At 34.7% G+C, this 123,104-nt stretch overlaps 10 protein-coding genes and 1 long non-coding RNA gene across 31 annotated transcripts in view; 6 read left to right on the top strand and 5 right to left on the bottom strand.

The window, feature by feature from the left end:
• LOC125673798 (cell death abnormality protein 1-like) overlaps positions 1-3,645 on the bottom strand; it is a 5,106-nt gene extending 1,461 nt beyond the window's left edge. The window contains exons 1-3 of the mRNA XM_056157587.1: positions 2,091-3,645; positions 1,834-1,914; positions 1,371-1,511 (exon numbers count right to left, since the gene is read on the bottom strand). Coding sequence (XP_056013562.1) covers positions 1,371-1,511; positions 1,834-1,914; positions 2,091-2,283 — 415 coding nt within the window. The 5' untranslated portion in view covers positions 2,284-3,645. The remainder of the gene's footprint in view (positions 1-1,370; positions 1,512-1,833; positions 1,915-2,090) is intronic.
• A 9,593-nt stretch (positions 3,646-13,238) lies between these two features.
• Positions 13,239-22,476, bottom strand: LOC125673799 (cell death abnormality protein 1-like). Of its 10 annotated transcripts, XR_008800836.1 has the most exons (9): positions 22,283-22,461; positions 22,152-22,168; positions 21,914-22,039; positions 21,372-21,497; positions 19,334-19,453; positions 18,477-18,557; positions 18,025-18,165; positions 17,886-17,939; positions 13,239-17,284 (listed from the first exon to the last, which is right to left on the bottom strand). XR_008800836.1 is itself a non-coding variant. In XM_056157586.1 (7 exons), exons 1-7 carry the CDS (start codon positions 22,360-22,362, stop codon positions 17,046-17,048), a joined length of 735 nt encoding a protein of 244 aa, XP_056013561.1. In that variant the 5' UTR covers positions 22,363-22,461; the 3' UTR covers positions 13,239-17,045. The 10 variants fall into 10 exon arrangements, 4 of the variants coding, with proteins under 4 accessions (XP_056013561.1, XP_048766575.2, XP_048766576.2 ...); XR_008800832.1 differs by lacking the exons at positions 19,334-19,453; positions 21,372-21,497 and having other exon boundaries at positions 13,239-14,283; positions 14,899-17,284; positions 18,025-18,180; XR_008800837.1 differs by lacking the exon at positions 19,334-19,453 and having other exon boundaries at positions 18,477-18,554.
• A 14,555-nt stretch (positions 22,477-37,031) lies between these two features.
• Positions 37,032-40,294, top strand: LOC125667203 (uncharacterized). 2 transcript variants are annotated; one of them, XM_056157578.1, is made up of 6 exons: positions 37,032-37,174; positions 37,273-37,349; positions 37,446-37,550; positions 37,705-37,922; positions 39,108-39,272; positions 39,935-40,294. In XM_056157578.1, the coding sequence occupies exons 1-6, from the start codon at positions 37,045-37,047 to the stop codon at positions 40,179-40,181; spliced, it is 942 nt and encodes a 313-aa protein (XP_056013553.1). In that variant the 5' UTR covers positions 37,032-37,044; the 3' UTR covers positions 40,182-40,294. The 2 variants fall into 2 exon arrangements, with proteins under 2 accessions (XP_056013553.1, XP_056013554.1); XM_056157579.1 differs by having other exon boundaries at positions 39,128-39,272; positions 39,935-40,073.
• A 1,498-nt stretch (positions 40,295-41,792) lies between these two features.
• LOC125678786 (P2X purinoceptor 7-like) lies at positions 41,793-44,193 on the bottom strand. Its single transcript, XM_056157589.1, has 3 exons — positions 43,036-44,193; positions 42,685-42,918; positions 41,793-42,419 (listed from the first exon to the last, which is right to left on the bottom strand). The coding sequence occupies exons 2-3, from the start codon at positions 42,901-42,903 to the stop codon at positions 42,159-42,161; spliced, it is 480 nt and encodes a 159-aa protein (XP_056013564.1). The 5' UTR covers positions 42,904-42,918; positions 43,036-44,193; the 3' UTR covers positions 41,793-42,158.
• Positions 44,194-46,559: 2,366 nt separating this feature from the next.
• LOC125673795 (uncharacterized) lies at positions 46,560-57,342 on the top strand. 3 transcript variants are annotated; one of them, XM_048910611.2, is made up of 7 exons: positions 46,561-46,731; positions 52,165-52,188; positions 52,595-52,686; positions 52,816-52,933; positions 53,216-53,359; positions 54,975-55,056; positions 55,842-57,342. In XM_048910611.2, the coding sequence occupies exons 1-7, from the start codon at positions 46,668-46,670 to the stop codon at positions 56,146-56,148; spliced, it is 831 nt and encodes a 276-aa protein (XP_048766568.2). In that variant the 5' UTR covers positions 46,561-46,667; the 3' UTR covers positions 56,149-57,342. The 3 variants fall into 3 exon arrangements, with proteins under 3 accessions (XP_048766570.2, XP_048766568.2, XP_048766567.2); XM_048910610.2 differs by having other exon boundaries at positions 46,564-46,731; positions 52,595-52,933; XM_048910613.2 differs by lacking the exon at positions 53,216-53,359 and having other exon boundaries at positions 46,560-46,731; positions 52,595-52,933.
• Positions 57,343-59,108: 1,766 nt separating this feature from the next.
• Positions 59,109-62,645, top strand: LOC125677402 (uncharacterized). Of its 3 annotated transcripts, none has more exons than XM_048915447.2 (6): positions 59,109-59,312; positions 59,537-59,563; positions 59,930-60,253; positions 60,933-61,034; positions 61,999-62,083; positions 62,313-62,645. In XM_048915447.2, exons 1-6 carry the CDS (start codon positions 59,240-59,242, stop codon positions 62,542-62,544), a joined length of 843 nt encoding a protein of 280 aa, XP_048771404.2. In that variant the 5' UTR covers positions 59,109-59,239; the 3' UTR covers positions 62,545-62,645. The 3 variants fall into 3 exon arrangements, with proteins under 3 accessions (XP_048771404.2, XP_048771406.2, XP_048771405.2); XM_048915449.2 differs by having other exon boundaries at positions 59,201-59,312; positions 59,916-60,253; XM_048915448.2 differs by having other exon boundaries at positions 59,212-59,312; positions 59,456-59,563.
• A 6,317-nt stretch (positions 62,646-68,962) lies between these two features.
• On the top strand, positions 68,963-80,360 carry LOC125675642 (uncharacterized). Of its 6 annotated transcripts, none has more exons than XM_056157570.1 (10): positions 68,963-69,270; positions 70,570-70,593; positions 70,717-71,067; positions 72,327-72,407; positions 73,934-74,027; positions 75,183-75,367; positions 76,234-76,356; positions 77,186-77,209; positions 77,320-77,670; positions 78,933-80,360. In XM_056157570.1, the coding sequence occupies exons 1-10, from the start codon at positions 69,135-69,137 to the stop codon at positions 79,049-79,051; spliced, it is 1,488 nt and encodes a 495-aa protein (XP_056013545.1). In that variant the 5' UTR covers positions 68,963-69,134; the 3' UTR covers positions 79,052-80,360. The 6 variants fall into 6 exon arrangements, with proteins under 6 accessions (XP_056013545.1, XP_056013548.1, XP_056013546.1 ...); XM_056157573.1 differs by having other exon boundaries at positions 68,963-69,086; XM_056157572.1 differs by lacking the exon at positions 68,963-69,270 and adding an exon at positions 69,377-69,502.
• Positions 80,361-83,728: 3,368 nt separating this feature from the next.
• On the top strand, positions 83,729-113,918 carry LOC130052480 (uncharacterized). Of its 2 annotated transcripts, none has more exons than XM_056157591.1 (3): positions 83,729-84,135; positions 86,632-86,725; positions 112,840-113,918. In XM_056157591.1, the coding sequence occupies exons 1-3, from the start codon at positions 84,054-84,056 to the stop codon at positions 113,054-113,056; spliced, it is 393 nt and encodes a 130-aa protein (XP_056013566.1). In that variant the 5' UTR covers positions 83,729-84,053; the 3' UTR covers positions 113,057-113,918. The 2 variants fall into 2 exon arrangements, with proteins under 2 accessions (XP_056013566.1, XP_056013565.1); XM_056157590.1 differs by lacking the exon at positions 112,840-113,918 and adding an exon at positions 87,883-88,478.
• Positions 88,802-91,917, top strand: LOC125678868 (uncharacterized). The gene is made up of 3 exons (XM_056157576.1): positions 88,802-89,120; positions 89,665-89,818; positions 90,912-91,917. The coding sequence occupies exons 1-3, from the start codon at positions 88,817-88,819 to the stop codon at positions 91,867-91,869; spliced, it is 1,416 nt and encodes a 471-aa protein (XP_056013551.1). The 5' UTR covers positions 88,802-88,816; the 3' UTR covers positions 91,870-91,917.
• LOC130052476 (uncharacterized) lies at positions 92,351-96,517 on the bottom strand. Its single transcript, XM_056157568.1, has 4 exons — positions 96,056-96,517; positions 95,504-95,630; positions 94,722-94,852; positions 92,351-94,033 (listed from the first exon to the last, which is right to left on the bottom strand). The coding sequence occupies exons 1-4, from the start codon at positions 96,515-96,517 to the stop codon at positions 92,864-92,866; spliced, it is 1,890 nt and encodes a 629-aa protein (XP_056013543.1). The 3' UTR covers positions 92,351-92,863.
• LOC130052481 (uncharacterized) lies at positions 97,399-101,098 on the bottom strand. Its single transcript, XR_008800838.1, has 3 exons — positions 100,357-101,098; positions 98,405-98,485; positions 97,399-97,861 (listed from the first exon to the last, which is right to left on the bottom strand). It is a non-coding gene; the product is annotated as an uncharacterized LOC130052481 (long non-coding RNA).
• Positions 113,919-123,104: the final 9,186 nt, after the last annotated feature.

A 123,104-nucleotide genomic window follows, 5' to 3' on the forward strand; every position in this document is an offset into this window, starting at 1 on the left:
GTTTAGATCCTAGGGGTAAACGTAAGGTTGGGTGTTATAATTGTTTGTTTGTGCTTTATATTAAATATTCTATACAATTGCATCGAGAGATCCACTCTCCTTATAAAATATCTTAAACACTGAATGACACAGCGACTGTGTGGGATTGCATCAGTGTGTATAAGTAGCGCTTTAGGAGCATAACAAAGCTTCCTTTAAAAAAGGGAAGTCGTTGTGGCCGAGTGGACTTACGCACTGGTTTGACAATCTTGCTAGGCGGTGGGTGCCGTAGGTCGCTGGTTCGACCCCGGGCTGGGGCGAAAATTTTCAGTACCTAGTTGTGATTATTTAGTGCTTTATATATTAATTAATTGATTTTCACATGTATCGTTTAGATCCTAGGGGTAAACGTAAGGTTGGGTGTTATAATTGTTTGTTTGTGCTTTATATTAAATATTCTATACAATTGCATCGAGAGATCCACTCTCCTTATAAAATATCTTAAACACTGAATGACACAGCGACTGTGTGGGATTGCATCAGTGTGTATAAGTAGCGCTTTAGGCGCATAACAAAGCTTCCTTTTAAAAAGGGAAGTCGTTGTGGCCGAGTGGACTTACGCACTGGTTTGACAATCTTGCTAGGCGGTGGGTGCCGTAGATCGCTGGTTCGACCCCGGGCTGGGGCGAAAATTTTCAGTACCTAGTTGTGATTATTTAGTGCTTTATATATTAATTAATTGATTTTCACATGTATCGTTTAGATCCTAGGGGTAAACGTAAGGTTGGGTGTTATAATTGTTTGTTTGTGCTTTATATTAAATATTCTATACAATTGCATCGAGAGATCCACTCTCCTTATAAAATATCTTAAACACTGAATGACACAGCGACTGTGTGGGATTGCATCAGTGTGTATAAGTAGCGCTTTAGGAGCATAACAAAGCTTCCTTTTAAAAAGGGAAGTCGTTGTGGCCGAGTGGACTTACGCACTGGTTTGACAATCTTGCTAGGCGGTGGGTGCCGTAGGTCGCTGGTTCGACCCCGGGCTGGGGCGAAAATTTTCAGTACCTAGTTGTGATTATTTAGTGCTTTATATATATATATATATATATATATATATATATATATATATATATATATATATATACATTGTATATATACAGAGATAAATAGAGAGATCATATAATTGCACTAGGTTTTCGGATGGTGAATAGAGATCATATGTAGGTATTATCAAAACTTACCTAACAATTTTATAGAAGTCCTCGTGATAGGTGTCGTTGTTAGTGTCCAAGGTTCAGTCTTTAATTCTATCTCAAATATTGATCGAGATGTGTTAGATATGTGTTTATGTATGTATGTCGATAGGGGATAGCTGTCATAACTTACCATCTGTGTTGCTAGTTGAGCATCCATGTATTTGACTACAAAGGTCTTCAGCACAGCTGCACTTTAGCTTACAACCATTACCATAATTTGAAAAACGACACGGGATTTCACATTTCTCACTAGTATAACCAATCGGGCAGACTACAAATATATTATTCTTAATCAAGATGAAATACATGTTATTTACGTTTGCATGCGTACCATTATCATTGATATACACTAGTGTCCCAAATCACTTGATGTTATACACAGATAGTAAACATGACGAAGAAATTCAAAAATGAGGATTGACAGCAATGATGTTGACAGATGGATATCTGAAGTCTGAAATATTATGATTTTTACACATCCTTATTTATCATTCTTAAACAAATCTTAGTTGGTAAAATAATATCAATGAGTGTACTAAAAAAGATAAGAATATATCATTTCGGGAATGTTTTGCAACATACAGTACACATACTTGTTATGTTTAAGGCGTTTGGTATTGTATAAGTCAATTCAACTCGTGCAGAGGAAACTGGATATAAAGTTGCAACGCCTTCTAAAATAGAAATAAGCTTTACCTTGGAAACGACCCTTTGGAAACTATACATGTTTTAAACATTCGTTAGTCAATGATAACTTCATGTTGTCTTTATTTGTTACTAAAAATTTGTAAGTTTCCTAATTGTCACATTCTCATGCCAATAAGTAGGTCAATATTCAAGAAACGTAAACCTTTACACCCTGTTCCGCTATTACAGTCTGACTCCTTACAATTGCATTTCTCTTGGCAAGCTGGACCAAAGCTTGGGTATCGACACGGTAAAGTACAGTTGTTCGTAATGTACCCTGGTGGACATTCTAAAAGTATTGTAACTAGAATATTTGTATTATTAACAAACGATGTACATGCTTTCATTTTATTCATGTTTCTATACAATCATATCTTCATTCATCGATCTATGTATCCTTCAATATATGTATCCATCCGATTAATTTTCTTTTTATGTCTCCATTCATTCACCAATCCACTCGCTCACTCATTGGATATCCGATTCCTTTACCCATCCATTTCTCCATCTCTATCCATTTATCCATCTCCCCATCCTTCCATTATTTTTTTCACTTACCGATTTCTGCTTTCGATCTACAAATTAATTCATTTGAATTTAATTTCTAGGATAAGATACAATGTTAGGAGACACGTTATGTTGTACGACATTTGCAATGTTATGTCTAATCTAAAATCCTACGTTTTACTTGCGTGTTATCAATTTCACCACTATATATGAACTTTACATGGATTAAAGAAAACGCTGCGGCCAAGTATAAGTTACGAGTCATTACTAGTTCAACTAAAATTTTCCCCACTAATTAAAAATCATTTTCATCTGCCCAACATATATCAATTCTGATTTCTTTTTCAAAATTTTTTACCATAAATAGAAATATCTACTCATGTCAGACAAGGAACATACTGCTCACTGTTCCTTATCTGCAACATTTCACGTAGAACAAATTGATTTGAAAATGTTCAAAATGTGGTCTTTAAGTAGATATATGGCTCATAGCAGGTTTGATCAGTCAACAGGAGATGTTTATTCCATCTACGAAAATGGGTTCACCCCTCGTCTGTCTAGGGAATACGTGTTTCCTCTAATCTTAATTTCGTGTTCTGTATAATAATCAAGATATTGATCACTGATAACTTTTTCCTCCGGATGATTTTCCTAGATTTGCCTTTATTTTCATAATTGTCTTCGCTTTCGTAAAGTTCTTCCATCTACCTTCTACATTGTTAGTCTTAATAACTGATATTTTCAGAGCATTGGTAAGGGTATTGGACCTTTGAACCTTAGTAAACGTTTATCAAGAATAGCATTATAATTCATCATGATTCTCTGAGAGAGGGAGCATTGGGGTCCAAAAAGAAAATTCATATTTTGATTGGCATACGAAAGATTGCGTAGTTGAGGTAAAGCGTTGGTCCTTTCTACAAGCTATATGTATAAATCCGATCCTATACGCGTACTGTGATGAGATAGAAAACATAAATGAAACTCCCACATAGAATACAAATTAAAATGTTACCAGACACCCCGGAGGTGGGATCAGGTCCCTTGGAGTAGCAAACATCCCCTGTCGACAGGTCACACTCACAATGAACCCTATGTCTTCATTAGGAAAACAGAGTAGTCCGTAGGCACAATCAGTGTGCCAAGAACAGTCTAAAATCGATATGAGACACACCAGCTGGAATCTGACCAAATGATAGGTTGTATTGGCAAACTAGATCATTATAACGACTATATGATATTCGAAATGTTGACATTAAACGAGACTTTTGAAAGCCTATAACATCAACTTGTTTGTCAGTAGACTGTCTTGATTAAAAAACTGATCATACGTTGAACAATCTCCTGTATTGAACCAGTTAAGAAATAAAAATTTCCAATAACATATCGAAGTACAAACCGGATATTAAGAACTATGTGTTGTCTTTTATCTACACTTCACAGGGACATATCGAATCGAAATATGAATGAACATGATTATCATTAATATATAAACGTCTTCGATATACCTATATGTCAAGCTGAAGGCCACATATATTTCTTCTCATGTAGAAGCTTTTGTATAAACTTTGCTTCATAAGGCTATAAAACAGGTCAGCTAACAAAGGGGTACAGATCGTGGGAATTACAAAAGTCTGTCGGAAAACCTGATCATCAAAGACTACGATGTTAGCATCGAGGAACTCCAGCATATTTTTTTTTTCAAGTCCTGAGTACATCTGCGTGGAATCAGAGTAGGATTTAAGGAAAATAAGTTTTTGGGATGACTGATCACTAGATATAAATATTTCCTAGATAGGACTATTTGCGTTGTCCTTTTTTTGTTGTTGAAGAAGCAAGTGTTTATGGTGTTAAGTCTGGTCTCTAATCTATGTAAATACTAGGATGCTTTGTCACATGTAATACTTTTTTTCTTTTCAAATGATGTGGATTCATCTGCTCAATTAATCTGGGCTAAAGTGTACTTTAAGATTTTTATCAAAACTTTTCATTTTATTGAGTAATAGTTCTCACATTTCAACATAGTCCATTCACTTTGGTAAAATAACAAGAACATCTTACTTACGATAAAGATATACAAATATGTTCCAGTTAACGATACATTGTTTTAGTCCCTAGTGTTTATATAAGTGAAATTCATTAGAATTTTCAATTGGTGCCTTTGAACGATTTAGAAATAATGATATTATCCTATTTGCCAAAATATAACGTAAGGTATCAAGCAAACACTTTATTAAACAAATAACGAACTGGTTTGGGATTTAATTCAACTATTTAAATCATGTATCATTAAATAAGAAGTTTCAAAATTTCAAGTTGAATACATTTTTCGATACCTTGAATGACTTCCTGAATGACTTCCTTCAGGAAAACGGATAACATCTTTTTGAACATGAAAGGTATATTTGTAAAATTCTTGGATGCAAGGCGAAGATATCCCACAAGCAATACAAAATCGAGAGTTGGGCAAACACGGACCCCTGGATATACCAGAGGTGGGATCAGGTGTCTAGGAGGATTAAACATCCCCTGTCGACCGGTCACACCCGCCGTGAGCCCTATATCTTGATCAGGCAAACGGAGTTATCCTTAGTCAAAATCAGTGCGCAAAGAACGACCCAACAATCGGCATGAAACCCATCTGACAGCATTTGACCCAATGATAGGTTGTATTGGCAAATTAGATCGTTATAATGACCATTGAGTTTGCAAAATGCTGATGTTAAACGAGATTGTTGGAACCCCTGTACTATCAACATGTTTGTCAGCAGCCTGCCGCGCTCAATAAACCTACCATACGTAGAACAAGCCACCGCGCACCGAACCAGCCGAGAGATACAAACACCACATGCAAACGAGACAACGGAACATTGCTACAAAAACACGGGAAACCGAAACCAACCTGCCTGTCAAATCCGAGCCGACAGTTCACCGCCAATATCCACTTTCAATAAAATATCTAAACATGAACCAAAGTGGACGACCCCGCGGTGTCCCCAAACTCAAGCCAATTGGGATACATCGAATCGACATATGAAGGAAAATTATTAATGTTAAGAGATAATACATCGTCGAAACATCCAAATGCCGAAGCGAAGGCCACAGCAAGAGATCATTTCTTCTCAAGTGGAAGCCCCTGAAGAAATTCTGCCCCATAGGAATACAAAAAACAGGTAACCCAACAAAGGAGCATAATTCGTGCCGATGGGGATTCCAACAGACCGCCGGAAGACCCAATGTCACTAAAGACCGCGAAGACACTGCCAATGAGGAACTCCAACACACCCTCCACCTCTACTTCAGAGTACCTGCGTGTTATGGATGCTATCTTGATAACTGTCAGTGTTTGTGCATGTATGTTTTAATACGCTTTTGTCTAAAATATCCACACTTCCTGAAATTGAATCTTCGTTATAGGAGATCTAAGTGATCTCAGAATACCAGTTTTTATATCTTGAAAGAAATACAACAATATATTAACATTATCATTCAATATGAAAAGCTGCTGATGTCGAACAGTGATCAATCTTATAATTCCTATAAGGATTAAGAAAAATACAAATTGGGTAAACACGGACCCCTTGGCATATCAGAGATGAGATCCGTGACATTATTTTTACAAAACAAATTACGATTAGGATGAAGTTTTGAAACACTAATTGTTTCAAAATTTCTCACTCTTAAATTTCTAAATGAGGAAAATTTGATAAATATATACACTCAATTGAGTTTAAGACAGAGACATTTTTTTTTATCTTAATCTTAAAATGTTTTGTGAAAATGGATACAAGTACCCAAGATAACTACGCGCCCCTCATGATATCTAAAATTACATAAATTATATATATATATATATATATATATATATATATATATATATATATATATTGGTAATAATAATATCTAAATAAATTGATATAGTGTAACATTTGATATATAACGGTATCTGTAATGTTTAAGGACGATAACAAAGCAATTTTTGAAAGAAAAAAATGTTTACAAATGACAATAATTTCTCAGTAAAACGATGTTCACCATGACTTTTTGAAAACTTATAAAAACTCCACTTGTCATCTCACATGAGAAAAAAACTCGTAGAATACATCACATATACAAAGACGTGGCTGTAGTAATTGTCGATACATTAACATAATTCCCAGTAACCATGAAAAAAATAAATGATGACATATATTATTCAGATACCCTTCGTAGGTAATATAATGTATAAACTATAAAATTGTATTTACCCAGAGAAAAGAGTACGTAAAATAGCTTTATCGCAGGGATATTAATTAGTATCAATGAGCGCTGAGGAGTCTTCCATTCAGCTTCAGTTGTTGAGACTGGGATTAATAACAATAACAACACTTTCTTTACCTATCTAAAAATTTTAATATTTACAGCTTGACAAACGTTTCAATGATCTGCATTTTAGTTTCTTACGTACGGTTTTTGGAAATGTTCAGGGTGTGATATTGCCGATATTAGACATAATAATGACAGTAGAGAAACAATTTCCTCAAATGAATTGTGCTTGTTTTCGAAGAATCAGAATTCACAATGCGATTACTTCCCTCACCTGTCGCATGCAGACGTGTATTGTGCAAATGTGTACGGGAAATTCGTGAAAGGCAGAGTTATATCCAACTGTATTTTATGTTCTATCATTATTGCATATTGACTGACACAATGTGAAGTTGTCACCTGTTTCCAATATCGCAAACAACTCATCTACTTATTTCCAATCAAATATATATTTCACATTGTTGAAACTTCGTTTGAAATTAGTCCACAATTTAAAAGCTTCACTTGAGAGATATGTACGCACTTTGAAACACTCTGAGAAATATCACGTTCGACTTGAGTATTGTGTTTTATGATGGAATCATTTCATTAACAGGAACACGGAATACTCACTTTCTCAGGGATAGTGAGCAAACAATATTTATTGAATTAATATTTATTACAAAATTCTGAAATCATCCATCCCTTTGTTAAACAACACTCTGATTTTACGCACAAATAATTTGAGGTTCGCATGTCAAAATTGCTAGTGTTCTTCACTGACAATGTCTTGGTAGCCTTTGGTGATCAGGCCGCAAGGCCATAGATTTAGAATATATTTAAGTCTAAGTTTCGAATCCTACTAACGTTTGAAATAATGTTCATGTACAAATAAATTGTGCAGTATATGTTTGCATTTATTGCTTTTATGAATCAGCAGTTGTTTTAAAAACATTTGTGTTCAATAAATCTTAAGATACAAGGAAAACAATTTTAAGGTAAGTCTATTGTCAGTTTATGGTCTTCAGGCCAGGTCTTTCAACAGTCTGTTGGAATTCCTATGGATACGAATTGTGTTCCTTTATTAATAGACTTGTTTTAATATTCCTACAATGCAGAATTTATTCAAAATATTCTACATGACAAGAACAAAACATTCTTGTTATGGCTTTCAGCTCCACATATACACATCTGACGGCGTTTATTTGATAACAATAATCAGAATGATGTACATAACCCTCAATTGAAAGCTTGTTTTGAGTACGCTCAGCTTTAAACTGACTACTAAAAGAGTTTAAAGTCAGTAATTCACCAATTATATGATCGTTTTAACAATTCCATTTACCAACAGAAGCCGACATTGGGTCAAATTCTGCTTGACGTGATTGATACCAATCGTTAGGCAGTTTTTTTACATTCTGTTTTTAATACAGTTTACTCCTTTTACGTGATCAAGATATAGAGCTCACGGCGGGTGTGACCGGTCAACCAGGATGCTCATTCCTCCCCCATCTCTGGTATAAATAGCGGTTCGTGTTTACCAAATCTTGATTTTGCATTATTTATAGGAATGATGATACTGATCACTTTTCATTACTGGGGTCAAATTTAATTGTCTCTTCACTAATAGTACATCGATACCATATACTTAATTCTTTCGTTTTCTCTTTTTGTCAGGAGCATTTCATAGCTACACTTTCATACTCATGTGAAACTTAAAGCAAATGTCTTCATGACCCATTGTCAATAAAAATTAAATAAAATCTGTATAGTTTGTGAAAAGCATTTTTAGCGTTCTAAATAAAAGATCAATGTTATGAAATCTAATTCATTAGTCTAAAAGTGCATGTCAACATTCACCCCATCAATGCGGAACATGTCCTGAGGAATTGAATTAAAAACAAAATAATCAAGCACATCAACGTCAAAATTGTGTTCAACCCCTTGGTCACAAGTTCCTATCCTTTCTCGGCTCTCCTCTTTTCGTATTCTGATGCGGCAAAATTTCTTCGAAAGCTTCTACATTACGAGGTGGTGTCTTTATGTGGCCTTTGACGCAACATTTAGATGTGTCGACGACGTTTTGGCTATTGACAGTAGTCATTTACATTTTTTTTTTTTTTTTTTATTTCACTCAAAATCGACATACATTTGAAGTCAGCATTTCACAAGTTCTATTGTCGTTATAACGATCTAGTTCGTCAGTACAATCTTGCATTGGGTCAAATGCTGTTTGATATGTTTCATACCGATTGTTTAGCCGTGCTTGGCACACTGATTTTGACTGCGGATAACTCCGTTTACCTGATCAGGATATTGGGCTCACGGCGGGTGTGACCGGTCAACAGGGGGATGCTAACTCCTCCTAGGCACCTGATCCCACCTCTGGTGTATCCAGGGGTCCGTGTTTGCCCAACTATCTATTTTGTATTGCTTATAGGAGTTATAAGATTGATCACTGTTCGTTATCTTCACCTAGCATTTGCACAAAAGAAGATACAAAAGAATATGAATATATTTAAGCGTACATATGTATATCATAATGTTCATTTTCTTTTTATGAGAGAGAGAGAGAGAGAGAGAGAGAGATAGAAAGAGAGAGAGAGAGTCAGTTGACTAATGGAGATCATTTTTCCCAATCCGTTTTAAATTTATCTAAAACCTTTCTTTCCTTATAACTAACCTGATTGATTTGATACAATTGTTTCCAATCAATTATAAGGGTTTTAACTGTTAGCTGATTTTTTGGCATATATTCATATATATATATATTATTATTATTATTATTATTATAAGTAATGCAGTGTATGACCTGAGATGGTTTTGTTTTGTATCACCAAATATAAAAGTTTTGACATCAAATTCTATTTCAATCTCCTTTGAATTGCAATATCTGATAAATTCTGATAATAATTGTTGTACTTTTGGACAATCCCAAAGTAAATGGTAAATTGTTTCGTCTTCCCTCTCACAAAAAGTGCATAGTTTAGAATCTACTCTACCTAATTTGTACATGTAGCTATTAGTAGTTAAAATGTGGTGGTTAACTCTGTATTGAAACCATAATGAGTTGGAATCCAATGTAGTCAAGAATGGAAGGTAAAAGATTGCCTTCCATTGCTTATCAGAGGTAATGAAATATCTACTCCATTTCGTTTTTCCTGTGGGTATAGCATCTCGTTTATTGAGAATATCATACATAGGTTTCGACCCTTTCTTTGTTAAAACAAATAGTTTGATATTCAAGGGGATAAGGAGTTTTTGCACAGATGCTTTATTTGTAAAGTTATACTTTTTCATATATGTGGCTACCACTTGTGTTATACCCATATATGTTAAAAAATTCATTTGTAGGTTAAATCTACATCATTTACAATTGTGTGTTCATGTTGATTCGACATGTCCTAGTGTAGTGGACTCAAAATGTATGTGTCATTCTTGGGTATTTCATCAAATAAAAATGTTGATGACGGGTTGGTGACTCAGTTTTTTGACAAATGGACTAGCTCTGGCTTGTCCATCGTCAGCTTCTCATGTTTGTGTGACAATGTTTCATTGTCGCCTGTTTAATGCTTATGTCTCTCAACTCGTTCGATGCACAGGAGCTTGTTTTGCGTATGATCAGTTTTTGAATAGAAGCGGGCTGATGGCAGGCAGGTTGATGCTGCAGGAATTTAGACGGTCTCGCTTCGGGTCAGCATTTATCACATTTTGTGGTCGTCTCAATGATCTAGTTTACCAATGTGGTCTGTCATTGGGTAAAATGTTTTCTGATGTATTTCATACCCATTGTTGGACCGTACTTTGCACACTGATTTTGGTTATGGGTTGTTCCGTTTGCCATATTAGGATGTGTGACTCAGGACAGATGTGGGCGTTAGGGGATGGAGGTGCCTCAACCTATGGTATGTCCAGTGGCCATGTTTGCAAAATTTTCAATTGTGTATTAATTTCAAGGGCTGTGAGGTTGATCACTGTTTGTTATCTTCACGTTTTGATATCACTGGATCGAAGTGTTTTATCTTAATATTATATCATCAAGATGTTATCAGCTAGGTAAGATTAAGTCTCTTGTTGAAATTAAATTTTGGGATTCAAATAAAAAAAAACCAAGATGACTTTTGAATATGTGATTAAAAATCAAAACTACAAATATTTCATATATATAATACTATCATGGTTCTGACTATTTAACTTATAATGTTTGAAGATTTACAAATACCTGTCTATGGTCTAAGTACTACAGTTTCTTTAAAGAACATAAATTTGCTGTGTTTTTTATTTTTAGAAAATTGTTTACAGTCTATTCCAAAGCGTTTCAATTTTGTGAAAACGTCAACAATTTTAGATCAAGTATTAAATACTTTACCCTATACATGGCACTCAGTGCTGTGCCAACCAGGATTTTTGATCTATGAAACTCATACCGGAATAAAGAACCTCTGTTATTGAGGTTGCATTCAAAAGACTCATGATTATCACTTTTAATACCGAACGCTTAACCAAGGAACAATCCCTACTTACGCAAAACGTTCTGTTTGACGCACTCGCGAGTTGAGCATCCTACACGACAAATGTACGTTATCATAAATGAAAGAAGAGTTATATAGGAAATTACACATCAAGGTTTTAATCCTAACGAAGAAGAAAACAAGAAGAGAAAAAAAAAACCACAGACATCCACGCAAATATTTTGTTAAACGGCAAATGATAATCAAATAAAGTATGAGCTTGATGCATACAGGAATTATATCAGATCGTCGAATTACTTTGGCACTCTGATTTTCCCTAAAATAGCACCAATGAAGATACATTATCTGTCAAAATGCGTATCTGGTGCATCACAATTGGTACCGTATGAGTTTTACATTAAGACCCCTGGGTCGAAGCCTTTGCTGGTGGGCTGTTAGTCCCCGAGGGTCTCTGCAGCTCAGTAGCTAAGTACCTCGTTAATAGCTTATAAATGCGGCTGTATATTTAATTGCTGTTATAAAATTTAGAAATTCATTTCCAAATTAAGGATTATCTCCCTCACGCATAACTCTTATTCTTAGACGAATTTGACTAACTTTTTTGGCACTCTGTTTTTCCCTACAACAGCTCTAAAAGTTTATTGTTATTTCGGATTTCAAACATTTCGGTTGAGCATCACTGAGATTTTTGTCAATATATTTTGTCAATATTTGTCAATATGCGCATCTGGTGCATCAAAATTGGCACCATATAAGTTTTAATTTATAACAGTTTTTGGAAACGTTGATATATATATTTCTTATGAAATTATGAACATTTTTCATATTGAAATTTAATAACAGAATTGGTGAACAAAACTATGCAATTCCCCCTACCGTTATTCCTGAAAGACGGTAGGGTGGTTTTTAAATCAATAGTATACCCTGGACGTGGTGTTGATGTATCTTAACTGATTCACATGCAAGAGCTTCTCCTGTGCATAATCAGTTTTTGAATCAAGACAGGCCACTGAAAAAAATATACTGTTACGGGAACTCCTTTAGTATCGTTTAAAGTCAACATTTAAAAAAAAAGATAGTCCTTAAAGCAATCTGATTTACCAATATAACCTATGATAGGGTCAACTGCTGTCTGACGTGTTTCATCCCAATTTTAGGTCATTCTCTACACTTTGATTATAACTGCGTATTACTTCATTTACCTGGAAAAATATAGCGCCCAAGGTGGGAGTGATCTGTTGACTGGTGATGCTTACTCCTCTTGGTAGCCTAACCCCACCTATGATATATCTAGGGGTCCATGTTTGCTTACTTTTAATTTTGTGTTATATATAGTGGTTGTAAAATCGATCACTGCTCGTTGTATTCACCTTTTCATCATATCTCGACAAACTACAAATAAAAAAAGTTGATGTGACAGAGACTATATCGTTTGAAGTCATCATTTAGCAAATGCTTTGCTCGCTATGACAATCAGATTTACATTTGGCATTTGGTTAAACGCTGTCTGATTTCATTCATACCAATTGTTGTGCCGTATATGTATACTTAATAGTACTACAGATTACTCCGTTTTCCTGATCAAGAATAGGGTTCACAGCGGGTGTGACCAGCAAGCAAGGGATTCTTACTTTTCCTATGCACCTCTTTGGTATCAAGGGATCCGTGTATGCCCTATTCTAATGTTGCAGTTTTTGTAGGATTGATGAAGTTAATCACTGTTCGTTTTTTTTCATTTGTTTGTATGTGGCGGCTTACATGCATTTAAATGTTTCTAAGTGTTTCTTTCCGATTGCACAAATTAACAACAACAACAATACTCGCTGAGGGTGAGTGAAACTTAGACATTTTCTAAAACATACCTCGTATGTTATACATGAGAAAATAACATTGCAATTGCCATATTTGTAACGTTATAATGAAATGGCTATTGGGAAAAAATCGAATAAATGAGCTGATTTGAACTCTGCGTGACATTATCTATACCACCTGGAAATCTCTAACGTTGCTCTGTATGTTTGATCCAAAATAAAATAGTAATGAATCTACTTCCTTGCTCTTTGCTAAACATAACGCTTTTATTAAGACATGAACTGTACAATAAATGTTGCATTAATTATAATATCAATTAAACGTAAATTTTGAATGTACACTTGCAGATGGAAAATCTACATTTTTGGTAATATCAAAGAACAAGAGCCACGAATACCCAAATACGGCCCCGTATTTTTTAGTAAAATAAAGTATCTTCATTCCAAAATTTCATCATGGTTTGGAATAGCTTAGACACGCATATAGAAATTATAACATGCAGAACCCACAACTGTTGTGTTAGTTTTGTAAAAGTTGATAATATCCAACAATATGCACCAACAATTTGTATAACCTCCAGGCCTCCATCCAATAAATATTAATGAATTGTAAATTAGTATATTACATACTGCATAGAAGTTAAGAGTTTGTTTGGATCGAGGTCTGGGGGATAAGTGCATTTTTACTTTTTATGTTCTGCAAATAACCGGAATTTCACATTCCATTCACGAAATCCGAATACTTTTCTAAACTATAGATTTAATACAAATCGTAATATTTAGTTGGGGGTTGTTCCGTTGTCTTTTTACAAAACCAGTAATTATTCAAAGTTAATAAAATATGATTATTTCAAACAATATTATTGAAATAAAATCGGATCCGCGCCATCGTCGGAATCGGGCTACGTACATCAGTCGATTTTGCCCCCAAAATTTCAAATAAATTATATGTTCAATTTATGAACTTGAATATATATGTAACCATGTTAGGGATGGCTACAAAAACCTTGCACTAGTTAACAGTTTTAGTTATTTGATCAAACAATTACGAAGCTAAGTTCTCAAATCAACTCCAGATACAATTGTCTGCGCCGCGCCTTTACTTCCACACAATTTCTTTATACGTTATCACACTATATATATTCTAATTATCTGAAGGCCGTTGAATTTAATAAATATCTGGCTTCACATGTTTCGTCTCCGTTCATTCAGTTTTCTTGGCACTGATAAGCTTGTTTAAATCGCTGTCGCGGTACATAAAAAGACTTTGAGAGACGAGGGGTGCCTAACTCGATAGGCTACTTAGATGTGAAGATATATTGGCATATCCCGTACTGTTTAATGATTTCTAAAGTTACAGTACAATGTATGGGTACCAGACAAAAATTAGGCGTCCACATAAAAATACAAATGATAGACTGTAGGCTACAGGTCTCTTAACTATCTACAACATTCGTTAGGTTGTTTACGTGTCAACCGATTTGGACATACGTCATCGGGTACCGTTATATTTCGACATACAGCTATTCCGGTCCATTGCATATTTCATCCCTCAGAAATCAATATATAGAAATAAATCCGAAATATATATCTAGCAATATGGATTTTGCTTTGCTTTTAAATGAAATTCATTGACAAACAGAATTGCATTTGATCTAATTAGCAAAAATACAAGGCAGTTAATAAAAGGGATAATAATAATGGATAATTCGAAAAGGAAAAAAAATAATGTAAAAAGAATGTTAACGAAAATAATGTATATTTCATTGTTTCACTTCAATTTATCATTGAAAATTCAGTCTCAACAGCAAATATTCAAAACCACAAATCTTATAACAAAATAAAAACGACAAATGGAACAAAGAAGATATCATTAATACTGATTAAAATAGAGGTCAACATATGAATGACACTCGTTTCTGAAGTAAAAGTTGATGTATTTATTTTTAAAAATATATTATCCTACATAATCAAGTAAAATATTACTAAGTATTATAGAAGGAAGAACTGAACACATTATGAAACCACACTGTCCTACTTAATTTAGTTTAAGTGTTTGTTACATGGAGGAAGTGTCTGATAACGGAAAAAGGTTTCCCTCGTGCATTTTACGTAAGATAAGAACTAAACCCAATGACAGGAAGAAATGTGAAAGTGTTAAAATTAGCAAATTTTATGGTGGATGCCAAACTACAGATGCGTTAATTCACCATGGAGTTAACCCCTTGATTGATAAAATTCTTGTTTCTATTTATGTGAAAATAACATCCGCATAATTTTGGTTGCACTCTAACCAAATATATGCAAGGAGGAAGTTTGATTCTATTATATGTAGCAGTATCAGAATAAGATTTTTAAATTAATGAATTAGTTTCATAGATCTTATGGAGTTAATGATAATAATTAAGGCATTTTAAGATACACACAGGTCTAGATATTATTGTAATAAATGATCCGGATAGGAAACTAATGAAATTAGATAAATGGAACATATTTTACCTGATGATGAGTTCACGTGAACATTTTCTTAGCCTAATGTAAAATAAAGTATCTCCATTTGGCTAAACTAAATGTTCATGTGTTATTCTGTACACGTACGACTACTTTTTTAATAGTTCCCCTATCCCCCCACACATCATAAACGTAACTCCCTATATAGCAAAACACAAAATAGAAGTGTGAAACATAGCATTAACATGTTTCCTCACTGTCCAAAGTTGTACATGTAGCAACGTGCGTCTGAAATAACGCTGCTGTCCAAAGCCTGGCTATTACTGTTTTCGGCGTGTTTACATGTACATGCGGGATAATAATAACACCCCTCAAACAAATGATAAAATAAAAAAACCGAACTTATAAAAGATTATTAAAAGAAGTGATCCATATGCAACATAAACTACATGTAATATTGAAACGCACATACATCAGTGGCGGATTTAGAGGAGGCGCCGGCGCCCCCCCCCCCCCCCCCCCCCCTAAAATTTTCAAATTTAAGGTAAATCGCGGTATCTTGTTTCGGAAAATGTACTAAACGATAAAATAAGCAATAATTTCTTCCACTCCCGGAGAAATAAATGACAAAATCTTTTGATGTCTTGAATTACTTTATTAGGAGAACTTAATTTTTTTCCAAAAAACCCTTAAAATTTGAGTTATTTTATTAATTTCACCTTATTAAAATGATAGAAAATAGTACAAATGACTAAATAGAACTATTTTAAGCCCCATAAAATCTGTAAAACCCAGGAGCTTCCGGGGGCTTTGTCCCCTGAACCCCCAATAGGGCTTCGCCCTGGACCCACTGCCTCATAAAGTGGCGGCCCCGTAACCACAATTCCTGGATCCGCCTCTGTACATACATGTAGGTCAATAGATCGTATTCGTAAGTCAACGGTTGGATCCACTGTGTTTTCGTGTACATTTTAAGATGCCCACCCCCGAAAACTATCGGTATGTGCAATAAATGGTTATACAGTTAAAATATTGGGATTGGGTTTATCTTCATGTCATACTAAAATAACAAAGCTAAGTAAAGAGGTACTGAATTAATATTACTTTAAAATTGTTGAATGGTTGCATATAAATAAAAAATAAAAAATATAAAGAGAGGGAAGGAGACAAACAGAGAGGGGAGAAAGGGATGTACGAGTATACTATATAGGTGTGTGTTTTAATATAGATTTAACATAGACAGATTTAAATATGTACAATAATATGATCAAATTCCACTGAATAGTGTTCTTGTTTCACTTTTATACCTAGAGAACTGTCACGTAAAATTACATGAAACGTTGTAAATTTGTCACGTTACGTTGCAAAATTGCGACGTCAATAGCAATCTGGTCAAAACAATGGGTACTTTGAACGCCACTAACTAAAAAAATTGAAAATATATCGGAAAAAGTAGAACATATTTGAAAAATAGATATTCTTGGCTTCTGTCCCCGATAATAATATCATGTTCTGACTAAGGGCCATTTTTGGCTATTCGTGGCTCTGGTTCTTTAAATCGTCCATCCTCTTCTTAAACAACGATCAGGAAACGTTTCAGATATGTTCATTTTCGTAAACAGGGTCACTGTTGATTTCAATAACAATTGTTTCATTTTGAGGATTTTCAGATCTCATACAAGGTGTGAGGAAAAAGGTACACACATAGATAATGTAGATGATAGACACTAAACCTCCTAGTACTTTAATGCTCTGGAGCAAAACAGTTCGACTATTAGATTCATAGATATTGTCACGAAAGTAAGTGCAGCCATAACATGTTGTTACCGCAATCCCTGAAAATAAAAAAAAAAAGAAATAAAAAGGGAGTAATATATAAATATTGGATGCAGTTGAGGGTAACAATGAAAATTTTCTCCCCGAGAAAACCATTGTGAACCGAGGCGTAGCCGAGGTTGACAATGGTTTCTCGAGGGATGAAAATTTTCAATGTTACCCTCAACTACATGCAATATTTGTTTTATTATACTAAATGTTATATAAACTACAAAACAGAAAGTCTTACGTCTGTTGACATTTGATCAATCACTGTCTTGCGATATCTCGTATATCAATGCGGGTATTCGCATTCATTACAAAAGCTCCAACAACCTCGTCTAACAATCTACGGTGAACCGTGCGCGGATAAATTTGACGCATGTGATATTTTATTTAATAATATAACCCGTTTTCGAGTACTCTTACCCGTTGCTAGATACTATTGCCCTGGAGCGTCTGCTCTCTGTTCTCAGAGGGTAACAATATGTTTTTGTCAAATGTTTTTCGACCAATCAGATTCGAGTATTTTACATGAAAATATAATAACAATCTATACCAACTGAATCACTCATTAAAAATAAGAAAATGGAGAACACATTTCCGTTTGTTGAGACTTACCGAACATTTTTACAGAACTCGTCTTTATAGTGTCAGTCGCTAAGCCTGTCGGAACTGTAGAAAATCGTTGCTGTTAGAATGTACATGTATTTTACTTAAATTTGTATTCCAATAAAACGTACAGCAAATGTTAACTTACTATTTGTAATGTTGGTTGAACATCCATGCGTGTGATTACAATATTTTTCGGTACAGCTGCAGTTCATTTGACATCCGTCTCCATAACTAGGAAACCGACACAATAGGTCGCATCTAGCGCCAGTGTAGCCTCTCTGACAGTCTAAATTACATAAATCTTGACGAAAATATACAACCCACAGTTGCTTCTGATTTGGTAACACAAATAAATGATATTGTCGAAACATTAATTACAGAAATTTGAAAATAAGGAAAATGTACATGAACATCTTCAATCTGAAATATGTCTGTGTAAGTAGAAGAATGCATGATAAAGTCTAGTCTATTGATAGTTATATTATATTTCATTAATCTGAAATGAAACCACAATTTAAAAACATGGATATATGAGTCAACCGAAGAACCTTAGAATGCATGATTTCAAACACATATCATGATATCATGTAAACATACTTGTTTCATTATCCGTTGTTGAACTTGTAGAGGGATTCTTTACGACTGGTGGGGGAATTGGATATAAAGTTGAAACGCCTTCTGAAACAACACACATATTTATTTTACGAAGTTTTGATAGAAACGACACCCTTTCCCAATATGAAATCCCAGCTGATCCAATATATGAGAACACATGAGCATGTTCCGAGTATGATCAATTCATAAAGAAAAGCCAGGCTACTGACAACAACGTTGATATATTAGATTTGTCATAAACTTCATTACAATCAGCAATTAGCAAATTATATATGGTCATTATAATGACCCCATTAGCAAATATAACTTCACATTAGGTTGTGTATCATATGGCGTGTTTCAGATCATAGTTAGACAGGTTTTTATATCCTGAGTTTGACTACGGATTACTCCATCTACTTTATCAAGATGTATAGCTCACAGCGGGTGTGACCAGTCAACAGGGAATGCTAAATTCCTACTAGACAGCTGGTTCCACCTCATTATACTGTTCTACTCTAGCATCATATATGTTACGTAGTTCGTCAGTGGGACGTACGTAGTGCGTAGATGAAACCTAGCGTTTCACAAAATCATCGTAAATTACGCTGCGTCGTTCATCACAATGTAATTCTACGTCACCTCAGAGATGACGGATATTCACGTTAATGCATATATATGTAGAGATGGTGGCATTTATGCAAGATTTTGACAAGGAAAACAGGAATCTTAGAAGACAGTGAAAGATAGAACCTCTTTAATGGATTGAATTGCGGTATAGTGATCGGGGACACTCTAAAAATATATATAACCTCTGTATGCAAGTTAAAAATATAGAGGCTATTTTCTTATAACCTTACCTTGTTAAAGACCATCAATCACCGAAACTCATGTTGATATGTTTGGTCTTTGGTGATCAGGTCTTCCAACAGTCTGTTGGAATTCCCATGGGCACGAATTGTGCTCCTTTGTTAGCTGACCTGTTTTTACATTCATATGAAGCAGAATTTATTCAAAAACTTCTACGTGAGAAGAAAAAATATCTCGCTGTGACCTTCAGTTCGACTTTTAGATATATCGATGACGTTTTGTCTATTAACAATGATAGCTTTCATTCATATGTCCATTTGATATATCCCTGTGAGCTCGAAATAAAGGATACCACAGAGTCGTCCACTTCTGCTTCATACTTAGATATTTTATTGAAAGTAGACATTAACGGAAACTAACAACTCAACTGTATGACAAACGGGATGATTTCAGCTTCTCCATCGTCAACTTCCCACATTTATGTAGCAATATTCCATTATCACCTGCATATGGTGTTTATATATCTCAACTCATTCGATATGCAAGAGATTGTTCTGGGTATAGTCAGTTTTTAAATCGAGGTAAGCTACTGACAAACAAGTTGATGGTACAGGGATTTCAACAGTCTCGATTGAAGTCAGCATTTCGCAATTCTATGGTCGTTATAACGATCTAGTTCGTCAATACAACCTCGCATTGGGTCAAATGCTGTCTGACGTGTTTCATACCGATTGTTAAGCCGTTCTTGGCACACTGATTTTGACTGCGGATAACTCCGTTTACCTGATCAGGATATGGTGCTCAGGGCAGGTGTGACCGGTCAACAGGGGATGCTTACTCCTCCTAGGCAAATGATCCCACCTCTGGTGTGTCCAGGGGTCCGTGTTTGCCCAACTATCTATTTTGTATTGCTTGTAGGAGTTATGAGATTGATCACTCTTCGTTATCTTCACCTTGCAAAATTTACCATTATTCTTATCACATGTAAGCATTAAAGGGGAGTAATCTGAACCGAATGTTTAATACATTTATGCATACGCACCATTTCACTGATTTGAACTATGCTACATGGTTCAAAAGTATTTCTGTGCGGCTATTTTTCCAAAAATAATTCATTAAAAAATATTTGTCTTAGAATATAAATATTGCGTGTGGTTATACATGACCTGATCTATGCGAGGGCTAACTTCTGCGAATGAAATAATCAAAATGCAAATATGAGAAATGTCTTTCAGTTTTATTCAACATGTTGATTGGAAAAGTCTTAATGTATATCATTTCAGTCACTCTCAAAACTGGAAGTTGGTTCTTAATTATTTCTTAGATTTGGTTTCGATTATACGTTAGTCATTAGGACACATTCTCTCTCTCTCTCTCTCTCTCTCTCTCTCTCTCTCTCTCTCTCTCTCTCTCTCTCTCTCTCTTTTATAGACACCAATGAATAAGGAGTTCAACGTTTGATCAGTGGATTTGAGGATTAAATGATATAAATTTGGATATGAATTATGAAAATGGTATTCCATTTCTTGCATTTTTTGAAATTGAGCCTACGTGTACATAGGTATATGTATATGTATAAATGGTAAACAACAAGGTATTAAAATGATATTGTTTTACTGCTTGTGAAAAGCTGTAGGATCTTTCGATATACTTGTCTTTGATTAATTGTTTGTATTTCAATGTCACATTGGTTAATATCACTATTTAATCACTGGTTGGACAGTTTTCTTTATTCATGTAGAATATGTGTAGACATAAGTACGACATGTGGCATGCCTCCACTAACAATTACATGTAACATATCATGGATGCATTTGCATTTTTTGTTTCAAATATATGGCATTATCGCAAAATCGAATTAAAAGATTCTCGAACGAAGTCGATCGTTTACAATTTTCAAATTACTCGTACTTGGTTTGAAATCGGAAATCTATAAGTATTATCGTATAACAGGACATACACTCAATATCAATTGATGAGCAGTTAATGCAATGATACTCTTTAATATAATGAAATAGATTATCAATTCGTAAACGTAAAGTTATAGTTCTACTTTACATAGCATACATGTACATACAAAGCACCCACCCTTTCTTTTGTAGGTAGTCACATCATGGGGTTAGTGGTGACGTTTTGGTTCTCTCTATTATCTACCTCCACCGCCTCTGCCGAATAGTTATTCCTTCTTTCGTTATAGTCACGTCTATGTCATTTCTACATAGTATGTACATGGCATACTTGTAACTTCCGATAAAACTACATTGTACATGAATAGCCAATATTTAGTTGGTTCCACGCATCTTTCGTGAAAAGGTCGTAGTTTAGTACTTATATACATTATATGTACTTAACTCCGTCCTAACTTGCTATGTACTACATACGTTACGTTGATTCTGTGAAACAATGACCTGGTGATCCCAGGGGTCCGGGTTTGTCCTATTATTGATTTCTTATTCCTTTTTTTAAGATTGAAGATCGTTATTTCAACTTTTCCATTTAAAAGTATAACACAGATCTGAAACTCCTAAGTCAAGTTTATCATGTAAAGCTGCTTCTTTAATTACTTACATCCTTGTGGCAACCCCATAGAAGAGTTATATTATCTAAGTCAGTGTGTTAGAAACACAAACCTTTACATCCTGTGACGCCATGGCAATCTGACTCTTCACAGGAACACTTCAATTGACAATCTTGACCGAAGCTGGGATATCGACACGGGATACTACAATTAGGCCCCACATATCCAGGTGAACATTCTAAAAAAAAAAATACGTACAAGTTATTTTTCATTATGACGATAAGTGGTATATCCTTCCATAAATCCATTTTTACATCCATCCATACACATAGGTATCCATTTGTACTTACCAATTTCACCTTTCTTACTGCAAAATAAATCAATTACATTTATAGTCTTTCTTTTTTAATATTGTGGAAACGCATACATGATAATGAATACTACAGACACTTCTAACATACGTGTATAAATTGGTACTTACGTGCTACTAATTTCACCAGAATAAATCAACTTTACATGCATCAAACAAAACATCCAAGATATATATGCCGCACAAAACATTTCTAGCTTATCTTAAAAATCCATGCCTTTTTTCAATTGATGAACATGCACCTATATTATAGTCGCTTTTGACAATACTTATACAATGCATGTGCATGATCATATATATATATATATATATATATATATATATATATATATATAAACAACAACAAACAAACAAACATTTGCAAACAAGTCGAGTATCTGAAACATTTATAAAAAGCAACATCTGAATGAGATGATCGCATGATCACGCTATTTCTATAATATCACGGCGGTAAGTTGTGTCTACTTATATGTATTGCGGATGTTTCATTGTTTAAATGGGCATTTAAGAGCTTTAGCTAGAAACACTTATAGATCTTTGAACCCCCTTTACGTTTTTATGAAAATACAATTTCCAAAATACTATCATAATTTTTTTTAATGAAAACAAGTAGTAATTTTATAATACCTTTCACGTAAAACAATGTGAGAAACCCTTAATTTCTTAACATATCAATCATTGAGGGTAAAAAACACCTCATTGTTTTTATATTGTAAATATGAATCATCACAACACATTCTAGAATACAAGCTGAAGTAGTTTTAAAACGCATATTGTTTTACCTATGAAAGGCGAAGATAACGAACATTGACCAATCTCTTAAATCCTATAAGCAATACAAAATAAAGAGATGGGCAAACACGGTTAACTAAATATGAATATATCCGTCTTCCATTTTTGTAGTTGCTTCAACTGTTTATGATGTAAAAAGGTCTAGTCTTTGATTTGCCTTGAGGAATGGTCATGTAAAGTGTTGAAAAGCCAGACGTTTTAATGTTGTTGATTGAAAAAAAAAGGTTCGTGTTTTTAAATTTGCAAAAAGTTATTTAGTATTTTTTAGAATCCACATTTGATTTACACCACCTCTGGCATATGTAGTCGCAGGGTATGTTTCAAGTTTCTCCTTCACATCTGTTAATACTTTCGTGAGGAGCAAAAATATGGATTTAGGGGAACATATCCTGGATTCAGCAATGTCTATTTGTTTGTAAGGGATTTTATGCAATTTAGGAATACAATATTGGTACGGAAACTCCTTCATCCGACCCATTGACTGGGATATTAAATAAGTCTAAAACTCAAGCATGGTTATAAAAAAAATATCTTTTGAAAGGACAGTTGAAGTTCAAGTACGATTTCCAAAAGTGGAATTCATGCCAAGTGTATTTAAAATACCTAACAAACAAAAACAATGTTGTTACAAGCTATATCAGCTGGAACCATAACATGTTCCTCATGTAACCTATCTCATTCTTCTATCACTTCTGGTTTACTAAACACAGAGATGTATATGGTACGTACTTGTGTTTTGATGTTTCTAATGCGGAACTTTAATATTCCACGTATACTTTAAATTCAGTATTACAATGTATATAATATACCAAGACAAACAGTTGTGATAACTATACTTTGTTCAATCAAAAGACCCATACCCGAATAAAATTTCAACCTTAAAGATGCACTGTTGTTTACGTATAGCATAAATCTAGTTTTTATTTGTAACTCTTACATGACCATTCCTCACACGGTCTGTATCATGGCGAAATCTCTATTGATATACATTTATATATATAATATTTTATTTATATATATATATATATATATATATATATATATATATATATATATATATATATTGATGTATTGCCCAACTTTCTATTTTGTATTGATTATTTGATTATAGGTGTTATGAGATTAATCACTGTTATCTTCACCTCTCACATTGTCAAAGACTGGAATTTACTATTCCCATTGTAATATATATATATATATATATTATTACTACAGTAACTTGATCCGAAGAGTCGGATCACGTCGAGTTGACAGGCGTGGATCATCAGATCACACGAGACGCGAAGCGTCGAGTTTGATCTGATGATCCGCGCCTGTCAACGAGACGTGATCCAACTCTTCGGATCAAGTTACTGTAGTAATGATAAATTTATTATATACCCCTTCTGCCTTTTAAATCCACATTTATAAGATACTAAATGCAATCCAAATTATCAAAAACACAGACATACCATGAAATTATGTTTTGTGTACGCAGTTTCGTTTGTGACACAGTCAATATTTTCCACAAATAACGTTGCGTTGATGCATTGTGACGTCATTGTGATGGCATCAGTTTCAGAGGATACTGATACGGAATCAGAAAACCACAGTGTGGTGATCCGGAAAACCGGATCACACGCTGTGAAATCCACAGTATCAAAGAACGATACATTGATGGGTATATAATAAATCATAATATCATGACCTTTCAATGCTTTCATTTGTAATGGAATGGAAAAACAAGGAGTTATATAATTGGTATTGTTTATTACAGACCCGTCTCCTCCTTTCTACAAGTAAAAATACTGGACTAACTTATTATAGTTGATTTTATATGAATCAGTGATTATTGTAAATGATAACTTTTATGAGACGTGCGAGGTATTTGTTTCTCACTTTACCCTGACCTACTGTTTATGTCTGTGTGGTGTAATGGCTATTTTTGATCTAATTTTACCCTTCTCCTTACTTGCTGTCTTTCATCCATTCAAATGTAACATATTCGTCACGTTGTCATTTCATGTTTGTTTACTATGTACCAGAATCCAAGCTAGTTCAGAGCAGCGATATTTGTAGATAACGAATATACTTCCCTAATGTCATATGTTCTATCAATGTACACGTTTGATGTCTTTGTGTCATTTTCTACCAATGTACAGGTTTATTTCTATGTGTCACTTTCTATTAATGTACACGTTTTATTTCTATGCACATAAGGTTATCTGGGTACATTTCGATGTTCACACAATCAGTCTTAAACCATGTGCTTTTGTCACGTCACAGTCGTTTATGTATGTAAAGCCGAGATCTTCAATACTACAATTGTGTTAAGTCGCTCTTCATGATTATAACATTTATAAGTAGGGTGTGTCACATAATATTCCGAAGTTAAACTGCAATTATCAAATGTATTTTGAAATACTTGGGATCTTTCCTGGGTTTCATATCCAGGAAATGTTCAACATATATGCACCCATGTTGAATGCATACATTTCTTATTGTCTGTTTAAGTTCAGATCATTTCATAGTCTTTTCGATTTTTATTATTAAGATTCGTTCAACATTGTCTACATTTAATGTGGTTGCCATGGATCAATTGGTATTCGTTTAATTTGATTCGCTGTATACCATATCAGGAACTTAAAACTCTAAGATCTCTATGAATCCACAAGAAATCGAGTCGAGCAGTCAAGAATCAATTACATGTATGTTGAAGTTTCATTACACATGTACTTGAATTGAGTATTAGCTCTTTAAAAGTTTTGGGCAATATCAAGTACATTTTGATCTAACTAAGCTTGTTTGCTAACAGTCAAATTGTTGAGTTTGTCAATGCTCTGTGGATTTTTGCATCACACTAACGATTCGGCTGGTTATATTTATCAGTCAGTCGGTACATCTCTCTCAAATGGTTCTAATTTTATACTGAGTATTAGTACTCCCCTTCTTATCTATTTATATCATTATTTATAATTTTATTTTCAGGAAGAGGGAAGAGAAAGATAAACAGATTGAGATAGAGAGATATAGAGATTATCCAGAATATATATCAAAGGTTATTCATTCAGGAACAGTTGAATTGGTATACCGGTAACCCCGTAAAACGAATCACATACTTGCAAGAAAAATATTTGATCAAAGCAGCGACAATCCTTAATTTATATACTATAATGGCTTTCAACAGCTCACAGAAACATTTGTGCCTTCGGTTATAATCCTAAATGGAGTAAATATCCTCTGTTGACCGCTCCTATCTGCGAGGGGCCCTATATCAGATAAAAGGAGTAATTTGTACTAAAACGTAGTATGACAACAATAACCAATGATTGGACTAAAACACGTTAAAAGTACCCACATCATGTCAGGTGGTTTTTGCGAATAATATCATCATAACGACCATATGATTTACAAAATACTGACATTAGACGAGATTTTTAAACCTCTGTAACATCATCTTATTTGCAATTATCTGCCCGGTTTTGAAATCTATGTTCTGATCATAACCCTCACTTTTTTATCAGTTGGTATAACTAAACACCATGTGCCAATGATAATGGATCATTTCATCATTTATCTTATTTAGACCGGAACATCTGCGTATGATCAGGTTTTAGATCGACACAGGCTATTCACAAACAAGTTGAGGCCACAGAGGTTTCAATAGTATCGTTGATAGTCAGCATTTTGAAAATTCTATGGTCGTTAAAATGATCAATATTATCCATCAGTGGGTCAAATGTTGTCTGACATTTCTATCAGATTGTTAGGCCGTTCTCAACACACTGATTTTGAATAGCAATTATTCCGTTTACTTGATCAAGACATAGTGCTCGCGGCAGGTGTGACGGGTCAACAAGCGATGCGTACTTCTCCTAGACACCTGATGTGACCTCTACTATGTTTGTCCAACTCTTTATTCTGTATTCCTTATTGGATTTATGAAATTGATCACTGTTCGTCATCCTCATCTTTCATCAAAGAAAAGTATATGTTTATTAGGAGTATTGGTGTCACAAATATGTAGTAGAAACAGGGATTTAAAAATGTCAAGTTTTAAAGATAGGATCACAACTTAAGTTGTATAAATACTAGTACCCAGTATGGTATTGCATTTGTGTCATTTTTACACCATAAACTTGTTATTTGTAAGGTTTTTGTCATACTGGTCTCACAATTTTCATTTAAATTTCCGTGATTTAGATTAACGGCTTTCAAAAGACGAAATTCTTCAAAGCCATGCTTCAGTTTTAGACACATTTCCTATCCCAGTCAATCGGTTGGATGAGTATGAGTTACCGTGCCTGTACTGAATCCCTAAACTTCATGCAAACCCTTTCAAACAAAGAAACATTGCTGGATCCAGTAATTTTTTTTTACTAAGCTCCTATCTTTGCTCCTCACAAAACTATTAAAAGCTTTGAAGGAGAAACTCCAAACGTAATATGGGACTCCATATGTCAGAAGTGGTGTAAATGAAATATAGATTCTAAATCACTATAAATAACTTTTAGTAAACTTGAAATCGCAGAATTTTTCTCAAATCAACACAGTGTATGCCTTTTCAACACTATACACAACCATTCCTCACGATAAATTAAAGACTAGATATTTTGACATCATAGACAGTTGCTTCCTCAACAAAAATGGAAAATGCAAGCATTCCTATCTGGTGATTAGCCATCCAAAAATTACTTTGTTAAACACCACTCTGATTCCACGCACAAGTACTTTAAAGTTGAAATGAAAAATATGCTGGATTTCCTCATTGACAATATCTTCATGGTCTTTGGTGATCAGGTATTCCAACATTCTGTTGGAATCCTCATGGGTATATATTGTGCTTCTTTGTTAACTGACCTGTTTTTATATTCCTATAAAGCAGATTGTATTTAAAAACTTATATGTAAAAAGAAATAATCTCTTGTTGTGGACCTTCAATTTGACATTTAGATAAATCGACGACGTATTATCTATTAACAATAATAATTTTCATTCCTATGTCGAATCAATATAATTATCCCAGTGAACTCGAAATAAAAGACACCACAGAGTCGTCTTCTTCTACTTCATACTTAAATTTTTTATTGAAAGTAGACATTAACAGCAAACTAACAACCCATTATCATGACAAACGGGATGATTTCAACTTCTCCATCGTCAACTTCCCATATCTATGTAGCAATATTTCATTATCACCTGCATATGGTGTTTATATATCTCACCTGATTCGATACGCACGATCTTGCTCTGCGTATGGTCAGTTTTTAAATCAAAGAAGGTTACTGACAAAAAAGTTGATGGTACAAGGGTTTCGACAGTCTCGTTCAAAGTCAGCATGTCGCAAATTCTATGGTCGTCAACTGGTTTCCGTGTTTTTTATGATAATTAAGACAGACTACAATAAATCATTTCAAAACAGCTTAGGGGCAGATCCAGATTTTTTAAAAGTGGGGAGGTCCATGATTTATTTTGGTTTTCAAAGAGGTTCAAAAATGCGTTATTGTCACCCTGTTTTGCAAACTTTTCTCACGAAAATTGGGGAAGGGGGGTTCTGAACCCTCGACCCCCCTTATGGGTCCACCACCGTAGCACAGCAAAATTATGAAATATATTATCTGCAAGTTATTTCAAAATCATCCGTGTAACGGTGGCTTAAATATCTTAATGTTGGTGTCTTAATGTTGGTGTCTTCTATCAAATTCCTTAAAAATTGCGAATTAAGATAGAACTGCAGAGACAAAACTATATTGTTCAATTTTCTCTACAGCTAACAGTATTTACAGAATGGATCGTGGATCATGGAAGATTTATAATGTAAAACTGATACGGTACCAGTTTTGATGCACCAGATGCGCATTTCGACAAATAATGTATCTTGAAGCCGAAAGTTTGGAAATTCGAAATAACAATAAACTTGTAAGAGCTAAAAGGAAAACTAGAGTGCTAAAAAAGTGGAGCCAAATTCGTCAAAGGATCAGAGCTATGGATGAGGGAGATATAATCTTTAATTTTGAAACAAATTTCTAAATTGTATCCCAGAAATTAAATATACATCCGTATTTTTAAGCTAGTAACGAAGTACTTAGCTACTGGGCTGTAGAGACCCTCGGGGACTAACAGTCCACCAGCAGAGGCCTCGACCCAGGGGCCGTAATGTAAAACTTATATGGTACCAATGTCGATGCACCAGATGCGCATTTGGACAAATAATGTCTCTTCAGTGATGCTCAAGCCGAAATTTTGGAAATTCGAAATGACAATACACTTGTTAGAGCTAACAGGAAAACTAGAGTGCCAAAAACTGGAGCCAAATTCGTCAAAGGTAAGGTGAAGATAACGAACAGTGATCAATCTCATAACTCCTACAAGCAATACAAAATAGATAGTTGGGCAAACACGGACCCCTGTACACACCAGAGGTGGAATCATTTGCCTAGGAGGAGAAAGCATCCCCTGTTGACCGGTCACACCCGCCGTGAGCCCTATATCCTGATCAAGTAAGCGGAGTTATCCGCAGTTAAAATCAGAGTGCCAAGAACGGCTTGACAATCGGTATGAAACACGTCAGACAGCATTTGACCCAATGCGATGTTGTACTGACGAAGTAGATCGTTATAACGACTATAGAATTTGCGAAATACTGACTTCAATCGAGACTGTTGAAATCACTGTTCCATCAACTTGTTTGTCAGTAGCTTACCTTGATTTAAAAACTGACTATACGCAGAACAAGTTCTTGCATCTCGAATCAGTTGAGATCAGACTCATGAAAACCTTCTACCTTCACATTTACAGGAAAACGAAGCCATTCAGTAGACCTACGGTTACTGAAAGATAACTGAATGATATAGGTCTGCTATTCAGTAATTATTTCAGACCTTTCAGTTAACTTTCATTCAACTGAATGGTACCATTTTATGCGGTGATTCCAATTTCATTAGAACTCGTTTGACGTCTAGATATTCTTTGTAGGGAAGTCTGCTTACAAGGATAACAACACAATTCATAAGATGGACATTTTATCTAAGAATATCATACTATGTGTTGGTTTTTGTTTTGTTTTAAATATAAAACTAATCATTACCAAAACCTCTTACAAACGTCATGATTTACTATACACAGCGTAATAATTTTCCATCTTCCACAACTTGGAAAAATAATGTTTTAGACCTATTTTGCTTCAATACACAACCCATTACATTATAGTCAATATATTAGAATAACTCATGCTATAGTACCGATGGTCTTTCTCTCTGAAATGTTTTAACAACCAATAAGCAGTACATAGAGAAGAGAATAAATGTCACACACACCATTCCTATCGTGCCGTGGAGTAGACCAGATCTTCTGTCGTTTTTAAATTTAGTCCTCCCTAACATCTCTTCATCACAGAGAACGTCTAAAATAGTTAATACAGAAAATGGCATCTTCAATGTAAGATATTACAATAAAACGAACAATTAAATGAAAGATGGTCAATGAAACGTCATAGCTGTCATCAAAACACTGCTCAACGCTCGGTCATTCGCTAAAATATTATCACATCGCAATGTTTAAGGGATTTCAATTCGATCCATGGAAGAAAATAAGACGAGATAAACTAACGTGCACCGGACTACCAAAAAGAATTAAACTTCAATAAAATTTGCTAAAGATAGACAGAAGGAACCATTTGCAAATCCACTGTAGTGAGTAAGCGAGAATAATAGCAAATATATACATTTGTACATCATTATCAAAAAGTGGGGGTCAACCAATATACCCCACTCTGCATGTAAATTTGATGGACAATCAACGTTATCCAAAAGTAAGGGATAGCCTCCACTTTCCAATTCTGCGTGACTATTAATTCTTTTTAAAAGATTGTGAAAAGTCAAGCCCTTGTGGAAAAAATTCTGTGCACTGGGAAATAAATGTGAGATGTTAACATCGCTTGTTTTTAATGCCAACAAGCTTTGAATGTGAAACAGCATGGCTACTCAAATAAGAATAAACTTCCAATTACTAAAAATTGTATATGTATAAAGTATGGGGTTGCAATATCAATTCTTGGAGTGTATAATACAGGGATCCGCCTGCAACATGATATGCACATAAATGCATGGTGTAATCAAGAATAACAATGTATTTGGTAAAATGAAAAGTTTGAAATTTAGAGTGTCTTATCAGAATTCAGCTTTATATCCGGCGGATAACGCTTGTGATATTTTGATCAGTATGATTAATGATCGAATGAAAACAGATCAAGTACTTGCTGAATAGATTCTTTCCGAAATGATACCACATTCAAATTTTCTCTTCAGCCATATTATCTAGGGAAAACCACTTTCTGAACAGTCTATCCGCTCTGTCAACACCCAAAACATTACGTTGGTCCCCACATTTAATAATCATTTAATGAGGCCACCTTTCCTTTATCAACATATCAGTATTTAATGGAGCTTTCATGAACCGTTTCGTTCACTGATTCTTTTTTCTTTTTTGCAATGGAAACCAATGTTAACTATTTTGAACTTAACGAAGCTTTAATGAATCTTTAAAGATGCATATGCTCCAATTTTCATACTAATTTTATATAAAAATATTATTACTACGGTATTCTATGAATAAAAATACCTAAAAAACTCTATTAAACATGTATTCAAAAATCTATGGTTTTAAAGATATAAATGAAAATATTTTCAAAAGACAGTCTGTCTTTTTGAAACTCTGTCTCTCCGAAAGAAGCCGAATGCTGACCACGTGACCGTCTTATTAGCATATCGCGCGATAAACAAATCAAAAATGGCGGAAGACGAAGTAAGAGAAAAGAAAGCGAAAAAAAGAGGAGGGAGAGTAGCCACTCTGACAACATCAGAGAGAAAAAGAAGGAAGAAGGAGTACAACCAGAAACTGGCAGGAAGTAGAATTTACATTGGAGGAGCAATTGAGAAGTGGAAAAGTCTTCAACAACAGACGAAAACGAAGACGGACGAAGAAATGGCGACAATGTTGCTGGAACGGTAAAGAAATTATTGAGTCTTTCTCATACTTTTATATGTCTGTAAAATATGAAGTGGTGTAAAGGAAAAGTTTGCGGTATATTATATTATTATGTAGTCCTACCGTGTTTCATAACATGCGCGCTAAGCGAGAAAGGGGGACAAATGGCAAATTGCAATGTAAAATGTATCCCCGACCTCTTTGAAGTCAGCACTAAAAATTTGCTTTGAGTTGATGACCTTGATTTTCAATACTCGGGGTGGGTTGGGGGGGGGGTCACCCGTCGTACACACACATTTTGAAAAACGACAAGTCTTGCGATGACTGAATGCTCAACAATCAGCTGATAAGATGTTGATGGTGATTATTCATGATACAGTAATAATTTTTCAGATTTGAAAATGAAGCAGCGTTTAAAGAACCCCAGAGCGTCCACACCTCTATGACCATGAAAACTTCTACACCAGCAGCTTCTTCCATCATATCAAGATTAAAAAACAAAGAATATGACAGAACACCATCCATGTCAGAGATATCTGCTGATTCAGAACAGTGAGTTTCTTCTTAAAGACCCATCTCATGACCGTACGGTCAGTGAAAATGTAGGCGGAGCCTAATCTAAACAGATGTTATTTACCTGGAGTGGCCAGGGTCTACTAAGGTGTTAATTGCTATATCCCATGGCACTCAAAGAAATACACAGAGGCAGAACATGGTAGAAATCACCTGTCCATGCTTTTTTATAGTTTTGATATACACAGGACCTGTCTCAGTGACCTCTGCAGAGTTTCTGTGGTCATGGTGTTTGAATAATGGTTGTATTCCTAAGGGTAGCTGACACACATTTTACACCCACCCCTCTTTCTCTCTCTCTGTCATTGACTCAATGAATAATTTCTGTTATAAATATAGAGGTATCATAAATTGATGACATAAATTATTTCAATAGGTTACAAGTTTTAAAACTTATTGTGCAAATTATTGTTTAATTTCTGATTGTGTAATTTATAATACATGTACAGGTATATAAAGGGGGGAAATTACAATTATATTGAAATTGCATTGTTCAGGGGCCTTTTTAAAAACAATTGAATTACAAGAAAACAGCAGTTGTGGACAGGTCATTTGCTATCAAAACTCAGGTATACTGGGCTTCCTCAAGATCTAAAGAATGCCTGTAGATACTGGCTGTTATTGTTATCAAAACACCTCTCTGGGGGTAGCCCCAGACCACAGTGTCTGCAGATGTCACTCCACCTGAGATCTATTGTTAAATGTTTGATTGGCAGGCAGCTTACAATTTGGGGGTGTCAAATTAAAATTGGGTCTTTAAATTTTTATAAGATATTTGAATCTGCATTGTTCTGGTGATCACCATTTAGATACACAAGTATCTGAAATGTCCCATCAGACAGAGTTTGAATTCATTGTAATTTTTTATTTTCCTTCACTGTTGTACATCTTCCATAGTGCCCAACTATTACATAAACAATGTAATGAAATTACCTCCTTTACTTTGAGGAATTAATTAATCAAATTAACAATTATATTCAATGTTAGTAGTTTCAAAAATTTATTATAAAAAAAATATCATACAAGTAATTTGGCAATTAGATTTTATCCTGATGAGATTTTTTTACCTGGGTTTTGTAACTTTGGAGTGCAGTAAACAGTTTACAACACCTGTCATCCCTGACTTTGTTGTTTCAAATAAGTTTTGGGGTTTGGTATTGTTTTGTTCAGAGTACTGTTAATTGTCAGTGTGTCCCTAAATGAACAGATTGAATCAATCATTCCTCACTTGAGGGCATATGCTGCCCATCCAGGTAAGGTGACCCAAGTGTCCATGAGTAGTTATTTTAGCAATTAACAAATATGGACAGAGTATTTATTTGAGGACAATGATACACAAATAACAGATATGTGATATATCCTTTATAATACAGTGTATGTATTTTAAATTCTTATACATACTGAGTAGTTTATTCCATTCATCCATAAGTTTTTGTAGAATAACAAACAAGGTAGATTGTAAATTATTCAAAAGTAATTGAAATATAATTGGAATTATATGATATCTTTCAAAGTTATTAATTTTAAAAATTACGATTACCTGTAAATGAACAAATGCTCAATGAACATTTCTACCAATACACAATTTCCGAGTTGCCCAATAGTTCTTTCCCTTTGTGGGTACAATTGCTTATCACTGCCTTCATAATTTGCCTAAAGGCCGATTATCAGACATTATGCAACCACCCAAACTGCTGGGACACACACTATTAGTAAGTTTATTAGTATTTGATAATAAAATAGCTCAACAAAAATCGATAATAACCATTTTTCTTTGATTAAAAATTGCTCGTGCAGAGGAGGAAATAAAAAAATGATTTCATGTTTAATTGATGACCTAATTCAAACAAATAGTGTTCTTGATATGGTCAGTTAATGTATAACAACTGCTGATATAAACAAAATTTACACTTTCATTACTTTTATCCGTATTTACATAGCTACTCAGCACTGTCTATAGTGTATGTATACATCTTGTACCCACTCAAGCGTTCAACAGAACACTGAACGTACCTCCATCACAAAAGAGCTGATATCTCGGAAGTTGTGTATTACATTTACTGTTTTTTCAATGACCTCATTCTTAATCTTGGCATGGTTCAGATAAGCAAAATTTCTTTCATTGTAGAGAACCTATGTCAGGAGTGGAGGAATTGCAAGTTTCCGGTCCTGAAGATCCAGGGTATGAACAGTATTTTTTCTTTAATGAATTCAATACATACCATAGAAAATAATTCATATCTTGTGTTTTTATTCAACTTTTACCTTCAGTACTTCATATTCTTTTTTTCCCACTAGTACTAGAAAAAAGATTACAAATATGAAACCTACTGCAGAAGCTACACCATCTAGCCGTTCTCGGAAACCAAAGAAGTGGTCAGATTCATTTTGTGATCCTTTGAAGTAAGAATTTTGTGCATCCACTATTAGATATATAAAATATAATGAAGTATACATTATGCATACTACATCTTTTTACATTACTTCAACTTTGTGGACTAAGACTGAATACTTTTATATTGAATAAAACTCTTCCTGTGAAGAAATTACCCTATTTACTCTTAAATGCTGGGTTTGCACATTGTTAAATTTTATACTTCAAGTCTTGAATGTTGTACGAACATATATGAAAGTATATGAAACTTAGAGAAGTATATTTAATTTGTTTACATATATGAACCCCCACCCCCAAAGTCTTAAGTGTGCCATGTGCATGAATAGAACACATCTTGTATGTTGTAGCTTGTCCATTGACATCTCAGTACAAGACTCAGATTTAGAGGCAGTAGACTCAGAAGAGGATGACCCAAACTACCAGCCAAGTTTTGATGTCACAGCTATTCTGTAAGTATATGACAGTTTTCACATTAGGTTCATAATTTTAATTTACACCCATGATATGTAAATATTTATTTATTTATTAGATGAAATGAACTTTTCTGATCACTTTTGTTTGTCCATCTTTTCAGAAACTTTGCTCATAACTTGCTCATAACTTGAATAGTTAGTGATAGGATTTCATATTTCATATGCACATTCCCTGTGAATAGGTACCAAAGTTCTTTACCAATTTATCTGGACCTTAGAGTTTAAACTACTTTTAAGAAAACTTAACCAAATCAATATTTTCTGACCTTAGGACTTTTGTATTTTGTATATAGATTTTTTATGGCAAGATCTTTCAGGTGATACCATATTTGACCTTTTGACCTTGGAGTTTAACTTTTTAACAACCTGATCTACTCAATAACATCTGAGTTATTTTGTTAAACTTTCATATTTTTATATAGATTTGTGGTAAGACCCATAATTTCTCACCACGATCTATGACCTTGACCTCTAGAACAGCAAGGTCATGCTAATCATATTAATGAGACAGCTAAAGGACATACAAGAAACTCTAAAAAATGTAATACACAAAAATTAAGATTTAGAATTTATTTCATAAATAAGCTAAGACTTCCCAATGACATATTGAATATCCTCTATCTATTGAACATGTATTTGATATTGGAAAGACATGAATAAATGTTTCTTTAGAGTGTTATTTACATGAAATTAATTTATGTGTTAGACCAGATGATGTGAACAGTATGGCAGAAGATGTAGCCTATGAAGAGGTTGAGTTTGGGTTTGAGTTGCCTGGTAATGATGGTCAACTAGAAGGTCCAGATATTGAGATGGGAGTTCTTCCAGGCGTCCACAGAGTGTCCACAGAGGGAGAATGCAGAGATTTGACTACGGCTTTGAAATGTATTGCATTCGTTGATCAGATAAAGGAGTTGACCAAGATACATGTACCACGATGCACAGAACAATCATGCAATAAACCTACACAGATGAAGGAGTCTTATGTTGGATCTGCATTGCACTTGAAATGGGTATTTATCAGTAATATTTTAGCTTTTAGTATTATTTAGCATATAAATGGAATTTGTTACTTGATCATATCAGTATTAAAAGATACATTTTTGTAAAGGAAATCTTAATTAGTTTTGGTTATTCATTGATTTTGTTACACACTGGACATTGGCAGTATATTCATTATTAAATGTATTTTTAGATTTGTGAAGAAGGCCATGTAAGTCACCACTGGTGTTCACAGCCTCAGTTAAACCGACGGCTACATAGTGGAGACTTCCTAATTTGTGGTTCCATCCTGACCTCTGGAAATAATTATGGAAAATTGGCATTGTGGGCAGAGATGTTAAAACTGAAATTTCCCTCTGCAGACCAGTTTCATAGGATTTGCAGTACATATGTTATCCCAACCATTGACAAATTCTGGAGTGATCATCGTCAAGAGCTGTTGAATGACTTCAAGGACAAAGAAGTTGTAGTTTTAGGTAAGAGTTTTCAAATTTCAATTGCCATTCATTTCTTATCGAATGTCTGTGTATTTGTTTATACAACCCCTTTGGCTTGTACCTTTTTCAGGTGATGGCAGAAATGATTCACCAGGCCATTGTGCACAGTATTGTTCATACACGTTAATGGACAACGAGACCAAAAAAATCCTGACCATTGAACCCCTAGATAAAAGGATGACTGATAGGAAGTCTGTCAACATGGAAAAAGCAGGATTTCAAATCGCCCTCAACGACCTGTTAGAAAAAGATATAAAGGTGGTAGAGGTGGTTACTGATGCACACCTGGGAATTGGTTCAGTAATGAGTAAGTATTTCATATAAATTTTCTCTATGGACTAGCAATTGATAAAATGTAAATGATTCTCTTTTCATAGCATTTACAACTTTTATTTCTATTTTCAGAGAAAGATTACCCAAATATACACCATTCCCATGATATATGGCATGTGGCAAAGAATTTGGGGAAGAAGATTTTGAAGGTTAGTAAATATAATGTTTTGGTGAGAGATTAATTATCTTATTTCATAGTGATTCTCAAAATCATGAACAGTTTTAATCAGTAATTCATATTTTAGGTGGCTCAGAAGAAGGGGAATAATATATTATTGGATTGGTGTAAAGACATCATTAACCACTTTTGGTTTTCATGTCGTCGTGCAGAGTCGTATGAGGAATTCATGGTAAGACATATTGTGGAAAGTTAATGCACATGTATTTGTCAATATTACAATTGAAGAAGCAAGTTCAATGTATACAAATTTGCATGGACTTTTTCCATTGGAAAAAGCAAACTTCTTCATGTACTGCATATCAGTGTGTGCATTTTATTTCCAGGGCATATGGCGAAGTGTATTGCACCACATTACAGACACACATGAGTGGATTCTATCTCATGGGGGTGTTAACCACTGTCTTCATGGAGAATTAGGTGAAGAGGAAAGGACAAAACCATGGTTGTCACCGACGAAGCATGCCCATGTATTAAAAGACCTAGCAGCTGTGGTGTTAAACAAAAGACTTTTGAACAATGTTGGATACTATTTGAGATTCAGGTAAAATGGAGTAATGAAATAATAGAATAGACTATTTTCTGTCTAAATAATTTGCTTGGGTTGCTTGAAAGGAGGGGGCATATTGGTTTGCATTTACTGGTCACTCAGTAGATGAGGTATTGTAAATACTGTACTGTTTTCCCCACTATTTATGCTTCTGTAGACAAGGTGTTTTTTTTGTAAAGGTGGTCCTCTGTTGTTTAAACAAGTATTGACTGCACAGGTCCTTGAAGATGACCTTAAAACCACTAAGTGTGGCATGCTAAAGAACTCTCACTGCTCAATGGCCGTAAGTGCTGAGCATAGGCCTAAATTTTGCAGCCCTTCACCAGTATTGATGACTCCTCCATATGGGAGAAAATTTCTTGAGAGGGATGTTGAACAAGATACAATCAATCAACAGTTGGGTTTCTGGATAATAACTCCAAAAATTTACAATCTAATAAAATGAAACTTTGATATATTGTTGGGTACCAGGTAAGGAAGAGCCCTATTGATTTTGGAGAAAAATGGTCAAAGGTCATGGTCACAGTGACCGAAAAAAGAATAAAAATTTCAGAAAGATTTGGTTTCCGGATGACAACTCAGAAAGTTTAAATCCGAATCAAATGATACTTTAAGATATTATTATGTACCAAGTAAGGAAGACCCCTATTTACTTTGGAGAAAACAGATCAAAGGTAAAGGTCACAGTGACCGAAAATAGATTTAAAATTTCAACAACAAAAATGGTTTCCGAAGGATAACTCGAAAGTTGTTAATTTGAATGAAATGAAACTTGGATATAGTGTTGGATACCAGCAAAGCAAGACCACTAGTTTTTTGGGAGAAAAAAGGTCGAGGTCACAGTTACCGAAAATAGATTGAAATTTCAGACAAATATGGTTTCTGGACAGTAACTCGAAAACTTTAAAACTGAAATCAGTTCTTCACAATTGTAAATATGCCACATCATTCCTGACTTTACAATATCCCATGCAACTCGACTCATGCACCCCTGGGTGCATATATTGATTTTTAACTTATCGATAAGTAGTCTGCTATTCCAATTTTCAAATTTTGGTATGAAGCAATTTCTGTAGGAGGAATGTAAATTTCAGCCTGTGGGCCTCTTGTCTAAAAATGTATCAATGGTACATGCATGTTGATGACGAACATTGTTATTACATGAGAGTTCAATTTCAGAAGTACAGCTGAACTGGAAGGATTCCATCAGCACATTCTGATGTACTGTTCAAAACGACACGCCTATACCCCACCAGTCTATCGTGCCAGAAACAGACTTGCAGCACTGGATCACAATATGAACTCAGACCGTCCAGTGCAGAAAAACAAAGATGGAAAAATAAGGTAATCTTAGGGATGTACAAGTATCCGGTCTGTCAAAAAAAAGGGGGGGGGGCGTACCACTATGGTATACTGTTGTCTGTCTGTTCAGACATTGTAGGTAAATTGTAGAATGAACCATAAGCTCCAGGATCTTTCAACTTGGTACATTTGATCATCTTGAGGAGAGGAAGATTTCCATTGTTTTTCAAGGTCAAGGTCGTATAAGTTGATAGGAGAATCTTGTAAGCAGGATACAGACTACACCGTTGGGGCTAGGACCATCAAACACGATATACATACACCTTATGCAGAGGATGTCTATTATTCCTCAAGGTCAACGTTATGGTTTCACTTAGTAGAAAAACTTTGTTTTCATTTTCCAAAATTTGGTCAGAACCTCCCTCTCAGAGAAATACAAAATTGTTCACATTTTAACATGATTGATGCACTGTGACCTACTTTAGGGATTAAGTAGGTTTAAAGAGTGTTATGGATTTCTTCTTGTCTTACATACAAATATTGCACTGAAGGTCCAATAGACGTATATTGTACTGTTTGCTGTACGCCTTGTTTATGAGATCATTGATGCAATATGAATTGATTGAATGATTACAACAATGTTTTATTATACCAAATACATGATGTTGAGCATTCTCTAATTATGTGACTTTTTTATTTAATAGGTACCATCGTGTATTTAATAAAAAAAAAAGTGGGAGATGGACAGTGCATGCCATGAGGGAAAGGAAAAAATATGAGTATATGTCATCTCTATTGTGCGATGCTGTAAAATTGAGGATTAATGACAGAGTGGGCATGAAAAAAACTGTGTTGGCACCAGATGATCCCAGATTAATTGCAAAACATCTGGCACCCGTAGAAACACCTCCAACTGAAGAACTTGTGTTGCAGCAGAAATCACGATTTTGAACTGCCACGGAAATTAAATGTGAATTTTATATTGTAAAGAAATGTGAAATTATACTTAGTATAGTACATGTATTGCAGCAATATCTAATTGAAATTATATCATGTAAAATCTACATCTGTCTCAATCTTGTAACAAACCCATTTTACACATTGCAACTTTTCTGATCACATGTTGTCCATCTTCCTTGTAAACTTTACTCTAGACCAATATATGGGGATTTACATTAGTTCAAATGAAAGGCCCTGTCCACCCCTGAAGAACTAATGGGATAGAAAAAATGAAACTTGGGTAAAACCACCTTGACATTGTTTACATTCTATGATGTTTAAATCGGATCAAAGTTTTCCCCAAGTATATTTAGGATATAATTTCTTTGGATTGCCAAACGAGTTGTTTATCACTATGAAAAAAAAATAACCAGTTCTATTTCTTTTCAACCAATGGGGGTAGGGGTTTGATTCATGTACTTTACATGTATATGCCTCATGAGTAGGCCTTTCATTCTTATCTTCAAAGAAATGGGGCATACTGCTTTGCACCTGGCGGTTGGTCAGTAGATCACGTTGGCTCAAAATCATGAGAACCATTCAATTGATCGTTATGATATTTCGTGTGTGGGTTGGTTATGAGAGAAGGACCCCTATTGTTTATCAGGTCAAGGGTCAATCTACCCTGAACATAAGAAGACACTGTTCACTCAATATCTTGAGAACGCTTTGCTTGACAGACATCAAACGTAGTACACTGTTACATCTTCAGGAGAAGATAACCCCTATTGATTTTGAGGTCACATGGTCAAACTGGACTTGGGAATATATTGTTCACTCATGTGAGAATCCTTTGCTCAACAGACATCAAAATTTGTACATCTTCAGAAGATGACCCCTAATGATTTGAGGTCAAACTGGACATAGTAATATATTGTCTCCTATATTTTCAGAATTATTTGTTTGATCGACACCAAACTTGGTACAGCATACGGAGCACATAACCCCTATTGAATTTTAGGTCATGTGGTCAATCCACTCCTGGCATAGGAAAACATTGCTCATTATTTTGAATTGGTGATACTATCAATAAAATGATGCATGTGTATAACCCTTTCCAATTTTGCACCATTGGGGCATATGAGTTTTACAAACATCTCTGGTGTTTGAAGACTTCATCTAGTGACCTAATATTCAATACTGCATATTTGATATTTCCATGGGAGATAGGGCTTTGATACTTCAAATAAAAAGTGCTACTGACCAGACCTTTATTTTGGTACCAAGGCCTTTGACCTTGCGGCCATGGACTTCTACCCACTTTTGACTCAAAGGAAATACAAGTAGTCATTTGCCACCCCCTGTTGAGGTTTGTCTTCTCAAGGAAAGCAAGGCCTATAATAGGCAAGCAGTTTTAGGTAGTGCAGATGACATGATCACTTTGTTTAGTCAAAGGTCAAAAGTTACCAAGACTTATGATTTGTATAACATTTCAGAAACGGGATGATTATGCTTGGAGCATTCATACTATGAGAGGATAATGAAAATGGTCATAAAACAATGTCATACCTTGCCTGTCAACTTCATTGATTAATTAACATTTACATTGTAACAACACCAAAATTTAAAAGACCTAGAAAATTTATTCTTGTTACAACAATTTCTTCAATCTTTTACCACAACAGATTATTGATAAAGATATGAACAATGTGTAAAAAATCAAAAGTGACTGATAATAGTTCCATTTTACTAAGATATAGGTAAATTTTTAAACATGGCTACGAGGATGTAAAAATATTTCAACTTCATAGTTGCAATACCAAAAAAAAAAAAATCTAGGATATTTATAGAGAATAACAATATTGGACTAGCAGTATTAAAATAATATACAACTGGCTATCATAATTTTAAGGTTAGTATATATACAATTACATTTACAAACACATATATATATATATATATATATATATTATATTTGGCTATGTACATTTATATTCGCCCTGCAACAAATCCAGTGTATTGACCAAAAGGGTCAGGAAACTTGTCTCTAATAGACCAAACCGCGCAGGATGGAATGACCCGTCTGTCCCCTGCACCTAGTCTGCCATAGGTCCACAAGATATACTGTCGGTACGCTTGGTGACGGTTGCCTTTTCTCTCGTCCACTTCATCATTGAAGACCAAAATGTCTCTCCTATATAGTCTGGCAAGGGCTAGCACAGCTTCATCGAGAATTAGCACCGAGAAGTCCTATAGAAGAAATTACATGTAGTTCTTTAGAATCTTTTTAGAAACATCGGTGTGATAAAGATGTGTTGTGTTGTAATGTGGTATGAAAATTATATTTCTAATTATCTCATGAGGAAGTAAATTGAAAGCAATATATATGTGAACTGACCAATACAAAACTCAGCAATGATACAATCCATCTTCAAAATTCTTGTATACAATTTTAAAAAAAACAAAAAACTAAAAATGTTTACAAAGTATGTACTCTAATGATCACACATCTTACTGGTAAAAGAGTTATGCATTGCTCTTTCCCACAGCACACTTTCTCCCTTTCTGTTGGCATCTGCCGGCAATTTCCACAAACACACCAGTTTGGGCAAGTCCCGCCAGGTTGTGGGTGGTAGCCCCCTTGTTGGGTAGGAGGATGCATGATATCGTGAACTAGACCAGGTTGTTTTTCTGCCATCGTTAGGCACAGTTCTCGAAGTTCATCCACCTCCATAATTGAAATGTGTTCCTACAATATAAATCATACATAAATGTGTAGATCTAATAGGGTATATGGCAATGTCATTTTTTCAGTAACTTGTATATTATTGTGTACAAATCTATTTTGCATATGTTTGTTGCTTACCCGTAAAACTTCACTCCTTCTATTGATTTGATCAAGGGCAACTTCATCTCTTGATGGTCCTCCTCCTCTACCTCTTCCCCTGCCTCCTCTACCTCTCCCCCTGCCTCCTCTGCCTCTTCCTCGAACACCTCTCCCCCTTCCACGGTTTCTGCCCCTACCTCTCACTTGACCTTGAACATCTATCTCTTCATCACTGCTCTGTATAGTTGTGGTACTAGAACTCTCCTGAAAATTGGCAAAAAGAGCCCATGTGATTATTATTTATTGGGTTGAGATAATAGGTGGGGTGAGGATTGTAAGGACAATGCTATAGAATTAGGTGGATAACAAGTGATTTTGAATCTCCCATTCTACTATCACAAATTGGGCACATGGGTTTTAATGTGTATGTTGCTGGGAAGGGGTCATCCGGAAGAGAAGTAGTTTCTTTAAAAATATTTTAATCAATGAATGCCCATACTTCACTAAATAATTTTTATTCAAAACTTTCCAACTTGCTTTAGACCCATTTTATTATACATGTACAACTGTCATTAGGTATGGGGGGGGGGGGGGGTATATATCTTTCATATATCCAAACATAACAAATGATGGCTATTTTCGAAAACGTATCCCCTCCCCCAATTATACGTGCCTGTGTCTCTAATTAATCAGACTAAAATCTGTAAAGTTCTAAAAATAAAATATAAACAAACAAGCGTGGCAAGACGTATGACAGACGCTATTTTTGGTAGAAGAGTTCAAGTCATTCATTTTGGATATTTTCAACCAATTCTTGGATATGTGCATATCTAATTAATAATTAGTGTTTTGCACATGATCTACTAAAACTAATTTAATCGGAATGGTTCTTATTCCAATATATACAAAAGATTACTCAAAGTGAAATAACGTCAATACTTACCGACGCCATTGTTTTCTCTGTAATCACGTGTTTAAAAGGCGCGCGCTATGCATACATTATGCAAATAGGTTAACCGAAGATTTCCGAGAGTTAAATATTGGTCAGAAATGAAGAACTTATTGTGACCAATTTCTTTCTTTCGGGATGAAATCAATTAGTTTACGCTACATAACTTGTTATAAACCGCCATTATAGATACACTAACTATGTTACTTTGGAAAGGAAAAAAAATTGATTACGAGTACGTATGTACCTTTAAGTATTAATACGATTTAGTCCAGGATGTTTGTTATAGTAAATCAAAATTCTTTTTTTTTTTTACCCCGTTAGATGGAAAAATGACATTGTTGGTGAAGAAATTCATCAGAAGTACACATACAATGTATATCTCAATTAAAAACGTATTAAGCAAAACTGCATATCCTTACAACCAAATATATTATCACAGAGACTTTTGTCACATTTACATTCCATTTGACAATCAGCGCCGTAATTAGGATACCGGCAAGGTAGACTACAGGACGGTCCATAAAACCCATGTGGACAACCATTTCCTAGATCTGGAAATATATGTTTTGTATTTATTATGTTAAAGTCTCTCTCTCTCTCTCTCTCTCTCTCTCTCTCTCTCTCTCTGACACACACACACACACACATACATGCACACATACTTTCGAAATGTTGATGTTTCCTCCAAACAATTTAGTAAGTTAGAAATATTTGGTGGCATATTTACATCATCGAAACCTTCCAGCGGTTGAGTGATAAATCCCTAAATTCAAATGAAATAAGCGATGTGTGATTAGGAAGTATTGAAAGATCTCTCTAGTTACTTATAAGTAATTGCCTAGTGATAGATAAAATACCTTTATTTACTTTGGGACATCCATAAACATGATGACACTCGGTTGAGTTACACGCGCATATAGACTGGCAGTAGGCACCATACTTTGGAAATGGGCATCCATGGATTTCATTAGCTGACGCCCTGATGTCGTGAAAATAAACAAAGAAACACAGATCGTTACTAATTACAAAGCATTAATCATACCATTAGTGAAATCAAAATATGGCATTCTAAAGAATAATTAGACATGACACGAAAATATTTCTTACCCATAGGAAGAGGCAGTTATGGAATATATGAGGACAAGAATGAATCATGCAATCATCATTCATTTCGTGTTCTCTGATTATGAACTTCTTTCCAGAGTGACGGAAATGACGCCCCTGACTGAAAATTATATTAATTCATTTCCTTCCGTAATATATGACAATTAGCTGTTAAATAGATATATTGGAAAATGATCTCTCGAGTTTTTTTTTTGTTTTTTTTTTTTTTTTTTTTTTTTAGATGGTAGAAAATTCAAGGAATCCTATTTTTTCATTCAGCGAGATAACTTTGTTATGAATTCTGTCAACGATTACGCCAGATGATAAACTAAATATGAAAGGAAATACATTGATATATTATCAGAGTGGATAAAAAAGTAAAGAAGAAATATTGAAAGTTCGTATTATAGAACTAAAATACGAATCACCTACCCTTCTGCGATTCTATAACTAAAACAGATTAATTTTAAAGCGTACATGCAGTGCTTTAGGCTATCCCGTTTCAAGAGAATTAGATGCGCTACACGATCATTAACTAAGTGAAATATGGACTTTAAACATGATTATGAAAAGAAATATAACATCGAGTGTTTTGTCAGCAGTTTGCCTCATTTCAAAGATTGATTATACATAGAACATATTCCTGCATATCTAATCAGTTGGGTAGAATAAACATACGCGGATGATATCGGAACAAAGTTTTATAAACATTTGGAGTATGGGATAAAAAGATTGCAATTCAATCTATTTGTTATTAAGTCAAATGCTGTACAACATTATCATATCAATAGGTATACAATTCTTTACAAACCGAATTTTACTACCGATTACTTCATTTACCTGATCAAGACATAGGATCACAACGGATGTGAACGATTACCAGATCGTGCTTACTAATCCTTCCTGAATAGGGAATGTAGAGTATGAATTGGATTACCAAATGGGGAAGGATAGAAAATGTCTTTTGAAAAAGATTTGTAAGCATGGGCCTTGAAAGCGGATCTGCTTAGGTAGGTGTTAACTAGAACCGGTGTATGTGCATATTCCTCGTGTAACAGTAGTTTTAAGTGCCTCGATTAAAGTCAGCATTTTGCGGTCGTTCTTGCAATCTAATTTACCAATACAACCAGACATTTGGTAAAATTCTGTCTGACATATTTAATAATGTTTATTTTGACTGCGGAATTCTCCATTTACAGGATCAAGATATAGTACTCACGACGAGTGTGATCGGTCGACAGGGGATGTTTATTCCTCCTAGGCAACTGATCCCACCTCTGTTATATCCAAGGGTCCGTATTTCCCGCACCCTTAATTTTGTATTTTATGGGAGTTACACGAGATTGATCACTGTTCATTATATTTACCGTTCACAAAAATTTATCTAGTAGCAATGGGGTAGAAAACTACAGACTTTTGAAAATAACTAATTTTGAGCAACATGCATGTAGACCTAATAGCAATGTGGATATACGTGAAAGAAAACAGGAGGAAAGCGATAAGAAAATATAGAAATTTAGAGGAAACGTTTGTCAGGTTATAAGTGTTTACACACGGGAAATGGTGATGAAGTATCGTTTTCCACATTAAAATTGTTGTATAATTTCTCGACAAAATGACGAAATTCGATTTTATAATGTTTATTGCATGTGATTTGCAAATGATGTTGGACAGTTCTGGTAAGTAATCTGGTCTGTAAATAGAATTGTATTTTCGATAATAAGATAATTACATGTGATGTATCGATTTTTTTAATATATCTGTGAATAAAGAGTGTTTCTAGTGGTGCATTGTCAGATTTTTGTCTACGCTTGCCTTCCTATCTAGCATTCCCTCTGTTATTGGTATTGCTCTGTCATTTTAGTTGTTTAGTCTGTCTTCTTGTTTGTTTTTTGGAGAAACTTGCAATTGGTAATTCTGAAACGCGATATTTTCGATACGCAAAGTCAATATTTTGCATGTTATAGAACTGGAAAAAAATACTTCTGCATGCAACAACCAGATTTATATTTTGCATGTTTAATTATCTATTAATATCCTTCTTTTATTATCAATATGGTGTCAGTTGTTGGCTGCAAACAATATGAATTTCGAAAAAGAATGAATGCGGAAATCGGCCGTTTTCGTTACGCAGTCAATATTTTGCAAGTTATAGAACTGAAGCAAACTGTTCCATCATTTAACCTCATAAACTTTTACTTACTTTGCAATTTAATAAATACATGTATGTTCAGTCAAATAATTAATGCTTTCCCTAGTTTGCCATAAAAATCTGCATCTAATAAATGCAGATGATGTCTGCCTTTCAAGTCACGGAGGCGGATCAACCATCCACCGCATGATGAATGGAGATTATTCTACTTTCGTTTTTAAAGGTCACGGGAAAATGTTTGGACGTCCTGTCTTTTCAAAGAAAGATTACCTAAGAATAAATTGAATTTAAAAAATAAAATAAAATCAAAGACACGCATAGACCTTTAATAACTCGAATTTATTTTCTTTTTACAAAAATCGGACCAAAATTCGTTCATTTTCGGCAAAAATGGGTACTGATACGATATATCTCAAGAGCTAGATAGTTGGGATGTCTATTACTTTTTTCGCTAAATTTTAATCTCTCTTTAATACAAATATATCAAATATAATGCATAAAACTTATTGCTAATGATATTGACGTGTGTGTGCGTTTGTTTGTTTTTTTCTTACATCAGTTTTAACGTACATACATGTATGTATATATGATGCATGTTGAAATTAAATATTACTACATTAGTAATTAGATATTGATTCCAAAGGTTCTTAAAGCGGTTTAAATTAGAAATGAAATAACAGCAAAGCATTATTTATATCTTCCAGCGAGATGTGGGTTCTTTAAAACGTCGAAAACCTGTGATCGATTTGAAACTTCGACCATTGTTTTGGCAGATTTTTTTCTATATCGCATATGATTGATTGGTTAAATATTGTTTAACGCCCCTCTTGAGAATTTTTCACTCACAGAGACCTCACCACTGCCGGTGAAGGGCTGCACAATTTAGGCCTATGCTTGGCGCTTATGGCCATTGAGCAGGGAGGGATCTTTATCGTGTCACACCTGCTGTGACACGGGACCTCAGTTTTTGCGGTCTCAATTCAGTGCTCGAACTGGGCTTCGCCATTTTCGCCAATGGCGAATTTTTTTCAAAATTGGCGAAAAAAAAATTCAAAGTGGCGAAAATCCCTTTTTGCAATAAATTGTATTTTAAAATCTATCTTGTGATTTCCTTTGTCAGTGACACATTATCGCCAGTTTGTTTATGCAGTCAAAATTTGTTTATTCAGTCAACGCGTGCGACCGGAAATCCCGCGTCGATCCAGTGCACACAGAGCTGGTCACAAGGCCAGATAATAGCCTTAAGTAATGTATGGCTGCAAAAAAGTCGGTGATTATGTAATAAAGTACATCGGACAGCTATGTACCCTGCTGTGGTCAATTGTTTAACATTTAAAGTCTTATTCATTATTGTGTTATCATTTCCACATTAATGTCAAGAACCGACCAGTAATTAAATTGGCCGTATTATTGTGTATAATGTATATACATCAATTGTTTGTTTTTGCGGCCAAGATCGTTGATTACAAGATTTTGATTTTGATGTGTTTGATTTTAGTTCGAATATTTCATAAACAATGCGGTCGGTCACCATTGATATGGACATAGCAATTTTAATAAATAATTTTCTTTGAAGTTCAGTGCGCAACAGTATAAAAATGCTAATCTCATAAGACTATGCACCCCATTCTATTTTGACACTAAACTTGTAGCTTCTGACCCTAGTCAGTCTAAATTTCAAAAGATATCTATGTTTGGCTTTACAGTCAACCCCACCTGCTCAAACATCCGATTCTGTCCAAATTGCAAAATCTTCCATATCAAAACGGAAATTTAATAGGGAATGGTTGAGATACGACTCTAAATTGGGCTTGATGTTTTGTGACATCTGCATTTCGGGCAATGTACACAATGTTTTCACTGAGGGGTGTAGCATCATGAAGTTTATATATGATTTATTATCTGAGTTTTGATTTCCATAATAGAATTTATCAAACAAATCAACTTATTATTTCAGAAAGAAGTGTTTAGGTATGATAGCTGGATATGATTAAGTAATGTAACTGATTCAAAATGCTAAAATCAGTGTAATGAATAAAATAATATGATCTAAATAATTGTAAAGCATGAGATTATTTGCGCTGCGCCGCACCCCGAAAAAGTGGCGAAAGGGAATTTTGGTCCAGTGGGAGCACTGGGTCTCATCCGAAGACTGCTCCATTTAGTCGCCTCTTACGACAAGCAAGGGGTACTGAGGACCTACTGAAACCCGGATCCCCACGGGATCATATATATATATATATATATATATATATATAATTATGCTGATTTGATTACAATTTTATATGTATTCACACAACACTATCATTATCTGCTGTCCCAGAAACTGATGTGTGAAGCAGTTGGGTTATTTTATTTATCATGTTGTTAATTTAAATCTTGTCTATAATCAGTATTTCATATATAATTATATAGATATGTGCAGTGCAGAAGTGTGAACTCTGTCAGTATTACCGGTAGTACTTCTAAATGATTGTTATTAATTTTCATTATTATAATTAATTGCCTGTTAACATGTACATGCCCCCCGAAGGCCCTTGATTGGTGAAGAAACTATATACTATATATATATATATATATATGCACATTTACAGGTACACATATATAATAAAGGTAATTGGGCAGGATGAACATGTGTATATATACATGTATAGATATAAATATTCAGACACCGTAGTATCGAGGAGGGGCTGCCCCTCCACTTTGGGTGGTGGTGGTGGTGATGTCGACCATTTCCTTCCTATGGGAACAACTTGACCAGCCTAATCACACTTCAACTTTTATCAATCTTGTGAATTATATAATATATGTGTTGTGATGATTGTTACTAAAAGTTTATATTAGTATTGACGTACGCCCCCTCAATGATTAGGATAGACCCCCCCTCTCTCTCTCTCTCTCTCTCTCTCTCTCTCTCTCTCTCTCTCGTCACGGTGTTCTGGATAGGCTTGGCCCGCACACTGAAAAATGAAAATACATGCATGATATTTATTAAATTCATTTTTTTGAAAAAGTCTGATGTAGTTACATACATTGTCTCTTGGAAACAGACACGTAGCATCATTTATCGGGGGGGGGGGGGGGGTCGAAGGATAAGTTGGTAGTTAGTTAGCAAATGAAAAAAACCTTTCTGCCTGATCTTCGAATTCTTAAATTGTCGGGGAGTGGTGGTGGTACTGGTGGGGGGGGGGGGGGGGGAGGGGGAGGGGGGGGGAGGGGGAGGGGGGGGTATCCTTTGCTACATGGGTTCAATTCATAATTTTAAGCCTATTTTTTTTTCTCATTCAATACTACGATCAAGAATATGTGTGTGTGTGTGGGGGGGGGGGGGTGTCACTCAATATATCCTTATTCGCATATGAAAATAAGTGCCAGGGAAAAGGATTTAAATATACCACATTGTCTATACATGTACTCAAACAACTTCCCAGAGTCCGTTCTAGATTTAGACTGAATGTTGGTGCATACAATGAAATGCCCACTGACTGATGTAATTTTCATTTATCAAAGATGAACACTATATGGAGAGAGAGAGAGAGAGAGAGAGAGAGAGAGAGAGAGAGAGAGAGTTGGAACAATTTAGGGGAATGTCAAGATATAAACACGGACGCATTTTTGTGAGGTTTTTAAATACATTTGCTATATGAAATATACCATCTGAAGTTACATGCATATTACTTGACGTGTTTTGCTGTACCCAAGAAAACGATATCCCATTCATGCAGCATAAATTTGTATCGTTTAGTACATGTACATTTACCACACTTTATTCAATATATTTTGTAAATACCCACAGCATGCAGACATATTTTATTCTTATGTACTGTAACATGTATATTGCACACACATGTAAGCAGACATGTTATACAGTCCTTGGTGTACATGGCATAACAAGTAATTTTATCCGACTCAATCGACGTTTTTAATCGAAGTGTTTATATTTATGACCAAAAAAAAAAAAGAAAAAAAAAAGAAGAAAATTCAAGAGCCATTTTATTTTCCATATTTCATTTGAATAGGAGGACATTGAACAGCACCTTCGAAAATATGATTGCGTTCTACTCAGCAATTGTTGACAAATACACGCATTATTTTCCTCACTCTAATTAACACAAGATTATTCCGCAAAATGTCTATGACCACGATAAAGTTACATGTAAATGAATAATGTATTTTCCATAGCATGCCAGTTTTCAATAGTCTTTGATCTCAATGAGTATTTTTATATAAAAAGTTAAAATTGTAACTTTTAGAAAAAATATTCTAGAAGAATCAGGGTACGGTAAATCCTATAAGGTCGATGACGTCGTTCCGAAAAAGCGACCGTCGGAAGATAGCATCAGAGTTAACAATGCAATATTGTAACGTTATTTTCTCAATATCAGCAACAAGTAAATGGTACATGTTATATATGAATGAAACTAGAAAATTACCACCTTTCTACCTGCAAAATATGATCGGATTTTGGCCAATAACGTCCCTTGTTCTTTGTGATCCTGAGACCAAGACAACCCTACAGTAGGAAGTTGTTTTTATAGTAGATAATACCTTGATTGTAGATAGCATGACTCCCGAGCCAAAGTAATGTCTACAGTAGATACTGAAAATTATCTTTCGAAACCGTTTTTGATCATCCCCAATGCCAATATCAAGATAAAAAAGAACATAAAGAGTCGGCGTGAACAGTTGTTTAATTGTTGCCTTTCTGTCTGACTGTCATCGTATTATCATTATTGGTCGAATTTGATGGTGTATCTGGAATGTAATTTCGATGAAACGTGTGACTTCTGTGTTTTTCATTTCAAATGGAGCAATCATATCAGGATTTGCATAAAACTGTTGTTGTTTTAATGGTTTGAATAAGAAAACATTGTGACTTGATGTTTGATGAATATCTGAAATGCTGACAGATTTGTAAAAAAAAAAAAAAAAGTATATTATTCTTTTTTGTGTTTTACAGGACAAAGAGCATGCAACGACGATAGTAAGTAGCGTATTACGTGAAAAATTGTTTATACCAATGTGGGATGTGTTGGATACATGTACAATGATTATGATTATATATTACAGCTGTGATCCATTTCCGTGTCATCTCGATTTTCTTCGGATTATCTTTCATGCATTTAAGCATTACAACCCAAAACAATTAAGCTATTAATTTACTGAAATTCAATTACTAGTTAATCTATGAAATGGACCAAATGATATGGTCAGTATGCTTTGATACAGAGTCCGCTGATTAGAAGAAGAATCATTTTCAACCTTCAATGAAAGATGATTGGAATCAGGTCGTTTTAAAACTCAACTAATATGTTATTGCGATTTAAAAAGGTAAACAACATATATTTACAGATATATCCAGGTTTAATCATTCACACAATTTTTTTCAGGATTTGTGATTGACAATTCCAGTGGACAGGAAATTTCCAATAATAACATTCTTATAGATTTTGGCATCATTGAAACTCAGTGTGACTGTAAGGTCAGTTTCAATTTCTCTGGTGAGTATTTCTACAGTTTGGCAGCAAATCCCGGATATGATGGCTGTGGGACAGCGATAGAAATATCAGTTGATAGCAATACAACCTTTAGATTACCTTGTTCATTCAAGCAACCAAGCACTGTATTTGGTACATCTGACGAAACCAGCGATACTGTGAAGTTGATACCTTCCGTCAATCAGAACATCAAAGGAAACAGTGGTTACTGTGTACGCATTGCAAGTAACAGTGAGTGACATTTTTTTCTTTTCGAATTAAAAAAAAGAAATTACAGTAAAACACGATTATAGCGAACATTCAGGACAAGCAAACAATGATTCGGTGTAACAAGGCACTTTTACATTCAATAAAGTTTTGTTATTTTCCACTCCTAGGGGAATAAACATCTCTTCATAATACGTGTGATTGCGTTATTAGTGTTTTCATTACATTTTACTGTATGCATGTACAGATGGACGGGTTAAAGCAACATTAGGAACCAGAAACACTAACGTGTACATCAATTTTCAGAAATATCAAATTACTTCCATGCCTACTGTGGCACGTTAGAAACAGAGTGGTCAACGACTGCAGGTTACCAGCCGATCAGCACTGATGCAGTGTTGCAAAGAAATACATCTGGCTCCAGAGTCGATAAGACGAGCTCACTACAGTGTATGTTTAGGGTTGTGTAGGTTTAGTAGAACGATTTTATTCGTACTGTACCACCTCTTGTATGTCCAGGGGTTCATGTTTACTCAACTCTTAATTTTTAAATCCTTATAGAAAATATAAAATCTGTCATTGTTTGTTCTCTCCACATTTTAAAGGACATATGAAACACGTGAAAAGTGATTAGGTTTATGAAATACATTCAATTTATTCATACATGCATGAAATAAAGAATTATGTTTTATTTCTTATCATTTAATCATATTTTTTAAAATAGAAAAACAATTGGTTTTTCTCACCAAAAAGTTTGAATTTACGTTTCTGAAATGGCGCGTAGGAGTACCTATTCATAACAAAGAAAACAACAACAAAACTGGCTGTGCGTTCGGTTGAGATAGAGTTACTGTGAAAAATTAAATGAATTATACGCTAAATGAAATGTACAATTGTTAAAAACTGAAATAAATAAAAAGGAAGAGAAGTGGTGATTGGATGTATGCTGCATTGCATTCGAGACGTTGAACACTGGTTGTGTCGTAGGAACGGTGGAATGCGACTCGGCCCCATTTCAATATCAAATAAAAAGCTCAACACCTCTTCATCTAAATTGCGCTCATTGACTGAGCCCCATATAACGCAGTTCAATTTCATTAATATTTACCAGATCAAAAGTCGCTGCTTCTCCGTCTTCTTATCGAACTCGTAAAGCAGACGATACATACCGTAATATGTCGACTTTTACCAGTCAGCGCCCTACGTCATCAAGTTTACTGTTCTGCCACGTCATCACTAGGCCTCTTTATGTTGCTTCTTTAAATCAATTTGTATTGTATTCACATCTTTGGTTGTGTTTATTTTTGGTAGCATCAAACAAATACATTTCGTTTACAATGCATCTGTGGAAATTTCCGAACTATAAATAGCGCTAAAATTAGAACGGCCGTTAACGGGGAAAACGCATTTCAGAGAAAAGTAGTCCCGCGTGTTTAGTGCAGAGTAACTCCGCACAATTTTGTTTGACACAGAAATCAAACAAATTTTTCATCCAATCAGTATCGTTGTTAAGTGATCACTTTAAAAGTTATTAAATGGTTACGTTTTAAGAGTAATGATGTAAATAGGGTAGCTTTAATGGACTTTGAATTTAAAGGACCAATGATGGCCAGAAGAGAAAACAAGCAACTATTATATATGTTAAGATAAGAAATAGTTGAGGGGATAAATTGGAAACTTTTTGTTGCTTTTGAGATTTGTTTTTCTTCTTCATATCTTGATTTCATGGTTCAAATGATATATTGTATTGTGGAACAGCTAAAAATTCAAATTTGAGAAAATATTTATTCCAAGACAAAAAATAATAAACTCCACTAATTAATGGTGCTACAGTATTAACATATTGCATATTTGACTACAAGAAAACAGTTACGTTGATTTGAAACTCTTGGTTGGCAAAGCTTGTATCATTGTCAAACTAGGTTTCATTATCAGCTTTTCACGATTTCAGACAATTCTGAATATAAGTTCTAATTGTAGATAGGGAGATGGGTATCAACAGCACACTAATCTGTTATTTCTGTTTAGTATACATACATCAAAATATCAACTTCGAACTTTTCAGGGATAGTAATTGGTGCAGCGTCCTGTGGAAGTGCGGCTATATTCGCAGTATTTACAGTGATTATAGTGTGGATCCATAAAAGGTGTTTATTGTGAAATCGAATGAATTTGAAAAATATAAATGAATTAGAAAATAAGGACAATGAATATAAAAAAAACCCAACAAATACAGTAGTTAACTCGTTTATTATACTTTTATATCAAATATTTCAGTCTGAATGCATGACATACTTTGGATAAAATACCCATAATGATTCTCCGTATGAGAGATTGATAAGCTTCCCGGGATGATGTATATAAAGAAAGTCAGGTCTCATGACATGCGTTCGTTAGTTTTCTAAAATTTTCATTCCTTACATCTGAAATTTGCAAAACACTGAGCAAGACTCGTTTTGGTGCTGGTTATAGAGACTGCATTCACCTAGAATACATTTAGATGCATTATATTTGCTGTAGTATTCCTTATGACGTCATTTAGAGATTTTACCAAGCGACATTTCAAACACGCATCCAAAACGACACTAGGCATTCATTGACAAAACAACATATTGTAACGCCACGGATTACATCAGTATAATCAAGAACACAGCTTTTTAAAAATATATTTACAATAAACGGGTAATGTTACACAGTTTTGTTTCAAGGTCCTAGTTGCATTCACTACAACGCAGATGTTGCATGTAATTAAGAGTGATATTGTGTAGCAATATTTTCATCGGAAAATGCTTATAACTTAATTTATTATAATGAATTATCACACCATTGAATCTATACACAGTGCTAATATGTAATGACCCATTCTCTATTGTTTTGCAAATATCATGCATCAAATTCAAACTTTTATTTTCATTTAACCCCACATCAAAAGACACAAGAAGGATGTTCCTTATACGAAAAAGACATTATCAAGTCAACAAGCAGTTGGAAAGGAGAAGAGAGTTGAAAGTGGTCTTAAGGACAACCCGTTGTATCAATCAGCTGATAGAGATTCGTACATGCGTAGTCAGAACCCAACTTGTCCATCGATCTGCAATAGTCTTGGTTTGATAGAGAACACTTTATATCAGTCTGCAGATGATGATGTACAGGGTAGAGAGGAGAGTTTTAAGAACATGGACAGCGACAATATATCTGATCTCCCAATGTATTCAGAAATAAACCATAGCCATAAATAAACAAGGAGGATAAGGAACAGTCTAACTCCGATTATCTCAAATATAGCTGCAGAATTTAGAGTAAGGTCATTAGACTAGCTGTGATATACATTAGAGTACTAGAGTATGCGCCATGAATAAGGCTTCAGGAGGGAGACTATTTTGCGCATTGATGCGTGTCCAAGATGGAGTCAAAATTCAAACTTTAGTTCAAACATACATCATTGATACATTAATGTATATCAAATTTTTAGAAAAGTTTCATAATGGAACTAATTCACCCCCCCCCCCCCTTATACATACAGTGAACATAGACCTTCACCTGGGGGACATTTCAGTTAGTTAATGCAATATACATGTACATGTATTCTCAGTTATCCAATAGTGAGTTTTTGGTTCATTGTGAAACTACAATTAGAAATCTTAAACATATGAAATACACACCTATCTGTGAGAGCAAGATGACTCAGATGAACTTACATGTAGTGATCCATGGGCAGTCCATGGGTCTCTTTCCATTGATATTAATTATTTATTGAAATATGAAATGGTTATTTAAACATATTTGGTGTATTATACTGTATAGTGATATAAATTTCTATCAAAAATATGTATAGGTAATAAATTTGGTCCAGTTATTACAAGAAATTGTATGAAAAATAACTAAATATTTAGGCAATCATTGTGAGTGCGAAAAGGTCAACTGCAATAGCACACACTATATATCATTCTTAAATGGCTCATAAAAACTTCTAGTATTGTGAGTTTGAATGCTCCATATTGTAATTTGGGAATGCTTAATCATTTAAGGTCAATAGTTTATCTCTGCTGACTGTATCTCTTAAAATTCATTTCTAGAAGGGGGGGGGGGGGGGTAGGGTTACAAAATCTGACATAGTTTCAGATTAAACCTCATTTGGTATATTTTTTTATATTCAATATTTTAGATACTACTTGACTTATTGTAAAAATGAAATAAAATCAAAAATTTTATGAGCAGAATTTTGTTGTTGTCAAAAAATGTATGCCTGATAGTATTTGAGAAACGCCATATTTAGGGTAAATTTGGACAATTGCCAAGTCGAATCATCCCAATGTCTTCCTTAGATGCATTTTGAATTTCTAATCAATGTTGACATTTTATCTGTTTGTGTTTGATTTACATAACTATATATGATAAACAATATTTCTGGTGTCAATAAAATTTTTATTGGCTTTTGTGTTAATTTGCTCAATTTTGGCATTTTTTGCCTTTAGGTGCTGCAAAAGAGGGGATTTAAATATCGCTTTCCTCGACAATTAACCTGATTACTTTTGTTGATTTTTTTATATGTTTTAGGATAAAGTCAAAATTTTATAATAAATAAAATTGAAAAAAAATTCAATGAACGGTTTTTTGGGGGCTAGTTATCAATAGCTATCTGAAAAGAAGTTTAAAACTAAACAAAACAAACCAACATATCTAAAGTGCTGAAACAGTAAAAGTAAATATATCATATATTTTTATTTAAAGAAATTCATGAACTCGTTCATCTATTTAGTCGTATTACTATTTTTCTATTTCTCAATTGGCTAAAAATTAAAATATTGATAATCATACCATTTATTGTTAACAAATTAAGTGTGTGATTACAAACTGCACGTAAGTCTTGTATTTTTGGTATTCAAAAAAAAAAACATGAATAACTGTAGAAGAAACTAATAAACAAAGCAGGATGGCGGCGCCCATATGGATCACAAAATTTTCAGTGAACGTATGTAGAGATTATCTCTATTCATTTGCTGATTTTCTCATTGTTTTTCTTTTACATACGTATTACTTTCAGAGCTTTGCTTCGAGGACGGGCCGAAGGCCCGTCCGAACTTCGCTCAATATAAATGTACATGCACATAAAAAAAAAATTTTTTGGGGGGGGAAATAATAGGATTCGTTGAAATGCATTTAACTATATTTGTATCAAGAATGACCGTTGACAAAGATTGATCATTACTGTCTAAACTGGACTTTTTTTCTGCATTTATCATTTCCTCAGAAAGTAAAATAATATGTCTTACGGCGTGACCGTGTTTGAGGGCGAAGCAAAAAATATTGGCATTAGTATATAAATCCATAACAGGACAAATGTATCCCGAAATATTAGCACCTAACGTGTGAGGACAAAGCTCAATCAAAGTATTCTAACTTTAGACAGTTTTGATCCGCCTATTCATTGAATGTGGGAAACGCTATGCAACTGATGTAAACAGTGCATTGCGACGTCATATTCAGCGTCGGTGTTTAGCAAATACGCAAACATAGGAGACATGGCACAATCGCGTTATTCAAGGAGTGATTATATATGATTAAGAAAATAAGATTTACATGCTTTTACGGGTTTTATGTAACATCTCAGAACGACGTGAACTTGGGTACACGAGATTCAAAATGGGGAAATACATGTCCATGCGCTAGTATTCGAATCGACGCCATTGGGACCAAAATGTTTAAGTTCCATAGGTATGGTTTAATTTTTCATTAGTTTTCAATATATTCCTTTTAAACATGTATATACGTGTTACATTGTAGCTATAGGGAGAGCTCCGCTCTCACAGCCCTTGGGGCCGTGAGAGGGCTTCGCCCTCTATTAGGATAAACCATTGGAAATAAAAATGATTTGCCTTTCGATGATTCAATTAGATGACATTGTTTCAGTCAGATGATAAATAAGTTCTTGCGTGTACCAATATCACATTGACTGAATCTATAGTTGCAGGTGAGAATTTTGGAGGTTTTTAATTCGTCTCTTTATGCATCTAATCCCACCCCTTGTGTCTTCAGGGGCCCTTGTTTATCCTGTTCTCGATTTTGAATTGTTTAGAAGATTGTAGAGTGATTTCTCTTTTGAAAATTAACCAACAATCTTCTATCATCTGTATATATGCATATCTTTCTATTTATCTATGTCAATGGGGTCAAACTACTTATTCGTTCATAAACGTATATGACCCATGGTTACGTGCTTCAGTTGAATTTCGTTGAAAGAAAACTGGATATAACTGAATACAACATGATATAACGTTAGCTTCAAGTTCATCGACCTGTTACTGCATTTTATATTCTGTTACAATAGAGATGTCTTTCAGCATTATGTATATTCTCCCAGTTCTCATACTCAAATGGATTACCTGCAACTCCTTTGTGAATGGTAAGCATGAATCGTATATCGCCTTCAATTTATAATGATCAATATTTGAAAAGATAAACCTTTCTCTCGTCATATATATTTTTAAAATTCGACTGAATATTAATGTAATGTTACAGTATGTAAAGAATTTGTCTATTGAGCAGGTTAAGTCCCAAAACATTGGATGGATTTGAATGACATGTGTATTCGATAAAGAAATGTGGATTTATGCCTTTATATTGTAGGTCAGATATGCACCACTGACACTACTGGTGAGTATATTAGTAGGCTTAACCTTCGGAATTTATTGATATGGCGCTGCACTGCCTCAACCGCACGATGATTATTTTTCAATCTGATTAAGATACAGACCTCTCAAACAGCGCAGTCTTACATCATCGTTTGCAGTTTCATTACTCTGTGAAAGATAACTCTGCAATTTCGAATTATTCCTCGAAATAATAAACACTCTCATGTGTTGCATTATGCATGGACATGTACACATGTCTAAGTACACATACAGTATGTCCAAAGGGGATACAGATATCATTAACTAAATCAAATTGTTTAATTTTTCTAAATCAATCTAATTAAAGATTGATATTTTTAACCATTATTTCCTAGTCTCTTTATCTCAGCTGTAGTTCAGACCTGTGGAGAAACTACTAAGACAACCGGAGAAATGTATCTGGATTTCTATACCGGGAAGCTGGCGACAAACTGTTCATGTCTACTTGTTCCCATGTTTTCCGGGCGGATTATAGTTAGCATTATATCGATGCCAGATATTGAATCTCGGTTAATTATTGCTGAACAAGGTAATGGAAGAATAAATAACACATTCATGGACTACAGAAAGAGTCCCATAATGAAGAGAGTGAAAGAACAGAGACCAGTCATCATCAGACCTCACTACCATTCCACTGGACAAAACTTCTTCTGTGTATCGGTCTCCTCTCAAGGTATGCGGATATAGATGAGTGTAATAAAATGTGGGATTTTTGTTTTCAGTGATGGCACGTTTAGCTTCATGCAAACAAAGGATAGGACTAGTAGCAGATTCAAAGTTTAATTAAATAATCCCAATAAATAAGGTATGTACCATTCATGGAAATATCATCCATGCAACTATTTGAAAACCACTCTGATGCAATTTACTGGTATGTGCATAATTGTTCTTTTTATGTATAGAAAAACGAACATAATTTCTTTTCAACACAGTGTAGATGTCAAATATTCCGTGCGTACAGACCTAACTTTCCGTGATTTAATCACAATCATACGGTCATAGTAAGAAAAGCCAGATTTGTTAGCAGAAACCAATGAAATAAAAATGATAAAAAATACCACCAAAATGTTTAAGGAATATTAGATAACTGTTCATAATATGCTGTAAAGAATGGAATATGCCAATTTACATGTACTGTTACAGTACGATTTTAAGTTCTATGTTACAATATCTTAATAGTGATATCCAGATGGACGTCTTAAGTCATTCATTGTTTAGGCTTTAGGGTACATTTAGTATTGTATTATATTTGTTCTGTACATCGACAGAAATACTCGGTACACAGCCCTGAAATAAACACTCTATGTACTTAGAACGGTGATCTGTTTCTATGTACAGTCTTCTACTTTAAGGTGAAGGGGATATCAAGATTTCCTGCGGATCTGACTCAAATAACTTGACATCGATGGACAAGAATCCCACCGATTTTAACGCACTGGTTCCACGTCGGATATGTGAGTAACAACAATGTCTGTTTTCTGATTCATGCTTATTAACCACTTTAGGACTAACCAACGTAGTTTACCACGTACTGAATATGTGTTTTAGCCGTGACAATAATGCTTTATGATATAGAATAATCAAGTTCATCAATATCGCATTACAGATAGAAAACATTCCTTCTTTGCATTTTAAGTCCCGTGGCGATCCGGGTTAGAGTAGGTCCTCAGTACCCCTTGCTTGTCGTAAGAGGCGACTAAATGGGGCGGTCCTTCGGATGAAACCGCAAAAATCGAGGTCCCGTGTCACAGCATGTATGGCACAATAAAGATCCCTCCCTGCTCAAATACCGTAAGCGCCGAGCATAGGCCTAAATTTTGCAGCCCCCCGCGGCAATTGTGACGTTTCCATGTGAGTGAAATATTCTAGAGATGGACGTTAAACAATATACAATAAATTGATTATATATTTTAGTCACTGTGTATGATGAATTTCAACCTTCCCTCTGCGGTGGTCTAGAGGTAGAACGTTCGACCCACATGCGGAAGGTCGGGGTTTGAAAGACCTTAGTCGTTAAAATTAATAGTGACAGTTCCATCTCCAAACGCTCGGCATCAGGTGTTAACGTCACGGGTCATCAAAGATTACCTTAAAAACGGATGTCCCGTGTCACCGTAGGTGTGATGCGCTAAAGAAACCCTCACTGCCCTATTGAGGTAAGCGCTCAGCATGGGCCTATATTTGAAGCCCTTCACTGGAATAGGTGACGTCTCCATATGAGTGAACAATTCTCGAAAGGGACGTAAAACAAGATACAACCAATCAATCAATCAATCAATTTACCATTCCACCCTTGGTGTGTTCAGGGGTCCGTGTTTACCCTGTACTAGATTTTGTATTCTTTATAAGATTATGAGATCCGTCGCTGTATGTTATCTTCACTGTTTTCATGTGTGATATGACGAGAAGTTATTTTAGGGAGCATTGTGACGATAGGTGTAACTGTATCCTTCCTGGTTCTGTGCTTGTTCACGGTGTGTCTCTATATGCACGTGCGCGGAAGGTATGTATGAAAATCATAATTTACAACGTATCCACGTGTTATAAGATATCATTAATTATTGATTAAGGAAGTAGTATATTGTGTGTCAGAAATACAATCAAATTCCAGTGCTGAGTATTTTTCTTTTCAAATTAAAATATCAATTTTACCTCCATTATGGATAAACAACAATAGGATACCGGATGTTAATGACAGGACATGTTTAACATATCACTTTATCTTGTTTTAGAGCGGAGAAGTCTACAATAGAATCTGACGGAGGAGACGAAATAACGCAAACAAGCCGTGTCTTCTACAGCGTCCGCGACAGTGAACATGTATCTCCGAACATTTATAATGAATACGAAAAGCTGGGGATGAAATCAATGCATTTCTACAATGATTTATCATTAACAGTTGATCAAACATCGATATCGCCATACACCAATGTTCCAATGGATGAAAATACGTCCGACATATAAAATTAAGGTTACTTATTGCAATGAAACTTAAAACGTATTTCACCTCGGTGTTTGTTGTTGTGAAAATATATTTAGCATTAAACAGTGAATCAAAAGTAAAACCTTATTGTTCTCTTTAAGTCCTTATTTATAATTATAATGATATCAGTATAATATTAATTCATGTTTTGTTATGTATTTATTGTTTTAGTTTGTTTTACATATAAAACGCTTTAGGGTAATTGTGTTGATTAGAGAAAGCACTATATACATGTACAACAATACTATTTCATTGAACATCGATGCAAACGGAAACTATATGACAAATGGGATGACTCCCGCTACTACATCGTCAACTTCCCATATTCATGCAGCAATATTTCAATATCACTCCCATATGGTATTGATGTCTCTCAGCTGATTTAATATGCGAAAGAATGTTTTGCGTATGATCGTTTTTTTTAAATCGAGACAGGCTACTGAGAAAGAAGTCGATGGATTTCAACATTTTGAAGTTTTCGTTTGTGGTTTTGCCTCACTATCATCATCGCCGTCGTCGTACTCATCATTTCTACTATAAAATATGTTCTTCGGGCAATAAACAATACAGGGTTTTATCAAGTACCCATTTGCCAATTTACAAACTAAAGAATACTATCTACACATATATGCATGATACTTTTATTTAGTTAGTATTGGCGTCGAACAAAGATACTGATTGTTTTAATCAGTGACATATTAAAGTACTCGAGTTGTCACTTAAAACGATGTTATTGGGATGAGGCTGTCTGTTTAGGCAATACTAAGGAGTTGGAGTCTTTAGTCTGGGCATTATCTCAGCACCATTGGGGTGTGAGGTTTATATTTACGACGTATTGTTGGGTTAAGTTTGTCAGTCTAGGTAATATTTAAGGGCTAAGTCTGTTAGTTTACGAAATATATCAAAAGATTTAGTTACTTGGTTTACAGGATATTAAAGGAGGCTTGTCATTTTAGGGGTTATCAATGACTACGGATGTCAGTCTAGGCAGTGACAAGGACACGGCTTGTCCGCCGGGGTGGTAAACATGGAATGATGTTGTCAGTATTGACGATTAAAAATGTCAGTTCCTAGGAATATCTTTGTCATTATAATAGCGGACTAGTATTGAAGTTGTAAGCCTCGCAGGTATTCTACAATTAGATGTGTCAGCCCTAGCGATGTACATTATTGGAATGTTTATTCGTTTTTATATCGACCGTTGGGATAGGAGGTTGATGATGAAACATATGACAACGGAGACTAAAATCGAGTTTCTATGAAGCTTACTATTCCACGTGGAAATTTCAAGAGTTATCTAACTTCCATGAAAATCATCTGTTTCTAGGATTCTTTGACAGATATTTACGAAAACAACGGAAACTTTTTATGTATTTTCAATCTTGGTACATGTATATCGTTCTTCGTGGCAAGTTCCCATAATTTGTTCTGTTTATTTTATGAATATATCAGTTGTACAATCCTTATATTTTCAACTCGCCTCAATTTGCACAAAACCTTTAAACAATTACACCATTACCTACAGTACACGACACGAGTTTTATGCGTGTTCCACGCAACGCGGTGGAACAAATTTGCCCCAAACACGGTGGACCTTTAAAATTGTCGGCACCTTTGAAGTCCTATTTTTCTGCGCGAGCTAGACATTGAAGTCCACGGAGGATCTCCGTGGATGCCACCGCGCATCTCCGTGGATGTCACCTGTACCTCCGTCGATGCCACCGTGTACCTCCGTGTGATAAAACCAAGAAATAATTTCCGAAATAATTCACCCAAAAAACCTTTTCGCTTGGCCAGCATGCATGCCCCCACCCCATTACTTATTTAGAAATTAGCTATAAATCATTCAATTCTTGTAATTGTTGTTTAATGATACGTTGGTGTTTTCGGTACATATCCGTATGTAGACTTCCCTGCAGGCGTTCACACCTTTTTATGAAACGCCCAAATTCTCGACATCCTGTATATAAACACCTGTATTATTCCTACCACTCGTCGGTACATTGTTTCACGGCACGTGCAGCACAATTTCACCAAATAAAAAAAGGGTCATGAACAACGACAATCACATGCCAGTAATTTCAATTTGATAAATAGCAGTTCAAAGAAATATGTACTATAAACAATGATTTATTTTTACGTAAAGTTTTAATTGTAATTAGGAATATGTGATTAAGGTCAGCTATATACATGTACATGTTTACATTGGAGATGAATTTCATTATGTACTCAACTGTGAAGCAATGTGAGCAAAGAATCAAATTTTTATCATCTAAACAAATAAATATTTATAATATCTTTACTTTTAAACAAACCTTTAGAAAACTCCGTACTTTCATTAAGAAAATAATAAAATAAAATGTGCTCCCCTACCTAGAATGTCCATACTTCACATTAATAATAATACGTTTTTTTTTAAAGGTTTTTTTCTTCTAACTTGATAAATACTTTATTACACGCATGTATTATTTACTAAATGTATATATAACAGTTTTTTGTCTTTATATTTTTGTATACCATTGCATAATGGTGATGAGATCCAATAAATTGAATTGAGTACATGTAGTCTTGAAATATCACAAAGTATATAGTTGACAACGATTGAAATAAAAATGCAGACGTTTTCTCGTTTATTCAGTAACTCAATAACTTGCGCGTCTTCTGAATGAAAGTTGTAAAACAAACGTACTAGGTTTTGGTCAGTTATAACATAATATGGGGGTAAAATTCATCTAATCTCCGCTAGCAATGGGTTTTGAGTCAACTGTGCCTTCGTGGACGAATAATCTCGGCTTGCGAAGATGGAAAGAAAAAAAAGCCTAGATAGTCCGCTTGCATTAACATGTATTATGAAGGTGAAATCGAAGAATTATCCAGTAAATCCATTGATGTTGCAGTATATATAGCATGTATTTATTTTATTTTTGACTGAGAGGGAGATAGACAGCTAAGCACGTAACATCGTTTTAGAAGGAGGGGGATTCATTCATTAGTCCTAACCCGGACCAGCCGAAAAATTTAACATGTAAGGAAAACAAAATGGGAAATAAAAAAAATATTAGAATGAAAGGGGATGGATAATTAATCAGAAAGAAATTGTACTTTCAAGATTTATACTGAACGTATTAAACTTCCCGTATCTGCATACATTCATGAATATTACCAATGTTCTCTCTCTCTCTCTCTCTCTCTCTCTCTCTCTCTCTCTCTCTCTCTTGCTTTCATTATCTAATGCATCTAAAGATTAAATTAAAGATTTTAATAATCGATAGCGTATATGAATAAAAGCAAATAATCGTTAAGTCTTTTCTGTTTCTATTGATATTAGTCTTTTTTTCATGAACTAGTTGCCTTTGACACCGAGGATTTACATCCTTAAATATTGATTACAAGCACGTAGAATCGGAGAGGGTGTACTTTGAAAACTTGAAAGTTAAGGATTTAGCCTTGTAGCTTGTAGCGACCTACCCACTGCACGATTTAAGAAATTGAAGTCGGAAGGGGAAATTGAGACAGTTTCAGACTACTACCCCCCCCCCCCCCCCCCACACACACACACACATACACACATGCTCCCAATTTAAGGTTTTCCTAATCGGACAATTTAAGCACCATTTTTGTTGTTATTTTATTTCTTGTCAAGAAATTTACACAACTTAACCGGCAACATACCCCTTCTGATACATTGAAAAATATAAGTAATGTTAGCACGGGGCTCTATAAAGTTTAATCTGCAGTTTGGTCATACTTCGTCATTCAATAACTTGTTCAAAATAAAAAAAAAATGTTTGTCGGGTTAGCGGTACTATGATGTATGACTATAACAATGACCTGTGTATAACTTGTACATTCCATGCAAATTTGAAGGGGTTTTCGCCTCAGTAGAACAATGGGGGTCAGCTAATCCGTGTATTTGAAATCAACAGAAGTGCTTAGCTTCTTGCGGAAAGTGTGAAATATATTGGGTCGGCGCAAGATACCCGTGATCTTGGACTAGATCTGATATCGCGCCGACCCAATATATTTCACACTTTTCATAAGAAGTCAAAACCCAAACTAGCCAACCGTAATTGAGTTAACTGTGACAAAGAACCTAGGAATTTGCATGGTATATACTTATTATACAAAAATCATTGCATTATCCAGACACTCCCGATGAACATTTTTTTTTTATGAAAACCTCTATCAAAGTTCATCGAACATAAGTCTCGGTCAAATGTAATTAACTCGGGATTTTAAAAATAAATCATTCGATGGTTTGTATGTTTGCTTCTATTAATTACGTAATAAATTAATTCCAATTTGTTAATCATCGAAAATGCTCTAATTTCTATATTGGATCAAGTTATATTTGTCAAGATGCATATCAACACAATATGATGGAAGTAATTATGTTAAACAGCACATTTGTCAGAGAGAGAGAGAGAGAGAGAGAGAGAGAGAGAGAGAGAGAGAGAGAGAGAGAGAGAGCACATCGGTAATTATTAAATATCCCCATCACATGTTGTACATGTATGTTTTTCATTTACTGAATATACTAATTCGCATTCAAAACAGGAATTGCCTGCAAGTACGCATTATTTAAACATAGAATTTAAGAATATTTTAATGAAGAAAGAAGACTAAAAGAAAAAATTCAAAACCAGGTTTTCTTAAAAACATAATATATAGTGTTTGGTATCGTTGGAATTGGCTCAAAATGCTGAAAAACAATATAAGTATCAGGGGGGGGGGGGGGGGAAATATTGACATTTTTTTCTTTTCTTAAAATTCCACCCTTATCTCGATTATTTGGCCTGCGGCACATTTTCACATCTCCCGTAAGGCGCCCGTGGCCAGAACAAAGCTCTTAGCAGCTGTGTGTATTCACAAATAACACACACCGTGGAACACGGAGGACACGGTGTATCTCCGTGGATTTTCCACCGTGGTCTTTCCACGGTGGGGTGTATAAAACTCGTGTCGTGTCGTGTACTTGACTGCGTCTTTCTATTTAATTTGTTCGCATTGATGATGGCATTGTCAACATATTCTTGATATGGAAGTTGCAAGTAAAGTAATCATACATGTGCTCTTGCAAAAGGAGCTATGTATGATCAACTTAACACCACAATGGTGACCGGCCGACGGGGGATGCTTACCCCTCATAGGTACTTGACCCCACCTCTGGTGTGTTCAGGGTTCCGTGTTTGCCCAAACTCTCTATTTTGTATTGCTTGTAGGAGTTATGAGATTGATCACTGTCGTTATCTTTACCTTTCACCTAAATCTTCACAACGTTGGTATTGGGCTCAGTACAATTATGTCAACGATTTCAATGCTTGGTATCCAGAATCAAAGAAGACGACTTTCTAAGATGAAAAGTGAAGATAACGAACAGTGATCAATCTCATAACTCTCATATCAAAGCAATACAAAATAGGTAGTTGGACAAACACGGACCCCTGGACACACCAGAGGTGGGATCAGGTGCATAGGAGTAGTAAGCATCCCCGGTGATATGATGTATTTTCAATATATGGCAAAGTTAGCCCAGCCCAGGGGCATGAACTCTGAACTCAGGGAGCATGCCACTTGTCATTACAGCCTTGCAAACATGTTGCTTCCCCGATGTAAAAGATTTTCTGATATATGATCCATTTTAAATGTACCACCAACTTACTCCACTGGTGCATGACGCCTGAATGAAGGGGTCCTGCATTTTATGAGTTCGGTATAGTGCACGCTGATCATTAAAATCAGTTTGACTGCTTGAATTCCAGGAGTAAATGCGATTTTCTAAGATACAATGGATTTACAACATATTACCAACACAGGAACCAAGTATTTCTCATTTTTGGTTTGTTATGTTCATGCCAGGAAGAACGATGTTTGAAGATTATATTAATTTTGATGGATTTCGCCACACCCCTTATACCCCAGGGACGCAGAGTCTATAAAGTTAATAATTTCTTCTACCCATCGAATCATTTATGTTATATACCAAGATTGGCTGGAAATGGTTCAGCCCCTCAGCAGCAGAAACTGAAAATGTTCAAATGTTTACGCCAGATGCAGGATGAGCGACGTACGACGACATGCGAAAAGAGATATCAGGAGGTCACCTGAATGACTCGGGTGACCTAGAATATATCAATAAAGGTCACCAAAATGCGTCAAAAAGCAGAAAACCGTGACCTCAGCCTGATTTTCGCTTAAATTGTCCATACATGCTTCTGCGATAAACAGATTAAATAAATCAAGTGGCCTTAACATTCACACGTTCATGCGGTGGTTGTGAATCACTGACGATAGGCCGGTGAGTTACAAAGCATACACTCATAGCATACAGGAAATAAATGATCACACGACAAATTTCCGAAACATTATAATTAAAAATTAAGTACATTAAGAATACATGGTATATCAGGAAATATATAAAATGCCAACAAGTACTTGCCCATCTTAAAACGTTCTCTTTGTCTTTTGCAATTACATTAAATTGTGGAAAGGTCAGATCATCAGTAGTTTACATTGCAAGTGGGTGAGTGTTTTGATTCGCCTTAATGATGGACTTCCTTTAAACGGCTAGATGCCGTATGTAGGTGATGACTTATTGCTTAGAAGGAAAATGAAATCAATGAAGAGTGCACGAATAAATGATTTAATTAATTACGCTTTGTTTATTTCGTTAACGGTGGATCTCTGGCATAACCAAACCGTGAACGGTAAGTATGTTTTTTTTTATTTCATTCATTCACTATTTACAAATCATGAAATACTGTGTATAGTCTAAATTTCGCTCCATTTTAATGTTCGCTTTTTTATCCGTAGGTTATAGTCTATGTTAGGAATTCAGTGAAAGTAGAATAAAAATTTAACGAAAAAACATTTGACCTGGATACCGTGAAAATAACAAGACGTGGATCTAATGTTGCATCAGGATTTATGTTCCAATATGTAAGGATTCACATGTTTGAATTATGTTCCAATATGTAAGAATTCACATGTTTGAATTGTATTCAATTCAGAGAACGTACACAGACTCTTGTAAATGCTTTATGCCCGTGTTGTCAGGAAGAAGCTGCTGAAATAGTATGTAGGAATAATGACCTTAGGGAGACCAATGTTTAATTAGAAATCCCTTTCGAGTGATATATCGGTTTATATCAAAACCAATGGTTTGTATGTATGTCATATAGCTACTGATAAGAGAGGTGCACGCTCGTTGCACTAGTCCCCTCCCCCTTCGTGAGTTCTTTCCCTGATGACGTAATCAATTTATTAACAAAATATTAATTCAAATTCATAACTTGTTCATTATCTAGATCCATGCTACAGAACATATGCAATGAAATTTAAAGACTGTTCTGATACTTGTTCTTGTTGCTACATGCGTTGAAAGAAAACCTTTAAATCAAGGGATGTCAGATCGTGTCGTTTATTGACTAAATAAATGACACAGAAAAACAAAAATATATACAATATTTTACATATACCAAATATTGATCGAATTTGATTGCTTGGATAAGATCATACTGTGATAAGGATATTTAAAAAATTATGTTGCAAATTAGTGCTTAACCCAGCTATTGTTGTATTATGGTTAAAGGTTTGTGCAACATAAAGGTGGCGTAAAAAAGGCCCACTTGCACATACTAGACCAAACTAAGTAAACATGTCAAACAATCCAAGCCACATGTATAATAAACTAGTCCACAATGGTTATAATTTATAGTGAATCCCGAGCCCACTCCACATCGAACTCGAGCATGATTGCAAATGCGAATAACGGTTACAATATGTAAAATACTAGATATTTGATAATGTTATATGAAATGAAAATAGCTTGCATATTATACATTTTCTGATATGAAATTCACGTTCTCACACGGAGACTTCCAAATACCAATCAAGTATGTATCATTCAATCAAACTTCTTGGGGAGGATTGCAAAACTCGCGAACTCGGGTGGTTAAGAATGCTGATTAAATTACACAGACAGTATATAAACATTTGTATTGCAGGTCAAATCTGTGGACATTCAACAAGTAAGATCTCTCTCTCTCTCTCTCTCTCTCTCTCTCTCTCTCTCTCTCTCCATTCTTGCTACGACATATTACTTCTTTAACATAACATGCATACCTAAGTTTTTTTTTTTTTTTTTTTTACAGATATCATCAAAACCTGCGGAGAGAAGCTGATGAACGTCAGTGACGCGTCTCTTGATTTCTATACAGATAATCTCCAAACAGATTGCCATTGTTCGTTGAAAGCTAGTCGGAATGGACACATTCAATTTCAAGTCCTGTCGCATCCAAACAAGGAGAATTGTTTTAGCCAAATTAATATTCGAACTGCATCCATTTTGGGGGGATCTCTTATCTTTATTAACTGTAATTTGATAAGTGAAAAAATAAACGTACAGGGGGATAGTGACGTCATATCGATATGGCTTTCCCATTCCCGTAACAGAACACCAGTCAAGAACGGATTTTTCTACTGCCTTAATATCTCAAGTATCGGTGAGTGGATTTTCCCATATACATTTAGAGTTTACAATATTGATCAATAATAAATAGGAGAAAGGCATGTAGATTGTTGAACTGCACATCGCGGGATCGAATTCATCAGGTTTTGTTTTCACATTACTTTATATTTAAACTGCCTTTTTAACTAAAAAGAGTAAATTAGAAAATTTTCAGTTCCAAAATACTGTTTTACATATCCTTCGCTTCCCATCCATATCAAAATTGACCTGGTGTAGCAATCATCCTTAAAACGGGACAATAGCTTACACTGAACAAGCATTTTGAAAGGTTGAAAATTATAATGAACATGATGAAGAGAACGAGGGTCAAAGGTCATTATGTGCAAGATTCGTACTTTATTTACATATTAAGCATTGTCTTACTATCTGATGTTCTGCCGATATATTCCAATAAAGATAATATATATTGTAACATTATAGAACAAATGATTTTTTTTTATTATATTCAAATATATTTGGTTGCTAAGCAACACTACCATAACAAATGTTATAAAAAAGTACCACCGTATCTTTCCTCTCTAAGTCCAATGTATACGAATGTTCAAGCACATATTTTCATTCACTAAATTTGAATGTACTTGCATCGTAGTATACAAAAATGTGCTTTTTACATTCAACCTCTCAAAACCTATTTCTAGACATAATTCTTGGTACAGGGTTGTCGACATGCATTGGCCAAAATCGGTCAATCGACTGGAACTTCACGGGAAACAAGATAATGCCCAAAATCTTAAACAAAAAGTATTTTTTGATAATAAAATTAACGAAGACATCTTTCACTTCAAATGTATATTTTTTTTAATGTAATGTTTCTATGTACTTAATTGACTTTTATCTGCTTAAAAAAATAGAAACAATCTTTTAGATATAATATGGAAACTATACATGATATATCTTATGCCCGTAGCTTCAAACTAGAGACACCCCTTTCGCGTAGTCCTGTTTTTCGCACCCTCGGTCAAATTGACTGGTGTGGTAGAGAAAGGATTAAAAAAGGATTATTGTCCACGAATCGAATGTTACAGGATGTACGTTGATATACAATTGATCATTTTAGTTCCATTAAATTAATTATATCAAATCGACTTCAAACGGTATCAATCAATCAATCATGTTGTAGAATCATGGCGGGTTTTCTCTGCGGATTATCGCAGATCTGTCACGTCAGAAAAGTATTTTTCTATAGTTTATGTAATGTCAAATAACAATGGTGAATAAATTCGTATATTTCAGATCATGAAAGCAAATTAAATTTACGTTGTGATGAGAAATCTAGTGCTAAAAAAGAAATGAACGCACCCTCTTCCTCACAAGGTAAGGATGTACATAGGAATACCTGGCAGTACGAATGTAGACGAATGAAGACAGAGTCACGATAAATGGATAAAAAAATTACTACCCACATCAAGTATTCTGTAGAATATCATTTAGAGACAGAATAATCAATTTCAAATAAAACGTGACAAGGGTTGACCAATTCCCCTCTTCAAAACCTATTTTAGAGAGGTATAAGAGAACAGTACAATATATTGGGGTCGTCCGCTTCTGCTTCATACTTGGATGTTTTGTTGAAGGTAGACATTGGCAGCAGGCTGGCGGCTTGGCTGTGTGGCAGGCGGGGTGGTTTCGGCTTCTCCATCGTCAGTTTCCCACATTTATGTAGCAATATTCCATTATCACCTGCATATGGTGTTTATATATCTCAACTGATTCGATATGCAAGAGCTTGTTCTGGGTAGAGTCAGTTTTTAAATCGAGGTAAGCTACTGACAAACAAGTTTATGGTACAGGGATTTCAACCAGTCTCGATTGAAGTCAGCATTTTGCAAATTCTATGGTCGTTATAATGATCTAGTTCGTCAATACAACCTCGCATTGGGTCAAATGCTGTCTGACGTGTTTCATACCGATTGTTAAGCCGTTCTTGGCACACTGATTTTGACTGCGGATAACTCCGTTTACCTGATCAGGATATGGGGCTCACGGCGGGTGTGACCGGTCAACAGGGGATGCTTACTCCTCCTAGGCACCTGATCCCACCTCTGGTGTGTCCAGGGGTCCGTGTTTGCCCAACTACCTATTTTGTATTGCGTGTAGGAGTTATGAGATTGATCACTGTTCGTTATCTTCACCTTGCATATACATGTGTCTGTTGATATGCAAAAAAGAGATGTTGGTGTCCAACTGTAAAACTTCAAACTAGCAAGGACTGGAGAACCAAAAAAAAAGTGAATCACAGCCATTTTTGCACTGTAATTCAAGTTCGACAAATCGTACATGTACATACACGCAGTGATAATGAAATAAATACAATTTTCATTCCGTATCAAAATAAAAGTTTGCGGTTTTTGTTTCGTTGTAACAAACTCATAAGCGCTATGTCAGTATTGCACATATATTCATTTCATATTGAATTTTAGGTATAAGATATACACATTGTTGTGATCTCATTCCTAGCATCAGTTCATGTCCAGCGATATCAAGTCGAAGATCTGATATCATTCTGTCTGCAGGTCAGGGCGAGGATCTGATATCACTGAGCTCGCAAGTCAGGGCAAGGATCTAATATCACTGCGCCTGTAGGTCAGGGCAAGAATCTGATATCACTAAGCCCGCATATCAGGGCAATGATCTGATATCACTGCGCCCGTAGGACAGGGCGAGGATTTGATATTGCCGAGCCTGAAGGGCAATGGTCATTTATCCCAAACGATAGTTGATAACAGGAACAATGTCAAATCGACAGTACATTGATATGGTAACTGTAACAACTAGTTTACTAAGATAACTTCGTAATTACTCATTTTACAATCGTTTCAAGATTTTTGTTTTCTCTTAAGACACACCATTCCTTCTGATTGGGATTCTTTGCGGAACATTTCTCCTTGTTTCTGTGGCGATTGTTATTGTTATTGTCGTCCTACGTCGCCGAAGGTAAGTGACTCATTTCATTAATATACAATGTTTGGTTAAAACAATTATGCTGTGTATAGCTGCAGGTTTGAAGCTCTCTGGCAAAAGATGAGGACAGACCATATGTGTGGACGACAAAATATGGGCTACAGATCCACCCTTTATTTAAAAAAAACCTTCGATTTACGGCGCGCTAAAAAAATGCGCACAGCTGCGGACGTACTTCATTGTATTATTCCATCGCCAAATAAAAACATTAAGACAAAGAAAAAATCCTGACATATTGTCCCTACTCTACTTGTAACATAGCTTCAAGCATTCATCAAAGCCCCTTGCAAATGTGGGTAAGTTTGCGCAATGGTTCTAACGTCATAGAGAGTTCAGGTAAAAAAGGAGACATGTATTGCATCATTCCACAGAATCACCGTACACCAGCATCACCACTTGTTTGTGTCATCACCAAAATTTCTTGGGATCAACTTTGATTCCGTCCGAGGTGATGGTGTGACCGTGAAATGATATTTCTTTCAGTCCAACGACCATTTTGTCAGCGTTGAGAATAACCTTGCAACACTCTATAACGTTTTGTAGTTTTGACTTGTTGTCTTGTAAGGCTTCGTCTTCAGTATTGCCTTACCCTGCTATTATAATGTCATCAACTATGGTAAAGGTACCATGGGGTCCTTCAAGAGCTTCATTGAGTTTTATTTGAAAAATCTGACTTGGAACATTAAGACCAAAAGGAAGACGAGCTCAACGATATCGTCCATAGGGTGTGATCATCGTGGTAAGCAAACTAGATTGTTCATCCAATCGAATATGCCAGAAAGCTTCTTGTACATCTAGTTTGCTGAAAATAAAAGCATTCTTCAAGTCTGTTTTAAAGGGGTGGATATATAGCTTTCTGTTCTGTAACAACATTTCCCCAGAGAGCTACAGCTCTGCAGCTACGATATGTATAGAATCTACATTCATGAATACACGTTGTCAACAAAATGAATGGCTCGTTAAGGACATACTTGGAAGCTATCACTATGGACAGCAAAAAACAATGAAAATACTATTTCATATTCCAATTTGTGTAACTCAGTTCGAAGATCATCATACTGATTCTGCCTTACAGGCAGAGTAACAATATCACGTGTACTGATTTTTGTGACTGTATCATTTCTATAGGGCCAAACGGACCACCATCCACGCAACACAGGGAACGGTTCAATCAAACGATGCACAAAAGACTAATAATCCTGAAGCAACAGAAGACGAAAAAGGAGAGGAAACGGGGCTAAAAGAAAACCCTTTGTATCAATCCGCAGATAACTCTCATTATACATACATTGACTGTAACGACATCACTAAAGGTGATAACACTGTTGCCAGCGTGTATGAATAAATCTATGTTGTGTATTTTATATATATATATTTACTGTACAAGGATTAGAAAAAATCATTACATTTGTTGATGTTAGCGAGGCAGTAGAAGTACTCTACATTGTGTAGAGCAGACTTCAATCACTCATGATGCCTTCTCCCAATGGCCTTGAATTTCCTAGAATATGTGAGAATCGTAATCCGGCAAAATATTATGAAAACATATGTTTTTTTACTTCAAGAATCAGCTTTAGGGAAATATCGCACAAAAACATTAGTACCAAACAAGGAAGAGCATGTTATGAATGATCACACGACAGATACAAGATTAGCAACGGACGTCGACATACAAACAGAGATATCGGGAGGTCACCTGAATGACTCAGGTGACCTAGAACATACCAATAAAGGTCACCAAAACGCGTCAAAAAGCAGAAAACCGTGACCTCGGCCTGGTCTTTGCTTAGATTGCCCGCAAATGCTTCTGCGATAAACATATTAAATAAATCAAGTGGCCTTATCATTCACACTTTCATGCGGTGGTTGTGAATGGCTGCCGAAAGGCCGACGAGTTACACAGCATGCACTCATAGCATGTTATGAATGATCACACAACAAATTTTTGAAACATTATAACTATATATCAAATACATTAAGAATACATGGTGTGTCAGGAAATATATAAAATACTAACAAGTATTTGCCCATCTTAAAATATTCTCTTTTTCTTTTGCAATTATATTAAATTGCACAATGTGGATAGGTCAGCTTATCATTAGTTTATATTGCAAGTCGGTGAGTGTTTTGATTCGCCTTGATGATGGACTTCCTTTAAACTGCTAGTTGTCGTTTGTAGGTGATGACTTATTGCTAAGAAGGAAAATGAATCCAATAAAGAGTGCAGCAATATATAATTTAATTAATTACGTTTTATTTATCTCGTTATCGGCGACTATCTGGCACAAACAAACCGTGAACGGTAAGTATGTTGTTTCATTTCATTCACTCACTATTGAGGAATCATTGAAATACTGTGTATAGTCTTAATTTTGCTGCATTTAATGTTCGCTATATTATCCGTAGGCTATATCTTTATTAGGAATTCATTGGAAGTAATTTAGCCTTAATATTCAAATAGAATTAACATGCAACCAATAGAAGGAAATTTATCAACAAAATATTAATTCGAATTCACAACTTGTTCCTTATATAGATCCATGCTACATATCATATACAATGTATTGTATAAACTTTTCTGATACTTGTTCTTGTTGCTACATGTATTGAAAGAAAACCTTTAAATCAGGGGATGTGAGATCGTGCCATTTATTGACTAAATAGATGACAAAGAGAAACAGAAGTTCATACAGTATTTTACGTATACCAAATGCTGATCAAAAGTAATAGCTGGGATAGGCCATCATGTGATGAAGAGATTAAAAACACTATGTTGCAAATTAATGCTTATCCCAGTTATTGTTATATAATTGTTGAGTGTTCCACCTAGACATACTAGACCAAATGAAGTAAACATACCAAAAAAATCCGAGCCACATGTAGAGTAAACTAGTCTGCAATGGTTATGATTTACATTTGATAATGTTATATGAAATGAAAATATCTTGCATATAATATGATATGAAATTGTATTCACCCTCTCACACAAAGATTTCCAATACCGATAATGCATGTATCATTCAATTAAATTTCTTGATGAAGGGGGGGTGGGGGTGATAGAATGTTCAAACTCGGGTGGTTAAGGACACTGATTAAATTACACAGACAGTACATCACTATATGTATTGCAGGTCAAATATGTGGACCTTCAACAAGTAAGATCTCTCTCTCTCTCTCTCTCTCTCTCTCTCTCTCTCTCTCTCTCTCCTTACTGCGACGTATTTCTTTTTTAACATAACATGCATATCTAAGTTGGTTTTCACAGATATCATCAAAACCTGCGGACAGAAGCTGATAAACGTCAGTGCCGCTTCTCTTGATTTCTATACAGATAATCTCCAAACAGATTGCCATTGTTCGTTGAAAGCTAGTCGGAATGGACACATTCAATTTCAACTCCTGTCGGTTCCAAACCAGGAGAATTGTTTTAGCCAAATTAATATTCGAACAGCATCCATTTTGGGGGGATCTCATATTTCTATTAACTGTAAATTGACGAGTGAAAAAATATCCGTACAGGGGGATAGTGACGTCATATCGATATGGCTTTCCCATTCCCGTAACAGTACACCAGTCAAGAATGGATTTTTCTACTGCCTTAATATCTCAAGTATCGGTGAGTGGATTTTCCCATATACATTTAGAGTTTACAATATTGATCAATAATAAATAGGAGAAAGGCATGTAGATTATTGAACTGCACATCGCGGAATCGAATCCAGCAGGTTTTGTTTTCACATTACTTTATATTTAAACTGCCTTTTTAACTAAAAAGAGTAAATTAGAAAATTTTCAGTTCCAAAATACTGTTTTACATATCCTTCGCTTCCCATCCATATCAAAATTGACCTGGTGTAGCAATCATCCTTAAAACGGGACAATAGCTTACACTGAACAAGCATTTTGAAAGGTTGAAAATTATAATGAACATGATGAAGAGAACGAGGGTCAAAGGTCATTATGTGCAAGATTCGTACTTTATTTTCATATCCATCATTGTCTTACCATATGTTCTGCCGATATATTCCAATAAAGAGAATATATAACATTAGAACAAAGATGTTGATATAAAATGATTATTTTTTTTAAAATATATATTAAATTAAATTTGGTTGCTAAGCAACACCACCATAGCAAATGTTATAAAAAAGGACAACCGTGTTTTTCATCTCTTAGTACAATGTATACAATTTATCAATTACTAAATTTGAATGTTCTAGCATCGTAGTTAACAAAAACGAGTTTTTACATTCAACCTTACCAAACCTATTTCTAGATATAATTCTTGGTACAGGGTTTTCAATATGCATTGGCCAACATCGGTCAATCGACTGGAACTTCACGGCAGACAAGATAATGCCCAAAATATTAAAGAAAAAGTATTTCTTGATAACAAAAAAAAGACATCTTTCACTTCAAATGTATATTTATATCTTTAACTTTAATACTTCTATTTACTTAATTGACTTTTATCTGCTTAGAAAATAGAAACATTATTTTAGATATAATATGCAGATCATACATATTATATCTTATGCCCGTAGCTTCAAAAGTTTCGAGACCCCCCTTTTGCGTAGTCCTGTTTTTACGCGCTTTCGGTCAAATTGACTGGTGTGGTAGAGAAAGGATTAAAAAAGGAATATTGTCCACGAATCGAGTGTTACAGAATGTACCTTAGTATACACTTGATCATTTTAGTTTCATTAAATTAATTATATCAATTCGGCTTTAAACAGTATAAACCAATCAATGAATCATGTGGTAGAACCATAGTGGATTTTCTCTGCGAATTATCGCAGATCTGTCACGTCAGAAAAGTATTTTTCTATAGTTTATGTAATGTCAAATAACAATGGTGAATGAATTCGCATATTTCAGATCATGAAAGCAAATTAAATTTACGCTGTGATGAGAAATCTAGTGCTCAAAAGGAAATAAACGCACCGTCTTCCTCACAAGGTAAGGATGTACATAGAAAAACCTGGATTGGGCAGTAAGAATGTAGACGACTGAAGACAGAGTCACGATAAACGTTATTATACTGTACATATATAAATGGATAAAAAACATATTGTATAGAATATCATATAAGACAGTATAATCAATTTGAAATGAAACGCGACAAGGGTTGACCAATTCCCCTCTTCAAAAACTATTTTAAAGAGAGGTATAAGCGTACAGTACAATAAATTGATATATACATGCATCTGTTGATATACAAGAAAAAGCTGTTGATGTCCAACTGTAAAAATTCAAACTAGCAGGGACTGGGAAACAACAAAAAGTGAATCAGACCCATTTTTTACTCTCATTCAAGTTCGACAAATCGTACATGTTATCATACACGCAAGTGATAATGAAACAAAAACGATCTTCATTCCGAATCAAAATAAAGGTTTGCGGTTTTTGTTTTCGTTGTAACAAATGCATAAGCGCTATGTTAATATTGTATATGTATTCATTTCATATTGCATTTTAGGTATAAGATACACACATTGTTTTTATCTCATTACTAGTATCAGTTCAAGTTCAGCGATATCACTGCGTATACAGGTCAAGGCGAAGATCTGATATCACTGAGCCCCGGATCAGGGCGATGACCTGATATCACTGCGCCTGTAGGTCAGGACAAGGATCTGATATCACTGCGCCTGCAGGTCAGGGCAAGGATCTGATATTGCCGAATCTGAAGGGCAATGGTCAGATACATTTATCCCAAATGATAGTTAATAACAGGAACAATATCAAATCGAAAATACATTGATATGCTAACTGTAACTACTATTTTACTAAAATAACTTCGTAATTACTCATTTTACAATCGTTTCAATATTTTTGCTTTCTCTTAAAGTAATGCCATACTCGCTATACGTCACTTGCGATTGTAAAAGACGGAACCAATATCGGTCAGTTTCACCAGTAACTGTTCTCATTTTACCGTTTTTGACCGTGATTGGTTTGATTTATACCGTGCAAAAAGCGTATCCTGCAGTGAACTGTAGCTAATGGCGCGGCATAAACTTCAAGGAAAATACTGTAAAGAAGCGAAACTTAAACGTCTAAACAATTTATCTCGGGCTAGAGACGCACGATGGGATAAGCAACACGCGGCAGACTCTTGCAACGCAACTAAATTAACACCTATATCCAACTACGATCATACGTATACCTGTACCGACGATCTAATCGTTTGTCAACAAACGGAGATCGAACAGGAAGCAGACGACCAGGGAAAGGAATCAGATTTGCGATGTGGACGTAGAATAGTTGAGTTAGGTGGGTAAAATTACACATAGTATGATTAAACATTTAATTAAAAAAACGGGGAAAAAACTTGGACTTTGTAAGGTTCTAACAATCATAGCCAGGAAATTAGCCAATACCAATGTAATATAACCTTAACCTTTACCGACTGTGTTACTAACACTTCACTAGACACAAAAACACTATCAAACTGACCATCATTTACCTTTAATTACAACAAAGATTAACATCTGATCTTTATTTTGCATATGGTTTTTCTAAGCCAGTATTTCAGCTCCTATTCATTTGGGTCTGGGGATGTTTTATTTTTTCAGAGGAATCCTTGTTAGAATATTCTTTCAAGACCCTTTGACGATAAATATTAAGCCTTTAAGTTTTATGCATGTACATGGTATATTCATTGTGTAACTTAATTCACTATGATAAATGCATTTGTAAACATTTTAGATCAAGTTTTAATGAAAGGATGTGTATACTTTTTTTTTTAATTTTTTCTTGGAAAGGGGTGGGTTAGTGTGTATTTACTCTGTATCACCATCTGCATATGTGTAGCTTACAGTATGTGCCAGTCTATCGATAATTTATACCAACAGAGTACAAAGCTAAAGGATAATTTCTAAAGCTCACCTAATGGTACCTGCCCTAAAAATTCAAATATAACTTACTGTATTAAATACGCAAGAACTGGTATTATATTTTACTTGCAACAACCAGGTACTATTAAAATATATGCTAACCCTTAAACTTACAATGTACATGTTGTATGTAAAATTATTTGTATCGATCGATTCGTTTGTTTATCATCGTAGCTCTGTAGTTAAAGCATTGGGCTGCTGAACCGCAGATCTCGAGTTCAAATCTGTCAGAATCTTTTGTTCATGTGTGTTGAAATTATTTTTTTTTTTTTTTTGAAAATCATGTTTTTATCCAAATTTGTATATTTGTTTTCTTGTCTTTTTTGGCATATATACTTACTGTATATCAACATATCTTTTATAATTAAATCAATCCATACTGATTTGAAAAACTATTGCTGGGTGTAGTGAGTCATATTAATTGATAAACACCTTTCTAATAAAAAATGACACATCTGTGAAGATAACTTTTAGGCATATATATACTGTATATGACAAACGGGATGATTTCAGCTTCTCCATCGTCAACTTCCCACATTTATGTAGCAATATTCCATTATCACTTGCATATGGCGTTTATATATCTCAACTGATTCGATATGCAAGGGCTTGTTCTGGGTATAGTCAGCTCTTAAATAGAGGTAAACTACTGGCAAACAAGTTGATGGTACAGGGGTTTCAACAGTCTCGATTGAAGTCAGCATTTCGTAAATTCTATGGTCGTTATAACGATCTAGTTCGTCAATACAATCTCGCATTGGGTCAAATGCTGTCTGACGTGTTTCATACCGATTGTTAAGCCGTTCTTGGCACACTGATTTGACTGCGGATGGCTCCGTTTACCTGATCAGGATATGGGGCTCACGGCGGGTGTGACCGGTCAACAGGGGATGTTTATTCCTCCTAGGCACCTGATCTCACCGCTCGTGTATCCAGGGGTCTGTGTTTGCCCAACTGTCTATTTTGTATTGCTTGTAGGAGTTATGAGTTTGATCACTGTTCGTTATTTTCACCTTCCTTAAGATCTAAAGATGTTGGTAAGTATTGCCTGTTATTGTTATCAAAACACATCTCTGTGGTCCCTACAACAAAACAGCAGCAACTGAAAATGTTCAATTCTTTACGACAGATGCAGGATGAGCGACGTACCTCGACATACAAAAAGAGATATCGGGAAGTCACATGAATGACTCAGGTGACCTAGAACATACCAATAAAGGTCACCAAAACGCGTCAAAAAACAGAAAACCGTGACCTCAGCCTGCTATTCGCTTAGATTGCCCATACATGCTTCTGATATAAACAGATTAAATAAATCAAGTGACCTTATTATTCACACTTTCATGCAGTGGTTGTGAATGGCTGGCGAAAGGCCGGCGAGTTACACGACATGCACCCATAACATATTATGAATAATTACACGACAAATTTCCGAAATATTGTAATTATATATCAAGTACATTAAGAATACATGGTATGTCAGGAAATATATAAAATACTAACAAGTACTTGCCCATCTTAAGATATTCTCTTTTTCTTTTGCAAATATATTAAATTGCACAATGTGGAAAGGTCAGATCATCAGTAGTTTACATTGCAAGTAGGTGAGTGTTTTGATTCGCCTTGATGATGGACTTCCTTAAAACTGCTAGATGTCGTTTGTAGGTGATGACTTATTGCTTAGAAGGAAAATGAAACCAATGAAGAGTGCAGGAATAAATGATTAAGTAGTTACGTTTTATTTATCTCGTTATCGGCGAATATCTGGCACAAACAAACCGTGAACGGTAAGTATGTTGTTTCATTTCATTCAATCACTATTGATGAATCATTGAAATACTGTGTATAGTCTTAATTTTGCTGCATTTTTATGTTCGCTTTTTTATCCGTAAGCTATATCTTTATTAGGAATTCAGTGGAAGTAATTTAGCTTTAATATTCAAATAGAATTAACATGCTACCAATAGAAGGAAATTTATCAACAAAATATTAATTCGAATTCACAACTTGTTCATTATATAGATCCATGCTACATGTTATATACAATGTAATGTATAGATGGTTCTGATACTTGTTCTTGTTGCTACATATATTGAAAGAAAACCTTTAAATCAGGGGATGTGAGATCGTGCCATTTATTGACTAAATAGATGACACAGAAAAACAGAAGTTCATACAGTATTTTACATATACCAAATGTTGATCAAAATTAATAGATGGGATAGGTCATCATGTGATGAAGAGATTTTAAAAAAAATATGTTGTAAATCAGTGCTTATCCCAGATATTGTTATATAATTATTAAATATTCCACCTGGACATACTAGACCAAATGAAGTAAACATACCAACAACAAAAATAAAATAAAAATCCGAGCCACATATAGAATAAACTAGTCCGCAATGGTTATGATTTATAGTGAATTCCGACTTCACTAAATACCAGATACATGTATTTGATAATGTTATATGAAATGAAAATAGTTTGCATATAATATGATATGAAATTGTATTCACGCTCTCACACACATATTGCCAATACCGATAATGCATGTATCATTCAATTAAACTTCTATGGGAGGGGAGGGGCGGTCGGTAAAATGTGCGAACTCGGGTGGTTAAGGACACTGATTAAATTACACAGACAGTACATCGCTATATGTATTGCAGGTCAGATCTGTGGACTTTCAACAAGTAAGATCTCTCTCTCTCTCTCTTCTCTTCTCTCTCTCTCTCTCTCTCTCTCTCTCTCTCTCTCTCTCTCTCTCTCCATCCTTACTACGACGTATTTCTTTTTTAACATAAGATGCATATATAAGTTGGTTTTCACAGATATCATCAAAACCTGCGGACAGAACCTGATAAACGTCAGTGCCGCTTCTCTTGATTTCTATACAGATAATCTCCATACAGATTGCCATTGTTCGTTGAAAGGTAGTCGGAATGGACACATTCAATTTCAACTCCTGTCGGTTCCAAACCAGGAGAATTGTTTTAGCGAAATTAATATTCGAACTGCACCCATTTTGGGAGGATCACTCAATTATTATAACTGTGAATTGACGAGTGGAAAAATAAACGTACAGGGGGATAGTGACGTCATGTTGATATGGTTTTCGCATTCCCGTAACAGTACACCAGTCAAGAATAGATTTTTCTACTGGCTTAATATCTCAAGTATCGGTGAGTGGATTTTCCCATATACATTTAGAGTTTACAATATTGATCAATAATAAATAGGGGAAAGGCATGAAGATCGTTGAACTGCACATCGCGGGATCGAATTCAGCAGGTTTTGTTTTCACATTACTTTATATTTAAACTGCCTTTTCAACTAAAAAGAGTAAATTAGAAAATTTTAAGTTCCAAAATACTGTTTTACATATCCTCCGCTTCCCATCCATATCAAAATTGACCTGGTGTAACAATCATCCTTAAAACTTGACAATAGCTTACACTTAACAATCATTTTGAAAGGTTGAAAATTATAATAGACATGATGAAGAGAACGAGGGTCAAAGGTCATCATGTGCAAGATTCGTACTTTATTTACATATCCATCATTGTCTTACCATATGATGTTCTGCCGATATATTCCAATAAAGAGAATATATATTGTAACATTTAAACACAGATGTTGATATGAAATTATTAATTTTTTAAATAATATTTAAATAAATTTGGTTGCTAAGCAACACCACCATAGCAAATGTTATAACAAAGAACAACCGTGTTTTTCTTCTCTTAGTACAATGTATACGATTGTTCAAATACGTATTTTCAATCACTAAATTTAAATATTCTTGCATCGCAGTTAACAAAATCGAGCTTTTTACATTCAACCTCTCAAAACCTATTTCTAGACATAATTCTTGGTACAGGGTTGTCGATATGCATTGGCTAATATCGGCCAATCGTCTGGAACTTCACGGTACACAAGATAATACTTAAATTCTTAAAGAAAAAGTAATTCTTGATAAAAAAAAAAATTAACGAAGACATCTTTCACTTCAAATGTATATATATTTTTTTAACTTTAATGGTTCTATTTACTTAATTAACTTTTATCTGCTTAGAAAATAGAAACATTCTTTTAGATATGATATACAAATCATATATAATATATCTTATGCCCGTAGCTTCAAAAATTTAGAGACGCCCCCTTTGCGTAGTCCTGTTTTTACGCACCTTCGGTCAAATTGACCGGTGTGGTAGAGAAAGGATTAAAAAAGGAATATTGTCCACGAATCGAGTGTTACAGAATGTACCTTAGTATACAATTGATCATTTTAGTTTAATTAAATTAATTATATCAAATCAGCTTCAAACAATATCAATCAATCAATGAATGATGTGGTAGAATCCTGGCAGGTTTCCTCTGCGGATTATCGCAGATTTGTCACATCAGAAAAGTATTTTTCTAAAGTTTATCTAATGTCAAATAAGAATGGTGAATACATTCGCATATTTCAGACCACGGAAGCAAATTAAATTTACGTTGTGATGAAAAATCTAGTGCTCAAAAAGAAATGAACGAATCCCCTCCCTCCCAAGGTAAGGATCTAAAGAGAAATACCTGATTTGGGCAGTAAGAATGTAGACGAACGAAGAACCAATCACTACAAACGTTATTATACGGTGTATATACAAATGGAATAAAAAATTACTATCCACAAAAAATATTCTATAGAATATCATATAAGACAATATAATAAATTTGAAATAAAACGGGACAAGGGCGGATCAATTCCCCTTTTCAAAACCTATTTTAGAGAGGTGTGAGAGTACAATACAATATATTGATATATACATGTATATGTTGATATGCAAGAAAAAGCTGTTGATGTCCAACCGTAAAAATTCAAACTAGCAAGGACTGGAGAACAACAAAAGGTGAATCACAGCCATTTTGTACTCTCATTCAAGTTCAACAAATCGTACATGTACATGCATGCAGTGATAATGAAATAAATACGATTTTCATTCCGAATCCAAATAAAAGTTTGCGGTTTTTGTTTCGTTGTAACAAACTCATAAGTGCTATGTCAGTATTGCACATGTATTCATTTCATATTGAATTTTAGGAATAAGATATACACATTGTTGTGATCTCATTCCTAGCATCAGTTCATGTCCAGCGATATCAAGGCGAAGATCTGATATCATTCTGTCTGCAGGTCAGGGGGAGGATCTAATATCACTGAGCCCGCATATCAGGGCAAGGATCTGATATCACTACGTATACAGGTCAGGACAAACATCTGATATCATTAAGCCCGCAGGTCAGGGCAAGGATCTGATATCACTGCGCCCGCAGGACAGGGCGAGGATTTGATATCATTCTGTCTGCAGGTCAGGGCGAGGATCTGATATCACTGAGCCCGCAAGTCAGGGCAAGGATCTGATATCACTGCGCCTGTAGGTCAGGGCAAGAATCTGATATCACTAAGCCCGCATATCAGGGCAATGATCTGATATCACTGCGCCCGTAGGACAGGGCGAGGATTTGATATTGCCGAGCCTGAAGGGCAATGGTCATTTATCCCAAACGATAGTTAATAACAGGAACAATGTCAAATATACAGTACATTGATATGGTAACTGTAACAACTAGTTTACTAAGATAACTTCGTAATTACTCATTTTACAATCGTTTCAAGATTTTTGTTTTCTCTTAAGACACACCATTCCTTCTGATTGGGATTCTTTGCGGAACATTTCTCCTTGTTTCTGTGGCGATTGTTATTGTTATTGTCGTCCTACGTCGCCGAAGGTAAGTGACTCATTTCATTAATATACAATGTTTGGTTAAAACAATTATGCTGTGTATAGCTGCAGGTTTGAAGCTCTCTGGCAAAAGATGAGGACAGACCATATGTGTGGACGACAAAATATGGGCTACAGATCCACCCTTTATTTAAAAAAAACCTTCGATTTACGGCGCGCTAAAAAAAAATGCGCACAGCTGCGGACGTACTTCATTGTATTATTCCATCGCCAAATAAAAACATTAAGACAAAGAAAAAATCCTGACACATTGTCCCCACTCTACTTGTAACATAGCTTCAATCATTCATCAAAGCCCCTTGCAAATGTGGGTAAGTTTGCGCAATGATTCTAGCGTCATAGAGAGTTCAGGTAAAAAAAGAGACATGTATTGAATCATTCCACAGAATCGCCGTACACCAGCATCACCACTTGTTTGGGTCATCACCAAAATTTCTTGGGATCAACTTTGATTCCTTCCGAGGTGATGGTGTGACCGTGAAATGATATTTCTTTGAGTCCAACGACCATCTTGTCAGCGTTGAGAATAACCTTGCAACACTCTATAACGTTTTGTAGTTTTGACTTGTTGTCTTGTAAGGCTTCGTCTTCAGTATTGCCTTACCCTGCTATTATAATGTCATCAACTATGGTAAAGGTACCATGGAGTCCTTCAAGAGCTTCATTGAGTTTTATTTGAAAAATCTGACTTGGAACATTAAGACCAAAAGGAAGACGAGCCCAACGATATCGTCCATAGGGTGTGATCATCGTGGTAAGCAAACTAGATTGTTCATCCAATCGAATATGCCAGAAAGCTTCTTGTACATCTAGTTTGCTGAAAATAAAAGCATTCTTCAAGTCTGTTTTAAAGGGGTGGATATATAGCTTTCTGTTCTGTAACAACATTTCCCCAGAGAGCTACAGCTCTGCAGCTACGATATGTATAGAATCTACATTCATGAATACACGTTGTCAACAAAATGAATGGCTCGTTAAGGACATACTTGGAAGCTATCACTATGGACAGCAAAAAACAATGAAAATACTATTTCATATTCCAATTTGTGTAACTCAGTTCGAAGATCATCATACTGATTCTGCCTTACAGGCAGAGTAACAATATCACGTGTACTGATTTTTGTGACTGTATCATTTCTATAGGGCCAAACGGACCACCATCCACGCAACACAGGGAACGGTTCAGTCAAACGATGCACAAAAGACTAATAATCCTGAAGCAACAGAAGACGAAAAAGGAGAGGAAACGGGGCTAAAAGAAAACCCTTTGTATCAATCCGCAGATAACTCTCATTATACATACATTGACTGTAACGACATCACTAAAGGTGATAACACTGTTGCCAGTGTGTATGAATAAATCTATGTTGTGTATTTTATATATATATTTACTGTGAAAGGATTAGAAAAAATCATTACATTTGTTGATGTTAGCGAGGCAGTAGAAGTACTCTACATTGTGTAGAGCAGACTTCAATCACTCATGATGCCTTCTCCCAATGGCCTTGAACTTCCTAGAATATGTGAGAATCGTAATCCGGCAAAATATTATGAAAACATATGTTTTTTACTTCAAGAATCAGCTTTAGGGAAATATCGCACAAAAACATTAGTACCAAACAAGGAAGAGCATGTTATGAATGATCACACGACAGATGCAGGATTAGCGACGGACGTCGACATACAAAAAGAGATATCGGGAGGTCACCTGAATGACTCAGGTGACCTAGAACATACCAATAAAGGTCACCAAAAACGAGTCAAAAAGCAGAAAACCGTGACCTCGGCCTGGTCTTTGCTTAGATTGCCCGTAAACGCTTCTGCGTTAAACATATTAAATAAATCAAGTGGCCTTATCATTCACACTTTCATGCGGTGGTTGTGAATGGCTGGCGAAAGGCCGATGAGTTACACAGTCTGATTAAAATCAGAGCCCATACTCATTATCATATCGTTGGGGTCTGACAGGGATCGTATAAAGGTCATCTTCTGGTGACCTCACATATTCGCATATTCATTAAACATGACAACCAATGAGATTCAACATAGCAAAAATCTTTTCGGCTGTTCATGTAAAATGGCGACGATTGATACGGCAATAGCATCTGCGCTTAAACAATTCAATTTAACGTGTTTAAAGGAAGAACAAAAACAGATTCTTCAAGCCATTCTGTCAGGAGAGGATTGTGTTGCTGTACTACCAACAGGATATGGAAAATCCCTACCATATCAACTTTATATTCCGGTTTTAAAATGTATAGTATGCGACAACACTGCATCGAAGAAGCCAGTTGTTTTGGTTTGCTGTCCACTTGTGGCACTCATGGAAGACCAAGTACGGCGTTTACGAGAGATACCATCTGTAAATGCCGAGTTAATAGGTTTGAAACTATTTCCTCTATAATAAGTTTTTTTAAACATATTATTCAAATTATGAAAAACTTGAATAAAAAGATTCAAAGTACATTGTAGTATATATTGATATTGGAATCATGTGATTATACGTTGACGGTGCTACAGTTTGAGCGAACGCAGCTACACGTACACATATTCAATATTGTGTAATGTTCATGCTTTGATCAGGTTCAATTACAGTATATATTTGCCAAATATTATGACCCAATGAGGCATCTAATTATTGCATAAACAACATCTAACACCATTATTATCAGAAAATTTCATTCCATCATTTGCAAACTTTTAAGTTTGAATAATAAGTAATATTGAACATGTTGAAATGTAAGTAATTGAAAATATTTGACTTTTTAAAAAGCAAAATCAATTACAAATACATCCAATCAGTTTATGAAAAATGTATTACATTTTTAAATTACCCCATCCCTGTAGTGTACACAAATATTTTATTGATCAGAATTAATTTTTTTTGTACAGTCATGTATTTTACTAGTTATTACCATATTTTAGGTGGAGAAGCAGATGAAGTGATAAGAAATGGTGAGGCAGATATAATTTTTGGCTCTCCAGAAATGATTATTGGAAGTAAACACTGGCGGGAAGAGTTAGAGAAATTCAACGTAAAGCTTATTGTGGTTGATGAGTTCCATACAGTTGCCACTTGGTATGTAATAAAAGTTTTAGCATATCAATGTTTGTCATACCATTTTTAACACGTTTGACAGGCTACACTGTATTTTGCTGTCCTCAAGTTTGAATTGACCTGTAGCACCAGATTTAAACATTCTGGACCAAGATTATGAAACAAAATATGAAAAGATCATACATGTAGTATAACTGAAGCAAATAAATGCTACGGAAGCTACAAATACTTGAACCAAAACCTTGATATACGAAAAAATCATGATATCAAATTTGAGAGATTAAAAGGGCATATTTCACATAATTTTCAAGGTGGGGGTTAAAGATAAAAAAATTTAATTATTAGCTAAAATACTGAATTTTCATTTTGAAATTTTTTTCGATAAATTAATTTAAACTTTTTTAACAATCTGTGTTGTTTGGGAAAATATCTTAACCAAGATAATAAATTACAACATTGGAACTAGTTCCAAGTCTCATAAATTTTGAACTGAAATACGCGTACCTAGGAGTATAAGAATAGAAGATATAATGGATGAAACAGAAACTGTAAAATCATGCTGATTTAGAACTTTTTGATTAATCAATTCTTCTGCCACAAAATATAGTCCCTGTCAACCCTTTTCAAAAATTTGAAATTATTGGATAGGGTTCAGTGATTTGCACCAATGGGATCAGTATTGAACAAGTAAATACTTAGTTGTAACATCCTACACAGTTGTTCTCAAAAGCTCAGGAGCTTACTACTTTAATAAGTCTTTGTACATGTAAATCATACATGTATATTATGAGTTTATGAAGAAGAGCCGTTTGATTTTTTTTTTTAAAAATGTAACATGCTTATGTTATTATATCATTGAAAAGTTAAAATAAAGGTAGCTGAAAGCTCGGGTGAGCTTTTCTGATCACTTGTTGTCCATTGTCTGTCAGTCTGTAAACTTTCTACATTTTCGACTTCTCCACAAGGTGACTCAGATGAGCAATGTGGCCCTCGGGCCCCTTGTTGAAATTCCATATCTCATGAATGTGCAATGGTTTAACTTATCAATTCCTTATTTGAAGATTTCATACACTTGTAGCAGTGCTAAGGACATTTCTTTATTGTTATTTATTAGGGGTGCAGTCGGACAAGAGGAGGAAAAGGCTTTTAGAAAATGGTTCAGATGTATAGGAGAACTGAGATCTTTATTTCCATCAGCAGTTATGCTAGCTTTGAGTGCAACATGTACCAAAAAAATGTTAAACAAAGTTACAGATGCTTTATTGATGACAGGATGTAAACATTTCATCACAAGGAATCCAAATAAAGAAAATATTAAGTATATTGTAAGGAAAATAGAAAATGATATTCAGTCATCAATGTTTTGGTTGATTGAATCCATAGAAAAATACAAGGACAGATTTCCACGAACTCTAATTTATTGCAATTCCATAAAGGATGTATCGCAAATCTACAATTATGTGGTGGAGGAGGTTCCTATATGTAAACCCTTTGTAGATATGTTTCATTCAGAAACCACAAGTGAAAAAAAGTCACAGATCTTATCTCAGCTGACAAAACCTAGCAACTTAAAATTAGTGATATGCACAAGTGCACTGGGAATGGGCATAGATATTGTTGACTGTTATAGTGTTGTCATGTATGGTCCACCTTCAAATGCAGTAGAATTTTTACAGGAAGGTGGACGTGTAGGAAGAAAAGGAGAAAAATCAGTCTGTGTGTTGTTGTACCATTCCCACCAACTGCAACACACAGATGATGATATTAGGTCTTTACTGAGAGAAACCACATGTAGACGACTGTCTATAATGAGCTGTTTTGTAAAGGCTAAAGAATTAGAAGAGATTAAAAGTAAGCACTTTAAAAAACATAATTGTTGTGATCTGTGTGAAACAATGTGTGACTGCAAACAATGTACTAGGCTACCATTAGAAAAAATACTTGATGTAACTGATTTAGGACAAATTTCAACAGATGTGGTAGACAGTGATTTTGATACTGTATCTTATGACTATCAGTCAGACTCAGTTACAGATGATGAACTTTTGGAACTCACTTTAGATACATTGTAATTGTATTTTACGTATCTGTTATTAAACTATGCAACATGTATCTCAAAATGTATCTCAAAACTTTGTTGTTCAAGAAGTCCAGAGACATATACCTCTATCAAACGTCATGACTCAAAATTAACATATGCCTGTCAGTCTGTGACTGGTTAAAAGTCTGGTGGACTGACATACATTTGTTTTAGTCAGTCCGATGGAAAATATACTTTATATGAAATTTCTTCGATCTGTAGATATCAGACAAATCTGATTCGTAAATATAAATCCCACAAGTGTTACAATATTGACTGAGGCATATTGAATTAAATTTCATTGTAATAACATTAACAAAATTATTTATGGAAACCTCTGTTGGACTGGTAAATTTTCCTGCGGACTGGTTGAAATTATACCCCATCAGTCCGGCTGGACTGGTGACATAAAAATTTATCTTCAAGCCCTGATCGTTTTTGTTGCCTGCTACATCGCATGACAAAAGCAGAGATAATATATGTGTACGATCAGGCAAAAGTAAAATAGATGCGTGTTTCCGGTTTCCTGACCCTACCTACCTATTTGCTGCTGACCCTAAACTTTTCATTGATGATATACGTGTATGTAAAGCAAAACTTCTGAATTTGGATTTTTTTTCTTTTTGTGTACAAGTTTCTGTGATTTTCATTTTACTACTATTGAGCTTCAAAATGTGTGAAAAGTATTTGTAATGTATATAGATCTGTACTGAAAGTGTATGAAAAAAGTTAAGATTTCAAATAAAATGTTTTAATGAAATAGAATGTTTACCTACCTACCCTACCTAATTTTTGAGGGCTTTAAATAGGAAACGCACATATATTTTATTTTGGCCTCACCACTTTTAATCTGACAGCATCTTGCCAACAATATATCATAAGATGGGGAAAACAATACATAGATATGCACATGCGAATCAAAATTCCTACACATAATAAGGGCAAAAGTATGTAACAATCACTCAAATGTACAATCATGAGAAAATTCAAACTCGTTCATTTCTCAATCGCCTGAATGGAAGCACTGGCTTGTGCCTGTGAATCATGGTTGTAAAGTTAGAATAACAACTGTCAAAAGGGTTTCTTTCAGACACTATTTCCCTACATCCTAGAGTTCTCCCAATAGTTTTATCAAATGAATTCATTCTAATTAGTTCAGATGCAACCTTTTTCACATCCCCAACATATGAGGGCTTCTTGTGAAAGCCCTTTCTTTTATGAACATCACAAATAGCATCAACATGTTTTGTTGCATCAATTAGATGTGGAAACTCTCTTGAATGTGAAACAATGCTTTCCTTTGTTTGATACCCTGAGCAAGTGTTTTTCGTGTCACGATTAACAAGCTCTACATACTCGTCTATAGCCATGTTATTCATTTTTCCACCACTGATATTAATAAATCTGTTCCATATAAGGCGCTCAGATTGGTTGTTTGGAAGGGTTCCAGATACCAATGCAGTCAAATGGACACTTCCTATCAGGTACTTCAGTTTATTTGTTTTATTGTAAATTGGTGCTTCATACTTGGCAGCCCGTACTGATCTCATACCATCTCCCATATCAACAGCAGAATCCAGATTCCGATGTAACGCAACTAGTTTAAATACTAGCATAACATAGTTAAACACCTCATCACTATCTGTAGATGTCTTTTCACCAGATTGTTTCTTCACATTATGTGAATGAACTTTAAGCTCATGAGTTTGTAAGCTTTTAGAGTAGATATATGTTTTATCACAGAAATGACATTTGAATCGCCCATTGGAGTAATTGGAAGTCCAATAATTTTCTTCATGATCAGGATCATTCATTATGTCTCGCAGCTCTTGACATAAATCATCAGCACTTTCAAAGAACCATTTCTTCACAATATTTTCACTTAAAGTGTTTAACCATTCTACCTTCTCAGTCTCGTTCAACTTGTCCCAGTCAGGAGGAAAGGAGATTTCATCTTCTAAGGAGTCCAAATTCAATTCCCTCAAAAACAATGCACAACAAATTCCATCAAAAATGGTATAATACAGCATTTTGTATGCCCGATAGGAGTTCTTGACATCCCCTTTGATGTTACGACAGTTGAGCAAATTCCTAAAAAAGTATGCAGTGCCTCTATCTTTTCCTGAACTGGTGCTAAATGTCAATTTACAGATAGCCTGTAATATAAAAAAAAAAGCCAACTTACTTCCGGTAATTGTTCAAAACATCACCCTTAAACCAAACCCTTACACCCTAGGATCATGAAATTTACAATTTTGGTAAAGGACTACCTACTCCTTCAGCTTAGTATCAACAGAATAAAACAGATATCATTTAAATATGATTTGCACATACGGTACACTATATTTATCAAGTTTGACCCCACCCTGGAGTCAAAACCTCTAACCCAGGAATCCTGAAAGTTACAATTTCGGTAGAAGCCTTCCAGCTCTATCACTATGCATTATAATAGTATTTATCTAGAAGAAGTTAAAAATTTCAATTGTTAACGCACAACGGAAGATGCAACACGACAACCAATTGCAATAAAACTCAGATAAATACGTTAAATGATTCCAAGTTAGAGCTACAGTTTTCCACCATTAAAAGAGAAAATTTACTCGTGTGTAAAAAATTGGAAATGCCCAAAATCAACCCCAACCTTCCTTAAATGATTAAACACACTATATTCAAATTTGAAGAAGTTATATAAAGGGTTTTTAAAATTATTGCACAGAAACAAAAGGAGCCCGCCTGACAACGAGAACCATTAAATAACCATTTTTTATTTTCTGAAAACTTTGCTGAAAATGGGATTCAGTCACTCAGTTTTAGTCGATAATATATATCCTGTCAAAAACCAACCTCCAAAAAATTCATAAGTCGATGGAAATCTTCTATCTTAGAAATGAATCCTTCCAATCGTTTTAATGGAGTGTTTTCATTTTCCATTGCTTGCTGGGCACACTGTATTCGTTCATCTGTCAAACGATCACCTGGTAAGAAAGTAATTAATAAACTAGCATTAAGCTTCTTATATGGTGTACTGCTGTCATGGCTAAAGAATAATGTAACAAGAGGCCCATGGGCCACATTGCTCAACTGGTTAAATCTGAACTATGTTAGAAAGTTGCTATGCAATACTAATTTTGACACCCACTCACCCACCCCTTGAAGCTCCCACCTTTTCATAATTTAAGAGGAAGGAAGACTGTTAATTGTGTTTCTTCTGGAGGATATTCTGGTTTTGTTTTATGATATAATAAGCAAAAAACTAAGTCTACAAGTACTTTTGTAAAAATATAAACATGTATTGGAAGGGCATAGCCCTAATGAGGAATGTAATAAATACGTGGGATAAAAACCCATATAAATATTAGAAATAAAAATATAAGACCGTACATATAATATAATTGTCAAGTTTCATCTTTTACAGGGGGGGGGGGGGGGGGGCGCTGAATATTGGATCATGTAATAGATGTGTACAAAGTTGACGTATAATCTTTTGAGAGATGAGACCATTGACCCATCTTTTATAATACACCAAATTTGGTTAAAACCCATCACAAGATGTTGAATCCATCTGTCTGGAGATTACATACACCTTTTGAGAATAAATTACATTACTAGTACTAGTAGTTGCTCACCTCCAAAGAATACTTCTTCCTTAATGTCTCCATCTGTAACTGGGACATACTTGTCTTGTAGTTCTTTTAAGAGTTGGATTACATCCTGGGTTTTCTGCTCATTGCAATCAAACAATCCAAGGCAATACTAAAATAGACAAAAAGATTACTCAAATATAAGCCAAAAGACGAAAGATTTATATGTCTTACAAGTAATAAGTAAGCATCACAAAATATGAGCTAAACAGCATGTTGTGCCAGAAATATATGAACAATAAGAACCAGAAGTAGTTTTCAGTACATGGACAAACTGCAAAAAAGTTGTAAGAACAGAATCAAATATTTAAACTAATTAAAAGACTACTCATAATTGTATGTTTGGGTAAATCTTTTTTAGACAAAATTAGTAAAAGTATATTTTTCAGACACTATCTTCTAAGATGATGTAAATGAGAAACAAGGAATAATATGTGAGCTGTTGCTTCATACCATTTTAATAAAGTTCATATCCTTGTAGACATTGAAAATAACATATCAATTCATCAAACATACCAGAAAAAGAAATATTCTTACCTGTTTGGTCTTGATTCCTGCAGAATGACTATACTGGTGTTCCAGATGTTGTGGGTAAATGTTCTTGAAGTGGTTTGTTAACTGATCAATGTTATTCACCAATGCACTAGCAACAAGGAAAGTCAGCTCATTTCTTAGTACATTCTGCTCTTGCAATGAAGGGATGAATATGTTGCCGTCCAAATCAGTTACAGAATTAATGTTCGTCACTTCATCTGGTAAGGGAGGTGAAATTCTATCTACAACTCCCACAACAGTAAATAAATGCAAGGAGATCGTTTTCTGCTGTGAGGTTCTGTAACTTGGGAGAATGTTCTTATCCCAGTTATCTCCTGCTAGTTGATATTTTTCCTTTCCCATGTTCAACCAATCCTGTTTCATTTGAATCAGCACTTCATCAAGATTTACTTGCCAGGTTCCAAGCTTTTTGTGAAGGGTATCAGACAACACAGTTACGCCCATTTTAGCTAATATGTCAATGTCCTGAAAAATAAATGTATTTAAAGTTTATGTAAAATGAATATGCACAAGACTACTTTTCCAAAACAGAACACCAAACAGTCTTCAACAAAGAACTTTAACCCTGTCCTTTATCACAATTAAATGCATGGGATGTTTTATTATACAGTAGAAAATATGGGGTAGACCTGTTGCCTGAGACTATGAAAATGTCAGTTGGTCCATGAAAAAATTTGAAATTCAAATTAGAGTCTAAAGGAAAAAAATTGAGTCTGTAATTCTGGTCGGGCTATGATTTTCGAAAACTATAATTTAACATACAGCATGTAACTGCCATTTTGTTGATAATGCATGTCACTGAAAAAGTGGAATTATGGTGATGAATTATTTAGAAGAATAGAAAGAACAATTACAATAACAGTTAGGTGAAGACTACTGTAAAGACAAGTATCACTATTACAGAAATAATTTAATATACAGAAATCACTATTGAGAAATCAATATACAGAAATCACTATTGAGAAATCAATATACAGAAATCACTATTGAGAAATCAGTATACAGAGAATCACTATTGAGAGATCAGTATACATTATGCAGATACCACTATACAGAGAATCACTATAGAGAAATCAGTATACAGAGAATCACTATAGAGAAATCAGTATACAGAGAATCACTATAGAGAAATCAATATACAGAGAATCACTATAGAGAAATCAGTATAGAGAATCACTATAGAGAAATCAGTATACAGAGAATCACTATTATAGAGAAATCAGTATATAGGTCTATGGTTAAATGGTTGACTCGGCCATATTATGCAAGTACATTCTCATTAAATCTTTTACTTTACTTCACATTACACTTTAAACTTACTCGTTGAGTGGAGCCTCCATGAAGTAAGATTAATCCTGTTAAATATTGAAGTGCTGTCATTTCTCTGGACCTTGCATGTAGTGCACAAGCAATGGCGTTCAGCATCTGTATGCGACATCTGTCAGACATAGATGATGGTTTGTCTGAAACAATGCTTTTTACTATTTGAAGTAAATTTGGGGCAAGAGTTTGTAATTCTCCTTCCAATTCATCCCATGAAAAATTCAATATACCATGATATGTTCGATCCTGGAGTACGCTTCCACTGTTGCGCTTGCATATCTTTTCACATTCATCGCCAATTATTTCACAACTCTGGTTTACTAGATATGATGGATTTGATTTCTTTAAAACATCAAGCATAGTTTTTTCTGCATCTTTTTCTTTAAGTAAAGCTTTACAAATGGTTTTGTGGCTTGGATTGGCAATAAACTTTTGTTTTTTTCCACTCTTGTAGTGAATGGTGATCTAAAATTGAATTTTTTTTTTTATAAAATGTCAAAAGTCATTAAAACAAATCTTCTTGAGAAAGATTCTTGGAATCTTTAAGCATTTAGCAGAACTATTTATTGTCAAAATATTTACATGATTTCAAACAAAAATTATATCTAAAGAATTAATATGTATAACCTCAGTGCATGTCCTAATTTTCTGTAGATTTATTCTTTGATCACTTATCCATATAATGAATCTATATAATTTACATTGAATCAGTTTGACAGATAGGGTTTGGATACATAACATTTTTTCTTGAATGAGAAGCTGCAATGATCAACATGTCAACAAGCTGATATAAAATATATAAAATGATGAATATTCTGACAATTCTTTTAATCCAGAATTTACTAGTACTAAGAATGAGTATCTAATGAAAGAAAGACATGTAACTTGAATAATCTTTGTTTTTCTTACACAGTGATGCATAAACATGAAATGCACTCAATAAGGTCTGATTTTAATCATTACTGTTGCGAGAGTCATCTTGGTGGGAGATATGAAATTATAACTTACCTTTGTGTCTTGTTAGTCACAAATGGCTAAATCAGCAGCAGTTGATGGAAAAATAAGTAATTCCATGCAAAATAAAACTGTCTGAAAAAAAAATAGATTGTCAATCTACATAGAAAGTAGTGAAAACAGTTTTTTCCATTTTCCTGTGGTTTTCATTTGTTCAAAAAAACTTTCTTATGTAGATTGACATTTTATTAGTAAAAACATGAACAGAATAGAACACATTATTTCCAAAAAAAATAAATAAATAAATTTCAACTGAGTTTGAAATTTATTTTTGAATTGCACCCATTACATTTGTATTTTGATGTTGCTATAGCAGTTGACAAAAAAATCTTAGAATTTATTCTGTGTTTTGACTTGAATATCATGTTCAAAAATAACCACTTAAGGTGGCTCACTACACCTAGAAATAGTTTCTCATATGTACAAATTGATTGTAATCATAAAAGATATGATGATATATTATAAAGTGTATATGTCAAAAAGGCAGAAAATATGCAAATTTGGATAAAAACATGATTTTCAAAAATTTATTTCAACACATCAAAATTGGTACCGTATAAGTTTTACATATGAACAAAAGACTCTGGCAGATTTGAACTCGAGATCGGCAGTTCACCAGCCCAATGCTTTAACCACTGAGCTACGATGACAGACTAACAAATCGATCAATACAAATACTTTCACAAAACATTTCAATCGCCATTTTGTGACGTAGTATCATAAGGAGTATATTAAGCTTTAGTGTAGTGAGTTACCTTAACCGCACTTATACATGTATGTTATTGTACATGTTGTTTTTATTCTTAAATTACTGGTACATGTACATGCCCTACTTTAACAGAACAATATACATTTGTACATGCTGCCCGTATGTCAGTTGGTCAGTCTTGATTTTTTAAGTGTTACTCTTATGAAACAACTCATCACAATGTAAGTCTGTCTGTCCCGTCAAACATATTGTTCATCAGATTTTACATGATCAATTTGATATTGTGAGATTCAACTGGTTGTTTAATTTGGTGCTGGCAGCTGTGTTTTTTCTTCTGAATAAACATACAAATAAATATATTATATATAAACAGAAAACAAAAAAATACTGTTATAAATAAATCTACATTAAAGATATTCAACTTCAGAGTTCTTGAAACAGATGACATGTACATATATGAACAGCACTATTGCAGCTGAAGTTTCTTAACATTTGAAGATTTCTGCAATACACATTTTTCTTGATTAGTCATACCATAACTAATACATCATATTTTCATGAACTCTGTAATGTTGAATTACAAAATGTATTCAATCAAACATCTCAATACATGTGTACACTTTCCATTTAATATTTCATTTAATACTTGAAATAATTTCCATTCCAATATATTTTTCAGGATATGAACTGCATGTATATATAAGTACTGTACATATATATCACTCAGTTGAAATTTTACATGAGATGGGACTCCATTGTTTATCTTATGTATGCATTGGCTCCTGAATATTAAATAGATTTCAAAACATATCATTTATTCCCATTGTTACAAAAGAAAATTCTGAAGATGAGAGTATAATACCACCCCCACCCCACCCCCACCCTCCCTAAGAAAGCTATTTAAATGTGTGAATTAATCTAAAATTAGTTTATATTTTTGTACACATATACATTTTGTACATATTTCATTAATAAAATTGAACATGTACATTGTACACAATACCAACATACATTGTACATGCATGTACTTCACTGCTTGATATATATGTATTACAGATGGCAGAACTGAACATTCCCAAAAATTCATATTAACCTGCAATATTTCTAACATGTATTCAAACACTATCAAATCAGCAATATGACATGGAAAGTGTACACAAAAACAGTAGTACAGAATCTCAAATAATTATAAATCAAACATAAACTTGAAAGAATACTTCTCGAAATTCAAACTTACTTCAACTTCTCCTTCCAGTGAACTATCTGTCTTATCTTGAACATTCTCAACAGTTGAAAATGGCAGAGATCTTCTTACACTCAATGGCTTACATACTGGCTCATTCTTTTCCGTTTTGGGCAAAATTGTTGGTATTGGTGGAATGTTCACAACTGTAACTTTCTTAAATGATGACGGAAATGGTCTTTTCACAGTTTTTTCTGGTGATATTCGCAATCTTTTTTCAATTTTTGATTTTGTAGGGGATGGTGTTGCCAACTGGTATTTTGTCCTAACCGAAGATCTGGATCTAGATATTTCTATCTGTAACTGTTCCACTTCCTTTTCTATCTTAATTATCCTTTCAACAGTTCTATAGCAATTTTTACAAACACCATTGCTGGAGCTAACACTGTCGTGTTGAAATTCACTAAGTACGTGCTGTATAGATTTGACTTTATCGTCTGTTAATTTCAGCTTTTTGTTAAATAGATTTCTTTCAATCGTTTCCCCTGTTGAAGTTATCTCTGATTGAACAAATGAGAATCCACAAAGCACACATATATTTGCTTTATAGTATATGCGCCGAGGTGTTAGAATACCTGCAGCCATAATGTTAAGCTTGGGAACATATACTCAAACATCGATCTTCAATCACAATATCTAATAAATAAATCAAAACATATATATACCAGTAATCAAAAATCGAGCGTCAATCACACTGGCCGCGGCCATTGCCATTCTGTTAACGTCGGCTCTTATGTGCGAGGTTATGATGAACGACGAAGCGTTCCGAAAAAGACAAACAAACCGAGTTACCGTTCCTGGACTTCCATTGTCGGGGAAGTGACGATTTGATTGGATAATGAAGATGTCACCAGAAGATGACCTTTATACGATCCCTGTCAGACCCCAACGATATGATAATGAGTATGGGGTCTGATTTTAATCAGACTGATGAGTTACACAGCATGCACTCATAGCATGTTATGAATGATCACACAACAAATTTTTGAATCATTATAACTATATATCAAGTACATTAAGAATACATGGTATGTCAGGAAATATATAAAATACTAACAAGTACTTGCCCATCTTAAAATATTCTCTTTTTCTTTTGCAATTATATTAAATTGCACAATGTGGATAGGTCAGCTTATCATTAGTTTATATTGCAAGTCGGTGAGTGTTTAGATTCGCCTTGATGATGGACTTCCTTAAAACTGCTAGATGTCGTTTGTAGGTGATGACTTATTGCTAAGAAAGAAAATGAATCCAATAAAGAGTGCAGAAATATATAATTTAATTAATTACGTTTTATTTATCTCGTTATCGGCGACTATCTGGCACAAACAAACCGTGAACGGTAAGTATGTTGTTTCATTTCATTCACTCACTATTGATGAATCATTGAAATACTGTGTATAGTCTTAATTTTGCTGCATTTTTATGTTCACTATATTATCCGTAGGCTATATCTTTATTAGAAATTCATTGGAAGTAATTTAGCCTTAATATTCAAATAGAATTAACATGCAACCAATAGAAGGAAATTTATCAACAAAATATTAATTCGAATTCACAACTTGTTCATTATATAGATCCATGCTACATATCATATACAATGTATTGTATAAACTTTTCTGATACTTGTTCTTATTGCTACATGTATTGAAAGAAAACCTTTAAATCAGGGGATGTGAGATCGTGCCATTTATTGACTAAATAGATGACAAAGAGAAACAGAAGTTCATACAGTATTTTACGTATACCAAATGCTGATCAAAATTAATAGCTGGGATAGGCCATCATGTGATGAAGAGATTAAAAACACTATGTTGCAAATTAATGCTTATCCCAGTTATTGTTTTATAATTGTTGAGTGTTCCACCTGGACATACTAGACCAAATGAAGTAAACATACCAAAAAAATCCGAGCCACATGTACAGTAAACTAGTCTGCAATGGTTATGATTTACATTTGATAATGTTATATGAAATGAAAATATATTGCATATAATATGATATGAAATTGTATTCACCCTCTCACACAAAGATTTCCAATACCGATAATGCATGTATCATTCAATTAAATTTCTTGATGAAGGGGGGGGGGGTGATAGAATGTTCAAACTCGGGTGGTTAAGGACACTGATTAAATTACGCAGACAGTACATCGCTATATGTATTGCAGGTCAAACATGTGGACCTTCAACAGGTAAGATCTCTCTCTCTCTCTCTCTCTCTCTCTCTCTCTCTCTCTCTCTCTCTCTCTCTCTCTCTCTCCTTACTACGACGTATTTCTTTGTTAACATAACATGCATATCTAAGTTGGTTTTCACAGATATCATCAAAACCTGCGGACAGAAGCTGATAAACGTCAGTGCCGCTTCTCTTGATTTCTATACAGATAATCTCCAAACAGATTGCCATTGTTCGTTGAAAGCTAGTCGGAATGGACACATTCAATTTCAACTCCTGTCGGTTCCAAACCAGGAGAATTGTTTTAGCCAAATTAATATTTGAACAGCATCCATTTTGGGGGGATCTCATATTTCTATTAACTGTAAATTGACGAGTGAAAAAATATCCGTACAGGGGGATAATGACGTCATATCGATATGGCTTTCGCATTCCCGTAACAGTACACCAGTCAAGAATGGATTTTTCTACTGCCTTAATATCTCAAGTATCGGTAAGTGGATTTTCCCATATACATTTAGAGTTTACAATATTGATCAATAATAAATAGGAGAAAGGCATGTAGATTGTTGAACTGCACATCGCGGAATCGAATCCAGCAGGTTTTGTTTTCACATTACTTTATATTTAAACTGCCTTTTTAACTAAAAAGAGTAAATTAGAAAATTTTCAGTTCAAAATACTGTTTTACATATCCTTCGCTTCCCATCCATATCAAAATTGACCTGGTGTAGCAATCATCCTTAAAACGGGACAATAACTTACACTGAACAAGCATTTTGAAAGGTTGAAAATTATAATGAACATGATGAAGAGAACGAGGCTCAAAGGTCATTATGTGCAAGATTCGTACTTTATTTACATATCCATCATTGTCTTACCATATGTTCTGCCGATATATTCCAATAAAGAGAATATATATGATAACATTAGAACAAAGATGTTGATATAAAATGATTATTTTTTTTTAAATATATATTAAATTAAATTTGGTTGCTAAGCAACACCACCATAGCAAATGTTATAAAAAAGGACAACCGTGTTTTTCATCTCTTAGCACAATGTATACAATTTATCAATTACTAAATTTGAATGTTCTAGCTTCGTAGTTAACAAAAACGAGTTTTTACATTCAACCTTACCAAACCTATTTCTAGACATAATTCTTGGTAGAGGGTTTTCAATATGCATTGGCCAATATCGGTCAATCGACTGGAACTTCACGGCAGACAAGATAATGCCCAAAATATTAAAGAAAAAGTATTTCTTGATAACAAAAAAAAAGACATCTTTCACTTCAAATGTATATTTATATCTTTAACTTTAATACTTCTATTTATTTAATTGACTTTTATCTGCTTAGAAAATAGAAACATTATTTTAGATATAATATGCAAATCATACATATTATATCTTATGCCCGTAGCTTCAAAAGTTTCGAGACCCCCCTTTTGCGTAGTCCTGTTTTTACGCGCTTTCGGTCAAATTGACTGGTGTGGTAGAGAAAGGATTAAAAAAGGAATATTGTCCACGAATCGAGTGTTACAGAATGTACCTTAGTATACACTTGATCATTTTAGTTTCATTAAATTAATTATATCAATTCGGCTTAAAACAGTATAAACCAATCAATGAATCGTGTGGTAGAACCATAGTGGATTTTCTCTGCGAATTATCGCAGATCTGTCACGTCAGAAAAGTATTTTTCTATAGTTTATGTAATGTCAAATAACAATGGTGAATGAATTCGCATATTTCAGATCATGAAAGCAAATTAAATTTACGCTGTGATGAGAAATCTAGTGCTCAAAAGGAAATAAACGTACCGTCTTCCTCACAAGGTAAGGATGTACATAGAAAAACCTGGATTGGGCAGTAAGAATGTAGACGACTGAAGACAGAGTCACGATAAACGTTATTATACTGTGCATATATAAATGGATAAAAAACATATTGTATAGAATATCATATAAGACAGTATAATCAATTTGAAATGAAACGCGACAAGGGTTGACCAATTCCCCTCTTCAAAAACTATTTTAGAGAGGTATAAGCGTACAGTACAATAAATTGATATATACATGCATCTGTTGATATACAAGAAAAAGCTGTTGATGTCCAACTGTAAAAATTCAAACTAGCAAGGACTGGGAAACAACAAAAAGTGAATCAGACCCATTTTTTACTCTCATTCAAGTTCGACAAATCGTACATGTTATCATACACGCAAGTGATAATGAAACAAAAACGATCTTCATTCCAAATCAAAATAAAGGTTTGCGGTTTTTGTTTTCGTTGTAACAAATGCATAAGCGCTATGTTAGTATTGTATATGTATTCATTTCATATTGCATTTTAGGTATAAGATACACACATTGTTTTTATCTCATTACTAGTATCAGTTCAAGTCCAGCGATATCACTGCGTATACAGGTCAAGGTGAAGATCTGATATCACTGAGCCCCGGATCAGGGCGAGGATCTGATATTACTGCGCCTGTAGGTCAGGGCAAGGATCTGATATCACTGCGCCTGCAGGTCAGGGCGAGGATCTGATATTGCCGAGTCTGAAGGGCAATGGTCAGATACATTTATCCCAAATGATAGTTAATAACAGGAACAATATCAAATCGAAAATACATTGATATGCTAATTGTAACTACTATTTTACTAAAATAACTTCGTAATTACTCATTTTACAATCGTTTCAATATTTTTGCTTTCTCTTAAAGTAATGCCATACTCGCTATACGTCACTTGCGATTGTAAAAGACGGAACCAATATCGGTCAGTTTCACCAGTAACTGTTCTCATTTTACCGTTTTTGACCGTGATTGGTTTGATTTATACCGTGCAAAAAGCGTATCCTGCAGTGAACTGTAGCTAATGGCGCGGCATAAACTTCAAGGAAAATATTGTAAAGAAGCGAAACTTAAACGTCTAAACAATTTATCTCGGGCTAGAGACGCACGATGGGATAAGCAACACGCGGCAGACTCTTGCAACGCAACTAAATTAACACCTATATCCAACTACGATCATACGTATACCTGTACCGACGATCTAATCGTTTGTCAACAAACGGAGATCGAACAGGAAGCAGACGACCAGGGAAAGGAATCAGATTTGCGATGTGGACGTAGAATAGTTGAGTTAGGTAGGTAAAATTACACATAGTATGATTAAACATTTAATTAAAAAAACGGGGAAAAAACTTGGACTTTGTAAGGTTTTAACAATCATAGCCAGGAAATTAGCCAATACCAATGCAATATAACATTAACCTTTACCGACTGTGTTACTAACACTTCACTAGACACAAAAACACTATCAAACTGACCATCATTTACCTTTAATTACAACAAAGATTAACATCTGATCTTTATTTTGCATATGGTTTTTCTAAGCCAGTATTTCAGCTCCTATTCATTTGGGTCTGGGGATGTTTTATTTTTTCAGAGGAATCCTTGTTAGAATATTCTTTCAAGACCCTTTGACGATAAACATTAAGCCTTTAAGTTTTATGCATGTACATGGTATATTCATTGTGTAACTTAATTCACTATGATAAATGCATTTGTAAACATTTTAGATCAGGTTTTAATGAAAGGATGTGTATACTTTTTTTGAATTTTTACTTGGAAAGGGGTGGGTTAGTGTGTATTTACTCTGTATCACCATCTGCATATGTGTAGCTTACAGTATGTGCCAGTCTATCGATAATTTATACCAACAGAGTACAAAGCTAAAGGATAATTTCTAAAGCTCACCTAATGGTACCTGCCCTAAAAATTCAAATATAACTTACTGTATTAAATACGCAAGAACTGATATTATATTTTACTTGCAACAACCAGGTACTATTAAAATATATGCTAACCCTTAAACTTACAATGTACATGTTGTATGTAAAATTATTTGTATCGATCGATTCGTTTGTCTATCATCGTAGCTCTGTAGTTAAAGCATTGGGCTGCTGAACCGCAGATCTCGAGTTCAAATCTGTCAGAATCTTTTGTTCATGTGTGTTGAAATTATTCTTTTTTTGTTTGAAAATCATGTTTTTATCCAAATTTGTATATTTGTTTTCTTGTCTTTTTTGGCATATATACTTACTGTATATCAACATATTTTTTATAATTAAATCAATCCATACTGATTTGAAAAACTATTGCTGGGTGTAGTGAGTCATATTAATTGATAAACACCTTTCCAATAAAAAATGACACATCTGTGAAGATAACTTTTAGGCATATATATACTGTATATGACAAACGGGATGATTTCAGCTTCTCCATCGTCAACTTCCCACATTTATGTAGCAATATTCCATTATCACCTGCATATGGCGTTTATATATCTCAACTGATTCGATATGCAAGGGCTTGTTCTGGGTATAGTCAGCTCTTAAATAGAGGTAAACTACTGGCAAACAAGTTGATGGTACAGGGGTTTCAACAGTCTCGATTGAAGTCAGCATTTCGTAAATTCTATGGTCGTTATAACGATCTAGTTCGTCAATACAACCTCGCATTGGGTCAAATGCTGTCTGACGTGTTTCATACCGATTGTTAAGCCGTTCTTGGCACACTGATTTGACTGCGGATGGCTCCGTTTCCCTGATCAGGATATGGGGCTCACGGCGGGTGTGACCGGTCAACAGGGGATGCTTATTCCTCCTAGGCACCTGATCTCACCGCTCGTGTGTCCAGGGGTCTGTGTTTGCCCAACTGTCTATTTTGTATTGCTTGTAGGAGTTATGAGTTTGATCACTGTTCGTTATTTTCACCTTCCTTAAGATCTAAAGATGCTGGTAAGTATTGCCTGTTATTGTTATCAAAACACATCTCTGTGGTCCCTACAACAAAACAGCAGCAACTGAAAATGTTCAATTCTTTACGACAGATGCAGGATGAGCGACGTACGTCGACATACAACAAGAGATATCGAGAGGTCACATGAATGACTCAGGTGACCTAGAACATACCAATAAAGGTCACCAAAACGCGTCAAAAAACAGAAAACCGTGACCTCAGCCTGCTATTCGCTTAGATTGCCCATACATGCTTCTGATATAAACAGATTAAATAAATCAAGTGACCTTATTATTCACACTTTCATGCAGTGGTTGTGAATGGCTGGCGAAAGGCCGGCGAGTTACACGACATGCACCCATAACATATTATGAATAATTACACGACAAATTTCCGAAATATTGTAATTATATATCAAGTACATTAAGAATACATGGTATGTCAGGAAATATATAAAATACTAACAAGTACTTGCCCATCTTAAGATATTCTCTTTTTCTTTTGCAAATATATTAAATTGCACAATGTGGAAAGGTCAGATCATCAGTAGTTTACATTGCAAGTGGGTGAGTGTTTTGATTCGCCTTGATGATGGACTTCCTTAAAACTGCTAGATGTCGTTTGTAGGTGATGACTTATTGCTTAGAAGGAAAATGAAACCAATGAAGAGTGCAGGAATAAATGATTAAGTAGTTACGTTTTATTTATTTCGTTATCGGCGACTATCTGGCACAAACAAACCGTGAACGGTAAGTATGTTGTTTCATTTCATTCACTCACTATTGATGAATCATTGAAATACTGTGTATAGTCTTAATTTTGCTGCATTTTTATGTTCGCTTTTTTATCCGTAAGCTATATCTTTATTAGGAATTCAGTGGAAGTAATTTAGCTTTAATATTCAAATAGAATTAACATGCTATCAATAGAAGGAAATTTATCAACAAAATATTAATTCGAATTCACAACTTGTTCATTATATAGATCCATGCTACATGTTATATACAATGTAATGTATAGACGGTTCTGATACTTCTTCTTGTTGCTACATATATTGAAAGAAAACCTTTAAATCAGGGGATGTGAGATCGTGCCATTTATTGACTAAATAGATGACACAGAAAAACAGAAGTTCATACAGTATTTTACATATACCAAATGTTGATCAAAATTAATAGATGGGATAGGTCATCATGTGATGAAGAGATTTTAAAAAAAATATGTTGTAAATCAGTGCTTATCCCAGATATTGTTATATAATTATTAAATATTCCACCTGGACATACTATACCAAATCAAGTAAACATACCAACAACAAAAATAAAATAAAAATCCGAGCCACATGTAGAATAAACTAGTCCGCAATGGTTATGATTTATAGTGAATTCCGACTTCACTAAATACCAGATACATGTATTTGATAATGTTATATGAAATGAAAATAGCTTGCATATAATATGATATGAAATTGTATTCACGCTCTCACACACATATTGCCAATACCGATAATGCATGTATCATTCAATTAAACTTCTATGGGAGGGGAGGGGCGGTCGGTAAAATGTGCGAACTCGGGTGGTTAAGGACACTGATTAAATTACACAGACAGTACATCGCTATATGTATTGCAGGTCAGATCTGTGGACTTTCAACAAGTAAGATCTCTCTCTCTCTCTCTCTCTCTCTCTCTCTCTCTCTCTCTCTCTCTCTCCTCTCTCTCTCTCTCTCTCTTTCTCTCTCTCTCTCTCTCTCTCTCTCTCTCTCTCTCTCTCTCTCTCTCTCTCTCTCTCTCTCCATCCTTACTACGACGTATTTCTTTTTTAACATAAGATGCATATATAAGTTGGTTTTCACAGATATCATCAAAACCTGCGGACAGAACCTGATAAACGTCAGTGCCGCTTCTCTTGATTTCTATACAGATAATCTCCATACAGATTGCCATTGTTCGTTGAAAGGTAGTCGGAATGGACACATTCAATTTCAACTCCTGTCGGTTCCAAACCAGGAGAATTGTTTTAGCGAAATTAATATTCGAACTGCACCCATTTTGGGAGGATCAATCAATTATTATAACTGTGAATTGACGAGTGGAAAAATAAACGTACAGGGGGATAGTGACGTCATGTCGATATGGTTTTCGCATTCCCGTAACAGTACACCAGTCAAGAATAGATTTTTCTACTGGCTTAATATCTCAAGTATCGGTGAGTGGATTTTCCAATATACATTTAGAGTTTACAATATTGATCAATAATAAATAGGGGAAAGGCATGAAGATTGTTGAACTGCACATCGCGGGATCGAATTCATCAGGTTTTGTTTTCACATTACTTTATATTGAAACTGCCTTTTCAACTAAAAAGAGTAAATTAGAAAATTTTCAGTTCCAAAATACTGTTTTACATATCCTTCGCTTCCCATCCATATCAAAATTGACCTGGTGTAACAATCATCCTTAAAACGTGACAATAGCTTACACTTAACAATCATTTTGAAAGGTTGAAAATTATAATAGACATGATGAAGAGAACGAGGGTCAAAGGTCATCATGTGCAAGATTCGTACTTTATTTACATATCCATCATTGTCTTACTATCTGATGTTCTGCCGATATATTCCAATAAAGAGAATATATATTGTAACATTTAAACACAGATGTTGATATGAAATTATTAATTTTTAAAATAATATTTAAATAAATTTGGTTGCTAAGCAACACCACCATAGCAAATGTTATAACAAAGAGCAACCGTGTTTTTCTTCTCTTAGTACAATGTATACGATTGTTCAAGTACGTATTTTCAATCACTAAATTTAAATATTCTTGCATCGCAGTTAAAAAAAACGAGCTTTTTACATTCAACCTCTCAAAACCTATTTCTAGACATAATTCTTGGTACAGGGTTGTCGATATACATTGGCTAATATCGGCCAATCTTCTGAAACTTCACGGTACACAAGATAATACTTAAATTCTTAAAGAAAAAGTAATTCTTGATAAAAAAAAAAATTAACGAAGACATCTTTCACTTCAAATGTATATATATTTTTTTAACTTTAATGGTTCTATTTACTTAATTAACTTTTATCTGCTTAGAAAATAGAAACATTCTTTTAGATATGATATACAAATCATATATAATATATCTTATGCCCGTAGCTTCAAAAATTTAGAGACGCCCCTTTTGCGTAGTCCTGTTTTTACGCACCTTCGGTCAAATTGACCGGTGTGGTAGAGAAAGGATTAAAAAAGGAATATTGTCCACGGATCGAGTGTTACAGAATGTGCCTTAGTATACAATTGATCATTTTAGTTTAATTAAATTAATTATATCAAATCAGCTTCAAACAATATCAATCAATCAATGAATCATGTGGTAGAATCATGGCAGGTTTCCTCTGCGGATTATCGCAGATTTGTCACGTCAGAAAAGTATTTTTCTAAAGTTTATCTAATGTCAAATAAGAATGGTGAATACATTCGCATATTTCAGACCACGGAAGCAAATTAAATTTACGTTGTGATGAAAAATCTAGTGCTCAAAAAGAAATGAACGAATCCCCTCCCTTCCAAGGTAAGGATCTAAAGAGAAATACCTGATTTGGGCAGTAAGAATGTAGACGAACGAAGAACCAATCACTACAAACGTTATTATACGGTGTATATACAAATGGAATAAAAAATTACTATCCACAAAAAATATTCTATAGAATATCATATAAGACAATATGATAAATTTGAAATAAAACGGGACAAGGGCGGATCAATTCCCCTTTTCAAAACCTATTTTAGAGAGGTATGAGAGTACAATACATTATATTGTTATATACATGTATCTGTTGATATGCAAGAAAAAGCTGTTGATGTCCAACCGTAAAAATTCAAACTAGCAAGGACTGGAGAACAACAAAAGGTGAATCACAGCCATTTTGTACTCTCATTCAAGTTCAACAAATCGTACATGTACATACATGCAGTGATAATGAAATAAATACGATTTTCATTCCGAATCCAAATAAAAGTTTGCGGTTTTTGTTTCGTTGTAACAAACTCATAAGTGCTATGTCAGTATTGCACATGTATTCATTTCATATTGAATTTTAGGAATAAGATATACACATTGTTGTGATCTCATTACTAGCATCAGTTCATGCCCAGCGATATCAAGGCGAAGATCTGATATCATTCTGTCTGCAGGTCAGGGGGAGGATCTAATATCACTGAGCCCGCATATCAGGGCAAGGATCTGATATCACTGCGTATACAGGTCAGGACAAACATCTGATATTAAGTAAGGTAAGTAACTCATTTCATTAATATACAATGTTTGGTTAAAACAATTATGATGTGTATAGCTGCAGGTTTGAAGCTCTCTGGGAAAACATGGGGACACACCATATGTGTGGACGACCAAATATGGGATACAGACCCACCCTTTATTTAAAAAAAACCTTCGATTTACGGCGCGCTAAAAAAATGCGCACAGCTGCGGACGAACTTCATTGTATTATTCCATCGCCAAATAAAAACATTAAGACAAAGAAAAAATCCTGACATATTGTCCCCACTCTACTTGTAACATAGCTTCAAACATTCATCAAAGCCCCTTGCGAACCACGAACGTAAAGCTTCAAATGTGGGTAAATTTGCGCAATGGTTCTAGCGTCATAGAGAGTTCAGGTAAAAAAAAAAAGAGGCATGTATTGCATCATTCCACAGATTCGCCGTACACCAGCATCACCACTTGTTTGGGTCATCACCAAAATTTCTTGGGATCAACTTTGATTCCTTCCGAGGTGATGGTGTGACCGTGAAATGATATTTCTTTGAGTCCAACGACCATCTTGTCAGCGTTGAGAATAACCTTGCAACACTCTATAACGTTTTGCAGTTTTGACTTGTTGTCTTGTAAGGCTTCGTCTCCAGTATTACCTTACCCTGCTATTATAATGTCATCAACTATGGTAAAGGTACCATGGAGTCCTTCAAGAGCTTCATTGAGTTTTCTTTCAAAAATCTGACTTGAAACATTAAGACCAAAAGGAAGACGAGCCCAACGATATCGTCCATAGGGTGTGATCATCGTGGTAAGCAAACTAGATTGTTCATCCAATCGAATATGCCAGAAAGCTTCTTGTACATCTAGTTTGCTGAAAATAAAAGCATTCTTCAAGTCTGTTTTAAAGGGGTAGATATATAGCTTTCTGTTCTGTAACAACATTTCCCCAGAGAGCTACAGCTCTGCAGCTACGATATGTATAGAATCTACATTCATGAATACACATTGTCAACAAAATGAATGACTCGTTAATGACATACCTGGAAGCTATCACTATGGACAGCAAAAAAAAAAAACAATGAAAATACTATTTCATATTCCAATTTGTGTAATTCAGTTCGAAGGCCATTATACTGATTCTGCCTTACAGGCAGAGTAACAATATCACGTGTACTGATTTTTGTGACTGTATCATTTATATAGGGCCAGACGGACCACCATACACACAACACAGGGAACGGCTCAGTCAAACGATGCAGAAAAGACTAATAATCCTGAAGCAACAGAAGACGAAACAGGAGAGGAAACGGGGCTAAAAGAAAACTCTTTGTATCAATCCGCAGATAACTCTCATTATACATACATTGACTGTAACGACATCACTAGAGGTGATAACACTGTTGCCAGTGTGTATGAATAAATCTATGTTGTGTATTATATATATGTATTTACTGTGAAAGGATTAACAAAAATCATGCCATTTATTGATGTTAGCGAGGCAGTAGAAGTACTCTACATTGTGTAGAGCAAACTTCAATCACTAATGATGCCTTCTCCCAATGGCCTTGAACTTCCTAGAATATGTGAGGATTGTGATCCGGCAAAATATTATGAAAAAATTTGTTTTCTACTTCAAGAATCAGCTTTAGGGAAATATCGCACAAAAACATTAGTACCAAACAAGGAAGAGCATGTTATGAATGATCACACGACAGATGCAGGATTAGTGACGTACGTCGACATACAGACAGAGATATCGGGAGGTCACCTGAATGACTCAGGTGACCTAGAACATACCAATAAAGGTCACCAAAACGCGTCAAAAAGCAGAAAACCGTGACCTCAGCCTGGTCTTTGCTTAGATTGCCCGCATATGCTTCTGCGATAAACATATTAAATAGATCAAGTGGCCTTATCATTCACACTTTCATGCGGTGGTTGTGAATCACTGGCGAAAGGTCGGCGAGTTACACAGCATGCACTCATAGCATGTTATGAATGATCACACGACAAATCTTTGAAACATTATAACTATATATCAAGTACATTAAGAATACATGGTATGTCAGGAATTATATAAAATACTAACAAGTACTTGCCCATCTTAAAATATTCTCTTTTTCTTTTGCAATTACATCAAATTGCACAATGTGGATAGGTCAGCTTATCATTAGTTTATATTGCAAGTTGGTGAGTGTTTTGATTCGCCTTGATGATGGACTTCCTTAAAACTGCTAGATGTCGTTTGTAGGTGATGACTTATTGCTAAGAAGGAAAATGAAACTAATAAAGAATGCAGGAATAAATGATTTAATTAATTATGTTGTATTTATCTCGTTATCGGCGAATATCTGGCACAAACAAACCGTGAACGGTAAGTATCTAGTTTCATTTCATTCACTCACTATTGATGAATCATTGAAATACTGTGTATAATCTTAATTTCGCTGCATTTAATGTTCGCTTTATTATCCGTAGGCTATATCTTTATTAGGAATTCTTTGGAAGTAATTTAGCCTTAATATTCAAATAGAATTAACATGAAACCAATAGAAGGAAATTTATCAACAAAATATTAATTCGAATTCACAACTTGTTCATTATATAGATCCATGCTACATATTATATACAATGTATTGTATAAACTTTTCTGATACTTCTTCTTGTTGCAACTTGTATTGAAAGAAAACCTTTAAATCAGGGGATGTGAGATCGTGCCATTTATTGACTAAATAGATGACAAAGAAAAACAGAAGTTCATACAGTATTTTACATATACCAAATGTTGATCAAAATTAATAGGTGGGATAGGCCATCATGTGATGAAGAGATTAAAAACACTATGTTGCAAATTAATGCTTATCCCAGTTATTGTTATATAATTGTTGAGTGTTCCACCTAGACATACTAGACCAAATGAAGTAACCATACCAAAAAAAAATCCGAGCCACATGTCTCTAAAGCCCAGTAGCTAAGTACTTCGTTACTAGCTTGAAAATACGGATGTATATTTAATTGCTGTTATAAAATTTAGGAATTCATTTCAAAATTAAGGATTATGTCCCTCATGCATAGCTCTTATCCTTGGACGATTTTGGTTCCACTTGTTTGGCCCGCTGTTTTTGGCTATATTTAGATCCAAAACTTCATAGTTATTTCGGATTTCAAACATTTCGGTTGAGCATCACTGAAGAGACATTATTTGTCGAAATGCGCATCTGGTGCATCAAAATTGGTACCGTATAAGTTTTACATGTAGAATAAACTAGTCCGCAATGGTTATGCTTTATAGTGAATTCCGAACTCACTAAATACCAGACATTTGATAATGTTATATGAAATGAAAATAGCTTCCATATAACATGATATGAAATTGTATTCACGCTTTCACACAAAGATTTCCAATACCGATAATGCATGTATCATTCAATTAAATTTCTTGATGAAGGGGGGGGGGGTGATAGAATGTGCAAACTCGGGTGGTTAAGGACACTGATTAAATTACACAGACAGTACATCGCTATATGTATTGCAGGTCAAATCTGTGGACATTCAACAAGTAAGATATCTCTCTCTCTCTCTCTCTCTCTCTCTCTCTCTCTCTCTCTCTCTCTCTCTCTCCATCCTTACTACGACGTATTTCTTTGTTAACATAACATGCATATCTAAGTTGGTTTTCATAGATATCATCAAAACCTGCGGACAGAAGCTGATAAACGTCAGTGCCGCTTCTCTTGATTTCTATACAGATAATCTCCATACAGATTGCCATTGTTCGTTGAAAGCTAGTCGGAATGGACGCATTCAATTTCAAGTCCTGTAGGTTCCTAACCAGGAGAATTGTTTTAGCCAAATTAATATTCGAACTGCATGCATTTTGGGGGGATCTCTTATCTCTATTAACTGTAAATTGACGAGTGAAAAAATATACATACAGGGGGATAGTGACGTCATGTCGATATGGCTTTCGCATTCCCGTAACAGTACACCAGTCAAGAATGGATTTGTCTGCTGCCTTAATATCTCAAGTATCGGTGAGTGGATTTCCCCCCATACATTTAGAGTTTACAATATTGATCAATAAAGAATAGGAGGAAGGCATGTAGATTGTTGAACTGCACATTGCAGGATCGAATCCAGCAGGTTTTGTTTTCACATTACTTTATATTGAAACTGCCTTTTTAACTAAAAAGAGTAAATTAGAAAATGTTCAGTTCCAAAATACTGTTTTACATATCCTCCGCTTCCCATCCATATCAAAATTGACCTGGTGTAGCAATCATGCTCAAAACGTGACAATAGCTTACACTTAACAATCATTTTGAAAAGTTGAAAATTATAATAGACATGATGAAGAGAACGAGGGTCAAAGGTCATCATGTGAAAGATTCGTACTTTATTTACATATCCATCATTGCCTTACCATATGATGTTCTGCCGATATATTCCAATAAAGAGAATATATATTGTAACATTTAAACACAGATGTTGATATGAAATTATTAATTTTTAAAATAATATTTAAATAAATTTGGTTGCTAAGCAACACCACCGTAGCAAATGTTATAAAAAAGGACAACCGTGTTTTTTTCTTCTCTTAGTACAATGTATACGATTGTTCAAGTACGTATTTTCAATCACTAAATTTGAATGTTCTTGCATCGTAGTTAACAAAATCGAGCTTTTTACATTCAACCTCTCAAAACCTATTACTAGACATAATTCTTGGTACAGGGTTGTCAATATGCATTGGCCAATATTGGCCAATCGACTGGAACTTCACGGCAGACAAGATAATGCCCAACATCTTAAAGAAAAAGTATTTCTTGATAAAAAAAAAATAACGAAGACATCTTTCACTTCAAATGTATATCTATATATATTTTTATATTAATGCAATGAGTCTTTTTATTGCCCAGTAACCCATTAATTTGCTTCTTTCTTTCCAAAATCCTTTCATCAATAAAATCACCATATCTTATCCTCCTCTAATGAATAAAAAGCCTGAAGAACAGTTTGTCGTGTGTTGCCACCTTTGTGACGTTTAATAATTTGTTTGAAATTCTCAAAAGTATTATTAACAATGTCATATAATTTTAACAGACACAAAATGTAAATATGAAAAATAAACCAATTTTGTAAAGGGAGATAATCCAAATTTCCAGTAATTAAAACTTAGACTTAACCGAAAAATTATGAAAATGGGTCTGAACACGCTTTACAAATTTCAAATAACAACAAAAATTGGCGGAGGAGGGGCGGAAGGAGGTAACTCATAAACTTGAAAAAACGTCCGTCCTCCAAAGCTGTAGGTGGCAGAAGAAGCAGAGTGACGCACCGCATGGCCGGAATTTTAATTGTTAGAATCTGATTGGTCAATCTCTGCCTGTCCTCAGACACGGGACAAAATAACCATCATCATGCTTAACCATACAATATCTCAGACTATGCCATTCAAGGAGGATACTTATTGATTACTATAAAAATTCTTAAGTAAACTTAAATTTATTTATATTAATGCAATGAGTCTTTTTATTGCCCAGTAACCCATTAATTTGCTTCTTTCTTTCCAAAATCCTCTCATCAATAAAATCACCATATCTTATCCTCCTCTAATGAATAAAAAGCCTGAAGAACAGTTTGTTGTGTGTTGCCACCTTTGTGACGTTTAATAATTTGTTTGAAATTCTCAAAAGTATTATTAACAATGTCATATAATTTTAACAGACACAAAATGTAAATATGAAAAATAAACCAATTTTGTAAAGGGAGATAATCCAAATTTCCAGTAATTAAAACTTAGACTTAACCGAAAAATTATGAAAATGGGTCTGAAAACGCCACTGACTTGACCGAAACAGGGAAAGTTCAGACCCATGAAGGAAAACTGTGGCAACACACATCAAACCATAAAATTATCAGTAGTGGGTAACAATTACATAATTTGGACATTGCAATATGGGAATAAACATATGTCCCATACTACAACAGAAACACAACTTGTCCATGAGACATGTAGGAAAATATACATGTATCTATTACAACTCAATAATAATAATGATAAAATTGCTCTTTGAGAGATAAACATATGCCCTCGTTACAACAAAATCAAAGTATTACCGTCATTTGAGGATTTGGTTTGTATGTGATCCTGAGTATTAACAAATGACTCAGGCATAAATGTTCTTGATAAGGGATAAACATATGCCCCATACAAACAGTACATCGCATGTAACATTTCTCACTGTCATTTCACCACCGTCATATATGTGTGTAGCTTGAACATTTACCAGCCTAAGTATTAACAAATGACTTAAGCATATGTCCCCGTTAGATAATGATCCTGAAACACACTTGAAAGTCAAGGTCCTGCACATGTAAAGAACACTGAGATCTGCTTTTTAGCTCCACTTCAAACCAGACATATATCAACATGGTGTCACATGTCTTATGTAAGATTTAAATGCATCTGATTTCCATCTGCCCAGGAATCTAATCTGACTATCACTCATCCCCGTGATGCACAGTAAGAGGCCATTCCAATTCGAAAAGAATGTCCTTTGAATCTATTAACATCCAAATTACAAAACATGAGACTCTCTTTTAATATGTTTGAGAATTCGTGCCTTGAGACAGGGATATTTGGGGGGGGGGGGGTAGCAAAAAAGGGGCCCTTCACGCCTCCTTCTCATTTTTAAGTAGTAATATAATGCCCCGACTGGACAATATTTAAAAGTCTTAGAGTTGCATGAATTGATTGTAAGTGTAAAGACTTTACCACCAGAATGTTTATAATTTTGAAAGTGAATCAAAATTTTACTTTTTAGAAAAGTAACCTGTGACATTTGCAAGATATGATTAGCAGTGCAACTTGATGTTATTTCTCCTATTCTGAGGAACCCATGGAAAGCCAATAAAAACATTGCTTGAAATAGTACTTTCTTATAAATATTTGACACTGTATTTTCTAATGCCCCACAGATTTTATGTAGCACTGCAATTGTTATTGGTAAACGAATATCCATTGAAGGTCTTGATTTGCGACAAGAACTTAACAGTTTTTGAACAAGGAAGCATGACGTATTGTCGGGCAAGTTATTGATTCTATGTATATATGCTATTGATGAAATAAATGACACAATAGAAGAGGCTGCATAACCTTCAGCAAATAAATAAGAGATAAACAATGCCAAAGTATCCTGAGACAATGGAAGATCATTACTTATATGAAATTTGTTTGCAAAATTTCTGAAAGTAGCCCATGCCCTTTTATATGCCTGAGTGGAAGCTGGTGCCAATGTTGAATTCAACAGATTCCTCAAGACTGGTTCTAAGGAGGTAAGGCTGGCAGCTGAGGAATCAACATCGGTTCTTTGTCCATCCAAGGAGCCAACTGATGGAACTGCTGAAACTTCAAACGAGACAAACAGTCACATAGAATATTTTCTTTGGTACTAAGATGCCTAGCTTGAAACAAAATGTTAGACTGCAAACAAATGAGCACTAACTCTCTCACCAGATACATTATACATTTATCTTTCGATGATTGTTTGTTAATGATATGCACAAGAGCATAATTATCTGTGTAAAAGTAAATACATTTGTTTTTTCAAAATATGACTCCACACTTTAAGAGCTAAAACTATTGGATAAAATTCCAAGAGAGTAATATTATATTTTTTACAATTAGCATCCCAAGTACCATAGAACCAATGTCCTCCTAACACTGCCCCATATCCAATAGATCCTGAAGCATCTGTATACAATTTCAATTCGTTGGAATCTACCCACCTATCCGGTAAGAAAACTGACCTACCGTTGAATTGATCCAAAAAGGCCAACCAAGTATGTAAATCTGCTTTTACCTCTTTGTTTAATCTAATGCGATAATATGATTTTGTAATGCCAACAGTGGTATTGATAAGTCGCCTTAGAAATGCTCTTCCTGGCAAGACCACATTACAAGCAAAATTAAGAAGACCAATCACTGATTGCATATCCTTCAAAGTAATCTTTTTGCAAGGCAAAATCTCCTCAATTGCATCCTTACATTTTCTAACTTTATCAATAGGCAGCCGTGCCTCCATTATCTCAGTGTCTAATTCATAACCCAGGAAAGTCATTATCTTGTCTGGACCGAATGTTTTATCCTTAGCCATAGGTTTACCTATGTCAGCACAAACTGTTAAGAATGTCTCAAGTTTTTTGCGGCATTCTGTGGCAGATTTATCAACAATTAGAAAATCATCTAATACATGAGTCATAAATTTTATACCTAATTTTTCTTGTTCTATCCACTGAACCGCCGTACTAAACCTTTCAAATATGCGACAAGAAGAACTGCAACCCATCTGAAGACATGTGCCAAAATACCAATTACCTTGCCATGTAAAACCAAAATATTTAAACTGGGATGCATGTAAATTGATAATCCTAAATGCATTAGAAATATCTGTTTTGCAACAATATGATCCTTTCCCACACTTTTTAATGTACTGAATAGCATCCTCAACAGAAGAGTATTGAACAAATGACTCCTCTTCTGGGATGCCATCATTGACCGATTTACCTTCTGGATATGACAGATGATGAATCATACGGTACTCACCTTCTGTTTTCTTGTTAACTAGACCTAAGGGGGAACAATGTAAAACTGGCAATGGCTTTTCTGTGAAAGGACCCATAATTCTACCCAAACATATCTCTTTCTCTAACTTCTTGCTGATAACATCTGGTAAGTCATTTGCTGATTTCAAGTTTTTAGAAACGATATTTTCAATTTCCCCTGTATAACCAATACTAAAACCATATCTAAAACCATTAACTAAAAATTCAGTTTCTATGTTGTCATACCCCACTAACCAATACTCTAACCTACTGGGATTTATTGGCGTTGGACCCTTTTGTGGAATAGGTTGCCTTTGTGGATTTATAATTACCTGTGTAAGTTTGTTTTCCATTACTTTGAAATGATTTTTGGGTTCTAGCTCTGTCCAAGAAACGAAATGGCCGTTGAAGCAGATTTTTACATGAATAAATTGGATGGATGCCACCACAATTAAAACATCTGTGCTGAAATTTGCAAGAAGCACCTAGGGTACAATATCTCCCAGCTTTGTGAAAGGCAAAGCATGCTCCATGAGGAATTTCCTCATACTTACCCAATGTTGAACGCTCTGTTGCAATTTTGCTCAACTTTTTCTCAGATTGCTTGAGGCGAGCATTAACATATATCTCCCTATGGACGTCACCCCATTCTACCTCACTTTGTTCTATGAGTTCCCTGAACTCCTTATCATATTTTCTCCAATCCCCCTTGTCTTCTGCAATATTCCTAACAGATTCCATATGTTTTGCAGGTTTTGGTTGTGCAGATGTATACTTAATGCAATATATTGTTGCATACCTATTCCATGCCGTTACCCAGTTATTCAGGGATAAGGAGCCATCCCTTACATCGTCATCATCTTCGGACCTCATATTGTGAATCACCACCTTACCTGACTGATCTTGTTCTTCAACTTTGATAGAATATTTACTTTTTCCCTTTTCCTTTTTTAACAACAGAGCCATATCAACATACTGTTTTGACCAAAGTTTTGATTTGATTTTGTCTGAAACCTTTGCCTCTATTGGTACAGAAAAGCTTACAAATCCTGCCTTCTTACCTGCATTTGCTAAAGATGGGCATTCAGTACCAACAATCTGTGAACTGTGTTCAACCACAGCACTTGATACCAAACCAGAAATGTTTGCACTCCCTGACCTACTTATCATTTGACAATCTGACCCTTCATTATGAACAGATACTCCCCTGCTGTTGTAGCAATGGTTTTAACTCTGTAACCGACTTTGTTATGGCTTGGGTCAATGCTGCCAAAGTTTCAGGAGGAATAGTGGTTGGTGAAGTGCTGACATCCCCTGTCACAGCATCAGTAGAAAGTTCTCGTTCTCCTCTTTTGTTTTGGCCACGTCGAGGTCGTTTCGCCTGGTTTGTTTTGGATTACTGGGGTTTGTTTCCTTTTCCTGGCATAATGCTAGTAAACATACCTACAGAATTGTAAATTGAGACAGAAGAATATATCCTTATATTTAACATAATCTGTGTTAAGTTAAATATGAATGCCTAGAAGATGCAAGTAATACCATGACTTTTGCGTGTGTACATCACATGCCAATATTTTGAAAATACATAATACAAACAATTAAGTATGCATAACTACAAATGGTAATGTTATTGAAAAGCAATAAACTAAAGTGATAGAAACTGAATCTTTTCTCCTAATGGTGGCTAATCGCCTGATTCTGTACTTACACTAGTTACAGACACCCTGTACCGATTACAGCTGATAACAAAAGTTATCCCGGAAATATCACAATAAAGAAAGAACCAATATTGTTTTCAAACTAAACCAAAATTTTCCCTTAATGCAAGCAAATCGCACCCCCCATTGTGCGACTGCAAAAGCAATTAATCAGCTTCTCTTGAACAGATGCCACTCCGTAAGGACTACTAGCTACATAAAACGAAGCGCTGACATCAGTAATAAATCACCACATTTGAAGTCGTTTCACCTATTGCCGTGCCAAATCACCGAGTAGGCTTTAATGCCTTGCATAAAGACGACTATGTATTGTTAATTGTTCTTCGACTATGCAATAAACTGGTCGTGGTGATCATACAATAATCTGAGAATCGAATTCTTGTAGAAAGATCGTCAACACATTCATCATAATACATCATACCTCAAATATAGATAATACCATGAATAGAAGGAATTTACAATTCGGTATCGAACTATTAAACTCTAAAATTACCATAAGCAATAAACCTAAAATGTAACAATTTCTTTCTGAAGCAACAATTTGGAACAATGAGTTTAATAGGCATATTTTAACGATAAATTTAAGTGATGATAGAAAACGAAAAAACATTGAATCACTGATCAATCAAAAACGGGTGTGCATGCACGTGGATAGAACCAAATCACAAAGTTAATATGAACTAATTACGTTCAAAGTCATCTTTCACTGGTACCAGTGGACGCGTGACGCAAACGTCACTTCCACGTGGACATGTAAATATCTGCCCTTGAGTGTAGACTGTCACTACATTGTACTTCGTGATAAACCTGAGAATATTCTACTTCTATCCCTAGAGAAATCAAATAAAAACCTATGAAAAAATCTCCAGGGTAAAAGTTGAAACTAAAGCGAAAAACCCAAACGGGTACAAATTGGCAAGTACAATGACTGCCTGAAATTTGTACTTAGGTCTTGCCTTAAGTACTGTAAAAACACACAGATTTTAGTAATCAACTAATACCGTACAAATAAATTGGCAGGTATTTTCTCAACGATTATTCTTTACAGAAAGGATAAATCTCGAACGCATTGTGATACATTCCTAGATAATTCAAATATAATCGATGGAAAATCGCCAGGGTAAAAGTTGAAACTAAAATGAA

The sequence above is a fragment of the Ostrea edulis genome, chromosome 3 (genome assembly GCF_947568905.1).
Source record: "Ostrea edulis chromosome 3, xbOstEdul1.1, whole genome shotgun sequence".
NCBI lineage: Eukaryota > Metazoa > Mollusca > Bivalvia > Ostreida > Ostreidae > Ostrea > Ostrea edulis.

Coding starts and splice junctions, on each gene's coding strand:
- LOC125673799 (XM_048910617.2), bottom strand. CDS start 22,362: ATGTTTTGTGCGGCATATATATCTTGGATGTTTTGTTTGATGCATGTA. Junction 17,940..18,024: donor TTCAACCAACATTACAAATA/GTAAGTTAACAT, acceptor GATTTTCTACAG/TTCCGACAGGCTTAGCGACT. Junction 17,285..17,885: donor GAGTTCTGTAAAAATGTTCG/GTAAGTCTCAAC, acceptor TTTTATTTTCAG/GGATTGCGGTAACAACATGT.
- LOC125678868 (XM_056157576.1), top strand. CDS start 88,817: ATGGCGACGATTGATACGGCAATAGCATCTGCGCTTAAACAATTCAAT. Junction 89,121..89,664: donor TGTAAATGCCGAGTTAATAG/GTTTGAAACTAT, acceptor ACCATATTTTAG/GTGGAGAAGCAGATGAAGTG. Junction 89,819..90,911: donor TTCCATACAGTTGCCACTTG/GTATGTAATAAA, acceptor GTTATTTATTAG/GGGTGCAGTCGGACAAGAGG.
- LOC125678786 (XM_056157589.1), bottom strand. CDS start 42,903: ATGGAGGTGGATGAACTTCGAGAACTGTGCCTAACGATGGCAGAAAAA. Junction 42,420..42,684: donor AATGCATAACTCTTTTACCA/GTAAGATGTGTG, acceptor TTTCTTCTATAG/GACTTCTCGGTGCTAATTCT.
- LOC125677402 (XM_048915447.2), top strand. CDS start 59,240: ATGTCTTTCAGCATTATGTATATTCTCCCAGTTCTCATACTCAAATGG. Junction 59,564..59,929: donor ATGCACCACTGACACTACTG/GTGAGTATATTA, acceptor TCTTTATCTCAG/CTGTAGTTCAGACCTGTGGA. Junction 61,035..61,998: donor ACTGGTTCCACGTCGGATAT/GTGAGTAACAAC, acceptor AAGTTATTTTAG/GGAGCATTGTGACGATAGGT.
- LOC125675642 (XM_056157570.1), top strand. CDS start 69,135: ATGCCGTATGTAGGTGATGACTTATTGCTTAGAAGGAAAATGAAATCA. Junction 74,028..75,182: donor GTCGTCCTACGTCGCCGAAG/GTAAGTGACTCA, acceptor TCATTTCTATAG/GGCCAAACGGACCACCATCC. Junction 77,671..78,932: donor CCTTAATATCTCAAGTATCG/GTGAGTGGATTT, acceptor CGCATATTTCAG/ATCATGAAAGCAAATTAAAT.
- LOC130052480 (XM_056157591.1), top strand. CDS start 84,054: ATGTTGATATGGTTTTCGCATTCCCGTAACAGTACACCAGTCAAGAAT. Junction 84,136..86,631: donor GCTTAATATCTCAAGTATCG/GTGAGTGGATTT, acceptor TTTTCTCTTAAG/ACACACCATTCCTTCTGATT. Junction 86,726..112,839: donor GTCGTCCTACGTCGCCGAAG/GTAAGTGACTCA, acceptor TCATTTATATAG/GGCCAGACGGACCACCATAC.
- LOC125673795 (XM_048910610.2), top strand. CDS start 46,668: ATGACGAAATTCGATTTTATAATGTTTATTGCATGTGATTTGCAAATG. Junction 52,189..52,594: donor AAGAGCATGCAACGACGATA/GTAAGTAGCGTA, acceptor AATTTTTTTCAG/GATTTGTGATTGACAATTCC. Junction 52,934..53,215: donor TGTACGCATTGCAAGTAACA/GTGAGTGACATT, acceptor ATCAATTTTCAG/AAATATCAAATTACTTCCAT.
- LOC130052476 (XM_056157568.1), bottom strand. CDS start 96,517: ATGGGCGTAACTGTGTTGTCTGATACCCTTCACAAAAAGCTTGGAACC. Junction 94,853..95,503: donor GGAAGAAGTATTCTTTGGAG/GTGAGCAACTAC, acceptor CTTTCTTACCAG/GTGATCGTTTGACAGATGAA. Junction 94,034..94,721: donor GACTTATGAATTTTTTGGAG/GTTGGTTTTTGA, acceptor TTTATATTACAG/GCTATCTGTAAATTGACATT.
- LOC125667203 (XM_056157578.1), top strand. CDS start 37,045: ATGACTGATAGGAAGTCTGTCAACATGGAAAAAGCAGGATTTCAAATC. Junction 37,175..37,272: donor GGGAATTGGTTCAGTAATGA/GTAAGTATTTCA, acceptor TTCTATTTTCAG/AGAAAGATTACCCAAATATA. Junction 37,923..39,107: donor GGATACTATTTGAGATTCAG/GTAAAATGGAGT, acceptor GTTCAATTTCAG/AAGTACAGCTGAACTGGAAG.